Here is a 123,740-nt window from a genome sequence, read left to right as displayed (position 1 = left end):
TTTCTGGCAGCTAATTTGGTCAATATAATATAAAATCACCAAAAATTGAAGAAACATAACAGGATTTAATTCACGACGTTTCGGCTGGAGGACCAGCCTTTTTCGAGTGCAGTACAGCGTTTGAAACACGCAATTTTTATAGAGAATGCCCGATGTACAAAGTTTACAAGTTTACAGCAAAGCACGAGATCAGAACACTAGGGGGGGAGGAGGGAAGAGACCAGGAAGAACATTATTTTTAACAAAGGAAGAGAGAGAATGGTGCAGGTGTTCCGGAGAGACCGAATTTTCTTTTTTTTTTAAATAAGAAAAGAACAATAAGATTAAGACAATAAAAATATTAAAAAAAATAAAAAAGGGGAGATTCTTTCCCACCAACTCAGGGCTGCCTTGGAAAGGCCCTCGAGGTGTCGCTCCTCAGCATTTTGGTGTCAAGCGTGAAGGGCTCCACCCCTGTACAAGGAGGAAGCTACATTCCAGAGAAACTGGTAGGGGGGGGGGGGAAGGAGGGGGAGTAAAGAGGAATGCAAACAAGGCCTCTTATAAATAAAAAAGACGAAAAAAGAAAGTAGTGAAAAAAGGAAAGAAGAGCCATTGTACAAGGCTTGGTAATATGCATTCAGAGAAGGGTGGTGGCAACACGAGAGAATACAAAATAGGACATTAAAAAAACAAAAAAGTAAGTACACGAAAGTAAGAACCGAAAACTTTAAAACGCATTTCCTGTCCTTAATGCCGAAGCTTAGTCATCAAAGGAAAGAACGGTTAGAAGTGGCTATTTCAACTGAAGTGCGGAAAGCCATACAAGATCTCAACCCTGGAAAGTCTCCGTTACCAGATGGGCTAGTAGCATCGCTCTATAAAGCATTCAAGAATGACATTGCACAAGTTCTGGCTGCATTGTTTAATGAGGCCTATGACAAGGATATGCTTCCCCCGTCATTTCTAACAACCTACACAATTTTAATACCAAAAAGCAACGATGGAACTAAACTGCGACAAGTTACCGCTTACCGACCAATATAACTGAAGAATGAAGATTATATGATCTTCACAAATATTCTGGCTTAACGACTCCAAACTTTTATGAAAGAATTAGTAGGGCCACATCAGACCTCTCGTATTAAAGGTCGCACCATATATACCAACATCCACACAGCCCGGTCTCTGCTCGAGCGTTGCGACGCCATGCATGAAAGCATCGCAATGCTCCAGCTTGATCTAGAGAAAGCCTTTGGCAGGGTGCCACATGACTTCTTGTTCTCTCTGTTAGAGCACGTGAATGTCGGATCAGTCATTTGCCAGGGTATAGCCATGGTGTACAGGGGATGCACGATGCGGTTGATAGTGAATAAAGGGGTGGGTGCGCGCATCCGAGTGCAAGGCTCTGTGCGTAAAGGTTGCCCCCGTCACCATTGCTATTTTATATTTATACTGAACCCTTTTGTTTGAGCATAATTCAAAGCAGCAGTATTCATGCTTGTCATCTGCATGCGACCGAGGTCTGTGTTCTCGCGTATGCAGATGTCATTGCCGTATTTTGTGCCGACTACGAAAGCGTTCGTGTTGTGGATGAAACTGTGAAAAACGTTTGTTCTGTGAGTGGGAGTGCTGTTAACTGGGCTATATGTTTGGGGTTCAGGCACGGAGCTTGGCCCACAACCCCAACAATTTTCGCGAACATGCCTTGGACAGTAACCCCAGCAAAATATTTAGGAGTGCCGCTGGAGAATTATCGCGACAGTGTGCCGTATTGGAAATGCGAAGTTGCTGAAGCGCGTGAGAAGGCCAACAGGCTAAAAGAATTCAGTTGGTCTATTTTTGCGTGTGCCACAATATGTAACATATATTTTGTAAGCTAGCTTTGGTACGTTATGCAAGTATTTCCTTGTTCTCGAGTCAAAGTGCAGAGGTTGCACCGGGTTTTCGCGGTTTTTGTATGGGGAAGCACTTGGGAGCAGACACAGGGAACTTATCTGCTTCATCGTGTCCGCTATGGAGGAGTAGATTTGGCGCATTTGCATCTGCGCCAGTTGGTGAATCGATTTATGTTCTTTCGGGACGTGAATGACCCTTTATGCGAACTGTTTGCCAAATCAGGCTGGGTAGAGTGTTGCAAAATTTAGTTGTTATTTCGTCGACTATGCAAGGGGGCTTTTTCGGCTTCCTCAGAGAGGTGTACATGGCATGTCGCGTCTTTCAAGAGCGATTTTCGATGGAATATCTGTCAACTGTATCGCGAAATAAACTTTATAAGGACAGGTGTGATGTCTTTCTTTCGGTCCCATTCCATAGGTCGTTGTACTGTGCAGGTTCATGGCAGACAGTTCTAAAACGAGTGAAAAGCATAACAGTACCAGGTGGAGTTAAAAGTTTCTTTTTTAAGCTCCACACGAACACTATTGAATTCAAGGCATATGTAGAAGACAAGGATTTTTTTGTACATTGGGGAAGTCATTGCTTCATATGCCGAAAGCCGGAAACGATTGAACATGTCTTCTTAGATTGTTGGGAAGCCTTTTACTTTTGCCACATTCTACAATGCACAATTAAAAAAGACTTACCGGTGGACGCTTTCGGAATCAGATTTTTGCCTGTTGGCAATGAAGAAGGGGCTCCTTTGGACATGATCATGATATTGGGCCTGCACAGTATTTGGCGATCCAGGATTGCAGTCAGACATGCGGACATTGACGCGAGGCCGATAAGAGAGTATTTGTGTGAATCTGTTGGAAGTCTTATTGAAGGCCACAAGATACAAGACCCAGTGCCTGAGTGGCTTCCAAGAATGAAAGCTTTGTTAAACATGCGCGAATTTTAATTTTTTTACGTAACCCCGAGTGCGGGTGACGTAGTTTTAGCATCTGTGTTGTGTTGTTCGCGTTGTTTGACATGTAAATGACGTGCTGAAATCGGCAATAAAGAAAAAAGCGCTTGTGGTATAGTGGTTGTCACATCCGCTTAAGAGGCGGAAGGTCCCAGGTTCGATGCCTGGTGGGCACAGTTCGTTCCTTTTTTTTTCATTTGCACTTGCTTGACTGATGGTGTGGGAAGGAACAAAGTTTATTGTCTCCCCATGTTTTACTTCCGCTTCCAGCAAATGATTGAGAAGTGAAGCAGTGCATCGGGAAGAATGATAACCGGGCTTATTTTAGTAATAAACCTTCAAGCTGAGCTCATGACGTCAATGGATGGTGTAACAAGCGAAAGAGCAGCCCCTTTCGTTCCACTTAGGACTACACTCAAACAATTGTATCGCAGTCGACCAGAAACTGGCCCGAATGGCGTAGGTGGAAAGGGTTGTGTTGAGACACGTCCCGTGCTTTCCTTGTGGGGTAAGGATTCACCTTCTGGCTACCGAGCACGACGGATGTGTGTGTCGTAGACCCCGTAGGAGCGGCTTCAGCTGCCCAGCAGGGCTGCGTAAACAGGATTTTGTTGCTTCTATTTCATTAGGTACTGAGTACTAGGTTGTTTTAACGAATTTCCCTACCAGGCCTTTAGTTTTACATTTTTTTTCGGTCCCCCATAGCGGCCGAGTGGAGGATTTCCGCGATGTGCTCGCCGAGTTATCGCTTTCTGCCGAACTTGTCGCCATTTTGAGCCTAGAGGATGGGCAATGTGCGGGTGGTTACTTTCATGGACGAACGCACATTAAAGAAAATTATCAATGCTGGTGAGCTGGAAGTGAAAAAGTGCGGTGCCTCGTCATTGACCCAACCAACCAAGGCGCTGCAGTACGCATGAAAGTGTTCTGGCTTTTGTAAAGTGTTCCGGACGACGAAGTGAAGCTCGCTTTCCCTAAGTTTGACAAAGTGACCGAAGTCACCCGCTAGCGGTGGTGCGTGCAGGGCTTGAGGGACAAGGGGTCTACAACAAGACTCGTGAATCAGAAGCTCAAACCGGAAGTAAAGCTCGACGTCATTACACACTAGCTGGCCCTCCTGGTTGTCCAACACAGGGCTGCGCGCTCTGCCTTCGCTTCCGCGGCACGGGCCACTTTCGCCGGGAGTGCTGCATACTGCGATGCGGTGCGTGCCGAAGTTTCGGCCACGAGGACAGCCAGTGTGAGCGCACTTATGCAAAAGTCACCGGGCCCGTGAACAGTCAGTAAGCTTCCTCCTTGCTCATGGGTGAGGAGGATAGTGAAGAGACATCTTCCGCAAAGACCGAGACAGCTGCGGCAGGCGCGAAGACGGTGTTAGTTAGAGGCACCGCATTAGGAGGAAGCCGTCGCTGAGGCGGACGTCACAACACCCGAACAAGCGCCTCTGCTTGACGCCGTGCCAGTCAGAGGGCAAGGCGAAATCTCCAGTCAATGCTGGGGCTCCTCGCAACACTCCCGAACCTGAGGGCATGGACTCCTCTTCCGGTGCAGCTAGCCTGCCGGTGGGAACGCAACCGCGCGTCCGCGTCGACAACAAAGTGCTTCAACAAAACGGCAGTGGCAGAGGTGAGCCGCAATCCAAAACGCCAGGCCAGGTTTGAGGAGACCACTCCTGTAACTCAAATCGAATATCCGGTTGACTCACGGCATGCAGGTAAGCCTCCCCCGTAAGTCTGCGTAGTCGAGCTTGAGAAGAGGGGGCTCGCTGGTGAGTGACATGGGTATTATCCTGTACGCATTGTTTTTAAAAGCATGTATGGTGAGAGACGGCACATTTGTTTCAAGAGCCCTAGCAGTGAGGTCTTGCCTTTTTGTTGTTTGGCCTGTAAGCACGCAGCTGTGAGCCTCAGTGCTTCACCAAGCACCATTCTCAAAAGTAGCCATGGCTATTAACTTGTGAAGAATACCACATGTATTCCGCACTGGGGCTTAGCGCAACAAGGCGACAGTACCAACTAAGTCCCCTTCTTCTCCATAATGACCTGCACTTAGTGGCGATACAGGAAAAAGAAATCGAGAGCCAAGAGCTGCCGACAGAATGGTGCCCATTTTCTTGCTTATTTTGACCTTTGTGTTGCACATGCAGTTGGTGAATAACGTGGTTGGCAATTTTCATTCCAGATAACGTGGGCATATGAGTGCAATCTGTTCTTGCATGCGAAAGTGGACGACTTTTAGTTGTAGACCTCTCTTTTTGGGACTTAGGTTGGCGTGTCTTGTGAATTTACCTTCCAAATTTTGATACGGACAGGCGAGAATTCTTTGCATGGTTTGAGACGTACACCCTCCGAATTTTGATCAATATCACGGGAGCGTCAACCACTCGGTTGATGAGCGCAGTATAACAGAGCGGCACGGCAGTTGCTTTATGCACTAGGGAGAGATCGTGCTGCAGGATGAAACAACCGTCAAATCAGGAACGAGTTGCTGGTGTATGATGTCAAGGTATGACACCGAGCGAAATGTGCCGTCTATCATGTGGACTGGTCCCAGGCCGTCTTTAGTGATCAGGCCCGAAATACTGACGGATTTTCGGCCGCTAGGTCCTTACGTGCTAGAGGTATAGGCTGGCTCATACCTTTAAAACAAATAAAAACAACAATAAATTAAACAAGCCAAGAATGAAGAAGGAGCAAAAACAAATAGAGCTAGCAACTGAGAAAAGAGCAAAGAAACGCCTGGAGTTAAAACAACAAAACATGCCAAAATATGAAGACCAGCTAAATAAAACAAGAGCAACCCTTTGTTTCCTGGACGATACTTTCCTCCCTTGGTTCCACTCGGTGCAGACTGTCGATTCGTTCGTGAAAATCACATTGTGCCAATCTTCTGCTGTGCAGTCAACATGTTCTTGTGCAAAAGCAAGCCATTAAGTTTTAGCAGTTGCTGAAAACAGGAGTTCTTGCGCAGCGGTTCTGCTTTAGCCCTGCTTCACAAAGCCGCTGCCTCAGCACTTGGTCGCAGGCATCGACGCCAACAGTGTCCCTTATTTGTCCTGCTGTAATGAATGGATCCGCATAGGCGGCTGTAATCATAACGGTATCCTCGTTTTCGGTAGTATTTCGCTTTGAGTTTCTTGCTGCCTCGCCAATACGCACTTTGTCTCGAAATGCCTTCATTATCCTGTTAACAGTTAACAGACTTATCCCCATGGCGGTGGCTAGTACCCTGTGTGCCATGCCATATGCCCACATTTTAACAACGTTTCTTCTTATTTCCTGAAGCACGCACGAGAACAGGGCAACGAACCTCCAAAACCTACTGTAAACAAGAGCAGCCAGAGCTGTTCTTATATATGATTAGGAGCGATAACGAGCCCCCCTTTCTATCGAGCCGAGCATATCGCTTGAAAGTGGCTGGAATTTGGAGATCGCGGTAATGAACGCCTGTATGACTCCAAGTATACCTGTACGGTTTAGGCATACAGGCAAAACGACTCCCCCAGCGCAGTTCTAAGACAAGCGTGAGCGAAAGATCACCCGACCCATTGAGCGGAGTTCATCCTCGCGTTTTTTTTTCTCTGCGTTTTTTCGTGTTCACCAAATCCGCGGGTGGTAACCATTTCTGCAGGCATCTGCAAATTGAATATGAACAAACGAAACCCTGAGCGCAAGGTTCGTTTTTGAAACGCTGATTATGCTGGTTTGCAGTCGGCGCCACATGTCCTGTCGTGAACAAAGGCGCCGAGTATGCCAAGCAGTGTGGTGAGCGAAGGAAAGAACTGGGGGCAATGTTCAGCTCCTGGAAAAACGTTATGGCAGACGCCGGCCGCCGCGGCCTGTGCATAGTGCGCATGCGGCCACACTAACCGAGTTTGTCGTGTCGGCCGGTCATATGGCGCCGATTAACCGAACGGTCGACGCTCACGTGAAAATAAATGAAAATAGGTTTTTTTAGGAAAGGAAATGGCGCAGTACCTTCCTCACATACCTCGGTGAACTTCCGAAACGGTCCGTATGGAGTAAAGGAGGGAGTGAAAGAAGAAAAAAATTGCCAGGGTGTAACAACTATAAAAAAGTGGTCATGCTTCTCGGCGATTTTAACTGTTTATGTGCTGCTGCACGTCGAGCGAAATGCTCACGCGTTCGCGACAAGAATGCCCAAATACTAAATGCAATTGTGCAGGGGCATGTCTAAGAAGATATCGGTCGCATTTTCGCGAGCGCAACTATAGACCGCAGTTCACACGCTTCCGCCGCAATAGCCGCGCTAGATTATATAGATTGTATGTATCTCCCAAAATGATGCCCCTGTGCGCAGATTATGATGTAAAGCCTGTTCCATCCAGTGATCACTGCTTAGTAACAGCAACCTTGGGGAATAAGCACAGCAAAAATACTTTAACTCAGGCCTATGGAAATTGAATGAGAAATTGCTGGAAGACGTTTTTTTGTCCAAGGCGTCACGAAAGAATTAGAAAACTGCTAGCAGCCCAACTAGGGTGCCTGGATGGGCCAGCGCCGCTTTCAGGGCGAAGACACCGCTCCCGGTGGGGGCATGTTGGGTCTCACTCACCCGTTCAGTTGCATTGAGCGCAATGCGGCGGCGCTCCGTTTAAAAGAGAAAACTGCAGCTGCCGCGAGGAATACAGAACATTTGGTGTTCAACCTTGGCAGAGTGGTACCAGAGATAATATCAACAGTGAATCAGAGGTTACAACAGTGAATCAGAGGTTACCTCTGATTCACTGATTTAGAGTAACCTCTTATTTACAGTAACTACCTCAGGTAGTTACTCTAAAGTAAACTATCTTTCGCAGCTAACCTACCGAGAAAGTGGCCCCTAATGAACAGTCTGTGCACTCATGCGTGTTGGTTCTCTTTCGTAGCGTTTATTTTGCGCAGTGTTCCTTCATAACAGCTTTCTTACAACTTGCGTAGCATATTCCAGTGCGACCTTTTGACCCGGATACTTTACGTTTCAATTACATTTCAAAGAATCACGATTACTTATTTCGAGCTGCAGTTGCACATTGGCCAAACACTGCCTTTCAAGCAACTTTTCGTTCGCCATGAGATCAATGCGAGAAGGTTTTTAATTGAAATAATTCTGAGGACGCAAAGAAAAGTAGTGCATTATTCCTCCGTCCCAAGCAGAAATTGTTCTGGAAAGCAAGCGTTTCGCATGCCTTACCTCTCATACTTTGAGTTTTACTCTTGTTCAGGCAGTCTGGTTTGACCCGCGATGGGCAATTTTTTTGGCGCGCGCTGTCATGAGCAAAGCCAAATAGCCGGTCCATTTCAATAGTGCGGGCAGAACACCCGGGAAAACAACAGACCTTCATACCTTGGTCTCTGACTGCTACATCACGCACACTAGAAGCTCACTTGAGGGAAAGGGGCGTGCCCGTTTTCGCCTCGGTTTTGCAAGTTCTGTGCGTTCTCCGCCACCTTTCTTCTTGCGATTAGAAGCACGTCGTCGTCGTTACGCATCGCGGCCTTTCTTCTCCCGATTACAGCCGCCTCCTCGGTACATATCGCACATTCTGCACCACGCTGTCAAAGACGCATGTTTTGACGCCAGACCACAAGCGCTTGCACTGATGACGTGGGCCAAGGAAGCTGAAAGGCGAGTGCTAAAATCTGCCAGGCCACATCAAAAGTTGTCGAGCGGAATTGGCTTCACAGCCTTATCACAAAGGCGTTTCCCAACGAGGAAGCCGTGTTATTTATGCGCTCTTGCAGGTAAGCGAGTATGTCAAGCTCTCGTCGCAGCTCTTTGTTCAGTTTATTATTTGTTTTATCATAATGCTACGAAGGCACGAAGGCACGAAGGCTCTCCTCTCTCCTACTTTGCGCCAGCTCACTACGAATATCCTGGCGCCAAACCTATCTTCTGTGCGTCTGTAAGCAAAGAAGCCGTGGCTGCGTGGCGTGAACGCAAGACGGCTTTTTTCTACAATAACGGTTTATTTTGCTTCCTTCTCGTATCATTTTTAAAGAAGCCACAACTGGGGAAAAAAAACTCTTTTCTTTGCCCTCACGCCGCCGGGTCCGTAAAATTCGTCACGCGTGTTTCTGGGCAACCATATCCTATAGATTACTTTTTTTTTTCCTCTTTCGATGACAGGAGCAGCAGGATGGGCGAAACGCAAAGGCACCCGTGTGCTGTGCGATGCCAGTGAATGTTAAACGTGGTGGTGGTGGTGGTAGTGGTTTTATTAAAAATAATAGTAAAAAGGAAGGAAAAGATTTTTGCTAGCCCCGGCATCTGCCATCGATACTGAAGCACCTGAGCTGGGGCAGCGGAAATAAAGGACAGCAGGCAAAATGGAGAAATGAAATGAAAGAGGGGAGGGGACAGGAATAGAGGACAGGGGGAGAAGTAATATGTACAAACTATTTACACAATAAGTAATGTGTCCAGTGTTAAACGTCCCCAGGTGTTAAACGTCCCCAGGTGATCGAAATTATTGGGGAAGCCTCCACTTTCTTCTTTTATTCCCACCTTCCTCCCTTCGCTTACGGCAGATATGTCAGACTATTACTGCGCCATTTCCTTTTCTCAAAAACCAATTTTCAATTTTTTCCCTTGTTGCTCCGGCTCCTCTTTCTTACTTTACCCTGGCAAGGACAATGATATTGAAAATAAGTAGTTATCAGGGGGTGATTTTTTGAGGCCTCAGTATTTAAAACAATGTTAAAACAATGGCCATTGAAAGAAGCAGTGTCATTCGACGGAACTTAAAACATATAGAAACAGAACTTCAAGAGCAACTACAATTTCTTATCGCTATGGAGTGTGACAAACCCCGTGTTTTCTGTAAGATATAAAGGAAGCTGTGGGCTGGAGAAAGCTCCCCCCCCCCCCCCATCAAAAAAAAAAACGAAAAAACTTGCGCTCTCCCGCAAGGCACTTCGGGCCACGGGAACAGTTCGCGAAAGCCTGCTGGGAAAGTTTCCGGAAAAGAAACCGCTACGAGAAATTGGTTGTTTGAATCACGTTGGTTATATCTCTGTACTGAAATATAAGGACCACAGTGCAGTCACTATGGCCAGCAAATATAAAGCATTGAACCAACACATTTTATAAAGCCGTGGCCGCCTTGAGCGCCCCAATAACGACACATTTGGGAGCCAAAACGATTTTCTTTTACCAACAGTGGAATGGCAGGTGTCGATCTTTCGTAAAAAGTTTATGATTGGCATCGGGGACAGAAAGTGGTGATGCCTGTTGCTGACACAAAATCTAAATATTGCAATTGTGAACGCCTGCGAGTCTGCAAGAACTGTGCTCTCATTCTTTTAAAATGATATTCTAACGAAATTCGTGCCGTCCCCAATGAGAACCCAGCGCCTGGATGCTGGGTTCGATTCCTCGCCGCCGGCTACCCACCGGTTTGTAAATGGGTTCAAGATTTTCCCGCCTGGTGCTCGGCTTTTCTTGGGTGAAATTCTTGGGAACTGGGTCTTCGACCACACCGTTGTTTTCATGAGTCAGTGATTTGCCCCGCTGTCGGCCGACCCTAAATCCGCTTTGTGCTATGGGGAGGAAGCAGCGAACTATAAAAAGTACACCAGAGTAACTTTTTAGCCAATGAAACAATCCTAATAAACTTTTCAGGCGCCTGCTTTTTTGTATAAGCAAACCTCTCAGCCAAAAATAAAGAAAATCCCGCAGTTAGTTTTGCCTTTGTTTCTAATGGATGAGATACCAGAGCTGCAAAAAGCCGGCGCATCTCTCAAGCTTTCACCTGACTAAATCAAGAAATACAATTCCCGGCTGCAGAATCTGACCAGCTTCGCTAGCCATTGCACGAGAGCAATATGCTACCGGCGCAGATGATCATGCCTCGTGTTGAACTGAAGCACACTCTCGCGCTGTGCATTGCACAATGTCGCCTACAACTTTCATGTGCGGCGCAGACAGATCAGATCAACTTAACCTCAATCAGACCTTAACATGAGTCCAATATCGTCGCCAGACGTTTCGACGACCCATCAAGGAAAAACTATGAGCCGATCCGGCTAAACCAATGCTTTCGAACGCCTACGTTGAGTACGTTAAAACGCTGCTATTTTAGTTGCAGCTTCTCGAAGGTAAAAAAAATATAGCGTTGCGCGAAAGTGCGAGTAGCAAGCAGCATGCGGGCACACCTTGGCCATCACCATAGCTACGAGCCTACAACGGTGTCAGGTGCCTAAAATAAGACACAAAACCTGTAATGTGCACCTTTAATGTTTTAGTGATTTTAATGTTTTGTGTACCTGTAATGAGAATCGAATTTGTCTGTAGGACATACCTATGACATTTTTGTGACTATTTTGTCTATCGCATCTTTCTCTATGTCTTGCAGCAGTCGTGTCTTGATGTCTATCCACCAATCTGCACGGAGGACAGAATTTCTTTGCTGAGCAAGCCTATGTCTGTCACTGCCGACGATGATCGGGAGCAGTCGAGCGCATGCAGGTAAAATAGTGACGGTGCACAGCCGGCGATGGGAGTGACGGTGCCGTCCTCAGAGGTGGAATTCCCAAGAAATGCCCAGCGACCACAGGACGGCGTGGGCTCCCGACTGCCGCCTGTGTGTTGCCGCTGCCGCTACAGGAGGTGGACGCAGACTACAGCGACCGCTGATGCGACAAAAAAATATTTATCAGTATTCATGTACAAAAATTATTGGTCACTATTCATGCAGAAAAAAAATGCAACACAAAGTTCCGGACATTGCTAGGCAAGGTAAAGAATGAAAGAAGCTCCGCAATGCTACTGCTTTGGTCAGGTGAAATTCAATGTATTTGAGCTTGGTCCCACGCAGCTGGAAAATTTTTATTCAAGTAATTCACCTTTACATTCACGGCTACCACCACTTCCTTATTTGAGTCATGGAAAAAAAACTTTCCTAATGACCTCTGCATCCTCTGCCTTGCAAGAGGTGGTAGGCACTATCGTTGCAAATTCTACAATTTGAAATAGCCGTGTGTTTCACTGCGTATAGCCATGTATCTATCGTTCTGATCTCATGCATTTCAGTGACTCACTCGGCTTCCGCTATCTCCGGCGGCGGCCGCATGCTTTAAGTGCCAGCATTTGTGGCCGTTGCGGGTTGCCGCTGGTCAATGCGGAAGGAGGACTCGCCCAGGAAGTCCCCGTGGGACCCGTCGAGGACCACTGCTGTCGAGGACCAGCAGCTCGCGAAGGCACAGGACTAGTGCAGAGATACCTGCAGAGCCATGGGCCTACGCTCAGTTAATCCGCGGCAACATTCCGGCCTCCTCTTCGTTAAGGAAACTTGCAGATATTTGCGTTCACTGGACCCCAAGTTAACAGAGACTTTTAGCCAAGCAGAGCCGTACTGACGTAAAGTATACCTGAATAACGAACGCCTCCTCCGTACGCGCAGTGGCCCCGCCTGGCCGCGTTCCAATGCACGTGCGCAGCCGACGTCCTGTAAACCAGTATATCTTTACGAGACAGTACTCTGCAAGGCTAAGCGCCTCTAATATTAGTGCACCGATACTGCTGTATTGGGTTTGCAATCTTTCAAAAGTGATCAGTGTGCAAATCTAAGCTTAGCACGAGTTTCTTGATCCGCTGTTAATGACTCCTTTCGGCTACAGTCCAGTTTGCTATCACAGGCTGTACTGGTTATGAAGTACTAGCATGCACAAGACAAAGATATTGCAGACGTAAACGATAATGCGAAGGCTTCAATGCTGGCTCTTAGGCGGCAGAGTAAAACATTCGCTTTCGCAGCTGTATTGTGTGCCTAAAAGGCATGAGAACTATAATTACGAATTTGTTATCCTCTATGATTTTCATGCACGATTTTCGTGTCAGCAAAGTGGACAGTGCTTTGTATGGGATTAATTCGCTTTTCTACAGCCGGAGTCAGCTGAAGCTTCTACCGGTGTTACTTTGCCGCCCTTACACCTCTTTTGCATCAAATGTTTACCACGTGCCCCGGCTTCAGCGGCGTGTATACAGCGGCAGCACAATACTGTTAGAGCGCGCCATACGGCATCAAGCAGAGCCAGAGTGGATGGCTTCTTTGGTCTGAATGCGTGATTGAAGCAGGCGTGGGAAGGTAACCTCCTATAGCGCGAAAGGTCACCTGAATCGAGTATGTATCACTTGCTACGCTATTTCTCACTTTCGTGAGGAGGCTCAGATGATCAAAGTGGATTTTGGCACAAAATATTTCAAACGCAGGGTCCAAAAAAACAACGCACCGATTGCTGCAATAGGTGGGTCAGAGTGAAATGCCTTCCCTCTCTTTAATCACACATTTCTAAAAATCATCTGTGCAAAAAAAATTAAACTATGGGAAATGTTCCTTCAATAACATCATAATGTAAAGGTATAGAGGGCATACATTAATCTCAAAAACCGCTGAGCCACTAGGATCATGAACCTACCAGCGTAGGTTATCTATTCGCTAAGCATTACGGTTTTCATGCTTTTTGACGGAACCCTTGCGGTATTTCTCCAATACGCGTGAGTAGAGGCTTGCTGCAATTGATAAGAAAATTTTCGGAGAGTTATCCCCTCGCATATACGTTTTTCCAATATATGACTAGCAGTCATGTAGTTGAGCCACTCTTAAACCTTGTAAATTAGAACCCTGTCCGCTAGCAATGCAAACAGTGCACAACAGCAGTAACATTCTGGCTTCCTGCACCGCTCCTCAGCTAAGAACTATGCTATCCTTGTCAAAATGAACATTAAAGTTTTCAAATCGCGATGATCAACTACTTTGACTTTTTGCGGACGTCAAGTGTATCAAGGAGAATCGCCAAACAATACTGCTTGGAGTAGAAATTAACATATTATGCTTACCTCACAGAGACAGAGCATCTTTTGTGCAAGCTTGTTTTGTAGCATGTGCCTCAATAACTCTGGTGGAACTTAGAGCAGAGTGCAAGGTTACGAACGGCATGCCAGCGTAACGTTCATTGTACCGTTCTTTGTGTCGGCCAGTTGTAAAAAGAGGGTTTTTGATGGAAAGTTGTGCTCACCCTCTGTGCTCTTGCAGAGGTCGGTGCGGCAGACTAGGAGGTGGATCGAAGGCAGCAGGTCGTTGACACAAGCCACATTCGCGTTGTAGATCTGTGTGCGCCCGTGCCTTGCTTGAAATGTCCCCATCGGCTAAGGGCCCTCCATGTACTGCGCAAAAACACGCACAAAGAACACTGCTCACTCACAATGGCCTCGCATCACCGATAAACAGCATCAGCTTGGTGGAGTACACGCGTAAGCAATTTATACCTTGCGGTCTTCTGAACTCAGACACGAAGGTTCTGGTGGTGTCCACGTACCTCAACTCGCTTTCCACCATATGCTCAGGGCGGAGCATACAGCCGATCTCTCACAGGTTGTCTCCAATTCCAGTTCCAGCTGGCCCTGGAACGAGGACGGGTTGGCCGATTGTTCTTGCCGAGCTTCTCGCAGCAATGCGCGAGCTACGCCCGTGCGAACTTCTTTTACGTCTCCACCTTTTCTCTCAACAAATAATCTGAGAACATGCAGCTGTGGACAACGAAATCGAGGTCCGTAACGCAGAGAATGTTTCAGAAAACTCAGATATCAGTTGACTTACAGGTAATCTTAAAGAGGAACATTTTGTGGTTGTGTTGCTTAAATTAAAAAGTCTGGTCATGGTTTTTTGCGGATAAAAATTATTTCTTTTTCCTGCGCGTCCATTGCATTAGTGAAAACGGCTTGCTTTAGGCTATATTGTGATGTTCAAACGCCTGCTCCTTAATTTCACTACAGAAATTTTTTGCACTTTTCATTTAATTTTTTCCCGCCTCTCTGAAGTCCCTCTCTTCCTAAATCTCGCACAAAAAAATTTTTCAGTGGTTTTAAATGAGCTTTCAAAACAAGGAACAGGAAGGAATCCCACAGCGCTTGCCATCTTTCAGTGTGGGTATGCGCGACTAGAAAGGCGTTGCACAACTACATTATTGCGGGAGGGCTATGGCACCCTCGTAAGCCCACCTTTATAAATCACCAGATAATACCTGTATCATCGCATGGACACAGATAATGAATTCTCGATAGTTTCTTATCACCTTTCCTGACGACGTTCCTTATAGGTTTGTAGAGCATTCTTTATTTCGAATAGGTAAACCTTCGTTGGCATAAGCGACGGTAACGTCTCTTTGCTTCCACGGGATCATCTCGAGCGAGAGTGTAGAGCGGGAAGGATTATTTTTACTATTAATATCAATTAAGTTAACCTTAATGGGAGGGACCGTGTACAGCGTATAAAGCAGCGTATTTTCCAGTGCACGCATCGTTCACCGATGATGATTTCTTTCGGACTGATCACATAAAGCAGACCTTTGCAAAAATATCCAGTTGCACTCCTTGCTGGAGCATGTGGAAGCATAAAGTTAATTTCGAGAAAGGCGGAGCGAAATCTGCGACTTCTCATATATAGTTCTGTCCACAATTGTGTAGCAGCCAGACCAAGTCCCAGCGCAGAACGAACATAGCAGTCATGTGGGATGATGGAAGTTGATGATGTTATACTGACAGGCAATTACGGTGGCAGATCAGTGCAACCTACGAGCGCGAGTGGACGGCTCCCGTAAGCATACTGTCCTCACGCAACTCGGAGGCAGCGACGAAGGCTTATACGGTAATAGCTCGCGCTCGAAGCTTTTCCTGCATTGCCACAAGAATTTGTTTTCGAATGTAGTGTCTGCCTTTCATCTGTGTTTCTGTGTCGTGAATAGATCGTTGTACATCTCTACAATAACGACAAGGATGCTGATTGGATTTTGTGCCGCCGCCTTCTAGTTAGTGCGGCAGGCAACAGCACCGGCTCTTTCAAGAAGAAACTGCCATAATCACCACATCCAATATGATCCAGTCTAGGTTATCATTGGGTCAATTCCCCTCTAGCTCCTGGTGCTGGCACCTGCAACCGCGCACGTGAAGTCGCGAATCGAACGGATGAAATGCGACGACGACGAAATTTTGCCAGTTAAATAGTGCTCTATTCTAATGGGCACAAACAAACCAAGAAGCTAGTGTTATACACCAACTACAACACACAGGTAAGGTACTCTTTGAGTAGCTAACCTCGTGCGCACGGATCACAGAATAATTCTTCTGGGACACTATCTGAATTGCTGCAATGAGGAACGATTAGCATTGCAGGGGTGTTATGAATCTTGTTGTGCAGTTCCCAACTAGCTTTAACAATACAACCTTGATTGCAATGGCGGACAACAATCAATGGCGTATATTTCGTACTTTTCCAACCTTCTTTGACTGCTCGGTAAGACGGCATCTACATTTCTGCTGATTCGTTACCTAGTGTGAGCGGTTACTTTGTACGACTGATATTTTCCACCTACTCGTGGTGTCTGCTCTGACAGGAAGGTATAGTCGGCGTATTCTCCAAAATTGGGGGTAGGTCTGAAAACTGTAGATTTATCTCCTCTCAGATAAAGTTACTCAGCGGAGCTATATGTATCTGCAGCGCGAACACAAAAAGGAAGAAGAAGGCGAAGATAGTACAGAGCGCTGAACTTCCAACTTTTGTTTGAACGAAAAACTGAACCTGCACTCATATACACATACCAAGAAAACCCCACCAGAGGGAGTGGTCAAGCCACGCGAACAAACTGGGACCCACACGATTTACAGTGCATCAAAAGATAACAGGAATCACACTATACAATGAGATCAAAGATATGGAGCATGAATGACATGTGTAAACAAAATGGAAAAACAGGGTTGAGTGTGCGCTAGTGACAAAACAGAGTTGAGGGCGCGATTTTGCTAAAAAAACTAAACATGAGACGGCGAGAATACGAAAAAATAGCGAAACGAAGGACGAGCGCCAAAATTTAACACGGCTAGAACGAAAAAGCGACATGTGAAGTGTGCCTCTAAAAACCGGGTAAAATCAAATAAAACCAGACAGGAAGGTGATTTCTTTTTGAGATAATGAAATAGAAGGGGTGCTAACGCAACCTTCCTTAATCCCTGAGATGTGGGCTGCTTCAATGATTTCGCGCGTTATTTGGTTATGTTTTTTCAAGACAGTTGCCTTCTTAAAGTTAGGAATGCATTTCTTTTTGCTGTCACATACCCGGCAATGTGCGGGCAAGTTCCTCAATGGCGCCCCAGTTGTCCGCACTTGCCCGCACTTGCTTGAGGAACTTGCCCGCACATTGCCGGGTATGTGACAGCAAAAAGAAATGCATTCCTAACTTTTAGAAGGCAACTGTCTTGAAAAAACATAAAAACCAAATAACGCGCGAAATCATTGAAGCAGCCCACATCTCAGGGCTTAAGGAAGGTTTCGTTAGCACCCCTTCTATTTCATTATCTCAAAAAGAAATCACCTTCCTGTCTTGTTTTATCTGATTTTACCCAGTTTTTAGAGGCAAACTTCACATGTCGCTTTTTCGTTCTAGCCGGGATAATTTTTGGCGCTCATCCTTCGTTTCGCTATTTTTTTCGTATTCTCGCCGTCTCATGTTTAGGTTTTTTAGCAAAATCGCGCCCTGAACTCTGTTTTGTCACTGGCGCACACTCAACCCTGTTTTTCCATTTTGTTTACACATGTCATTCATGCTCCATATCTTTGATCTCATTGTATAGTGTGATTCCTGTTATCTTTTGATGCCCTGTAAATCGTGTGGGTCCCAGTTTGTTCGCGTGGTTTGACCGCTCCCTCTGGTGGGCTTTTCTTGGTGTGTGTATATAAGTGCAGGTTCAGTTTTTCGTTCAAATAAAAGTTGAAAGTTCAGCGCTCTGTACTATCTTCTCCTTCTTCCTTTTTGTGTTCGCGCTGCTGATGCATATGGATCGCAACCAACTAGCCCGGCAGATAGTGTTATTCAGCGGAACTGCCTGCTTTAAAGATACGTGGATAAATGACTACCTCACAGTTGTTGAAAGGATGGATTTATTCAAACAGGAGGCTGAGAATTTGGTTATTGAAGTGTCTTCCAGAATCACATTCCTGATACGGCTTCACTTTCAAGGGCTGCGGTGCATCCAGAATGAGCTGCATGATAGCGAATGAATTAGCCAGGAAGCCTATCTTGACGGCATTAACAAAATTTATGCACAGTTACAACTGTTAAGCGAAGAAAAATATCAGGGTGCATAATTAGGCCTCGAACACGTAGCCTGGCCGATGACCAACTCAATCACAGGGCACTAAGTGATAAAAGGTTGGCTGCTCTTTCCAGTGAGGCCTTGGATATTCAGTACGGAAGTAATATTAATGTCGACACCTTTTGTACACCAGTTGTTTCCTTTGACTATTATCTTCAGCTTATTGGGAGTGGTTGAAACCTGAATAGTGATTCAGATTTCAACTGATTCAATCAACCGTTTTTAAGACTTGAAGATGAACAGTGTGCAGTAATTGAGGTGCCTGTTACAATAGACGAGGTCAAATAGTTCATTTCTGCACTACAGGGTCGCAAATCTGCTAAGGATGGTCTAAGTAGGAAGTTTATAAGTTTTCGCTTTGCCTAATACCTACCTCGTTGACAGTTTCCAGTTATGTTTATGATGTAAGTTTTTCGTCCCATTTTCTATACCGAACACGCCATACTAATTCCGAAAATCGCATATGGAAACAGGTTAAAGACTGTCGAAGGGTATCGCCCGAAAAGAGGGGTCTTATGCAATAATGAATTATCAGACAATTCTGAACGTCCTTTCTTCCTGTGTGTAGCCAATGGCGTCACACTCAATAGGCTCGCAACAAGCATCTGGTATTCGAGCCCGTAATATCCAAACACATGTCATATAGCACTTATGCAATGCCCCATTGGAGACTTTAAGGAAAAATAAATGATGATGATGACGATGATGATGATGATGATGATGATGAGAGCGTGCCAGATAAGGCCGGACATTTTTCTCTAATTCAGAATGATCTCGTTAAAGTGTCTGATAGAGTGCGCCACGATGCGCGAGTGAGCAGACTTGTAGCGTTAAAAAATTGGTGACGTGTGACATAGAATTACGTTAGAAAGAGTTCACTGCAAGTGTGATCGTAAACCAAGAGCTTGCGAAACCCATTTTACTTATATCTGTTCCAGAGGGCTGCACCCTGTCGCCTTAGTTATACGTTTTAGTTTTGGGCCGCCGTTTCTCCGTACACTCAAAACAGCAGCTATTTGCAGCTTTTGGCTTCCTCAGTGCTTAATTAGGAAGAGTTCCGTACCGAAGCCCAATTCCATAAAAACTTGAAAAACTATGTACTGTTTATTTGCCTTCAATTGCAACGCCAATGAACCCTGTAATTATTGTGTACGACTTGTGTTGCTTGAGTGCTTGTACTATGTTGTCTCTTTGTATTTGTTAAATGCGATTGTAAATGTGCTTTTAAAATTTAGTAAGCTTAATCTCTTTGTTGTGATTATTAATTTCCACTGAACCGGTTTTCCGCTATGTATTAGCTATCTGCCGTCTGTTTATTTTGCTTCATAATACAATTATTAAGAGGTGGTCCCCCTGAGAGTTTCCGCTTTTGCGCCTCCTTCTGTACTAATTAATTTATGTACCTCTTACTTGCGCCTCTTTTTTCAATGAAACCGTTCATTAAAGACGCCGTCCCCTTTTGTGCTAACAGCAGGTGTGTTCAAGGCTTTGCATTTACCTTGACTCTTCTTTGAGAGTGTGGTGCGGATGTCGTTTTTAACCAACTGCGGTACAAAGCAATGTCATTTTGCTTGCATCAGTCGGAACTCCGATATCACCCAGTGTCCTAGTTTCCCCGGCATCATTTTTGAAATAGTGGGTCTCAGTGAGATTATGAAATCTTCTCTCTGGGGCGACAGACGCAGGCTTGGATGGATTGGGATCTGCATGTTTGCATGAGCCCAAGCTCTGCAAAACCTTCTGCGTCGCAGCGCTCATACACGTATTTGAAGTGCTGCATTGTGGAGCAGAAACGTACAGGCACAGCACAAACCGTTTTTCGACATTTTGGCACCGCTTTCAGTACGAGACTATTAGGGCAGATAATTAATTTTGCACTCCTTATGGAACTTGTCTTCAGCACCTTTTTATCCACCAAATTTTTTTAAAATTATTTATGATCCATTTTTGTGGCGCAAAGGCAACATTGGCACAAAGAGCGCCGTGATTCGCGCTAATACTGTCTACTCAAGGGGGGGGGGGGGGGTTAAGAACTTATTTCTCAAGCGTTTCAAAGCCGGTAATCTAAGCACCAGGGCAGTGGAAAGCTTCTACTCATTGTATCACCTCTGTGTAATCTGCAGTACTAGGAATCGAACTCCGCACCTCCCGCATGCGCGGTAGACGCTCCAACCACTATAGGCCATCTTTGCGGTCATGGTCCTGAGGGGCCTCTGCGGTGTTTGTATGTCGCATTTTATTTCTTCGCCATTCGCTTTTCCTTCGAGTAGCTATACAAGGCAGATGACAGATGTACTGGTTGAGTCCACTTCTAGCACCGAATACCAGCAGGCTTACTTCGGCTTCCTCCACAACAATGCTTTACAGGAAGTGCCGCGGTTCCGCATTCAATCGACCGCGAAACCATCTTTAAACCTTCACTCGTCGATCTTACCCGTTAAAATGTAGCTTTGCGCCGAAAAACGTTTGTGCTGTGGTATCTCAATAGAGCCTGTTTGAGTAACCAGACACTACTGACTTTGTGTGGTATAATTATGCTGTGTTCTTTTGAGTCATATTTTAACGGACTCAAAAAGAATGGAACCGATCACATCCTACGCTCTCAGATTTCTGCCTGTAAAGGAAGACCCTGAGATACCATTTGGCTTTTTGTGCTCATGGAAAAGTTTAGCCTGGGTAATATACGCTTGATGGATCGACAGGCAGAGCCAATCGCGTTCAACTAAGTCTCTGTTCGAAGAGAATGGTGCTTTGGTGCACGAAGTATATGCTGGTAAAAATCGACCTCTTGACTGGTTGCCCTTTATTAACCCATGCGTGTGCCTCATGGAACTTTGATCACTATCCTCATCACTTACTAACCCTTAGCGGTCCGGCAGGGCTCTTACATCAGGGATCAGGAAGCGAGATTACAGACAATGGCAACTAACGGCATTTCATGCTTAAAACGTCCTTGCAATCGTGTATCTCAGCAAAGGGTTTAGTTTTTTTTCGAACGGGACACTTTAAAAATCAGTTACATACACAGACTGAACGTTGACTTTGATGCGACAATTCACTGTTCATAGTCGCCGCGCTGGCTGAGTGGTTACGGCGCTCGGCTGCCAGCCCGAAAGACGCGGGTTCGATCCCGGCCGCGGCGGTCGAATTTCGATGGAGGCGAAATTCTAGAGGCCCGTGTACTGTGCGATGTCAGTGCACGTTAAAGAACCCCAGGTGGTCGAAATTTCCGGAGCCCTTCACTACGGCGTCTCTCATAGCCTGAGTCGCTTTGGGACGTTAAACCCCCATAAACCAAACCAAACCAATTCACTGTTCATCAGCCATAAAAACAGTTGCCGCTAACGTGGGGGAATTGGTTGCCCGGGAGCAGTACTTTCGTCCAACAGTATACCTGCAAAGCAAGCTGTGGTGCAAACTGATGTTTCTTGCGGAAAAGTTCGCTTTACAAACCTTAAGCAGAGGAAGACACAATTATCTACTAGTGCAAAGAACATTATATCACCAAGGTATTTTTGTCACCAGGTTACAGCGCCGGAAGCTGTATTCCTGCAAAGCAAGAAGAAGGTACCAGGGACGCAAGTTACTGCTGAGATAGGTGATATGCGATTGCATCCTTTGCAGCCATACGCTGCAACTGTTTTTTATAGGCACCAAATTTTATATGTAAAATGTGGAACACGACTGAAGTCGCTTTGGTCTTCCCCATATTTTTTTTCTGGTTGAGGGATCGAGAACAGGATACTTGTTGCTCACGGATATGACGTATACTGCCGAGTCAAGAGTGTTTTTTTTTGCATTTTGGTCCACTTGATAGTTGATTCAATATCGTCGGCGCTTACAACTCTTCCCCGCAAAGAATTCAGTCACGATCTTTTGCTCTCATGCTTCACATTTCATTACAAACCAAATGCACAGCCACTGCCTTCAATATGAGGGTGTTTGAGGCTTCCACGTTTTTTGCGTGAATTCGTTTAAGAATTCAAGGCAATTCATATTTGAAATTTTCAGAAATTCTTCCCGAAAACGAATAGCTCTCGGCATTACTCCTAAGTGTCAATGAACTTAGAACTATTGTTTTCACTAAACTAAAATCTCTCGCGTTAAAAACTCGAAGAAAAAGACGCATTACAGGATCTACTTGTTGTTCGTTGCTTGTATATTTTGCATTTCGTCGTTTTGCTCAGATTGTCTATATGATCCCTGCGATCACTAAGAGACAACGGGGAATAGAAAGCGTCCACGCAGTGCGCATCCTTCACGCGCTTATAGTTAGTCAACTAACCGTACCACAGACTCCATCACACTATCTGATTCGAACCATGTTGACATCATGATGCGCAAGCCGATCAAACATGCCCTCGGCATCGCCAGCACCAATGTCATTGCCAGAATTCTGTATTTTGCATACTGTATACAGCCAGATAACTTGTAGAGGCACAACTCGCGACTCAAAAGATATGCTTGAACAAAACCACCACAAGGAGCAGAACGCTCCCCCGGCTTTGTTAGCCACGACGAATGGACATGACCTCCCGCCATGGCGACTTCCACTCACATTAAACAAAGGATCACGGCATCCCCCGTAACCAGCAATATGCATCCCGAATATTCATCCGGGACGCTGCCATGTCCACGCCAGAGCTCTTCGAAAGAACTACGTCAGTGATTCCCTCACGCATTATACCGACGCCACTCTCGGTCTAATTTACAGCCACCTAAACAACCCCGCATTGCCTGCATCACAACAAATAACCTACTGGGAGCAGAGAAAACTGTCCCTGGGCTGGCCATCGCTGTCAGCCCAAACGAACGCAACATCATCACTGACTCCCAGGGGGCTTGCACAAATATTCATTAAATATTTTATTCAATGTTCACGCAGGAAGACCATTCCGCTATCCCACCATTAGTACATGATGATTACCAGTACATGAGTCCCACAGAAATTTGTGTCACCGGTATTCTAGTTTTGATGGACAATCTGAAGATATCAATTTCTGCTGGTGTTGATGATAATAATACAGAAATCCTCAAAAACACTGTGATTCATTCAAGCAGTATTGTCTTTCATATCTTTGGTCAGTGGATAAGAAAGAAGAAATTCGAAGCGATTAGAAAATTGAGAAAATTATCTCCATCATCATTTGAGGTTATAAAAGAAACGCGCGTACATATCGCTGAATATTATTGACCGCCTTCCCATGCAAGATCCTCGAACACATCCTTGTATCAGGTTAAGCGCAGCATCTCGATATTTATAAATTCTTTTAACTATCCAGCATGAGTTCAAAAAAGGCTTCTCTTGTGAGAATCAACTACTAGAATTGATTACCGAACTTCTGCACAATATGAATGGTATATTTGAAAGAGACTGCATATTTTTACAGTTCTCAAAAGCATTTGACCGCGTCGCGCATTCACGATTTATAGTAAAAATCACTTCCCTCAACCTAGACTCATTAGGAACCTCATGGATAAGGAATTTCTTTTAATTTCGAAAGCAGTTCCCAGTTCTTAACAGCCACACATCTCCAGTTAGGGATGTTTTAAGTGGTGTGCCTCAAGGAAGTGTTCTCGGTCCGTTGCTGTTCCTCATTTACATGAAAGAAATGCAATAAGGGAGTAAGTACTCATTGCCATCCACCGAAGCGCAGCCCTACGGCTTCAAAGAAAAGCTATGCATCTTTCTCAGAAACTTCGTAGGTAAAGGAAATTTCCTCCTGGTACGGGGTTCGAACCCGGGACCACCACCTCTCCGGAGCAGTCGCTCTACCAACTCTTCCAACTCGCTTTACCAAAAGTTGGTAGATGAACATGAGGAATTTCCTTGCAATCGTAGCGTCCACGTGTCTGCGGGAGCTCAAACAGAACGGGCCACGTGACGAGATCACCCACAACCTGACGAGGTACAACCAGTGCATATGTAATATCACATGCTCCAACAGCAACGCTTTCACCACTGCGTAATGTCCCCAGACGAACCCTCACCAAAGAAGAGTATGTCGCCGCATGGCGGAAACTATAAAATAACCATTATCACCACCTCAACCTCCTCAACAAGCTCTACCCCTCCTACAGACCGGACATAAGCTCTCTCTGCTCACAAATACAAACCTTGTACCACACCACCATGGCCAACCCAGACACCCAGAAGCACACTCCCTACCGTCCTCTACCCTTTCCCAGCGGAATCCCGTGCTCTCCAGCCTGGCCTAGAAAGACCAGTGGCAGGTGGAGGACCGCAGGCGAACACCGCTGATCCCAGGACTGATGGCTCCAGCCAGTAGGAGGGAAGCACCAAATCATCAGAACGAAACAAATGTTCATTCCTCTTCCTCCGCCTCATTTCAGTGAGGTCTTAAATTCCACTACATTCTTTCTAGCCCCAACTCTTTTATATGCTTTTTTCGAACTAGTTTCCTCCGTTCTCTTTAGAAATCTACGCTAAATCCAGACACCACCATCCTATTGTCGTTATGCCTCATCTTACGTATGACTTCCGCACCATGCACGTCGGGTTGTGCGACAATTTTCAGACTTACTTCCAAGGTCTTTCAAGTCAGCTTACGGTTTGCTTGTCTGCGGCAGAAGGTTTTTATTATTCATAATCTGTTTCACCTGACGAATTGTACTCATAGCTTCCTTCTGCTCTTCCCAGCACCTAAGCCATTGTCCTCTTCAGCCTGGTCACCTTTGTGCGTCTTCTCTACCTAATCTTGACTGGGAATAGGCGCGGAGGCCTATATTTACTTCACCCTGTGCCTTTTAATGTGCTCAACATGCCATTTTTGATAAAGGCTAGTTCCAGTAAGCTAGCTTAACTATATAAGTTTCCAGCGTTAGACATTGTCAGGTTCAATTTGCAATGGTGGCCTGCTCGAATCCAGACGTTTTTAGCACCCTCCATTCCGCACCTCCTCTGACCGCCGCATTGAATAAGTTGCTTCGCAACCGCTAGGGGTTAGTGCAGGGGGTTAATTGGTGCATTCATAGAGGAGCAGGTAGCCAAACCTTGTTCTGTTCAGAGGTTCCGCTGTCGGCTCTGGTTGCCGGTTCTAGGCACCTCCCAAGTCTGGTTACTCAATTCAATCAAGAATAAGATTTTTCTTTGATCCAGTGGATAATTTTGGCGGCACCTGGACTCGAACCGGGGGATCTCACATGCGAGCCGGATGTTCATCGTCTACGCAGTCACAGCACCTGATGGGTGCTACCCGGCAAATTGCACCGGCAACCATCATCTTTTTCCAATTCCACATGAGAACACCGCTATCGTGCCTCAGTTTTCCGAATACCCCACTCCTCCCCGTTCCAGGGGGAAGACATCCTGGCTAGCACGGATGTCTGGTAGCCCTGGTAACCTGGTAGCCCGAGCCAGCCTCAGATTTACGTAAAATGGAGTCCCGTACAGAGGGCTCCATTCCTGGACGAGTTACCTCAGTTTACAACTAAGGTTTATCTCTTATCGAGGCAGCAGACCGTTCCCAGAACTGGTGCTCGGGGCCGCGTGGCACTCGTCTCTTTTGGTGCCTTTTGAATGAAAGTACCATTTGGACATAGTTTTCAGCCATAGTCTTTTCTGATTGACTGTACTACGTTCAATTCTGTTGTTCCTGGGTTATGTCTTCCGCCCGTCGTGACAGAAATGATTGTATATCTGTGCTGCTAGTGTCAGTGTCAGCCAGCCACAAGAACAGAAGCTGCCGTGCGAACAGCCATTACCGACAAAGTGTTGCAGCTGACGTGGGCACGGAGGCCTTCCGAGTACTCTAGTCTTTCCAAAAAAGACACACAGCAATGTGGTCGTTCCTGACGTGCCCAAGGTGGCAGGTCAGAGGCGTTCAATACAACTATTTACAAAAGAGGTGCCTGGTGACGCCGGGATCAGGCACGGCACACCACGCGTTCGGAACCGCTAGTTCCTGAAACAAATAAAACACGTAAGCGACTTCGATACACTTAAAAGGAACTTCAGCCGCTCTGCACATTAAACATTGTCAGAGAATAACGGATCGATCTTTTGTACCGCATTGTCCCCAGGCTGGTAGTCTGGATCGCATTAGGTTTCTTGCACAAAAATGATTATGCTCCTAAATACCACATACATGTTCGGGCTTCAGCCTCTGAGATCATTTTGTGGCGCAATATGAATTCCTAATATGACCACAAATATTAAATCTCTAGGTATGCGCACTATTTTTGCGGGTGGATCGGCGTGTTTCTGGAGTTCTGAGCGCAACTCTTGGGGTGTAATTTCATCTCCGGGGCCTTAGATTTGAGACTCATAATATTAACGCGTACAAACAGCACGAAATCGAGTCTTCTGTCAGAAGCCGAACGCGACATTTACCTACTGTGACAATACCGCTGGCTAAAAAAAAACATCCTCGTTCTCTCTCTCTCTCTCGCAGGAATCATAGCACGGGAAGAACGCAGGACAAAGGTGAGACGGGACGTTCTGGTGTGAAAGCGGGGTTCGAGGCTCCTAAAAACCTTTTGAGTGAATGCAAAAAGAGCTTCCCTACTCGAACGCGCAAATCTTAGTGCAGAATTAGGTACCGAAATACCCATGCGCCTTACAGGAAGAGTTATACAAAATTCCACTTTCATGTGGTAAGCACTACATAGGGCAAACGGGCAGGTGTTTTAATGCGTGCCTCCAAGAGCACAACGTTATATTGGGAAACACTACCACGGACGGCCATCTTGCCATCCCCTGTTCCATAAGACCATCATTTTGTATCGGCACTGTGACGACTTGACTAGAAAAATCAAGGAAGCGTGTGAGATAGCACGGGCAGAAGATCAATGCGTCAGCAGGCCGTCTGTGGCATTATCAAGGAAGGAGCTTGATTTCATGGCATGAATGCATGTGGCACTTTTCTTACGTTTTTCATCTCCTTTGCAGCCAGTTGTGTATATATATGCTCCTGGTCTGCAATAAATCCGCTGTGTTGAAAGATAGCGCTTGTCCCGTCTCGTCTTCGTCCTGCGTTCTTCCCGCGCTTTTATTACTTGGTTGCAATGAATTACCAACCTGCCCAAGCCAATTCTATTCTCTCTCTCTCTCATCCCACCACAACCACATAATAAATTTCAGTAAGAAAAGAAGGCCAAAAAATAAAAAAAACATCATTTATACTTAAGAAGAAATGACCATAAATCTTCGACCTGGGAAATAGCATGAACCTGGGGCTAAATGAACTAATCAAGGAACGAACCAACATAGAAACAAGGATATCAAGCCTTTATAAATACAGACATTTCGAAATGCCCCTAAGAGATACGCTTTATAAGAACGTGAGTCAAGACGCAGAAGTCTGCGCAAGTCAGCTTTATATTTGTCGTCATCCTTGCCCGAAATATGTGACTACAAAAGAGACGCATACCAAGGGAGCAAACAGCCAACGAAACTACTCCTCTGGAACGAGAACCCGACAACGAAGCCCGCGCTCTTTCACAGACGGCCTTCAATCCGAAAGCTGACAGTCGACGGTTCTCCATCACTCATTTGGGGTAGGCGCTATAGAGCGGCCGCAGTGAGTCACCGAAGCCAACTTGGGCTACCATCGTCAGCGACTACCCATCAATGCGGAAGATGGGCTCGCCCCGGAAGTTGTAGAGGCAACCCTCAACGCAGTCGGTGTCCGCAGCCGGTGTCAACTCTGTCTTGAAGCTTGCCACCCTCATGGCAGGGAACAGCAGCTCGAGAAGGCGGCCTATAACAGGTGCACTGCGGAGGTAGCTGCAGAGGCACAAGCAGAGCTTCGATTATTCGAGAGAGGTCATTGCAGCTTATTCGCATTTTAAGAAACGTGTACGCTTTCACATTCTATTTGCCAACTCGTATTAATGTTAACGCACCAATACTGCTGCAATCTGACGAAGCAGCGTTGAAAATGTGAGTAAGCTCAGTTAATGTTTCTTTCTTCTGCTGCTGTTCATGAGTCCTTGTTTGCAGGCCGCCGCAGTGGCTCAATGGTTACAGCGCTCGGCTGCGCACCCGAAAGAGCGGGTTCGAACCGCGCCGCGGAGGTCAAAATTCAATGGAGGCGAAATTATAGAGGCCCATGTACTGTGCGATATGAGTGCACGTTAGAGATTCCTAGGTCGTCGATTTTTTGGGGCCCTTGACTACGGCGTCTCTTATAGCCGGACCCGCTTTGGGACGTCAAACACCCATAAACCAGTACTTGTTTGCTAAAAGTGGGGAAGCAGTCCCCATGCCTATACAGCAAAGCAGAAGTCATGGGTACGGCCTAATTTATTATAACAGGCCAATCTGCAGCTACAGAAACCCAGATGGTGTGTGAGAGATGCGCCTTGGAGGGTTAATGGACGACGGCAATGGTATTTATGTTCTGCCTTTACGCAGGTCAGATTAATAAAAGCAAGTCGCTGCGCTTGCAGATAATTCGTTTTTTGAATGGTGCTGTTTGCCTCTTAGAAAGCAGAATACCCACAAAGTTATGACACAATTAAAATACGTTCATAAACCTAATATCGCATATAAACTTCAGGTCTGTGACCACGCTGCAAAGTCGATGGCGGCTTCTATCTGATATTAACTCCTATTCTATAAGTGGGCGCGAGTTACAACATTTTAGGGGCACATTTCGTCGTAATTTAACCCAGTGAGCTCGCAAAGCACTCCGGATTCCTCTGTTGAGACAGCGCATTCATCATATAAGTAGCGTTACTGTACACAGCAACATTACTACGCATGATAAGCAGGGGAAGTAGTCCTCCCATCTTGTGCTCACTTGTGAATGTCTGCTTTTGACCAACCTGTCTTTCCACCATTGCTACGCGTGAGCACTGGCTTGCAATCTAGTTGAAAACTTTGTGGAGGTCCTAACCTCCAAGACAAGTGGCTAGAATATCCTGAATGTAATAGACATTTATTCCTCGCATCATTGTACAAATACACTGATGGAAAATCACGGTTTTAACAACTCAGTTATCGCCGCCAGCCGGATCAATGGTAGTAGTGTTTAACAGGCATCAATATTGAAACACTGACGCCCCTACTTTTTGTCTTCAAGGACTATAGAGACGACGAGATAAGTCTGCAAGCAAATATGCCGTACCAAACACTATTAATTTAGGCCTCTGTCTCAACCCGACAGCATTTGGCCCCGCAAAAATTTTCTAATTTCAGCGGGACACAACGCTGCATGCTTTGCTCCTGAATTTTATGTCAGCGTAAAGCACTTGCAGCATCCGTCAGCGCCCCGGCCAGTTTTAAACGGCGATTTCGTGATAGATGCAGACGCATTCATCGTGTCCTCGCCGAGGTGGCCTTGGCAGGTGAGGAACACGAGGGAAGGCAGCGGGCGGATGATGTGGGCGACATAGCGGTTGAAGACCTCCGCGAAGAATTGCGCCACGGGAAGAATTCCACTTGTGTGAAGCCACTCCAAATGCTGCACAAAAGGACACGCATACTGACCTCAGACCAAGGACCATCACACACATTGATATTCCACAATATCCTTGCGACAGCGATGAATGGTGCCTACTCGATAGAGTTAGCTCACCAACAGTGCAACCAATGTGAGACGCTCTCGCGACGGTCCAGTCCATGAATTGAAATTTCAATCCGATGAATTGAAATTGGTCGAGTAGCGCGCCTTCTCCTGCGACGCGGATGTTGATGCGACCGTTTAGTGTGTCGAAGTCTGCACGCTATATCTTAATTTTTTTTGACCGAAATGAATATAAAACCTTTGCCGAGAATATTTCTGAAGGAGGGTGTGGAATTTCACAATTTAGCCTCCAATGAACCCGATTACCAACAGTAGAGCAAGGGAAAAAAAGATATGCTGTGAATCCTCGACTAGTGAAGACTCCATCTTCCAGTAACGCCACCCAACACCGTCCCACCTACCTTTGCCCTCCAGAATGCCTCCACTCACCAGGAACATGCACCAAAATGTCGATAACATGCATAAAAAAACACCACGTGAAAAAAAAATTAAGAGATCAAAGCCTACCGGCGTATTGCATTATTCAACGAGAGATGGTTGGCGTTAGCGGCCGAGAGTTCTGGAGCGGCAGGCCCATTTTGATGTTTCACAGGCAAATGCCCATTTTGGCGTCTTACGCTCAGGTGCATAATCGGCCTTCTTCCGCTTGTGGTCTTCGGTTTGATCGCGTTCCCGGCATACTTCACAGATTCCAATGCTCGCTTGCACGAAGCAAATAGTATAGTTCCTAGTGTTGTCTTATTCGCAGTCTAAACCGCCTAAGCCCTCCGTTGGCCCTGCGGGAAGGAGAGGCGCATAACTGGGTCCCTGGGTGAATGGACACGTCAGGTGCATGGTAGTGATGTCCACACAACACGTAACGCGTTACACGGCGGCCGTTGCGCCTACTAAACTGCTTCTATTAAATGACTTGTAAAAAGCTATTGTATATTTCGTTGCGAAGCAATCTGATGGCTGGTTGCGTAAATTGCGAAATTCAGATAGTATTAGCAAGCGTAAAGGTTGGAATTTTTCTTAAATTGGTACCATTTTTACCCCCCTTCATCTTATGTTCCAGCCGCCAAGCAACTGTAGGACTGCTGCCGCACTTCTTCTCACAACTTATAACCTCTAACAGGATGTGCACTCTAAGGTTGCATCAGAGAGAGGAACTCGTGCCTCGATCTGTGCAATTAATAAAGTGTGACGCATCTCTAGCGTGAACGGGCGACACAACTATCTCCGCGTATGCCTCATTACGTGGCGTGCTGTAAACGCTCTTTGCGGACAGCGTTCCCAGCACGTTCTTCCTGGGTTCAGCTAGTGGCGTGTTTGTGTGCATCGTCTGACCTGCCGGCTCCATGCAGCATCCGATAGGAGCTTCCAAGCGTTCGCGGCTCGGTGACTTGGTTGGTTTTAGGTTGGGATGACATGTTGTGCATTCTGCTCCCGTCTTAAGCGACCGGGCTTCCCTTCAGATTACGATAGATGCACGAAGCGCGAGGTTGGGTTCCGAGAAAGGGGTAGTCATGTAGTCGTGACAGACAGCCCACCTCACCCGAAAACGACAAAGTTAGAGCGCGGTGCGTGCAGGGCATGGTCACGTGATCACGGAACTGAGGCACGCACGCTGACGACGCGGTCTTGATGCGAACAGAGCTCTACATTCAGGTGAAAGCTACTGAGAAGACAACGCGTGTCTTTGTTGATAGAAATGTAAACCGGGTCGAGCGTGAACAGGACACAGAAGTAATGAAAGCGATCTGCGAGAAAAAAGCATATAGCTGTTAACGTTAACCTTTCTTGCGTTTGTGCCCGTGAGCACTAGTATAATTTTCGTGGTGATAAAATTCAGCTACTCAGGATCCGGATCTTTCACTGAGTGATAAATGCTTAAATCGGTGTCCGAGAGTGTATAGCGGATACACCAATCTTCAGGCTCGGCACAACAGTCAGGCACTGAGCCTGAAGTCACAGGTTTTCCTCACCTGAGAACTGCAGACGGCGTCGGCAGGAAGCAACTTGCAGAGAGAACGCAGTACTGAAGGAACTGACCACTATCGCCACAGCCGGTCCACCGAGGCCCATTATTGAAGCTTGTCGGCGTCCAGGCTCTCTGCCGGGCCCTGCACCGTACGCCTCAGGCACATATCTGCAAAAGGACGCCAGGAACTCTCGCCAGTCGGGTTCCAGCCGGCTCTCTTGCAGGGACCCGTTCATGGAACGTTCGAGCCTAGTCTCGAACAGCTGTGCGCGAGCTCTGCCCGTGCGGTATTTTTTCCTCTCTGTCGTCTCTCCAAAGAAACGTGCCGACAAGAACAGAGAATGTGTGGGAAATCCTAGATGTCATCGGGTGAATAATAAAAAAGACAGAGAAATTTTGCTTCTCTCGCGCACTTCAGTGGCCACAAAAAAAGCTTTCTTGATCTGGCGCACTCAGCATGTAAAGCAAGACTTGCTACGGGCAATGTTTGCATCGCTATCTGGAATGCTTCCATCTTACTTTCATCACCTGAATTGTTTATGCATTAATTCATTTCTTTAAATTTGTTGCCTCTCACCTTAGGCCATGCACTCACTTCATAAGTACATACACTTATTTGCTGCGAGTAACATGCAGACGACTATATATCCGAGCCGGCAAGAAGACACTCACTAAATTAGGCTACGGCTTAGTTTAAACATGCCGCGAGATATTCCCCGCAATTGACTGCTAGCGAAATTCTCCAAGTCAAGTTAACCGCAAATGTTTTTCTTTTTTAACAAAGAAAGTCTCGTTCACCGGCCAGTTCTCATTATTGCTCTGATCACAAAAGAGGTCAGCACGAGGAGAGATGTGCGAGTCGTTTCTAAGTTATTTTCTCGTAAAGGAGAAGGCTTGTCCACTTCAAAAAATTAAAAGTTGTATTCTAGTTTCTAAAATGGTAAATTTTAAGTATCGTTGCTTATACTACATCGTTTAAGTAGCACAAACTGGATGATTATAGTATTGCTGTTAAGAAAATCATTGAAAAAGAAGAGCGGACACACAAAAACATTACTTAGGTGTTACGCATTATCCAGCGCTTCATGCTTTACGTAATGCGCTAAATTGCAATAGTCAAAGTCACGCGCCCAGCGTAACATTCGCGTGAAATACGGTTTGCGTCAGAAACTAAATTGGACGTGAATTGAGCATCCGCCTCGTATGCGGGTCCTGCACGGTCGGATCACCATTGCCGCTGGTACTTCCGGTTTCCATTAGGCGCAAGCTTTGCTCCCGCCTGATACTCCGTTCCTCTGGGGTGAAATGCCTGGCAAATGGATCATTAATAGGGGTGTGCGAATAACCAAATCTTTCAAATAGACAACCGAAATTTTTTTTCGATTCGCTGAACAAATAAAATAGTTCACGTTCAAAATTATAGGAAACGAATGGAGACCGCCAGGGGGCGTCGAGGAGTACGGACGCGTTTCACGTCGGCTCCGCGAAATCAGTGATTTCATGGCGGATTTTTTCCTACGTTGACCGTAAATGTCCTTGAAACCTGTTTCCTAAGGTGCAAGGAACCCGAGGATACGACATTTGTGCCTGTAAGTGCATCTTTAAAGCCTATATCGTCACTCCAAGTTCGCCAACGCTACACGCTACGATAGGCCTACTTCGACCGAGAAGGCGGCGACCGGCGAGCTCCCGCCATCGCCGACCGCGCCCGGCTCCACGATGACGATGGAAGTGGCGGTGGTGGGAACCGACATCGACCCCAAAGAAACCGAAAAAGAAGAATGGATTATGCGACTGAAGAAGCGAGCGGAAAAATTGGAGAACAACGAACGCCACCTAGGACACCCACATGGTGCCGGAGACGCGGCGGCAGCGAACGCCGCCACTGTTGCGACGACCGACGGCAGCGACACGAGAGCCTACAGAGAGGCGGGACGGAAACTCGCTGAACGTTCAATAGCCTCAGACCTCCCGAGACTTCCAGCGACCGGATGGAAAGTAGTTCTGCGTCCCAAAGAAGGACTCACAATGCTGAAGAGCACCACCGAGATGAGAATAGCGGCGGCCATCAGGGAGAACGCCGGAATCAAGGACGAGGAGGCACTGAAGGACAGACTAGCTATAAACGCCAAGCAAGGAACCATTACCTACCACTCGCCTAGCTACGAAAACGCGAGGAAGGTGGAGAAACTTGAAACTGTCAAGATCGGAGACAAGGAACGCGGTGTGACCACCTACATGAACGCACCAGAGAGTTGCGGCAGGGGAGTCATCCATGGAATTGATGTGGAATACACACACAAGTATGTACTAGAAGGACTGAACATTAACGGATTCAACCCTCTAGTCATAGATGCACGAAGAATGGGGAAGACTAAATCTTTCCTAATCACCTTTGAAGAAGAGAAAGTACCACGCAAAGTAGTCTTGAGCGGAATCACTTTCAAGTGCTTTCTATACAAGAAACGCTATGAGGTCTGTTACAAGTGCGGAGGACTTGGCCACCGCTCGGACGTCTGCGACAGTGAGGTGACCAAGTGCCGCGGCTGTGGCATGACATCGCCCCCCGAGGGGCACCAATGTACACCGCAGTGCCAACTATGTGGCAAAGAACACTACACCGGGGACAAGAGGTGCAAAAATCTCTTTCGCACCCCTTATATTGTCAAGAAACGCCAATGGGAAGCCAAACAGGAGGCTGAAGAAGCGAAGCAAGAAGACCGAAGGAACAGCCGCTCCCGTGATAGATCCGGCAGCAGAACGAGGTTTCGGTCAGAGTCGTTCCCCCGGCTACAAACCGGACAGCAACAGCCACGCAAGGAGCAAGCTGCAAAGGTGAGCTGGCCAGCTAAAGTTTCCCAGGACTCCGAGACAGTTAAAGAATTAAAAGAACTTATTAAACAGCAGGCAGATCAGATTAAGACTTTAACTGATTATATTAAGAAGCAAGAAGAGCGGATCAAAATGCTAGAAACGACAGCTAAACAACCCGAGGAAAACAAACCGCAACAGGAAAAGGCAATGGCGCCTATGCAAGTGGAGCAGGATAGAGAGGTTGAGACAGAGAAGGTTGAAAAACCCCCTTCAAAAAAGAAACGTACCAAAGAGTCGGATCTTGAGACCAAATTCGAACAACTAAACGACAAACAACAACAGGACATGCAACTACTGAACGGAACACTAATGCAATTCATGAAACAAGTCACAGAAACGATCAGAGCAGAATTTGCAAAGCGAGACGCTGCTCTCACGGCGGAATTTGAGAAAAGGGACCAATGGATATACGCGGAATTCCAAGCAACCAAAAATGCCTTGGCCAAAGAACAATAATACTATCTGGCAGTGGAACTGTAGGGGCTTTCTGCGTAAACGGGCCGTTTTACAATCGTTCCTTGCAAACGGAGACAAACCCGAAATTATAGCTTTACAAGAGTGCGGGAAAAACGCGAAGCTGCCCGGTTACAAATCGTACCCGGGCCGAGGGGACAACACGCAGGTTGCCACCCTTGTCAAACGCAACGTTACCGCGCTGCAGCACGAGACAGGGCACGTCCAATTAGATCACACTCTAATCGAAATGATACCGCGTAAGCGGAGAGAGAAAAGCCTATTCGTCTTAAACGTATACAGCTCTCCGAAACAGAGAAAGGATTGCGGCTTCGACAGGCTATTCGCAAAAACGAAACAGATAGCGGGCAAAAACCCTATCGTCATTGTCGGGGACTTTAACGCTCATCATCCCGCATGGGGATACAAATATACGCAAATCAAGGGCAGAGAACTCTGGGACAGCATTCTCCACAATGAGCTCATCTTGATCACTGACCCCATCAAACCAACAAGACAGGGCAATAGCGTGAGTAGGGACACTACACCTGACTTAACACTCACCGGAGGCCAAATCACGGCAAGGTGGTGTAACACGGGGGAGGACCTAGGAAGCGACCACAAAATTATTGAGATTGTGGTAGAAGACGGACCGCCCACACCGAGACCCAAAAAGGTCGCAGCGGTAAATTGGGATCTATTCAGGGCGAACCTTCCTACCCGAGACGCAATCAGGGACATAGAATCTTGGGGCACAGACCTTCTCGCAGCAGTTAAAGAAGCCACCGAAGAAGTGGAAGCAGACGAAACGCAAGAGGAGGTAGACAGGCGTATGATAGGCCTGTGGCGCAAGAAAAGGGAGCTAGAAGAAAACCTTGCTCAGAACAAGGGGAACAGAAACATACGTAAGCTCCTAGCCAAACAGAATAGAGATATCGAGGAGCACGCGCTGAACTTAACCAGACAAAACTGGGGTAGTATCTGCGAGCAGATGGACCGCAGAATCAGCAAAGCCAACACGTGGAAAATGCTCAGACATCTCTTAGACCCGGACAAGACAAAGTATGAGGCACGACAACAACTACAGAAACTCGTATATAAATACGAAGGCACTAGCGATCAACTAATCTCTGAAGTGAGGGACAGGTACTTGAGGTGCACACCACCCACACCCCTCCCTGAGTACAAGGGCGCAGAGAATCCTCTTCTAGATGGGCCCATCACCATCGGAGAGGTTAGGGCGGAGTTGAACAGACTCAGAACTAAAACTGCGGCAGGTCCAGACAGAATCAGCAATCGCATGCTGAGGAATTTGGATGATGCATCAATTAGAAACCTAACAGCGTACATGCAGGAATGTTGGGACAAGGGCCGAATACCACCTCCGTGGAAAGAGGCCAACCTAGTCCTTATTCCAAACCCAGGTAAGAAACTAAGTCTCGACAACCTGAGGCCCATTTCGCTTACCTCATGTGTAGGTAAGCTAATGGAGCACGTTATTCAAACGAGGCTAAACAGATTCCTAGAAGAACAAAAGCTTTACCCCGACACAATGATCGGATTCAGGACACATCTTTCTGCATGCGATGTTATGCTTCAACTTAAAGAACAAGTGCTAGACAACGAAACAGCTGACATCCCCAGGATTCTGGACCATGCGCCTCGAAAAACCGGTCGCGCCATCTCGCGACAGCCGGCGGCGCGGCGGCGCGTAACTCAATGGCGACGAAAAATAAAAATTGATATTTCGTCGCGCATAACAGTTAGAAATTAGCTCTCTCGCCTAGATGTTAAATGCATCTTAAAGTTTCATTTAGTCGAGTTTCATCGATGTAGCTTACATATTGCGTTTGCCATGAGCAATGATCTATGACAGCATGGAGCCTATGGCGAGGTCCTGAAAAATACCCCACTTGACTTCAATTTATCGCTCACTACAGCCCTATTTTAAAATATATCGACAAGCTCTAGCAGGTTGACGTAGGGTAATGTCCTACCTTTAAGGAAGTATAAGGTATTTTACATTTCAATGGCGTAAAAGTCTACCTGCACTATTTCACTATTGATCATGCATCATCAGCTTTTTCATGAAACGTGTGGCGCCCTCTCTCGGTGCGTTGGAAAGGCACACGTCCCTGCTCGCCGCCGGGCTCGAGTAGCGGAGGCGGCTCGATACCGGCCGTGCCCTGCTAGTGTCCCTGCTTTGGTAGGTTGCTTTGGGAGGTTGAGCCTGCCGTACGAATGCGCAGTTTTATCAAAAGTGCCCCCATCGGAGGAAGGCTATGGCCATGGGCTGCTACATAAAATGCTACAAGAAAGCGTGTGCCTTCTATGAGGTATATAGAGGAAATTATAAGAAGACTCTATTGCTTGACAGGTACATTTTTCATTAAGCGCGTACAGTGACCACACCGGCATAGGTGATAGTGGAATTGCGTACGCAATAACAGTGCAAAGCAATGAAGCTTCTAGGTACTTTCGTTCAAGCAGTGAAATTTGTAATTGCCGGACGCTCATACTTAGAGCTCACACACCGATACTTGTATATGGTTCTTGCACTGTGCATTCAAAATTGTAAAATCGTGTCTTAATGTCTACATTTCAACACTCATGTTATTAGCCTCAATAGCAGAAAGCTCTTCCAATCTTTTGTCGATGTGGTGCAAGTGCAGCAAGGATGCGTTGAAGTGAATGTTGCATGTGTTGCACATAAGAGGCGGCAAACCTGATGCTGCGTTTTATGCCAGTAGGTTATTTGTCCAATGTAACAATTAGTAGTGTGGTAGTTCACATTTTTGTCTAGGTTGGTAAAGTGCTTCTCACGATTCGATCGTTCGCCGTCGAGAAGGGGTTTACCATTGCTGTAATCGATGCTAGTTTCGGCAATTCTGTCAAAGATGTACGTGAAGGATGAACCACTAACGAAGTCTTCATAGAGTGGCATGCTGGGAACTATTCTGAAGAGTGTGCCATCAGTTCGGCAAGCCAGTAACTACGCCGTTACCCAGAGCAGCAATCAAGAGTCAAACTCTAGTTAAATGTTCTTGATTGTAATTTAAATCTGCTAAGAAATGAACAGAAGTTATTGTCGGATAACACGATGTTTAAAAGATTACTGGTTTTCTCCAGTACGGTGACTCGGCGCTCCACCCAACCCGTTTGTGCAATGCGCCGCTAGCGCGATTCATTAGCGACAAGACGCTACATGCTCGCGGCCCTGAATATGCAGTGAATTTACCGTGTTGCGAATATGTGCAACAATACCCATAAGCACTTTCGCACGAGTGGCGCGAACATATTTTTTTTTTTGCATAAATTCCAACCTACCCTCGTTTTTTTTTCTCCCGCTCTCCTATCTACTTTTCGCTATCCTCTCTTTGCTTTTAATTCCACCGGTTGCAGTTCCAGTGCTTGAGGGATTAGATAGCAATCGCTGGGCCGGCAACATTTTTAGCTTCCTTTTTGTATTCTCGTCAGTTGTTGCCTCTGAAGCTGTTGCCAAACTACTACTTCTTGGATGTGTGACTCCCGGGGAGTTAGCGCGGCTTTTTAAGCGCACAAACCGCGGGAGTCAGAAGAGGGAGCCGTTTCCACGGAACGATCCAGCGACTTTTAAATGTGCCATGCATCTCCATGTTCCTGGTGCTGGCTCCCTTCCCCTGTCGAGCGGACGGAGAGAATTTCAAGCCGTGGAGAGAAGGGGTTGGGGGGGCGATGAAAGAACAACTTAAACCGCGAGGAAAAGTTCGGGGAACCTGAAATAGCTTCAAGCCATGAAGAAAAGAGCCACCGAGAGCCCGGCGATCCTTCCATTGTTATAAACCGGACCCCCCTTCCAACGCGTACACGAGTGCCCGCGCGCTGATGCCGACATCTAGCACGGACGCCTCACCTAGGCTTGCTGGCGTCTCCTGCAGTGCGCATGCGCAGACCGGTTTCGGCTTACGCTAAGAGCGCGGACGCTGAGCGCGTACGCCCAGGAAGGGCCATTCGAGTTGGCGCCTCTAGGCCTTTTTTGGGGTGGGATGACTGTCTTTGAAGTGGCACAGGAGGCCTCCGATAATGATGTCCGGCTTGTGTGTAGTTTGCATCCCTTCCTTTCTGAGAACACTGGCCAAGGTTTCGCAGAAACCCTTTACGTACTAACTGCATACGCGTTTTTGCCACCAGCGTGTCCTTAGCATAAGCATATCGAGTTGTTTTCGTTGCATCCTTTTCAGTTTTAGATGATACATCGAGTGAAGAATCTTGGGTATCCATTGCCTAGAAATGTTTTCTTTTGCTGATGATGAGTTTTAATGGCGCATTGGTAACCTCGCACCAAGCGCAATGGGTTGAAGTGTTTTCTTCAACACAATGTTAGGTGGAAGACCATTTTCCGAGCACTTCAACTCAAAGAAACCAAGCGCCAGGCTTCGAGAAAATTTCTACCCATTGGAAATCAGTGGGTACACGGCGACACTGCGGAACGAATCACACACCGTCCTCGAGCCGCATGCTCAAAGCGATGTGTCATTGCTGTTGTCGCTGATTTTAAAACAAATATGCAAGAATTGGGAATCGTCTTAACCAAAACTTGCTTGAATTCCACCCTACCCTTAGGGCACAATTTTCAGCACTGTTCCTCCCAAAAAGGCTACCGGAACAAGACGCACAACACGCAGCATCAAACGGATGAAGAACGTGGAGAGGCGGTAACGGAAAGGGCCAAGGATGATTTGAGCAGGTGCATAGGTACGGAGAAATTCTTTTTCAAGAGCTACACGGGCAGCCGGTAGTAGGGTGGTAAGAGGGAGGAAGAAAAGGACAGTGGGGAGGGGTCTCCTGCTGTGCCTTTGCCTGCCTTTCTTGTTTTTTCTCCTTTTACTTTTCCTCGAATCGTGGAGCGCAGTCCATGGTTGCTTTTTGGATGCGCTATGTTTATGTTCCCTATGGTGCGAAGCACGAGCTGCACGACATAGTCGGCGCCTCTGCGAAAACGGCCCGGAAAGGTCATGGACGCACTCTTGCCTCCAAGCTGTCACAAAAAAAAAACTTACAACCGCTAATGTGTCAGTCCTGGCAAAGGGTTTCTCCACACGCAGACAAAAGCTCCCAAAAAAGACATCAGAATTTCTGCAGAAGATTCTTTACTGCCTTCCGCCAAACTAAGGAATTCCACCAGCCTTGTTAAAAGCACAGCGCATGGCACAGGTAGACAGTGCCACCAAAATCAATTTCGGACGAGTTAGCGTGGTTACGCCAGTTGCAACTAGGAGTGCTAGCACTTCGGTTTTCAGTGCTGTTTCAGTGTTCGGTTCCGTTGCGCATAGATGCAGCTGATGAAGACGACGATATCCAAAATACAGCGCAAGAGACTGGTATTTTATGACGCAGAATTTTCGGCTGCGGCGGTGTGGCAGTCGACGGCGGCAAAAAAGCGCTCCGCTGCCGCCGACGCCGGCGAATCGCCCGGAAAAACGCTCCATGCGGGCCACGCTTAACGCAGTAACCAGCAAAACGTATGCGTTCTCGCCGCCTCGGGTTCGAAACTCACTCGCGGCCGTAAACATTTTCGATTATTTTATTTCAGGTCAAGTAAATTTCAGACATACAAAGAGGCCACGTCGAAATCCAAAATTGAAGCCTCAGTGCTTCAATGAAAAATGCGACCCCGTTAGCCCGCTGTTCTACCAGCTTGTGGAGGCAACGGTTGGTACCAATGCGGCCACTCGATGGAACCGCATCACCCAGTGGCCGTGGCTCTCATCTGCTCACTCACTGAAAAAGGCAGCGCGTTGGAAATGTTTTCCTTAAGCCCCAACTCGATGGGCACATCCTAGGCGTACGGCAGAGCGCCTAAGCGCCCAGCCCCGCGCCGCGACGAGCGTCGAAAAAAGGCATCTACCTCCATGCTCTTTAGTGCTGGCGCGTTCCCCCACGAGCCGACTGAAATAATTTCAAGCGTGAAGAAAGGGGATTTGGGGGTAGCTGAAAGGACCACTTAAACCGCGAAGGAAAGTTCCAGGAAACTGAAAGGGCTTCAAGCCATGAAGAAAACAGTCCCCGAGAGCCCCCGCGGTTTTCCTAATGTAAACCGGACCCCGCTTCGGATGCGCGCGCAGGCGCCCGCGCTCAGGCACGGATATCTGACATGTACAGATATCTATGCAGCGCATGCGCAGACACGATCCAGCGTACGCCCGTGCGCGTAGGCGCTCCGCCGGTACGCGTAGGATGTGTCCATCGAGGTGGGGCTTTAGATCCTTTACTTCGTTCCTTGTCATGCAACGTGAGTGCACTGTGTTGTTATGGCCTGTGTACTGTACGAAATAAAACCAACCATTGTGAACGCGCGAGACATTTCCGCGACCACATAATTGGTTAAAGCTTCAAAAACCACGTGTTTTCGTCTTGTGTGGCAAGAAACGAATAGAATGCAACAAACTGTCCATTTCTCCAGAGATTTTCTGGCGACGAAAAGCGTCGAGCACGGTGCATTGAGTCTCCAATGCCACCATATCAAAATTTAAAAAAAACGCGAAGTAGAGCACAAAAATCACGAGACACGGTTACCACCGCAGAACGCCAGATATCTCATTCTTTATTGCCATTTATTTTCATATTGCTTTGAGTACGCATGGCGTCACTATTCTTTTACTCGTGATGTCACTATGCTCGTAAACCTCTCAGCGGGGAAGCGTGAGCGCGTGCACTGAAAATGCGGACAACTCTTTTTTATGGAGGAAAAACGCTAAGGCGCCCGTGTGCTGCGCGATGTCAGCGCACGTTAAAGATCCCCAGGTGGTCGAAATTATTCCGGAGCCCTCCACTACGGCACCTCTTTCTTCCTTTCTTCTTTCACTTCCTCCTTTACCCCTTCCCTTAGGGCGCGGTTAGGTGTCCGCCGATATGCGAGACAGATACTGCGCCATTTCCTTTCCCGAAACACCAACCAACCAACTCCTTTTCAAAGACAGCTGGTTCACATGATCTTTGCCTCGCGTCACTGCACCCTAGGCGAACCAAACACAAAGAACTATTGACAGGGTACTTTTGACGTGCAGCATTCATTTTCTCAGAAGTGAATGGACAACTTGCAGAATTGCTGGCTTAAAGGAAGGTTTCTTCCAACAACCCACGTTAGCAAACCGCGTTTTCACTTCCTGCTCTGCTGACTAACGGGGTTAGAATGAGGAGAGATGAGTCAGTCGTCCTCCACTGTATTCTGTTTCGAAAAGGTGAGGGGGGCTGCCTCCTATCCTGCGGGAACATGAAGCCCCGACGGTCGCCACCAGCTGTAAAAAAGAAGTTGTCGAAAGGTTACAATGATGTTTTCGATCGTTTCAGCGACGGTGGGGGCGCAAAAAGCGGGCTCTTCCTGAAGCGGCGAGCCGGTGATCACTCTGCGCGGCGCGTGCACTCGCAGTGGTTTGGAGCCTAAGATACGCGTCAAAAATGAGCATATTCTGTTATTCTACAATTTGCGAACAGTCCAAATAGCAAACATGTTGTTTCTGCCAACATGTAATGTGTTCAAAAAGCAGTGATTAAGTTCATTCTGCAGGTTGGTAACGAGTTTCAGCCTAATGACCCGTCTGTTAACCAGCAACATACTCGTTGCTGATTAACACCATGTCGTCAACACCACCACGACACCATATCGTCAACGCATTCCTGTTCGGAGTTTTGTTCATGCTGCCAACATAGCCTATTACAGCTGCATGAAAGCAGTGCAGTGCTTGAACACTTAGCTATAGTATGGTGTATATGGTAATATTTTAAGGTGGGCGTTAGCAGCAAACACATTTTTCATCGAGCTTCAGTCCGTTCTGGTCTAGATTAAACACGGCTTTCTGGCCACGACGTGACTGCTAAAGAGCGACATGAATGGCAAGAACTTCACAATGTACATATATTTCTCGGATATAATGCGTAAAGTGGTTGTATAATTGTGAACGCTTCTTGGCAACCGTCGTCTGCTCACTCGATCACAGCGTTTTAACCCGCCAGTCAAAAACACATTTTCAGCGCTAACTTCTACTGTACTATAAAGCTCGAATGACCCCCTGGCTGCCGCTTCAAACAACAGCTACGTTGCCTCTTCTTTTACCGCATATATGCGACCAACGTACGCTGCAGATGGACTATATATAGTCGGAAATTAGTCTGCAGTAAAGCTACGCGCACATTCAGGGCCACCGAACCGAATTCCTCCGCGAGAAAATGTAGACCACTTGTAAAACTTTTCTGTTTACCTAAACAAGCAGTCAATCAACGTCGAAATTGTAGGCTCAAGGATTTTGATGTTTCTGGCTGTTTGATGCAGTCCAACATTAAAAAGCTGATTTTGATCACTGCTGTAATATTACGCTGCGGAATGGCCATTGTTACCAACTCCTGATTTTTTTTTTCAATGGTATCCTTATAAGGCCAGCACACAATAAATACACATACCGCATTTACGCGGGTAAGGGCCGCACTCGTGTAGGCACGAAACATAGCGTTAGACTGTCTGGGTCATTAAAGTAGTTTATTTACGCTTTCGGATAAGTGCCGAAAGAAAAAGAAAGTGAACGCGCAAAATAATTACGCTTCAAAGTGTTCATCGCACTTCACCATGCTAAGTTCGCAAGTTTCAACGACGCGGTTTTTGCGCGCGCGGCACTTGCGAACTAGCGATTCCATGCGAATATCGATAAAGATTTATTTCTATCCTGTAAAGCAGCCAAACTCAAGCATAGGAGCGTATTAATGACCAAGAATCATTTACTGCTGCTTATCTAGACTCTACGTTGTGACACCTTTGGTGTGATTTTTAAAGAAGCCGGTTTGCTTCCATAAAGACTCACGCTATGGCATCGGCGCCATCACCGCCTCGTCCGCAGTACCGTACTACCGCCGCGCCACCTCTAAGAGCTAGAATGACCGAATTCTCTTGACGAGTACCTATCTCGACCCGCTCCTCACATCCTTTCAACGTCTACTCTCTCATACAGATAAAGGAACCTCTTCAAACTCATTTTTCGTACAAGAATGCGAGATTGCCGTCTGTAAACGAGGGTTTTTGGCTGGCAAACTGTAGAGGACGCTCGATATTCTGCAAGTGTGCTCCAAGGGCCGTTTTTGGGTGCACGCGCCCAAAGTCGGCGCTCTTAACATACGACAGAACCGGTCTACGTATGCCCACTGCTGGAGACGCCGTCCAAATACATCGGTGCCAGCTCACGGGCGCTCGAGCACGTGTTGGAGGAGGAGGAGGAGGAAAACTTTTATTTCTATTTACAGTGAGAGGTTGATGGGGCGAGCCGGAAGGGCCCGTCCCTTACAAACACTAGGAGGGAGCCCTAGTCCGGGATCCCTGTAGCTTCCGCAGCGGCTCGGGCTCTAGCTACCAATGCCTGTTGGGCATGGAGTTCGGAGCAGCCGCGCAGGGCAGCTTCCCAGGCCTCTCGAGTGGGGTGGAGGTGGGGTGGGTAGGCAGGATTGGAAGGGCATGCCCACACCATGTGGTAGGTGTCCGAAAACTCCTCCTCACAGTGTGGGCACGCGCCCGAGAAAGAAGAATTGAAGTGCTTAAGTACTGCCGGGCACAGTACAGTATTGGTATAGAGGCGGAGAAGCCAGCGCTCCTCCACCCTGGTGAGGCCTTTACAGGGAGGGGGATAGAGACCATGAAAATTTTAATAAAGAGAGGTGATCTCTTTAAAGGTGATGGCCGGATTGAAATTGAATTCCGGATCAGGCTGCGGATGAGGCGACGCCCGTACATGGTGTCTGCGAAAATGTTTTGTTGTTCCAGGAAAGCCGACAATCTGTCGCGGACCATAGTCTCCATCAGCTTCCCCCCACACGAAGTGAGGGAGATGGGCCGGAGGTTGTCGGTGTTAATGGCTTTACCTGGCTTGGGAATGAAAGTTACTAGTGCCGTTTTCCAATCTATGGGGAGAGGTGTGCCTCCAATCCAGATAGTGTTGAAGTAATCGAGGAGAGTTTCGTAGGCGGGATCTGGGAGGTTGGCAATAAGCTTTACCGTCACCTTGTCCCGGCCTGGCGCTGTACCTCGCTTCATTTTAGCCAGGGCCGCTTTTAGGTCATGGAGCTGGAACGGTTGATCCAAATCCGCGTTCTCGGAACCTGCATACGAGTACGCCTGACCACGGGGATCCTGGTGTATACTCAAATATTGGTCGCGGAGCGCATCGGCCAGTTTGGCCGTGTCTCCAGTGAAGTTATGTATAGCCCTTTGAAGCTGTTTTTGTGTCTCAGTACGGGTTTGTGCCGGATCAATAAGAGCGCGGAAGAGGCGCCACGTACTCCGACTCGACATTTGCCGAGCTGCAGTGTTGCATCGGTGCACCCAATTGGAGTCGGCGTGTTGGGCCGCGTATTGTGCCGCCTGTTGGGTGATATCCGCAATTCGAATTTTGAGTTTCCGATTGTGTTTTTGACGACGCCAGCGGCGGACGAGGCTGTGTCGTGCCTCCCAGAGGTGGAGGAGGTGGTTATCTACCGCCGGGCTCGCCTCTGAGAGTTGAACATTTTGCTCGACTGATTTCAAGTGGGATACTAGGTGTTGGGACCACGTTGAGTATCCTTGGTCCATTATCGATTGAGGATTGGTGTAACTGTTCCTAAATTTGGTCCAGTCGGGTAGTTTTGCATTGGCCTGTGGTCTTGTGAATGGCTTGGTATGGATTGTAGTGGTAATTATGCAGTGGTCACTACCGAGGGATTCCTCGGTGTTCCTCCAATCTGCATAGCGAATATTTTTCGTAAAGGTGAGGTCCGGACACGTATCGCGTGTAATGGAGTTACCTATACGAGTGGGTTGCGCGGGATCCGTGTGAAGAGTAAGGCCCAGTGTGGAAACAAGCTCCGCCAACTTGCGTCCGCGTTTCTCTTCACGTGTGTACCCCCATAAGGTGCTGGGAGCATTAAAGTCCCCAACGATTATGAGGGGATCCCGATTCGCGACCTTCAAAGCCCGGCTGAAGATATCTGCGAATGTAACATTTGGTAGCTTTGGGGGACAGTAAATGTTGAGTATGTGCAATGGGGGGTCCTGTTTGCGTAGCGGAAGGATCGTCACCATTACATAGGAGAAAGTAGCGCTAAGATCCAGGTCAACCTGGGAGGCCGTGTAATTTTTATGTACGCAGAGGCAGCTATGCGCATCCTGCTGGTACACCGTGTAACTGGCAAGGGTGGCGCCATTTCCTGGCTCCTGAAGGGCCACCACAGCAGGTAATTCTGGGAACGTTGTAAGGAAAAGGCGTAGATCGGCTCGCTTTGTGCGTGCCTTGAATCCGCGACAGTTCCACTGTACAATTTGAATAGGGATCGAATTGCTTCGCGGATGCTTCCTATCTCTAGGGGCGCCCGCCATGATCAAAGGTAGAGTTGTGAGTTTGGAGAGAGGAGGCTTGAGAGCCAGTGGCTCCAAAGAGAGGAGCATTCTCTATACTGAGGATGGCACAGGGGACCTCTTCTTCTTCTCCGGCGATTCGACGCCTAGACGCTTTGAGCTGCGGGCCTGCGGAGGTTTTGAGCGGGCCAGCGCGCTTGGGAGCGCGGGTGAGTTGAGCGAACTGAGCGGTTATGAGGTTCGGGATAGATGCCGCAAGGTGGCTAATTTTGTTGAGTGCCGCCGTAAGTGTGGCATTGATTTGCGTTTCCAATGAGGATATTCTGTTGTTAACTTGAGTTTCGAGCGCGCTCACTCTCGCCTCGAGTGCCGTGAGGGCATGCGCAGCCTGTCCTGAAGGGATTGCGTCGCTTTCCATTGCCTCTGCTGCGGGTGAGGCAGAGGTGTGGTTGGGGGAATTTTGGCGGGCCTCCGCTATTGCGAGGCGCTTTTGAAAATTTGCAACCTGCTCGCGGAGAGCAGATATTTCTTTTTGTTCGGCAGAGATTGGCCGTTGTTGGGATTGGGAAGGGGGAGCGAAGGGAGAAGCTGCCCTGCCGGCGCCGCTCACCTGGGAGTGTTGCTTGACAACGGTTGCCCACGTCTTGGAGCCGCCGTTTTGTGGAGGTCCGAGGGGCTTCGCTGCACCGGCTTGAGGCGGCGGTGGCGCAGCTGGAGGTTTCCCTTGGCTCCCAGTAGAGGAATTCACAGGCTGGTCCATGGCTTGGTCGGCAGCCTTGGCCTTCAGCTTGTCCGGGCGACGCTTGCCACGCTTGCGTCGGTTTCGCTTCGATTTACGCCCGCGCTCGGCCTGCGTGGGCTGGATAGCGCGATATTTAGCAGTACACGCTGGGCCCCCCGTGGCATGGGCCACGCCGCACACTGAACACTTTGGGTTGCACTGGTGAGGGGCCCGCTCCCCCTCAACGAGTAGAGCCTGCTGTCCGCACAGGCCGCACCGGTCCAGCCTCTGGCCGGGGCAGGCGTCCACGCGGTGGCCGACCACACCGCAATGTCGGCAGGCTGGAATGGTTCGCTGGTAAGGCCTAACTTGTACAAGCTCCGAGTCGTAGTGCACGAAACGTGGCTTCTCTGTTCCGGCGAAAGTCAGTCTCGCTTTGTTGGATGTCCCAAATTTTCGCACTTCCACGATGGTGCCGAAGCGCCATTGGAGCCTAGTACGGAGCGAGTCCGTAGTTTCAGAGTTACGGACGGTAATGACGCCGTAGCAGACGTCCTTGTCGTCTTGGCGCAGGTGCCCCACAAGGGGGACCTTCCCGTCGGGTCCATTAAGTTCAAATTCACCGATGATACGGTCGCCTAGCTCAGGTTTCGCAGTGTGAGCAATAATGACGTTTTGTTCTCTTACCGGTATTATGGTAAGATCTGTTGCGGGTTGCGCGCCCAGGAGAGCCGTGAACGCCCGGCCGTAGCCGGTCTCCTGGAAAGTCTTGTACAACGAGACGCGGGTCCGGGGCTTGATGACGACGACGTAGTCGTCTGGAGAGGCTTGGGAATAACAGGCGGTTTCCACTTCGTGAGCAGTCGCCGACTGCGGCCCGCCGCGCGCGGGGCGGGTGACTGCTGGTTTCCGGCGTGAACGCCGGCCGCGTCTACGGACGCCGGCTTTAAGGCTTGGTCTTGCGCTCGGCGCAGCACTGCGGCGTTCAACGCGGCGCTGCGAAATCTTGCCGAATCTGGGCCTCCGGTTGCCGCTGGGGTAACCGTTGCCGAAACTGGGCCTGCGGTTTCCGCTGGGTGAACCGTTGTCCAGTGCATGTTCTCGGGGTCGTAGCCTCGGCAGGAGATTTGCGTAGCAGCCATACTGGCGTCAGTGGCCAGAGGCCCCGATGTGCCGGGTACCGGTTCGGCCGTTAGGCCTAGCCGCGCCACCGGCCCGATCGGGCCATGTGTTGCCCGAAAAGGGGGTTTAACCGGGCCCACCTTGGAAAAAACTGGTGTCCAGATGTTCCCGACAGCTTTCAGTGCACGTTGGGGATGATCTTGCTAGGGTCAGGCGGAAACTTCCGCTGCTCCGGCTGAAAATCGCCGAAGCCGACGACCAGCACGTCTGACTCCCCGTGCGAACGCGTTCCGACCCACGTGTTGGAAGCAGGGTCCGGTTAACGGCAGTCGGAGTACAGCGGCGCTCTCGGGGGACTTTTCTTCATGGCTTGCAGCTCTTCGAGGTTCCCAGAACTTCTCTTCGCGGTTTAAGTTGTCCGTTCAGCGCCCCTCAACCTCTTTTCTTCAAGCCTCGAAATTCTTTCCGTCCGCACAAAGAAGCACCAGAGTATAACACAGTTTTTTCTACCTCTTTCATTTCATTTCCCCGTTCTGCCTGCTATGCTGCTATCCGCTGCCCCAGCTCAGGTGCTTCAGTATCGATGGCATATGCCGGGGCTAGCAAAAATATTTTCCTTCCTTTTCGTCATTATTTCAATAAAACCACCACTACTACTACATGCCTCTGACGCCGTTCTGTTCTCCTCAGTACTCAATCCACATGGTCTTGGCCCGCCTTCGCGGCGTGTATTGGCGCCTGAGAAATGGCTGTTGGACAGACTAAGAGAGGAGGAAAAAAGCCAGTGACTTTTGTTCTTTCAGAGCGAGAACCTTATAGGGTGTGCGAGTATCGCATTTTTGCCTGCGAACTGAATAGTTTCGAATTATTATGAATATAGGCAAAGAAAAAATACATGTTGCTGGTAACGACTGAAATGCGCTAACAGACGGGACAGAAAAGAAGAACACATACACATGCGATGGTGTCTGTATTCTCTTCCGTACCGTTGATGCTGTCCAGTCGTTTGCGTCAACAGTCACCAACCAGCCCGACCTAGCCCTCTTCAGTGAACAAAATATCGACAGTCAAAAAAAGTTTTTCGCACAACAGAACAAGGAAATATGTATCAGACCATAACTTTATTTTGGTCGTTATTGTGGGGGGATTCACTCGTTTGGTTTTACGAGGTTTAAAGTCCCAAAGTCCGGGAAATCAGCTTCGAAGGCGCAGCAAAGGTGTCTGCATTGGTGGAAGGGGTGGGTGGACAATTTTCAATTCTCAAAAAATAAGAATGGTTTAGCCGGGGCGAACACATGTGCATGTGCATGGAAGAAACACACGCCAGAAGTGGAAACGTTTTGCATTCCATGCGTGAAAGGCGTGAGCGAGACGCTGGCACGCATTCTCGGTAATGAAGAGTGCTAACAACGCACAGTCTATTCAGTGGCTTTACGACTACCACCATCGGACGCCTTCTCCCCCCCCCCCCAAACGGCCGTCACCCAAAAGAAAGGGCCCAAGAGGTTGTATACCAAATGTCCTGCTCGGTCTTCCCGGAATCGTACATAGGGGAAACGAAGAACTTCACTTCGCCGAAATAATGAGGCAACACAAAGCGGACGTCCGACAAATGAACCGCGACCGCAGCGCTGCGGCCGAACACTGCGAGGCATGCGACCACCGAATGGACGTTGACGGCACTAATGTACTGGAAACCGAAGCTAACCCGCACAGGAGGCTTCTACTTGAGTCGTGGCACATCCAACAGACAGGGAAGAATGTTAATCGCTCCCTGGGGACACTTCCCGCTTCTTACATCCATGCTTTGCAGCCACTGACCCGGATGTCTTCAACACGAGGGCTTAAAAAGCCGAGGTTCGAACCATCCGAGGGTTTGTCGACAGCCCGGCGCCGAGATGCGGCGATTTCCCTGTTAATCCCCGTCAGCAGGAAGCGTGCATGGCGAGGCAAGCGGGCGTAGACCGGCGAAGGCAAAGACCGAGCCAGAGGAAAGGAGCCAAGACGTTTTCCCGAAACCGCCCGCCCCCCTTCGCCCGTCTAAGGAAACCACCGCAGTGATAGCGTAGCATAGCGCATGGTCAGCGCAGACGCGGCAAGCAGACGCCGCGTCTAAGCCGCGACGGCGTCGAAGTCAGAGGATGGGGCATACCAACGGGTCCCGAGAAGTGGGCCTGCTTAACGAAACGCTGAAGCGTGTTCAGAGGCAGCAACGACAGGCTGGCGCCTCTTTCAAGATTTTGCGGGGACGCCTGTCAACAGTCATCCCGAAGACAAGTAGTCTACTACTCGCAGCGGTAGCGTTCGGTTGAATATCGGTAATTGGCGTAAAGCTGGGAGCGGCATGGGAATGTTTTGATGTATTTTCATATGTTTCTCTTTTTACTTTTTAAGGGAGAGAGTTTGAGTAATACTGTGGAAGAATGGGCGTGGCACGTAAACCTGTTGGCCCAAGCATTTCGAGGGTTCATTCCCGGAATTACATTTTCTTATAGCAATTTAGATGTGCTGTGTATTTCAGGGAGAGGGTTTGAACCTTGCCGAAATTGGAGGGCGTGCCATGAAGTTTGTAAACCAATGATGGGTTAGTTTGCTGTTGATTGGGCGATGCAAGAGGTGGGCCGGGTTTCTAGGTCTTTAAACCCAGGGTCCGGAGCCATGGGAGATCGTTCTGAGCTAGATTTAGATCCCTTGCATCTTCGGCGGTGCCAATGAAGGAAGATTTTCCCTTAGCCAGTTCCATGTAACCGCCATCGCCCCCCATACACCTTGCCCTCGTCTCCCGCATCTTTTAAGCTCCTCAGGACCTGGCTGTCTCGCTACTGTCTGTCATCAGCTGCATCTGGTTAGCCAGTTCCCTGCGTCCATTGACTTTCTTCTGCTGAAGTTTTGATGTACCACCTGGTCGAGAGAGTCATTGCCAAAACGGTAAGTAACAACCTTCCCAAGCCATTTCTTTAAGCACCTCGGTCCATGTTACGTTTTTTGTTTGTTTGCATGTCCTGATTACACAATTCAGGGTGGTCTGTAGAGCTTGTTGGTAACTTTTTTTTAATTCCTACAGCATGACAAGCGTAGAGCTTACATGCGTGTGCAATCACTGTGGATTTGGTTTGTGTGGAAGGATTGTCACGGAAATTCAGTGTGGGGTTATCGTTTCGATTAAAGAAGATAAGAGGCTTAGGCAGAATTCGACACAACCACTAGGTTGCGAACCAAACGCGCTCGAGGCCACAAGCACGCTTTGGTGTTTTGGGGAAAGGAAATGGCGCAGTATCTGTCTCTCATATCGGCGGACACCTGAACCGTGCCGTAAGGGAAGGAATAAAGGGGGAGTGAAAGAAGAAAGGAAGAAAGAGGTGCCGTAGTGGAGGGCTCCGGAATAATTTCGACCACCTGGTAATCTTTAACGTGCGGTGACATCGCACAGCACACGGGCGCCTTAGCGTTTTTCCTCCATAAAAACGCAGCCGCCGCGGTCTGGTTCGAACCCGGGAACTCCGGCTCAGTAGTCGAGCGCCCTAACCACTGAGCCACCGCGGCGGGTAATGATCTGGGAACAAGAACAAACAAAGGACGCGTCTTCGTTTGGAGCTATCCACGAGGGCCACGATTAAACATTAATTCTTTCGCATTCCATGATTTCACAAGAAGTCTTCAGTGTCCTCAAAATTTCTTCGTTTTTTTTTCTGACATATAACTGCGAATTTGTAAAGATAATACTTGTACATAGTTCCTGACCACTCTCCCTCCTATAGTTTATGGCTATAGTTATTTCATTTCTCTAATCTGCCTGATATCCCTTTATTTGCGCTGCCCCAGCTCAGGTGCTCGCAGCAGGAAAAATCTTTCCCTTCTTTTCTTTTTATTATTTGGATAAAATCACCGCTACTACTACTACATAGAATTGCCACCCATCACAGTTAGCATTCAACATTGCACATGCGACACGTGACACGCCGCCGCGGTGGCTGAGTGGTTGTGGCGCTCGGCTGCTGGCCCGAAAGATGCGGGTTCGATCCCGTCCTCGGCGGTCGAATTTCGATGCAGGTGAAATTCGAGAGCCCCGTGTACTATGCGTTGTCGATGCATGTTAAAGAACCCCAGGTGGTCGAAATTTCCCAAGCCCTTCACTACGGCGTCTCTCATAGCCTGAGTCGGTTTGGGGCGTTAAACCCTCATAAAACAACGACCATAAAAAATGTACACAACGACCGGTCGTTCATCTTTATAGCATGCAAACAGCTTAAGGCCCTTGCTTACATGGTGCTAATTGCGGTTTACGTAGTGCTCTCATATTTTATTAGGTAAAATTACAACATTTGGCCAGAAAAAAGCAGTACAGGGAGACGTCGGAGCAAATGTATTAATATTCCAAAGGATATGCAAGGCACTGCAGATAATTTAGCGAAGCTTAAAGAGATAACATGCAAAGGTCCGAATAATGCAGAAATACAGCAGGCGCCTTCTGCTGGACATAATATTTCTGAAGTACGTAATTAACAAGTAGCGCTATCTCTCTTGTTATTCATAACTTTAGCTCAACATTTTCAACATAAATGTAGACCAAGTGAGGACTTTATTTACTTATGTACGCATGCCAGTGTTACCGGATACGTTGTCATTCACAAGTAGACATGATGCAAAGCATGCAAGGCGAGCGAATTAAAGAGGAATCGCTCGTGGGCGATGTAAAACGGTATAGCATACCTACTGACAGAGGAGTGAAGCGTCAAGATTTGACACATAAAAAAAAACCTGCAGCTGGTTCGCTTTCCCATCTCGAGGAATAAAAATAAGCGCACAACAATATGTTTGGATAGAACAGATGACAACCTAAACCTTGCAAGTGCAGAATATTTGCAGCGCGCGCATTTGTTTCTTCAAGCTTTCCTTAGCATTAGCTGAGCGACTCTGTATACCAGGTGTTACCTGGAAGACGTTTCAAAAATATGCGTTTTGGCTTTAAAATATGGCTTTTACGGCACAGTATTACCAGTGTGAATTGTTTCCGGTGAATCGTTTTAACTATTCAGCTGGTTAACTAGATTTTAATAATTAACTTTTAACAATCGCAGTTAGGCGCTTAGTCGTAATTTTAGATTTGTAGCCGGTAGTTAGTAATAGCCATATAAGTTTTTAGAATTTCCAAAACATGGTTACCTTTGGCCATATGGATCGACAAAATTTGGCTGTTTCGACTAGTTACGCGCACTGGAAAGGTTTCTTTGCTTGCATGCTTTCGAAAGCGCATGTATTTTGGCGCTAACTGGTTCTTGAAAATTGGCTTTTAAGGAGAGGAAATGACATAGTAACTGTCCCGCCTATCTCGGCGGGCACCCGAATTGCACCGTAAGGGAAGAGATGAAGGAGGGAGTTAAAGAAGAAAGGAACAAATAGGTGCCGTTGTGGAGGGCTCCAGAATAATTTCGACCAACTAGGGATCTTCAAAGTGCAGTGATATTGCACAGCGCATGGGTGCCTTTTGCGTTTCGCCTCCATAGAAGCGCAGCCGCTGCGGTTGAGTGCCAACCCGGGTACTCCGGCTCAGCAGATGAGCACCTTAACCACTGAGCCATCGCATGATGTAGCCAAATTTTGTCGAGCCACTGCGATGAGGGTAATCGCGTTTTCGAAATTCTAAAAACTGATACGGATATTAGTAACCTACCTCAACTGCAACTAGGCGCCTAACTAATAGTTAAAAGTTAAAATCATAATTAGTAAACCAGCTTCCTCCCGGTTTACTGCCTGTTAACTACTGGGTAACTACCGGTTAGCTACAGTTTGCGGGCACTGGTATACTATGCCGCAAAATCCATATTTTAAATGTGAAAGCTTTTCCTGCTTTCGTCGGAGCGATTTCGCCGTCACCTCACGTTTGATCCTGAACGTCCTTGCTGCGCCGCTGCCATAGCAACCCAGCAAGTGACTTCGCCGCGCCGCCAAGCCTAGTCTTCGCCGTCTCTGCGCAGGGGCTCCACAGCCGTGCAGCGGCTGCTGCCTGACCACGTTATCTAGCCGAGTATCAGCTGGATAAAAAAATATTAGCTGTTGCTCAACTACTGCTGAACCTTGTTAGAGAGCGAGAGCTGTATGTATCGTGCAAGCAGACGCGGCTTAGCGTCTGTAGCGTTGAGTGCGTTCCGCACACTGGATGAGCAGTGCGCCCAACCTGCCACCCTGGCATGTGGCATTTGAATTAATGGCTGATCGCGAGAGGTTGGTCAGGCTGCGGCCTATTGCTGCAGTGCCGCGTGTCTGCCACAACGTTGTCAGCGCTAATGCATGCAGCCCACATCTTTCTCTCACCACCATCCCGTACCTCAAAGCGCTATTGAGGCGCCCACTTACACAGGTGGCCAGTTATATGCGCCCTTCCTTTCCACAAAATCACCAAGAAAGTTGTCAACGCCAACACCAATGAACACAATGAACGCCGACGACTTTCGCTTTGTTAGCTGAGCTAATCCGAGAAAGCTTAATTTTGATGATGACTTAGTCTTCAATGTAACACCTGGTATGTGTTACTGCTGTTATCTGTATAAGAGAGCCCAGAAAAATTCAAACCTTTTTCTTTTGCATTTGTTTATTGATGTTTGAAAAAATGTTGTTAGCTTGCATATAAATAAGCTGCGAGGAATATAAACATAAGAGGTGTCTTGATCACGTTTTCTTTAGGTTTTTAGGTTTTCATTGACTAAAATGTGTTAGAGAAATTAGTAAAATTGCACAGTAGGAGGCCCCAAAGCGCGGCAGTCAGGGAGACTTCCTATAACAAAATGTCTCCGCAATTGGTATACCGCCAGTTTTCACTCGGACTCACAAAAGGGACGACGAAAGGCGCGAGTGGACTACCTGCGCCGCACACACCGACAGGCACGAAATGCTGTATACGTCGACGCAGCCATGTACCCCAATTCCACGAACGCGGTGGCGGTAGTTTTGGACACCAACCTCAAGGAAATCGCCAGCGCCTCTCTACGCAACTGCTCTCCCACAGTAGCAGAAACGGCCGCATTCGGTCTCGCCATCCAGCACGGCTATACCACGCGAAACGGACTAAAAATTGTTACAGACTCCCAGTCGGCGTGTCGGCTCTTCCTCACTGGCAGACTTCCACACTCCATCGCTCCCATTATGACTACCCCCCATGTTAAAAATTCCACATGCAAGCACCAAATCACTTGGGCTCCTGGGCACGAGGGGCTCGAGGGAAACAAGGCCGCGGACAGTCTAGCTCGAGATACACCAACCGAGCGACTAACCTCCCCGACGTCACCCCTCTTCCCTCTATGTACGGCGAACGCCTCCTCCTTCTCCGAACGCAAAGGCAAGTCTATCCCCCACCACACTCGAAGCTAACGGCGGCAGAGGCGAGGGGCTGGCGACAACTACAGACGAACACCTTCCCAAACCTACACAAATACCATATCATGTTTCCCGATAGATACGACGGAATCTGCCCCTGGTGTGGCGGAATTCCAACAACATACCATGCAACATGGGGCTGCTCCGGTAGCAAGCCTCCCGAACTAGACAAACATCAATCCGAGGAACAGTGGGAGTCTGCCCTGCTCAGCTCCGATTTGGTGACCCAGCGTAGCCTGATATCCCAAGCAAGAGCAACTGCGGTGGACATTGGGGTCCTGAAATAAGGACTCCACCCAAAATCTGTTTTTTCCCGCCTCTTTATCCTACCTTTCTATGAATAAATGTTTTCTACTACTACTACTACTACCGCCAGTTTTGAACACTCGACTTCCAAACTTAGTGATGATGCCAGAGACAAAGCATTTTTCATAAATATATTTTTTCGCGCTAAGCGGGCAGCCTGAGTCCAGTAAGGTAGATAACGCGGTCAAGATTTTGAGCAAACCCTTCAATCCCCAGTAACTTAAGTCCTCTAAGGCACTCATTTCGTCACAAATGGATATGTTAGCATTTGCATAAATTACCATTCAAGTTCATTGGCTCTTCATTTCGTAGTGACATATCTTTCCTTTGTCTTTTCTTTGGTTCACTTGTGCTTCGTTTTGTCGTTCCTCCGCGTGTGTGAGTTTTCTTGCGCTAAATGTTTCACCATGCCATCTTTTTTTTACAGAGCAAGGGATACCTTATAAAATGGAAAGGATATTCCAAGTGGCATTGCTCCGTTGAACCAAGAAAAAATCTGAACGGCGCCTGTCTCTCGGGGAATTTAAGCACCCAAGCAAGCCATCGCCACAACGACTGGAAGCTGCTGCTGAGGAATTAATTTACGCTGTGCAAAAGAAACTTTCCAACAGCCGTCGATCCAGCGGGCTTGTCAAGGTGAACATAGACCTGGACATCTTTAGATGGGTTTTCAGTAGGAAAGGAAGGCCGCTCGAAAGGGGTTGGATTGTTTGCAATGAGTCAGACTTTTCAAAGCTGAATCTTCCCTTTGGGTGGCATACTCGAGAAACGAAACTTGGCAGTGTAGTGGCAATTGAGTTCCCAGTGCGTGTGAAGGCTGCTGTGACACGACAGAAAGCTTGCAAGCTCTTTCCAATCGGCTATCCTGTGGAAAGTCTGCAAATGTTCCTTGTGTCGAAGGTTGTTGCATGCAGAACCTAACCCACAGAAATAGTGAGCCTTCCGCCTTTCACATATATGTTGCCAGCAAACGTTTTGGAACTTTTTTTTTTCGATATAGTATTGATTCTTGCATTTTAATTTGTGTTGTTTAGAATTTCTTAAAAATGAGTTCGGGAGCTTTGCGTTTAGAGATTTCTGAATGTGCAATTTCATTTACATTGACAAATAAGACAGTTCTGGAAATCTTTAGCAACAAAACGGTTTTGGAGAAATCTTATTTTGAGACAATAACATCTTTTATTCCACTTGCCATGTCCATCCCAGAGAGTTTAAAGGTTGCAGTAGAGACAAGATTTAGAAGCCTCTGCTCCTCGGTAGATACTCAGTACAGAAATAATAATGGCCGAGCAAAAGAGGGGTTCCTTAAAAAAGAGCGCCATGTAAAAATTCCCTTCGATAAGGAAAGTTCTGTTCAAAATTCAAATAACAGTATCAAGGACATCATTATTCAAGCTTTACAAGAAGAAGTGAAGCGAATGGAGGGTGTATCAGAACGGTCTCTTTCTGAACTGCGTAAGTCCATTCAGGATTTTGAGGCAAAATGCCTTCAGCTGCAAAAAGAAAACAAAAGCCTGTCATCACAGGCAAAAAACTGCCGCTTGCTCAACAACTGCGGAAAAAGGGTCGGGGAAGGTTCGAAAAGCACCGATAGAAGAAAGCTGCATTCTGTAGGCAGCGTGATAGTTCAAGGGCTAGAAGAAATTTTGGAAAGCTATGGCTTGGACTTATGCCAGTTGGTTGTAGAAGACCTTCGAGGGCTACTGCACAAAATTACTTTTTCTGACATTGACGGAATCTCCGTGGAGCGAGGAATCAAAAAAGAATACCGCAGTAATGGTAAAACTGACTATCAGGATCTTTCTTCCCCCGAGAAGAAAAGCGTCCGTGCAATCACCGCGCTCTTAGACAACCACTTTGTAAGCATTGTTTTTTGGGAAAAAATGTCTTCAGCTGTCCCTAATTTACCCTCGCTCCGTGTCATCAATTCATACAGGCAAAAACTAGACGAAAGCACTGCTGTGTTTAAAACCCTAGGAGAAGCAGCTGGCGCTCAGGTGTCTTTTGTGCACGAACTTGAAACTGCCGTTGCGGAGTACGCAGTGAATAGAGGTATGACAGGAGAACAGCTCAGGTCGCAGCCAATTTTGGTCAAAATAGAAGGAGGTGGCTGTGTAGTCAGCACACGAACAAGCTGGACAACTCTATCTTGTCTCCTGATTGACAGCAGCCGGAGGCTGCAGAGCCATACCTTACATCGCCTGCTCGCAGTCGTCGAAGTCTCTGAAAACTATTTTCAGATTAGAGAAAGTTTGAAGGATTTGATAGACGAAGTTAACAGTGTTGTGAAAAGGGGCAGTGTCAGCTTGGAAGGACAGGAAGTTCCCGTCATAGTCTGTCTGGGCTCAGATCTAAAATTCTTGCTCATGGTTCAAGGATTGCAGTCAGCGTCTTCTAGGCACCCATGTCCTTTCTGTCGTATTAATTTAAAGGAACGAAGCAGAGCTGGGGCAAACACAGAGGAGTGTAATAAGCCGCCTTTTCTACGCACTCTAAAAAACATGAGGGAGGACGGCATTGTTGAAGAATTCGGAATGAAAGTCGTTCCCCTATTCAACATTGAACCTGCATTTGTGGTTCCAGACATTTTACACATGCGCATTAGAGTCGTTAATCGCCTGGTTGATGGATTGATTGTCGAAGCAATGGACAAAGACAACCGCGATAAAGTTACGAACTTAAACACCAAGAGCACTCACGTGGAAGCAATTGTGCAGGCAATTAATAGCTGTGGTGTAAAATTTGAACTGTGGCAGGACGAAAGAAAAGGAAAAAATTTCACCTGTATTCAAGGAGACTCCTGCGAGCGCCTGCTCGAAATGCTGCCAGAGAGGCTCACTGGAAAACTCAGCCCGGAAACAGAAAAAAAAATCATCTCACTTTGGAAAATGCTTAGTCGCATTTTTGATCATTTTGAACATAACACGACCGGCGAAAGCATCGAACAAGAAATAGCCAAATTCCATAAAACGTACTTAGAACTTGGAGAACGAGGGAATAAGGGTTACGGGGCTGAAAGAATGACGCCATATATGCATATTCTTGTCTGTCATGCCTCAAATAAGCATAAAGAATTCAAGTGTTTGGGGTGGTTTTCGAGCGAAGGCATTGAGAAAAAGAATGATATTCTGAAGCATTTGCATCATGCAAGATCCAATAAATGGAATGCGGCCGCCGATGCGCTGAAGCTGGCAAAACGCCTTGAGAATAGCGCGCACGTAACAACAAGTCGAGCGTACAAAAAACACGATCGTTCATACTGGGTTGAGGGTATGATTGAAGAGAGTCGCACAAATAGGGCTCGAAGCGCTCCTGAAATGGATCGCGAGGATACACCTCCCGCTTGCATCGAGGATATGGACGCGGTTGAACTGCGGACCGAATTGAAAGCTGCTGGCATTTCAACGAAAGTAAAATCAGTTCCCAAACTGCGTGAAATGCTTCGCAAACGAAGAGAAAAACGATGTTTTCAGCAGTCGACTTGACTTCTATTAGCAAAAATTGCCTGCAATTAACAATTGCCTGCTCGCGATGTTCCACAAGTCTGTATGCCTCAGTTTTTATCATTTCTTACTTTTTTAATGAAATATTCATCAAAAATTTTTGTAGTGCAGTATGTGCACACTTGCAGCTTGAACGGTTTACTATGTCTCTTCACTCGATGCTAAAACTCGCATTCTCGCTGGTACGACTAAACGAGATTGAAATGCTTTGTTTGTGCTTGTGGCGACTTATATGTGCAGTAAATGTTCTTCGTTCTTCGCCATATTTGTGATAATCTTCCTTGATGTGCAATATTTACACGCTGTATCTGTATTCATGTATGATATGTTTATATTTTTTTGTATCGCGCCACGCTGTGTTGTTTTGTGTTTTTTGGGTTTCATCAAGATTAGGCCAATTGTGTTTTATAATTACTGCAGTGCACGCTTGAAATGCCTTCGCAGTGCACCTCTGGCTGCCTATGTTCCCTGCGAAACGGCGCGGTTCATGTGGCTGACCTCATTATAGCGCGAATGTTGCACCTCTCCTTTCCTCACAACCAGCCTAGTGATGTGTGGCGGTTGCAAGTGGTACACGTCTATGTAGAAAGTGTAAAGTTTTGCCATACTTAATATTTACTACCGACACTTTCTCAAGCTGGTTCTGTGCATAAGTGCATTGTGTATTTCTAGCAAACTGTCGAAATGTATCGTTTAGACTTTTTCTGCGCCATGATGTGATGCGATAATAAATGTATTCTGTCATGTCAAGTAAACTGCCGCTTTGATTTTTTGTACGAGTTTTTGTAGCGATTATTACGGCAGCATTTCGAGCCTTCAACGTGGCGGCGCCGTGGTGGTGGCGGCACCGCCACCCTGTGGCTGCGCTGACACCCTGTGGATGCGCCGCCACCCTGTCACGTGGTTGGTCACGTGGTGCGGCTGATCACGTTGTTGGTCACGTGTTTGGTCACGTGACCAAGTTCCACTCGGGCAGCTGTAGCTATCGCGTCACTCCAGGTTTAACCAAAGCTAAACCACCGTTATTTTTTTTTTGCAACTTGCACAAAAGGACAGGAACAAAGAATTGAGCAAAACACTCGACAGGTTAGGAAATTCGGTAGGCTGAAGAAGTTAAACTGAATGTACGCATTGCTACATTTAATTTTCGCTATTTTCAACTTCACTCCTGAACCTAATATGGCCTCCTTTTGGAGATTCTCATTTGCGATGGCATGTTCTATCGGCGGCCGCCTCAGCATTCACAGTTGACGGCGAGGGGACCGAATTCCCGGGGGTATTCAGCGTCGGTCGTAATCGAGTCACGTCACCATGCTGGTGAGTAACGTCATGTAGATACGGGCGTCAGGGTACGTTAGTAAATTTCAGCTTTAACATAAGTGATGTGTCTCCACTTGGATCCCAATTTAGATCAGTTACGAAAAACAACAGAAGGAACGAAGAGGACCAGGTGGGACGCATTGCCGCCGTTATATGATCTCTAATCGTCTTTGAAACTTTTGTCAGGCAGTGCTTTCAAATACGTGAAAAGGTATGTTTGGCGCATCACAGCTCCAGCTGCCGCTGAGCGAGTTCTTACAACGTGAAAAAGCAATGCTTGCTTTCCGATCCCTCATAGTTATGTCACACCCAAAAATAATTGTGGAATCTCCTTCATCACGCTTTTCCATAAGCCGTATAATATTTCCATGCGTTTTGGTTTATGGTTTATCGTCCCAAAGCGACTCAGGCTATGAGGAACGCCGTAGTGAAAGACTCCGGAAATTTCGACCAGCTGAGGTTCTTTAACATGCACTGAAATCGAACAGTACACGGACCACTAGCATTTCGCCTACATCAAAATCCAAGCGCTCCATAACGATCGCAAAGTACAACATTGATGACTTGACTACACAACTCCTCATTGCGGCAGCACTATGAGCAGTACTTTTGAACAAAGAAAAGAAATCGCGCTGAAATTAAGAAATTTGGGGAACACTTATCTCCGCCTTGTTGGTATGATGCTATAGCATTAACAGGTCTTTTCTGCGGCTTGGTGTCCACTGCATAATTTGTATTCGAAATTTCAGGCTATTTCGCATGGTCTCATGACGTAACATTTAGCCCGGCGAGCAATGAGCACTCGACCGTATAACCAGCCAACAGCCACCCGCTAGTGCACCTCCCATCTCGGACATGTGACGGCGCTTGGTCATGTCACCAGGTATCGTAATCTAGTATCTTAACCCCGCTCAGCCACAGCGTTTAATGCCGGGATGCATGAGGCGTTTTTACGGCGTGAGGCCGGCGATTTTCACCCGATGGTGAGCGCCGCCACCAATGTGGACCTACCAGATAATTTTCGCACGTCGTCCGACGACGGTTGATGAGGCGGCGGCTGACGCAAGCGAATAGGTGCGCAGAAAGCCCGCTCTTTTCCGATATGACTGCTTGCGCACGTCGCCGTCGACGAGGCCGCCATGGCCGACGAGCACGTGGCGACTTGGGGGGCGGGCATGGAAACGTGACTGTCTTGAAGATAAACGATTCATCAAGCATAGCATGTCTTTTTTTTATGGGGACATGAATTACTGTCGTATGAAAATGGGCGCGTGCGTTTCCTCAAGGCCGGTGAGAAGGAAACCACGCGCGCAAAAAGCCTGTGTTGTCTCGAGCGTGTGGTTCTCGATATCTGGACATGTTCATGCGGAGTAATGTGATGAAAAAAAAAATCCGAGGGATCTGGTTGCATGTTACATTCTCGAAATTCCTGTTTACATTATCCCTACGTCATAAGACAGGCCGGTGATCAGCCATGGAACTTAAAAGCTTCACATCCTGAGCCGGCCCTCGCCCTCCTAACCAAGCCAAACTTGCGAAAAGCCAAGTGGGAGCTCCGCGTTTTTGCGCCACTGCATGCAATGGACTCTACCGTGGCGCGCGCGCGCACACCCACACACTCAGCCCAACACACACAAACACACAAACACACAAACACACACACACACACACACACACACACACACACACACACACACACACACACACACACACACACACACACACACACACACACACACACACACACACACACACACACACACACACACACACACACACACACACACACACACACACATGCAGAAAAAGGCAGTGAACTAGGGCGCCAGAAAGTCACGTGCATGCAGGTACAATTCCTATACAAGCGCATCCCGAAAATGGTTACACGTTTAAATGGTATTATTCAATAATTTGTACGCTGAGCAACCTGTCACCATACTTGTGTATAAATGCAGGAAACACATGTTGTGTGCAAGCAGCCTAGGTAAAATGATCAGCGCCGTTCGTAAGTAGAAGGCAGCATATTTTCATTTTTGCGAAAGCATAGCAGCTCATAAGGAGGAAAATCAGGCGTTGTCCTCCCCAGAGGTTTGGAAAAACCACGTGACCTAATCAGAAAAAGAAAAATTAAGTTTCGTAAATAAAATACTTTCCGAAGTGCGTCTGCACCCACGAAGGGAACCCGCCGCATTGGCTCACTGGATAGGGCGCGATGTCAGTGCACGCTAAACATCCCCAGGTGGTCTAAATTATTCCAGAACCCTCCACTACGGCACCTTTTTCTTCTTTTTTTTTTCACTCCCTCCATTTTCCCCTTTACGGCGCGGTTCAGGTGTCAGCCGATATGAAAGACAGATACTGCGCCATTTCCTTTCTCAAAAAACCAATTTTCGCCCCGCCGCGGTGGCTCAGTGGTTAGGGCGCTCGACTACTGATCCGGAGTTCCCGGGTTCGAACCCGACCGCGGCGGCTGCGTTTTTATGGAGGAAAAACGCTAAGGCGCCCGTGTGCTGTGCGATGTCAGTGCACGTTAAAGATCCCCAGGTGGTCGAAATTATTCCGGAGCCCTCCACTACGGCACCTCTCTCTTCCTTTCTCCTTTCACTCCCTCCTTTACCCTTCTCTTACGGCGCGGTTCAGGTGTCCAACGATATATGAGACAGATACTGCGCCATTTCCTTTCCCCCCCAAAACCAATTATTATTAAAAAACCAATTTTCAATTTTTACTTTCAAGGTTAGTTTTTAAAATTGGTTTTGAGGAAAGGAAATGGCGCAGTAACTGTCTCACATATATCGGTGGACGCTCGAACCACGCCGTGAGAGTACTGACCTCTGGCCCACTTGAAGGTCAAAACCGTAAGCACCGCGAAATCGTTACGAGGTAGCATAGTGAAGCTTTCGCATCAAAAGTGAAGGAAAATAATGTTGCCGGCCGTGGCAATTGCTATCTAATATCTTAACCACCCGAGCTGCAGCCGGCGGAGGAGAAAGGGAAATGATATGGAGGAGAAATATAAACAGGAGCGATAGCAAGGAAGCACAGGATCGAGTATTCGGGTGTGGCTCAATCCCCGGTCCGCTTTCGAAGGGGGATGCCATTCACATACCTGGCTTAATATCTCATATGGGCCCTTGAGGCTTGGGTGTTACGCATATTTTTGAAAGTATGGCGGAGTGCTTGGCGTAACGCACTCTGGCACAGGTCAGCCCGGTATTGCACTGCCTCCGGGATTGGCCCGTGGCCTACGGGCTATTGCGCGTGCTTTTCTTCTGTCTCTTTACTCCCATCTTTCACCTCCTACTATCAGCACGCAGGCGGCTGGGCGTGGCTCCGCATTGAGCCAGTAAGCAAGCCCGTGCTTTTCCTTTCGTCCTTCTGTCGACAACTCAACTCAACTCGAAAAAAGGAAGCACAGGGGCTCGAGCTGGGTTTGGGTATCGTCGCCTTCATCAACTTCCATTCGGGTGGCGTGAACTGATCAGCTTGGCTGGCCATTGCATTAGAGCAGCACGCCATCGCCACAGCCGAACGCCACGCTGCAAGCTTTCTCCTTCACAGCTCGTCAATAGACTTAATTGTTGTCCGTAATTTTTTTCCCCGTTGCGAAAAAACTTGACAATTATGGTGAGTCAGGTTATAACTGCAACCTCCTTCGAAAAAATAAAAACACTGACGTGTAAACAAATGCGCAACACAAGGTTCTTACTGATGCTTATACGGCCGCTAGTTCTGTTCTGTCACCAGTCATCAGATTTTCTGTACAGCAAAACACCATTTACCATGAAGACACAGACCGTCCCACGGGGAGAAGTTGGGTGCAGCGCTAAAAAAATTCTATTCCACGCATTATGCTCTGGACTCACTGAGTGATAGCTGGGCCTTGGCACAATTCTGGAACGTTTAGCCATATCTTGTGTGATGTGCATATATACCGCCAGTAGTTTTTGACAAATGGCCCCTCAAAGTCGGACAAAGACGGGGCGTGTACACCGCTTCAACCCCAATCCGATTCTTTCTTTTCTTGCACCGCAGTAAAGGAACAGACTAGGGGAGCCGCACAGTCAGCCCGTTTCGAACACGCTGGGTGGAAAAAAAAAACAGAAACGCGAAGGGTGCCCCCCTCCCGAGGAGCTTGGCTTGAGGGGAGGACACACAAAGCGGACAATGGGCGAAGCTTACTAGCGTCTCTCTCTCAAACCGGGAGGAAGAATGTAAGAGAAGGAGGAGGAGCTCAACTTCATGCGGCCCGTGGTGACGGCGTTGTGAACTAGGAGCGGATGAACCAGAATCCTGGCCATGTACCAGAGTAATAGTCGGCCTTGACGTGGCCAAAGCTTTTGACAACGTTGACCACGCAGCCATACTAGAACGCTTAGAAACTCTAAATGTAGGGGGAAAGGTATACAACTACGTGAAGGACTTTCTTTCAAACAGAACAGTTACTATCAGCCTAGGAGGGAAGGAAGAGAAAGGCATAAGGCTGGGCAACAAAGGTACTCCCCAAGGCTCGGTCCTATCACCGACACTCTTCAATATTGCAATGATTGGCTTACCACAGAAATTGACGCGTATAGAAGGGCTCAACCACACAATATACGCAGACGACCTCACCCTCTGGGTTACCAGAGGCAGTGACGCGCACATCGAAGGTACCCTCCAAAGAGCGATCGAGGAAATTGAGTCGTACCTAAAACAAGTAGGACTCAAATGTTCTGCCGAGAAATCTGAAGCGCTCTTCCTCGGCCCACAAAAGAGACAAACAAAGCCCCATGAACATGGGATAACGCTAACGGTAAACGGGGACAAAATACCATCAGTGGAGATGATTAGAGTACTGGGTCTTAGGATACAGACAAACGGTAAGAACACCGAAACGATACGAAAACTCGAATCGAGTGTAAGCCAGACGTGTAGGCTACTCAAAAGAATAGCAAATAAACACGCGGGAATGAAGGAGACGAACCTCTTAAGACTAGTTCAGTCATTTGTAATCAGCAGAATCACATACGTGGCACCATACCTACGGCTAGCCAAAGCAGAAAAAAAACAAGATTGAAATCCTAATTAGGAAGGGCGTCAAAACCGCTCTGGGCCTCCCCCCGTACACATCCACCCAGAAAATTCTGAACATGGGGATTTCAAACACCCTAGACGAGCTCATTGAGGCTACCAGAGTAGCGCAACAACAACGACTTCTACGCAGCCATTCGGGGCTAAAAATACTAGAAAAGCTAGGCTTCGAACCTCGAGCGCGGCTCAAACACACGGAGAATATCCCAACAGACATAAGGAACAAAATCAGAATCCCACCACTCCCAAGGAATATGCATCCGGTACACCATGAGGGTAGGCGAAAGGACAGAGCGAAAGCTCTGCAGAAAAAATTAGCCAATAGACAGGACGTGGTTTACACGGACGCGGCGGAATATGAAGGCAGAACGGGCTTCGTAGCCCTGGCGACCAGGGAGGGCGGAGACCGAGTCTCGTGCTGCAGCACCCAACAGAGTGATGCAACAGCGGCTGAGGAGGTAGCCATTGCGCTGGCTTTAACTCAACGGAATGTTAGGGTGATTATAACAGATTCCAAATCGGCTATCCGCAACTACAACGCAGGCAGGGTATCTGTCGAAGCAGTCAAAATTCTCACAGCCGGCCCGACACCGGCAGAACTTATTAACCTTGTTTGGACTCCGGCCCACGAGGGCCTCCGGGGAAACGAGACAGCGCACGCATTGGCCCGAGGACTCATACACCGGGACCCCAATGCGGTCTCGTCGAGTAGAGAGTCCCTTCAGACGAGCGAGGAGCTGAACACGTACCAAGATATTCTTAACCATTACAGATTAGGAAGACAGACATTACCTGGAGCATGCAAGGGCCTCAGCAAAAAGGAAGAGGTCATATGGAGAAAGTTACAGGCGGGAGTTTTTCCGAACCCACTCGCACTAAGCAGATGGCATCCGGCGATCCAAGACCCCAGGTGTAAACAGTGTAATGAAATAGCAGACATGATCCACATGGTGTGGACATGCCCTAGCCACAACGAACCAGACAGGAATATAGAGTCCTGGGAGGCTTTAATGGCCAGCCAGAAAGAAGAAGAACAAAAAGAAGTCATCCGTCTGGCCCTGGACACCGCTGAATCCCAAGGGATCCCAGCCTGCTGAAAGGGGAGGAAGATGACGGCGGTCAAGAGTCGTCTTTTTCGCCCTCTGATTCCTTGACGGGTGCAAATAAAGTTATTTCATCAGGAAACGAATCGAATCCGTTTTCGGATAGTGTTTGAATAATTGGCACGGAGTTTGAATAGGGCCTGCCATGGATAATTTTTCAAAGAATATTTCAAAACCTGGGGGCCATTCAGACAATCGGTCAGTGCGGGGAGCAGGGTTCAGCGCAGCGATGCGGTCCATTGATCTGGTGGCGTTCTTGATGCCCATACATACGGCCTTCAAGATAGGCGACGCTTGACTGTCGGAGAGATTGTGCAAACGTTGCCCTAATGCACCGTACTGAAGACCATACCCTCGTCCCTCTCATTAAGATTGGCGCTGTTTGTTTACTCTTGGCATCGCTAGCAAAAGTAACTTTCCTATTTCTTTGGCACAACTGTCACAAATTTAATGCACCGACTTCGTGGCACACGCGTCTTGGTGATCAGCATTGCTTTTGTAACGATATCTACACTATGTCACCTCTTCTACCCTTCAGCGTCGCAGCACTTGAGCTCCGTGGCAGCGCCGTTCGCCAAATGATTGGTCACGTGGGTTGATCACGTGGTTCAGTCGCTGGTAACGGGATGCGCAGCAGTTTCTGCGGCCGGCGGCGCCCAACAGCTGCAACAAACAGCTGCGCCCATGCGCCATGTCAAGTGGGACGTAGATTGAAAAGGAACGCCCAGAGAAACGAAGCGGCGAAAGACTTTCTTTTCATTTCGACTGAGCTTGTTCCACTAGGCCAGATGTAGCTATCACGTCACTCCTGGTTTCATCAGAGCTAAACCATAGCAATTTTTTTTGATAGATTATAAGTGAACGGGGAGTTCGTGAAATCGCGGTGCACATGCGCAGGACAACACGAGAGTCGTTATTTATCTGCGCATGGGCACTAGCGCTCCACTATTCCCTATCTCTCTACTCGATACAATCTTCCTATTCGAAAACACCCTAATGACGTAAGCGACGCCGCTAACGCTTGGCTGCTTTGCGTGAATATTCGGACTGTAAGTATATTCACACAAGTAGTGAACGATCGTACGGATATTAGATTCATATTCATTCCGGCATCAAATCTAGCCTATTTGTATTCGATTCTGTTCAGGAAGAGCACCGGGGCTAAGAAAAAAAACGCGGCGCGCGTACGCGCCGCGTTCGCATTGTTCATCGTGATTGTACTCTCCGCTAACTCCTAGTAATCCCAACTGCTGCAGACAAAATACCAAATAGCCGTGACGCTGTTGTCCACTCGCCCTTGGTACAAAGAAGAAAGCCGAGTGGCGTAAGCACACGTACTTGCTTCGGCCCTGCTCCATTTCACCGCTGCTTGAATTCCTCGTCGGGCAAAGTATTCCAGCCTCTGAATGTTTCGCCCGCAGTGCACCGGATCTGCTATGTTTATGACATATTTAGTGAAGATGAAGGAAATCAAAGGCAGCCCTTGACACAAAGATGACATCCCAATAGGCATTAAAGCTTCCTTCGACGTCTTGTGGACGTTCAAAAGAGTTTGAACCAACAAACACAAAACCTCCTTAAAATCTCAAAAAAAAAATACGCAACAGGATATACGGGCTCTCCACAGGAGGTGCTCATTTTTCCCGAACGCATCCAAAAAAATTCCCCACAACAAGCAGCGTCCAAAAACTTGTGCGTCCCAGGGAAAGCTCAAAAATGTTAATTCTCGATTTCTCGGCTCTAGTTCAATAAAATTTTTCCCCTTTTCAAGCAAGGTTAAGGCATCTGAGCGCAAATATGTGCCAAGTTTTAGGTAGACTACTTGCGTTACTGGTGCTGCAATACATCTGTCCAATTGTGTGAATGCATCAAGGTTCGGTCGTCTTGCACTTACCTGTTTACATGAAATGGGCTATCATTTTACATACAAAGAATGTATGAATTCAAAATGAAGCCCGATACTGCCCATATAACAGCAAATAGCAGCGTCATAAAGGTGTTATTTCAGTTCACTTGCTGTGCTCTTTTCATTTGAACCAGTACAAATAGCGGACGTATATATAAGCACCATTTAATAGTCAATGTACGTAGCTATACGACATCAGTATATAATGATGGCCACCTTTTTGTCTGCTCCTGAGAATTATAAAAATGAAGTAAGAAATGCATAATACAGGCTGAAAGTTGATACACATTCACCAAATATTCTAACGGCTACAAAAGCATATATGCACACGCAAAAGCAAACGCATCTATAAGAGACACTTGGGTGCCAAAAGAAAAGACGAGATGAGCGTACGCTGCAGATAGCCTGTTTCAGGTCACAGATTTTTTAAAAGTTCAAGCCTCCGGCTCGCTTAAAGACTCGTGCGAGCCTCGAAGCAAGCTTCAGTGACGTGTCACCAAAGGATAAAAAAATATTACTAATTTTAGTTCTACTACGCAAAACCTTAAAAAAATGCCTAATCCAACGTACCTTAATGAAGTTGCCTGAAGAAGCCCATGGATGAAATAGATGGCTGCAACAGCTCTGACCATGAATTCAACGCTGCCTTCTGTCCGCTTTTTCACAGCACAGCGAACGCTCAAACATGCGCGTTACTCCCCCGTAACGATCGTGTGATCCTGTGAGTTTCATTGTCTTTTGAAAAGTGTGAAGTTAATACTTTTTAGAGCCAGACAAGTTGATAGGGTTTTATCAGCGAAAATAAATAGTTCCTCCCCACTTAAGCGCGCCTGACACACCACAAAACCCCCTTGACCCCACCCCGCGATTGCATACCCTACAGAGCGCACGCCGACCACGTAGCCTTGATCTGCGGGAACAAACGAACGACACGCTGGCTGACACGTACAGGCGTTTGTTCTAAGGAAACGCTAAGGAAACGAGATCATCGGACTCACCAGCAACGTTACGAGTGAATGTTCGCCCACACTAGGGCAAGAGATACTCCGAAGCCGGACGGCATGAGATGAGGGTGCAAGTCTCCCTGTCACTTCCTCGCCCCGCTGGCGAAGAGCGGAGCCACGGCGACACGTACGCTCGCGCCAACGATCACAGCCAAAGAGCCTGCTGTACCATTACCCCTTGAACAGCTTTCAGGCCTGTGCGTCACGTGACGCGACGTCAACGACGTCACTGCACGCCGGCTGAGGGTCGCGAGCGATTGCCGCGCGCTCGCTTCGCGGGAACTGATACCACAGGCAGGCTCGTCGACCGCCAGGTCCGAGCTATTTATCAGGGCAAAGAAAAATAATTAAGATTACGGACAGAATTAGACATATTTGTTTATCACAGCAGAATATGTCTCTATACATAATTACAGATATTTACGACTACACATCGTTCGCGGCCAAAATACATGACAGACAGAAAACGATATTGCGCTGAAATGTAGACCAATGTTGCCTTTTATACTGCGTGCTATAAAATCGTAAACAACTGGCAGCCGAAACAAGTTGTTGCACCGATAAGAGATGCGCACAATTACAGTACCAATCTGTATATTAAAGTAGGCCCTATGGCACGGTACGAGTTTCAGATGAATGAGAGGAAGCAGAACATCGCACATTGAAATGCCAAGAGTTAGAAAACGAAAACCATACTCGCACCTTAACTGTAGGTGAGAAGAAAATATTATTTCATCCATTTTACATAGTAGTTGGCCGCCCTTCAATGGCATAAAACACAACATATTAATTTGTAGAGTCGAAGACATGCAACGAAACCAAAGTACATTAAACACACTTGTGACTAAACTGTGGACGAGGTTCTAATAAATAAGTGACACAAAGAACAACTTATTTCACTGCTGCAGGTACAGGAATGCACACGGAATCCACTGCACAAACTGCATTGCACAATAATACAGACACTAATACAATAATACAAAATAGACACTGCAACAATAGTACAATAATAGACACTGCCCAAAAAGAGCACATACAGACAAAAGGTGTGACGAATAAGTCATTCACCTACAACAGCAGGCACTGTCTTAGGTTCAGCTCAGTAAAAAACAACATTGCACTTAATTGCCACAATACTTGAAAATTTCAGATTAAAAACAAAGAACTGTGATTTAAACTCTGGGCTTGAAAGCATGCATGGTGCAAAGAAAAGAAGGCTCATTGCACTACAATAGGCAGAAGTTCGACAAAGAAATCACATGAGAAAACTGCAATAAAATACCTGCAGTGCAATTTAATGTAATTAAACGTGCGGTTTACAAGTTATTGAAAATTACTTTTCAAGACAGATTTGGGCTTTTCTGTTTTTGCCTTCTTTTCTTTTTTAATATGAAGTTCATCATTCCTTTGTTTGCATAAGCTGTTAAGCATTATGTTTGCTGCACAGTTTGCAACAAGTGTGACAAAGAGCTCGTAGGCATGCCTATTTTCGCGTGCATCTATGTCCTCAAGCCTCGGTAGAGAGTTCAGCGTCAGTTTCCGAACGACATTTCTTTGGTTGGGCCCATGGAGAAATGTGTGCAGGCACTTTGTGTCACAAGCTTTGTAACTACAAGCTCCGTGTACATGACTATTGTTATCACAAGGGCAGAGGGAAACTTGAGTCCACCTCGGTCCAGTTGTGCGATTAAGGAATGGGTGTCTTCCATTTCCGTCTCACTTCCAGTAACAACCAAGTGTCCGTGGCAACTTTCACACTCTAAAACTTTCATTGTAGCATGCGGCCACTTGCAGCCGTGCCTTTAGTTCTTCGAGTGACAAAAATTCGTCTCTCTCCTGCTCCGCTTCATATGACGCCAGTGATCATCTGACCGCACGGGCGCGTTGGGAAGCTTCTCGTCGGCTCCTCTCAGTATTAGGTGCTTCTCTCTTGCTGTTGTTTGGTGCTGAAAGGTACGAAGGGATATTGGGAAATACGGAAGGCACCGATCCACGGCGCAACCGCGGTACTGGCAATCGAACTGTAAGAACATTTCCTGTTCTTGGCTGCGTGTACGATGTCGTCGTCTCGATGCATGAAGCGTCGAAATGATCGGCCCAAACCTGCACAAACGTACAAACGTTTCGTAAAATCTCAAAATTCACTTATTAAAATATTCTAATGCTAGCCCCTTTGTCTATCAGCGTGTTTGAAGCAAAGAAATGTGGACACAATCAATCTATTTGGGCTTCTGAAGTATCACAATAAACATGCTGATTAAGCAAAAGTAACCAGGAGCACATAACAATAACATAAACATTTCTTACCTTAGTGTACGAAGTGGGCGCGAAGTCGTTCCTTGGAATGGCCCGTAACAACTTCTTGAAAGTGTCGTCCTCTCTTGGGAAAGAAAACATCTGTATCTTCCTGCCCGTATCGTAATTGCCGGTGCACCCCGGCACACAACGCTTGTTCGGCATTTTAGTATCCACTGCACATCGTATACGGAAACAAAATTTCCGCAATACAACGACGAGAGACGAAAAACGCGACCACGCTGCTGCAACCAACCGGCCCGTGCGACGCAGGAAGCGTGAAAGAAAGAACAGCAGGGACTAAAATCATGGCGCTGGCGATGCGGCTTCTGCAAGTGTCAACCTGCCGGATGTGGCGTCAAAATTTTGGGCGCAGGCCTGAAAGCTCTTCAGGAGCTAATGGCTGTACCCGCGGACACGCGCCGCTAGCAGTCTCTCCAGTTACGACGCCAGCGCCCTCTCCGGTTATTTAACTTACCCAGGGATAGTCACGTGGCTCGCCCCGCATCGACGCAAAGCTGTAGCTGCAGGGTGCATCGCGGGAAAGCCAAGAAAGGGGACAGCAGGGCAGTCCCCACAATGAACAAAAAAAAAATTGGCTCTGGTTTAGCACTAGTTAACCCTTGTTGAATTGCGAAAGCTTCGTTTCATCGGCACGTCGTCTACGCAGCGTCTCAATCCGACACTTTCGAGAACTCAAACCGGTCTTTTCCACAGTAGAGTCACTCCTGGACATGGCATGACTTCTAGCCGCACTTTCAATACGACGCTTCTCGAGTCGTGCGGCGCACTCTTGTGCCGTCTGTTAAGCGCGTTGTCTCATCCTCGCTTCGTTCTGTCGTTGCTGCGTCTCTTTCGCGCTCGCTATTCCGACTACAATACACTGAGGCGAAGCGCATACCACCCGCGAGGAGACACCTCCTCTGCCTCTACCCCAGCGGAGCCCATCTGGTGGAGCGAGCAACGAGGGTAGCGGCATCGTCGGCGGCGCCATCTGTTGGAGCACGGCTGCGGTGTTGCTAGGCAACAGCGGTTCAAGATCGTCCGTAGGAAACGGCATACGGTTGAAGTGCGCGACTAGCCGAAATGGCGCGCTGGCTGGCGTAGTAAAGCTTTCGCTTTAAAAGGTTGAAGAATATCTGTTACAAGGACGCATAATGCCGATAATAAAACAAATACTAACCACAGGGAGAATTTTGTGCAGACCAATAAAGAAATTAAGGAGAAGCAGCCTGGCCCCATTTTACGGTTGCTTCACAACCTATGAGGACAAACTTTAGAGAAATAGTTTGGTGAGATATGTGTTGATGCAGTGAGCACACCAAAATGCAAGTTGATACTTAAGAATGGGCAGATCTCCAGATATAGAAGGCGTGATCCTCGCCATTACCTTGAGAATTCACAACCATTGGCATTTTATATATAAAATTTCATGTCATAAAGAACAGATGGCAGTGTATACTCTATGCCACGAGAAGTACATGGCTCTATGCCAGGCGCACCGCACAGTGAAGCTACCATCAATCCTGCACTGTTATTTGTTCTGTAAACTGAAAGAAGGGTGCAGAAGTAGTGGGCCAAAACGCGCGACAATTGTTATGCAATAATTCAAGAACAGGTTTGAAAACCATACGCGCGACGCTTAAAGCGGAAACTTCCACTCATCAGTGTCCTCGTCAAACACAAGGTAGATTCAGTCATCATCAAAAAAAGTGTATTCCTCGGGCGTGACTTCAGAGTTGAAACGGGAGTTTTAGAGAACCAATGAATGCAACCATATAATTTAGCCTAACAAGAAACATGAGGTGACTTATTTCCGTGAATTGTTATCTACATATCAATTTCATAGTAAGAAAGGGAACTTCATAATTTGCTCTATGCTCACTCTTCATTGCAGTCTATATCTCGGAACTAGCGTCCAGTAGCTTGGCGCTGTCAAGGCAGTGGCATGTGTTTTTCGGCGATTCTCGTCTGTTGTAACTTTTTCTTGCCGCCCGAAATCTTAACAAAGCCATCTCATTAGCCACTAGCATTGCTTTGCGACCCTGCGAATACCCACCGTGTAAAGTTTCAGGGAAGTTGGCGGTTGTTTGCTGCTTCGAGCAAGCCTATAGCATTTTGGAGGAACTGACTTCCAGCTTAGTTTCAATGCACACTCGAAAGCTGTAAATGAAGACTCCTGTTACTGACAGTGCATTGCTAGCACTTGCCGCGTTAGCCCTGTGCGGACTTGTGGAGGGCGGGCGACGCTAGAATGCGGCAGCAGTGCTTTTACACAAGAGTATGGTCTGCGACATCGATCGCACTGAGTTAACTCAGCACATGCTTAGGCGCAAGTGTCAGTATTTGCGTTGAACAACGCTACACACTTTCCAATACATTTGACCGTGACTGCACCGACAAAATTTTAAGCCACTTTTCGACCAGTTTCAAGTAACAGCCTGTTATGCAGAAAAGTTGAGTTGCTTCCTAATCCGCACGAAAACGTCTGCAATCCGACACAGCAAACAAAATCCAATCTACTGCTTTGAATCAGTTTATTCCAGGACATCAATGCAACAATACAGCCAAGCTACTGTTTCAGGTTCGCCATCTCCGAGCTCATTTTTACAATGATGCAGATTAATGCCACATTTAAGCAGATCGGGGTCTCGTTGTTGCTGGCGTCCGCGGCCGTGGTGGGAAAAAAGCATGCACGCAAACACATATTGGCACACAAGCGCGCCCACAGACGTACATACATTCATGCACACATAGGAGCGTGCGCCTGCGAGCACACGCAAACTCGAGCACTCAGCACACGCGAGCGCGCGCACAAAACCGCGCAGATAACTAGCACCTCGCTCGGAGCCCGACGGTTGCACGTGCATATCCAGTGCCATGTAGAAACTATGTCGGCAAAAAAGCACTTAACGCCAAATATCCAGTGAAATGTTGTCTCCATGGCGGTATTGCCGCTGGTTTTCATTGCGAGCATCAGGGGGTGGCTCCGTCTATGATACGGGAACCGCCAATGAAGCAGCCAATTCGGATGCTTTCCTCATAAATTTCGACACAGCCGATTTTGCAGCGGGCGAAGATTTTTCTCACGATCAAGATAGAGTCGTATCTATGAAGTTTACTCAGGCTGACCCGATGGGGTCCCGCATACCAAGGCGAAGGTCATGCACGCTCCTGCCTGACCAAGGCGCCGAGTCAATTATAGCAAGTGCAGTGGATGTGTCCCAAGCGACCGCAAAAATGTTTTTATTTAACTTCACTTGTTGACATTACCTGCAAAACAACGGCTTCAAGCCAAAAAGCAGCAGCCAATTATTAATCACCTGTGTGAGCTGCGAGAGATTGGTGATCATTGGCGCGCATTGTATCATGATCTATTTATGTTAGACGCACGTCAGCGAACTCCTAAGAAGATAATCAAGATCACGTCCTGCACAAAAGATTTCTGCCGTTAATGAAAGAGTATAGTTCCGTATGCATTTTTTTATGCTCATCGGGTGGTTTCGCCTGTGCAAGTAACGCGTGGTGGATCTACACAGGGTGCTTTTCGCCGGGGGTATACGGTGCGAAGGATAGACCTCCTTACTGCATTTCCTTTCTTTATACCCGCTTATGTCTTGTGGAACCTAAATCTGTGAGAGCAATGGTAGCTTTATCTTGATTGAGAATATATGACGGGTTCGCAGAATGCGACCTCTAGTGATGTGAGGCATCAGGAGGCGAAGGTTCTTTGTTTGCACCGGCGGTGGCTCGAATCCCACTCGGGGCAATGCCATGGGAACTTTTTGTTCTTCAAGGATGCCATTCAGATGCCGAATATCAGAACGATTCGGACTCATGTCCAGTCTGGTTCCGCTGCAGTTTCAAGACGATGTTCACCTGCGTTTACACAGAATGGTAGATGCCTAATTGCATGCTTAATCTGTTCGGGCCTGCAATCTCTCTGAGATAAATTGTTAGTACACAGGTGCTACGAAAGTGTTCTTCTTTTCTCGAACAGACATATTAGGCTTCAGATATATACCAAGACTCAAGGTTCACTTTGATGGAAAGTTATGAGCTAATCCACGGTTCATCTGCCATAACGTTGAGGCTAACGGAAAATTGAGAGAATGTATTGTCTTGACGCAAAACATGCGGTCCAGTAGACTGTAAAGCAAGCTCTGGTGCAAAGATAATTTTCTAGAGGAAAGGTTTGCTTTCCAAATCATAAAACGACTCTAAAGTGGAATACTAAGTTGAACTACATTGATAAGCTAGCGTCGCATGTTAACAAATGTGCAATAGCTACCAAAAGCAGAGCATCCTCCTGAAACTGCGGCTGGCCAAGACTGGCTCCCTGCCGGCCACTATTGGTTGATCGCTTTCTCCTACATTGTTGTTTCTATGGCAATGGGAAAGTACCATCGTGAAACCGGCCGCCCCTTAATGACAATGAGCTTTTAGAAGTTTTTGTTCCAACGCGTGCGGAGGGGGGAAGGTAAGCGGATGAGCAAGCACGTCCCTAGAGGCTACCTCTCAGGCAATCTAAGCCGCATCATCCGCTGCACAGAACTACGACATCGCCTGAGTGAATTACGGCACTATAAACACGCGTCTTTTTTTTTAAAGAGCCCATTAGCCTGTACAAGAGGGCTCTAAGCAACTGATCAATGGAAAATATTACGTTCGCTTCCCTGACTCAGAAACAGCTGCATTTTACCACTAATTCGTATTTAAAGCCAGGAACAATTATTTAATGAAAATGTGTTCTTCATCGCTTTAAGACACTGATAAGGTCCTGTGAAGAAATTGCAATATCTATAAATGAATTTTTAAAATTATATAGTCCTTGGTAAGCACAGCCCAAAGAACGAGATAAGCGTGACAACAAAAAAAAACGAAATCAACACTAAACCCTGGTTAAATTCACTAATCTACCAAAAAATAAGCACAAACCAACATACGTCAGCAGCGGTGCTAGCAGCCGCGAAATTTATTCCTGTTTTCAACTCCAGGAGAAGGAAATATTCTCGCCTGCGGTGAACCGACAAGCACGGCGTACGCTTTTTGCACCTCGCTGCACGATTACAAATAAACTCAGGTTGTTTAAGAATCGACGCACACACCAGAAGACGCACTCGGATGGTGCATATACATAAGAGCTTTCAGAACTACGGGATTTCCCGAATGCGCTTTCGCGCCCCACTCATAAATAATAGGTGAGACAACGGGTGGTACAAACAGGCGGACGCCGATAGGCTGGAGTTTTTTTCCCGACACGTTATTTTAGTTCACGATCATAAATTCCCTGGCAATGGAAGTTCTTGTATCTGCACTAGGGAATTAGGTTGCAAAGGGGAAGATTATTGGGCCAGTTGGTTCAAGATCATAGCAATGGAACAGCGCGAAAAAAATAGCTGTGGTTTAGCTCTGGTTAAGCGTGAAGTGACGCGATACCTACAGCTGGAAGAGTAGAATTCGGTCACGTGACCAATTACGTGACGAACCACGTGATCAGCCACAGCACCGCGCCGTCAGCAGCTGCTCCGCAGCACGTCATCAAACACGTGACAGCGTGGCGGCGCCGCCACAGGGTGGCGGCACCACCACGCTGAAGGCTCAAAATGCTGCCGTAATGTAGCTATCGCTACAAGACGCGACAGACAGGCAAGAAGTAAGAGACGCTGTGTCTGTCACTTTTTGTATCCTTGTCCCGTTTTGTAGCGCCGTTTCATTGATATGAGGAATTAGGCTTTACAACAGGGCATGTTCTCACTTCTGTTCTGGAGTTCGATAGCCAGTGACTCATACGAACGATGAACCGGCTGGGCTAGATGCGAAAACTCGCTGTGCAATGTTTCTCGCTGAAAACAGCAACGAAAGCGCATCTTAAGACGCAGAGTAGACTAATTAATCGATCGGGGAAAACACTGTGGTTACAAGTCCCGCTAAACGAGGCACAAAACGATGCAGAAAACTGCGTCCCTTATTTCCAATGACGCAGAAGTAGGTCTATACCAAGTCGCCCCACTCGCTTGCTGTGCGTTTTAAGTCACCGAAGCCACCAACCTGTTAATGGTCAGCCACGGTAGATTAGTGGCTATGGTGTTCGGCTGCTGGACCGAAAAACGCTGCGGTCTCATTTCAATGCAGGCGAAAAGTTAGAGGCCAGAGCACAGCGCGATGTCAGTGCACACTGAAAAACCCCAGCGGTCAAAGTTATCCGGCGCCCTCCACTACGGCGTCTCTCATAGCCTGAGCCGCTTTGGAACTTCAAAAATTAGAATTTTACACATGAGCACATGACAATGATTAAATACTCATAAAAGTGACCACGCCTGTGGATTACTCCTGAATGCTGAAAATCATCAAAGAAGAGAACTTTGGCGCATCCTGCAAAATGCGATCGAGCCGGAGATCAGGCTTGACTTTCTCGCTGTGGTCGGCCGGAGAAACAGAGCGCTACAACATTTTAAAAATAACTTTGATATAAAGAAATTTACTGGCGATTTGAATGCGGGAAGATTTCGGGAATCTAATTTGCGATTTTTGCAAGAACGCGACTATTTTTCGTTGAGAAAAACTTAGCGAGCACTACAGAGAATGCACTGGATAAATCCGAAAGCATTAGTGATTTTCGCGGCGTTGGTGGCTCCTTGTCCATATGGCGTCATGTGGAATGTTATATAACTATTTAAAAACCTGCATATCATCTTGCGTCTCAGACACCGACATTCAGGGCTCCGCTTTTTGCGTTACTCTAAGTAATTGTATGTGCGACGTCATCACACGTAATAGATGACGTTAAAACTAACGACGTCACAAAATAGCTTCATTAATTACCATTCATATTTACCACCACTACCTACCTTCGTTAATACTTGCAGTTATTAGAGTAATTTATAAACATTGTAATTCATGCTGCCAATTATGACGTCTAAATATGGATACTAATTAATGACTAGTGTTAACATCTAATTACTAATAAAAGGCTCGGCATTGTTTAAGCACTGAGTTTATGGTCTTCACCGCACCACTCTTGCTTCCACGTTTTGAGAACACAATTTGCGGACACTACCTGTGTCGACATAGCTTAGTGATGCTTTCGCATTAATAAATGTTGGCAGCGTTCGCGAGGAATACTCAATCCGTGTTTCTACTTTCATTATTTCCCTTTAGTGTCCCCTTAAGCAGAGGCAGACGTATTTATCTAAATGTGGAAACACACGTTAACGTCAAGTGAGTTGTTTAAACACTGAGTTTATGGTCTTCACCGCACCACTCTTGCTTCCACGTTTTGAGAACACAATTTGCGGACACTACCAGTGTCGACATAGCTTAGTGATGCTTTCGCATTAATAAATGTTGGCAGCGTTCGCGAGGAATACTCAATCCGTGTTTCTAATTTCAATATTTCCCTTTAGTATCCCCTTAAGCAGAGGCAGACGTATTTATCTAAATGTAGAAACACACGTAAACGTCAAGTTAGTATGGTCACAAGGTGAGTGCGTCAGAAATTACATTCCTGCAGCAAGAAGGTGAACGTACCGGGGACGCAGGTGGCTGTGGAGATAGTTGATACGCGGTTAATATCTTTGCCGCGGCTAATAAACAGTCAAAATTTAGGAAGCTGACAAAATTTTTTCGAAGTGACTATGGACGACATAAGTCATCCTGTATTGCTTCATTTTCATCAGTTTGGTTGCGTAATGGATTGCTCTACCAAGCAACGTCCTACGACAAGCACATTGCCGAGGAAGGAAGCTTCTTCGCAAAGATAGCACCAGCTGAACTTAGCGCTTATAGCACTTCCTTTGCTTGTAAATGGACTAGAAATTTCTATAGGTTTTAAGGGAGCAGTGATGTTTGGTATAAGGCGGTATTCATTCATAAAATTTTGTTAGAGCGCAGAATCAAACACAAGGGTAGTTGAAGGACACAAAGAGCTCACGATGCAATACTTATGTTTCTACAGTGTGCACATGAAGAGGCTGTAACTAACAAATCCTAGGTGCTGTTCTGGCATCCAGGTATCTGTGTCTAAGCCGGCGTGTCCAGGTGCAAAGACCAATCGGTGCGCTTTGGTGGTGTGTGTGTGTGTTGACGAATGTGTTCAAAGAATTTGAAGTCCACCGGGAATTCTGTGAGCAAAGTTGCCCAAATTTAAATGCAAAATGCAAATTTTCAGCCCTGACGTTCAACAGTCTAGATGTACATGCTTGAAACTGCGTTGCATAAATTCATATAATGAGTGTATATTGGCCTTACGCTGTTATGACATCTATTAAAACACCAGCAGATACAATAACCGAATATGGAAGTAACGATCACGCGGGTAGCAATGGTAATTGTTGATATGCGACTAACTGCTGGAAAGAGAAAAATACGCATCTAAACTGTGAGTAGCTCTCGAAAAACCACCATTTTGTTGCAATTAATTTCACCGGCATTGTTTATTAGCACCGGCGCGCCAACGACTAATGCACGAGCGCCATGAAGAGCAACGAAGCGTCATGGAATGAATTTGAATGGGAGCGAAACAAATTTCTAAAGAACTCGCGAGTTTTATGCAGTATACCTTAGCAATTAGCGCCTAATCGCCCAGAAATATGTAGGCAATACTAATGTAGGTGACAACGTGTATCACGTTCTGGTTTGTATCCACATGGTTGCGTGCAGTCCGATAAGCTATATAGATTATTAAATTTGATAATCTAGCATCAATTTACTGCGCACAGTGTGTCGTTTTAGGTAAGCTTTTTCTTGATGTTCTGCGAATGTTTTTTAATGAACGGGATATCCTTCGACAGCCGACTTTATACATACAGTGAGAAAGTAAATATCACGTCAGTTTTCAATAACGTTAGATGATTTTCTAAGCTTCAATTAAAGTCCTGAAGGACAAGGAACTTTCGGGACAACAGCAAGAAATTAGGTAAAGAGGGTGAGAAAGAAGCGAACGGGAGCAACTTAGCGACTTGTTCTCTCAATCACTCGAGCTGACCCAGACAGACAGTGCTGTGAACTTATAGGGGCGCATGGAAAAGAGGTTGGTAGCGCTTTGCGTCAAAGCTAACGCCCATCACTTCGACTCTTGGGTTCTGATAACAACCAGGTCCGACATCATGGTTACAGGAACCATAACCAAGGCGGCCGCGACTGGGTGCGGCCGCGACCGAGCCTATCAGGTCCGGCGCAACCGCTAGAGTCCACTGTGAAAGAAAATGCTGTGGCCCTTGCGGCATCTTGTTAGCAGCATCAACATAGAGACCTGTTCTTCGCATTAACCATCTACGTGAACTTGCAAAACTTCTTGAGGCAGTTGCGATTCTTACAAGTAGCCGAAAGTGTGCCCAGCTGGGCACACGTTCTCTAGAGCTCTAGAGCTCCTTGCTCAGCTAGAGGGGCACTCACCTTGCTTACCGAGTGATATAAGTGAAATAGCTGGTTCTCTCATGGTTTTCAGCAATTTATATTGGCCTTTTTTTTACTCTCGCGCTGTGTTCAGGCTTCTAGCGATCCCGTCTTACCGCTCTCGTGTCTTGCTGTCTGCCATCTGTCGTCACGAACAAGATAATTTTATTGCTGAGTGCGTGCATGCCTGTCAGTGCCGACACCGATCAGGTGCTGTCAGAGCGTACAGATAAAACAATCATTATATAGAGCGGGACGAGGGGACACGGTAGTCGCTCGAGCATTTCACTGTATGCGCACCGTCCACACCATGCAGAAGGCTTCGCATGAGAGGCACAGACGAAGTTTTCATGTCGCTTCTAATTCAGAAATTATTTACAAGGAGGAAGGCTGTGGGGCGCATTGTTCCTTGAGCCTAAAGGGCAGAAATAAAAATAAAACAATCTCTGTCACTGAGATGCATTTGCAGTCAAATTGAAGATGCATCGTTGAGAACATATTGCAACGCATCTTTGTCCAGCACGATTTTGCGTCTGATTCCATTTCTCACATTGAAATGAGCAACCTCAAAACCGAAGCCTCCTTACCCTCACGAAACACACTTAGTATTTTTACAGATGGTTATAAAATCGCAGAACCAGTAGCGCTCGAATTCTCCTATTAAAACAATGATAATAAAATTCAAATTTGAAAACTGCGTCTGCGATATGCAAATTTTGGAAGTAAATATCAACGTATTGCTCATTATGCAACTCATGTGGGAGACATAATTTCGCTCATGAGGTGCGGTAAAGCTACTCCAATGGACCAATACTCGATCGCTTCAGATTACATGCTACAGAACTATATATATAAAATTTCGTCGCGTTAGTTTACTCGTGAATGAGCTGCACGAGAACTCCCAGAGCAGCGTGCAGGGTGTCACGTTGTTGCGTGCAATTCTGCCGAGGTTTGTCGAATCTCAGGAGACGAGTGCGCTTGCATGATCTTGTGGCTCCGGTTAAGGGTCATGATGGATTGTCTGATAACTAGTGCTCTGTCCAATTCACACAGAGCTCTAGCAATGCAAACCTTTGGACTAGCTAGTGCAGATCTAAAATTTTGTTAGAAAACAGCGCAAACTTCACGAAGCACGAGAGAAAAAGTTTACAGCGCGGTCATGAAGCTTGACGGGATGAAGCGGTGGTAGCAGTTGGATTAAGCCTCGATGAGTGTTTTATGCTTTCGCTTTTTTACTAGAGGCGTCACAGGCACGATATTTTTCTATGGTGTAGATCTGCGAATATGGGTGGCACTTATGGAAGGTGGAGGCGGGGAAGGCCTGAGGGTGGCGGTTGAGGGAGGGGGGAGGGGGGCTGTCTTAACTTGGGAGGTGAAGTGGAGAGGTGGCTGGTTCCTCTGGTGGGCAAAAGGATTTCAAGCTGCGTCTTTGAAATTAATTTCGCCGTCTTTTTTTTTCATTTTCTGTCGAGTGGTCTTCTAATGGGTGCTGGCACTGTGCAGAGTGGAGGTAGGTGACTTCGTTGTGAGTGGCACTTCAGGAGGGCGAATTCTTTACGTATCGACGCTTCGAACAGACAGCACTGGCATTTTTCACGAAGTGCCTCTGTTACTTCTATCGCACTAAATGAAAAGGCACGCGCACTTTGTTTTCTTCCTATTTCTTCTTTCGTGCAGTCTGGGCCGCTTCCATTACCCAGAAGCACTGCTCACCACCCACAACCCCACTGCACACCCTCGGTGAGCGCCTGCACACCTTCGATCCACGCCACCGCCAGCACCTTCAAGTTCCAGAGGCGCCATCCGCCATGAACTCACAAAACTCTTTCCTCCGCATTTTCCACGAAACCTCCACACTCTAGAAGCCCATGCAGCAGCAGAACGAAAAACCGTCCGCGAAATCAGATTTATAGACGCTGTGGGAAAGCCATTTTTCTTCCAGATGCACCGCCTCCTTTTCCCCACTTCCATTTTCTACAAGTGCCACCCACCTGCACCCACCTTCACCCTAAGTTTATCGCGTGAGTGAAGCCTCGGCTTAGATTAAAAGAATCTTAGTAAACATCGAAGGTATATCCAAATGCTACTGCAGCTTTCTCACATCAGATTTCAATATCGTGTAGTCATTTTTTAAACATTTGTTTAGCTAGACGCACCCTTGAAAATTCTGTTCTTCCATGATACGTTAGAATAGACCTCGCGGCAGTATTCTTAGCATTTTAAGATTATTGGGAACCTAATAAAAAATATGTTGTGTGAGCTGCTTCTAGATGGCGTTGATAAAAATGCCATCTGACCTCTTTCCGAACACAAATTCCTTTCCTAATCTTAATTCAGTCGGATAGCTGCCTAAATAATTCACCACAGCACTGCAATTTACCTGCAAATACATATATTTCAAAAAAACAGGCGCGTTTGCTTTAATTTGTGACTGAAATGTGAAGAGGAGTACCTTAACATCCGTCGAAGGTCATGTGGTGATTAATTTTACAAAGCGCCATTGTGCGCAGGCCGTGACATGTTTCAGGGCAGGTATTGGAAGATGTTTAAATCCATTATGCGGCATCACCTTTGCGGTCTATTAGGTCGCCTGCTTAACAAGTGGCAGTTGGCCCGTGCATGGTACCGCCATCAGCAACAGCCAGAACGTGGGCTCATCCGACAGCCCACTGTACCACGCCCCTTCGCGTCTGAATTTGCACAGCGCAGTTGTCCCAGTGAGGGACGGAAACGCGACGAGAGGCCCACCGATGATGATATCTTCCTGCAAGGTGCCGCGGCGGCCACACGAGGCGGACGCGGACGAACTGCGGCTGCTGCTAAGAGAAAAAAAGTATTGATCACTATTCATTTCGACAATAAAAAAGCAACAAAACGCTGCCAGACTCGGCTACCCATGTAAGGAAGAGGACTAGCACAGCAAGGCCATCCATTAGGTCGCGTTAAATTCACTGTATTTGAGCTTGGTACCTGCGCTGCTGGAAACGATAGCATTCATTCAAGTAAGTCAACTTAACGTCATGGTAACCACCATCACCACCCTATTTGCGTCATCGGAAGACCAAGGGCTTTTTCAACTGATGTCACCCATCCCTCGCTTTACAGCGGATGGCAGGCTGCAGCGTCGCAAATTGTGCAGCGTCGACACTATACGCCAACTGACAACCTCGTTCTTCTATTAGTACTCATTCTGCCACTCTCACAGACCACTGGTTATGAATACTGCGGTTATGGAAGGCGGCAAATTACATCTCTTGCATGTGTCAATTTCCACTTTGGAACTCATAGGTGCGGTCTTCGATAACCTGCGATCGCAGTGGCGGCCATGCTCAACATCTAAACGCAAAGATATATCTTTGAGGGGACACTAAATCTCCGCCTTAAAGGTATGACGAGATTGCGTAATTGTTCAATTCCCATATATAAAGAAGGTCATTCTTAGCTTTACATTCAGAGATTCCTGGGAGTCATCGGACTCCTTCTGGAGCAGTGGTGGTGCGTTTAATCGATGCACCACTGCCCAAGCTGCGATGGCCGGTGCTCAAAGCAGTATACCTTGTCCTGCCCAGAATTCCCGTCCCGGGGTGGTGGTCATGCTCGGTTCAGAGATTGTGATCATGATGCGATTTTCTCTCACGACACCGACTCCCACTACGTCGTGGCAAGATTTTCTGGAGAACGCCGCCTTTAACGATACCGCGCAAGAAATCGTTGGACAGTAGCGTGGCTTTTTGGGCTTGTTGGTACATAGTTCCAATACACTGTAGCGCAGCAAAAGACGAGGACACAAGAGACGCTCGTGGTGTTCGTCTCTCGTCTCTTGTGTCCTCGTCTTTTGCTGCGCTACAGTGTATTGAAATCGTTGGAGCTAACAATGTTTGAAATTCTAGGCAACTCTTCCGCCTTCAAGTTTTCGCATCTGAAAATTGTATGTGAGAAACTACGAGAGGTACGTCGGAGCGACCTGTGAAGGTTGACTGTACCACAAGACCGACATTATGTACGTGATATTGTTCAATGATTAGATGGTTAATGAACTAGAATAACTAATGAACTTTTTTAAGCGACTCAAGCTATGACAAACGCTGTGGTAAAGGGTAAGGAAATTTAGACTACCTAGGGTTCTCTCCCGTGCATTCACATCGCACGGTACACGGGCCTGAAGAATTTTGCCTCCATCGAAACTAAACAACTTCGGCCGGGATCGAACCAGCGTCTTTCGCAACAGCAGACGAACGCCATAACCACAGCACCACCTCGGCGGCTCTAATCGGCAATGTGATTCGAAATATCAGACGTCGAAAATGCGCCTTTCAAAGCTTATTACGTTGGCTTTCTCGCATTTTGGTATTTCTAAAATCAAATCCGCTCGTGACATTGTCGCCAAAACGATGTTAACATCTTGTACATCACCAAGTACAGAACTTTCGTCTATAGTTGACGCATAGTAAATGCAAACGACGCAATATTAATATTCAATGAGCGAAAGCCAACTCAAGAAGCTTTCAGATGCATATATTTGACGTTAGATATTTCGAACCACATTCACGATTAAAAAATTTAAAACAGGGCTCACTTTTCAAGTTGACGGCAATCAACTGCGCAGTATAACCGTGCCCCATAGTTCATCAGGTACCGGAAGGTATTTGTATAAATATGGAAGCCTAGAAGGTACATAATTTCTGCCTTCCTGTACAAGCAACGTGCACAGAGGAATCTATGTATCTCTCGCAGTATTTTAAAAAATATGCGCACGTTAACCTAATCACCGTGTACGCTGAGTTTTTCAGAGATCCCGTAAACCTGTGCGACGGCTGACTCACCAAGCCTGGCAATGTGCTCCGGGCTGCAAACAGGTGTCATCGTCCTGCTAGCCGTACTCCGGCTTTAAAGGCAGCAAGCGTTTGGCAGATTACCGGATCCGTGAAGGCCAAATACGACTAACATTTCTGCTATGCTTCTCAGACTCTCTAATAGCCAATAAGAACCAATGGGAGCAGTGCCACGGCACATTTTTTTCCCTAAACCATAGTAGTTGCCATGGGTCCCCTCCCTTATCTCCTAACTTTCTTCAACAGGCTAACGGTAAATGCAACGATCATCTACACAGGGGTACCCGCTTTCTTGAAGCATTGTAGTCGAAGAAAAACGCTCTAGTTACATCAGCGGGAAAGACATGCAAGCGAGCCTGTGGAAGAAGGTTAAGCCATTCCGAGTTTAAGCCCACAGCGCCAAGAATTTCATGCAAGTTATAGAAATAATTTAAGGCGTTTCAACAGGTGAGGTGCTCCCCAAATTCATTTCCAGAGCGAAATCTTGAAAAACCCGTACTTGTCACTGTGTATTAGTTATTGCAATCACTCACTCGGCTTCCGCACCCTCCGGCGGCCGCTTCGTGCAATTGGGTGATCGTTGGTTGCCGTGAAAGATGACAGCGATTCTTTGCGCAAGGCCTTGCCCAGGACGTCTTCTTGAAATATGTCACCGCAGTCGGCGTCTGCAGCTCGCATCAGTTCCTCTTTGAAGCGCACGAACAGCGACTCGAGGACCAACTGCTCGCGAAGGTACCGGACCAAGGCGGCGGTAGCCACAGAGTCACCTGCGGAGGTTAATATATTGCCGATGCTATTTTCTAGGCTCCTTCGTGTCTGAAAAAGCGTGCACATTATTCTCACTTTCGTGAGGCGGTCCAGGTGCGTAGGGTAGATTTTCGCACAGAATAATTCAATTGCAGGGTGCACAGAAACAATATGCCTCATACTGCAGTAGGTAGGCCAAAATGCAATGCATTCCCGCTCTTTAGTCTCATATTCCTAACGACCCTGTTTGCACAGAAAATCCGCGATGAAAAATGCTGCAGCAGTAACATAATATTGTTCATGCATAGGGGGAATAGACTAATAAGAAAACAACTGTGCCACTAGCATCGTCAATGCGCCAACGTGAGTTGTGAGTTATGATGAAATGCGTGGTGCTCTAATACAAGTGATATTATATCTGCTGTAATCTGTCGGAAAGCCTTGGAAAGTATTCATTCCGCATAAAATTCTTTCGATTATTTATATAAGAATTACGCAGTTGAGGCAGTCTTAAAGTCAGTACATTTGAACCCTGACTGCTAGCAATGCAAACAACACTCGACAGCAGTGATATTTTGTTCCTGCACCGCCACTTAAGAAACACACATGCAACCAGTGCCACCAGGGAAAGTAACAGCTTCACACGGCTATGATCACATTGAGTCTGAAGCTAATAGTTTCCCATTTACTGTACGTCACAGTTGTCAAGGGAAATCCACAAACAACTTTGCCTTTAGCACAAGTTAGCATATATGGCTTACTTCACAGAGCAAGAGAATTGGTCTTATTCAAAGACTCTGGTGGAGTTAAACACAGTGCTAGGCCCCTTATAGCAATGTCAGCGATAATTCATTGTAGCGTTTGTGTTACGAGCGTCGTAAACAAGGACCTGTTGATGGAAAGGCGTGCTTACTGCTCGTGCCCTCCCCGAAAAGGGCGCGCCAGACGAGGAAGGCGATCGAAGGCCGCAGGTCGGCTATGCAAGCCGCGTTGCGGTTGAAAATCCCAGGGCACGCGTGCCTGGAGAAAAGCATCGCCACCGGCTAAGCTCTGTCGATTTCCTGCGCAAAAGGAGGCGTAAATAGCATTGCTCTCTCACCATGGGTTCCCGTTGCGAGAAACATCGTCGTCTACGTGTGGTCCGTACTTAAGGCGTTTATACCTTGCGCAGGCTTCTGTCTGCAGACTCGAAGCGTCTGGCGTGGTCCAGGCACTACACCCGTCTGTGCTCGTTAAGTTCAGTATGACTAATCGCCGAATTCGCAAAGGGGCTTTCAAATCGACTTCCAACCGGATCTCGAGTAAGGACAGGTTGAGAGAACGTTCTAGGCGAGCTTCTAGGACCAATGCGCCAGCTGCGCACGTGCGTTCTTCTTTTTCACTCTACATTTTTTCTCAAGAAATCATCTGAAAGCACGCATGAGTTCCCAACGAAATCAAAATCTGTATAGCAGAGAATGTCTCAGAAGACTTAGATATCAATTCACATATATGTAATGTGACAGTGGAAGATTTTGTGGCTGCGGAAAAAAATCATTTCTTGCTCCGTCATATGCAGCGCCTAAGCGGAAACAGCTTCCTATAGACTAAATTCTGATGTGGAAACAATGGGTTCCTAATTTCAGTAAAGAAATGTGTAGCCTTTCAATTTCTTGCCCACCTGTTTGAGCTCCATCTGTTCATAAGACTCTTTGCTTACATCAAATAGTTCTTGGGCAGTTTTAAACCCGATTGGAAAAGAAGGAAAAAGAAGAGAAATCCCACAGCGCTTCCATCCTTCTGTGTAGGTATGTGTGACTAGAACAGTCGTGGAAACCTTCAACAATGCCCTCGGGTACTGTCACCCTAGTAAGCCACGCTGCATCATCCTATCGACACATAAATTGCATTCGCGGGAGTGCTGTTCCACCTTTCCAGACGTCCCCTCTGGCTTTGGCCCACCTGGCCAGCATCCTCTTTGTGAAGTCACACCGGTCATAGCTTTACAAGAGAATGTGCAGCTCAATACCATTTATGAGCTGGTGCAGCAGCGCCGTGAAGCGTGCAGCCTTAAGACCAGTATATCGCACTCCATGCATGCACTGAGGACTTATGCAAAGTCACACTAAATTCTTCAGCCGCCAACGCTAGTTCTTCCCCCGTAGAAGTTTGTACAGCTCAGCGACAACAAGCCAACTAATAATTGCCGGCCAACATCTGCTAATTCGGCATCATTGCTTGACTGCCTGATGGATCCATTGTTGTCTACGTAGACGCAAGCATACAAGACTGCAAAGCAACAACAGGTATCTACTGTCCGTGCAGACATGCCCTGAATCAAACCTCTTGGTTTCAGCTTACGGAACCCCTTTCGTCCTTTTGTGCTGAGATCGTTGCAGTTCAGGAAGCCCTCTGCTCCGTGGCCGACATAACTGTGCTCCCTGCGGCCCGCATTGTCATCCGCACTGACGCCCTTCAAGTTTTCCGGTTGCTACGACGTGTTAGCCGCTGTCCAACGATATGTCAGGACATCCACCGGCTTGCGGCACGCATCCCGCATCCAGTACGTATTGAGTGCATCCCACGCTATCTGCTGACCCATAAAAACCAGGCGTATTTAACGACCCGCCATGCGAATACAAACTCATCACCACCTCGGCTCGTTCATTTGGTCTATTTTACCCTCCTTTCACCAAGAAAGGAACTCCTCCGGCGCCGCACACGTGCTCTCATCCCTCCGTTTGCAATAATCCTCCCCCGCGGTCTTACCCGTGCAGAGGAGGTTGCGCTTAGGAGGATCCGGGTCGGTGTTGCCCTCACACCTGCCGTCACTCGGAAGTGGCCGCTGTACCGTGATGTGTTTCCTCGACCAGGTGTCCGATATGTAAACACGAGGACATTGAAGCCGACATACATCACGTACTGTGGGACTGCCGAGCTCACAAGCCTACAAGACCTGCTACTTGATGGTAGCAGGTCTTTCACCAAGCAACCCTGCTTCATACATTGCCTGAACGCAGGGACCGTACCATCGTTCTCTACTGGACTTCATCAATTCCGCTAACCTTTTTACATTCATTTAATCTCTACTACCTCATTCATCACACCTTCACCCATTACTGATGCCCTGGGGCAATATATTTCGCTTAAAAAATATGCGAAGTGAATGCCAGTTACAGACAGAAATTCTGCAATGCAGGCATCCCAGAAAAACGTGTGCTTTCAGTAAAGAACTTTTCCTCTAACGCTATGGCGTTTTATTTTGATTATGTCTTCATGTTCAACAGCAGGGCATAAGTAAGGATGTAAACGCATGTCCATATTGGCATTCGTAGTCGTAATTCTAAGCAGCATATCTCCTGCTCAAAAAAGTTCACCGATTGACAACGTCGTGCCAAGCCTAAGCGCTTGCTCTGCTGTCACTCTTTCGAACAAGGGCATCTATATGCAGAGATCACAAAGTGAGCGAGAAGGATGTTGTTCCCATTAACATCAGTATGGTTACTACGAGTGACTCTGTACAGGTACAAACCTGTGCACTTTTCAGGCATACGCGTCGCTGAAAGTTTTAATGACGATGTTTTTCGGAATAATGCCACAGGCATTGTGGTTTCAAAACAAAAATAGTGCATCAAATTAATTATAGAAAGGCGCAGCAAATTCTCTGACACGTCGCAGATGACGGTGTCCGCACTTGTGTATCTGCCGGAGACCACGTCGAAGCGCAGAACGAACCTACAAGACAGGGAAGGTGACGGACGTTGACAATTTCATACGCGCAGGCAACTTTCGGGGCCAGCTCACAACAAGCTGCGAACTCCAGTCGACGGTTCCCAAAAGCCCACTCTCCTCACGTAAGCAGGAGCCAACGACAAAGGCTTTTAAAATGATAGCTCCTTGTCGAAGCTTTACTGCAGTGCCACAAGAAGTTGTTTGCGAATGTAGTGTGCTGTCTGCACCTTTCCGTCTATGTTGTTGTTGTTGTGGTTGTTAATGTTTTTAATCGCACACAATGTCTCCTTCTGTCTCCTGCAAAAATTATTGTATATAAAAAGAATTACGACGGGGATGCTGATGAGAATTTGCGACCGCCTCCTTCGGGTTAGTGCGGTAGTCACGAGCACCTGGTCTTTTACGAACAGAGTACCTTAAACAGGACATTCAAAATGATGCATTCTGGGTTATCAGTGGGCCAGTTTACTCTCTAGCTGCTGGCACCTGCTGTCGCGCATGTGAAGCCGCTATTCAAAGAGATGAAACATGACGACGACGATATTTTATCAGTTAAATCGTGCTATATTCCCAAGAGCCCAAACAAACACACCAAGAATATAATGGTACAACATGAACTGGTGGGCGAGTTGGTCAGACATTGGTGGGCGAGTTGGTCAGAGTTGGTCAGGCAAGAACCAAGATGAATATAGTGCTAAGCCAATTGCAACACACAGCGTGAGGGTGCGCTGCATCTTGGAATGGCTAACCTCGTGCGCATGGATTTAGTAATACCACTGCTGGGAAACATTGTCTACAACAATAAGGACCTATCAGTATAACGCAGGCGTTATGAATCTAGTTTTGTTGTTCTCAGGGACATTGTCCGTAATAACAGCCTTGCTTACATTTGCCGAAAAAAACCGATAGCATACATTTCGCGCACTTACAATCTTCTTCGATTGCTCGCCTAGAGAGGATCTACTTTTCTGATGAGTCGTCATCTAGTGGCGCTGATAATTGCACAACTGACATTTTCCAGCGATCACTGAACGGTGCTGACTCTGATAGGAACCTACAGGGGCGGCCAGAATAATACGGAGCACGCGACAGACGACGCATCAAGGAGAAATTGCATCTAAGAGCCACCTATCAACGCAAGAAAGAAACACTTTGCTTTCCGCGCGCTCCGAGAGTGCCCGCCACCGAGCCCCACTCTTTCCTTCAACCCTGGCGTTATCTTTGCCTGAAAGATACTGAGCTCTTCCGAGCAATTCTGCCAGGTGATCCCTTCCTCCAAGCAAGCTGAGCTTATCGTCGATGTCGCGCGTCGAGCGCCTAGCTGTGTTGCGCTACGAAGCGCACAGCCTTTTCTTCGCTGCAGGCACGCGGACTATACGTTAAGCAGTGACGCCGATAGACCTGCGGCAAAAAAGTGGGTCCGTGGCCCGGCGCACCTCTGCGCGTGCCGACCACGGCCACCTGGATCGGCGCGCGCGGGGGGGTAGCCCCGCCGCGCGCGCGTGATCGAGGCGGCCGTGTGCCGACACGCATAGTTCCCGACGCTCATGCTGGGTAGCGCGCATAAGCAGTTCTCCGCAGACTTCCTACCGTTCCTGTGCTCCGTATTATTCTGGCCGCGCCTGTACGTTCGTTGTATTCTCCAACGCCGGTGATTAGTCTGGGAGCGAAATGAATACCTCATCTCAAATGAAATTTCTCAGCCAGCTGCAGCTGCTTGCCTCAAAGATGCGCGGCGAAGTAACTATCCCAGTGTGTTTCAACGGTTGGATTTAAATAAATAGGAAGCTGAGAATTTGCTTATTAAGTATCATCGCGAATCACATCTCAGAGGCGCATTCACATTCGTGAGCAGGGGCACATGCTGAATGAGCTCTATAAGCCGGAGATAATTATCCGTGAAGCGTACCTTGACGATATTAACAATACTGACACACAGAACTGTTGCGCTGAGAAATATAAAAAGGTGTCAGAGTTAGGTCTCCAACACGGAGGTTCGTTGGTGAACAAGTCTGTCACCGGGCACTTAGAGATGATAGGCAGGCTGCTCTTTTCAACGAGATATTCGAATTTCAGTACGGAAGTAATAGTTTCATTTGCACCGCTCCTATACTCGCTGTTTCTTTCACTATTATATGTAGCCTTTCCAGTCACTTCCACGAAGGATTTTCTCTAACTGAAGAATGAGCAGCGTACAGTACTGATTAAAAAGACTAGATGAGTAGACTAGGGCAGAGAGGTAAAAACACACAGTCTTTTGTAGTGATAGCTAGCTACATTACGGTAGCATTTCGAGCCTTCAACGTGGCTGCGCCAGCACGCTGTCACGTGGTGCGGAGGCGCTACCGGCGGCGTGGCGCCGTGGCTGATGACGTGATTGGTCACGTGACCAGTCACGTGGTGCGGGACAGCTGCTGCTGCCAATGCCGTGGCGCGCCGGCGAAACCGAGCTGCCACACCTGTGCGCATGCGCCGTGTCAAGTGGGACGAAGATGAATAAGGAACGCAAGTTACACTCGGCCAGGTGTAGATATCACGTCAATCCCGGTTTACGCAGAGCTAAACCAGTGCCAATTTTTTGTAGCGATAGCTACCCTACGGTACCATTTGTAGCCTTCAACGGGGCGTCGCCGTCGCGATGCCGGCGCCGCCACGCCGTCACGTGGTTGCTCACGAGGTGCGGAGCAGCTGGCGGCGGCGCTGCGCCGTGGTTAATCACGTGGTTCGTCACGTGGTTCATCACATGACCTGCCACGTGCAGCGGAGCAGCTGCTGCTCCCGGCGGAGCGGCGCGCCGTAGAAAGCATGCTGCTAAGCTTTGCGCATGCGCCGTGTCAAGTGCAACGAACACGAAGGAACATCCAGCGAAACGGAGCGGCGAAAGACTGACTTTGCAATTCAACTGAGCAAGTTCCACTCGGCCAGCTGTAGTTATCGCCTCACTCCAAGTTTATCCGGAGCTAAACCACCCCAAATTCTTAATAAGTCATGAACCATCATCTAGCCCAGGTTTCTGCCTCTAAATCGGGTAGTAATTTAGGTGCGCGTATTGCTATAGACGACGTGAAGTAGTCAATTTCCACTCTCCGAGATCGGAAATCACCTTGACCGGGTGGCATAAGTAGCGAGTTCTACAAAACATTTTAGCCTTGGCTAACATCTACCTCTTCGGAAATTTTAAGTTCGCTTATGATGCACGCTTTTCCTCTCCTAGATTCTAAACCGAACAAGGCAGATCAATTCTGAAATTCACAGATGTAAACCACTTCATGGTTCTCGAAGGGTATCGCCCGATGTAGGGATATATGTAACATGGATTAAAGGTGATCTCTGATGGTCCTTTCTTCCTTTCCATAGCCAATGGCGTTAGACCTAATAGGCTGGGAAGGGAACAGCAATTTACAGTTGGTAGCGAGGTGCTGGAAGTGGTAATGGAATGCGTCTACTCAGTGAAGGTAGGTACCTATGATCCGGACCCCTAGATGGAAATAACTAGAAGAATGTTCTCTCGAATCATGAACGGCAACTTACCAATATTTCTCAAGAGATAATTACACAACACTTGTGTCTTACTGGTACTTATCCATGGGGCATAAACGTGGAGGCTAACGCAAAGCGTTCAGCTTAGGTTAAGGACAACGCAGCCATTGAAGGAAAGAAAAATGATAGGTGTAACGTTAAGAGACCGGAAGAGGTCAGAGTGGGTGAGGAAACAAACGTGGGTAATGACATCCTACTCGAAATCAAAAGGATGAAATAGGCTTTGGCAGGGCATGTAATGCGAAGGCAAGATATCGGCTGGTCCTTAAAGGTAACGTAGTGGATTCCAAGACAAAAGGATTTGCAGACGTGTTTTCGATGCTAACGGGTCCTTCTCACATTTGTGAGTGATGCATGCAGTGTTCCCGCTTCGTTCGAGCATCGCCATCTTTCAAGAGCGGGTGCTCGGCGCCTGCTTGTGGTACCCTACTGCTGGTTTCGAGTCATCGGCAATACTCGGCGGCCTCGTTATATTTTTACTATTGCCTACGCCTACCTGCGCAAGGAATCGTCATCATCCACTGCGCAGAAAACGCCATCAGCAACGACTACAGTGCCCCTGGACACCCTACAAGTACCCTTGAAGACAAGCGCTCATCGGGATTTGCAGCCGTGTTTTCGATGCTAACGGGTTCTGCTCACATTTGTAGGTGAGTGTGCCTTCCTTGCGTGCATTACTTTTCTGTTACTGGCTGCAAACCCCACCTGTGCATTGTTGACTGGGGCATGGGTATCGATCTGTGCACGTATCGTGTCCGCATAGGCTCTTTTGTCGCACGCGACAGATGAACGAGTTCACAGCCTCCGGTATGGTTGAGGTCATCAAGTCTGCGCCATTTGTGGAAACCGGGTGGGCGCCTACTTACTGTCTGTTCTGTGTCACGCACCTACTGGTTTGTGCTGGCTACGTGGAAAGAAATCCAGGCCCGGACAAATAGAAGCACATTCTACTCCTCGTCAAAGAATTAGCCTCGTCATGTGAAAAGTTCCAGAAGGAAACATCTAGCAAACTGAAATTCATACGAACGCAACCGCAATCAAACGACGGCTCTCAACACTTGAAGATCGAATTGCTGTCGTCGATAACCGGCGCGAAGAAGTGAACAACGTGAACTCAACGATAAATGAATCTCAGGCTCAGTTAAAATATATGAAGTCAGGGCAAACAGAGCAGGCAAATCTGGTCCTTGACGACCTGAATAACCGGATGCGCAGGAACAACCTGGTTTTTAAGGGCATTGCTGAAAACTCACAAGAAAATTGAAAAGACACAGAAAAGGTAATAAGTGAATTTATATCGGAAAATCTGAGCATCCAGGCAGGAGAAATTCAACGAGCCCAGAGAGTAGGACGGTATAAACAAGATCACGTCCACCCTATAGTTGTAAAGTTCTTGAACTTCAGAGACAAGTGTAACGTCTTAAGGAAAGCTCACAAACTCAAAGACGTAGTTACGCCCCGGGTCTGGAATGAAGAACATTTTTCACCAGGAATTCAATTCATACGAAAAAAGCTTCGGGATTTTGTGCGTGCGCAACGGGAATCTGATGCTGAAAAATATAAGCTTCTTTTTGACAAGCTTCTTTTCAGAAATAAGCTGTATGTATATGACAGCTCGCAAGATCGGGTAGTTTTACTTGAGAAGCATGAGACGGCCAGCCCCGAATGACGTAGAAACGATAAAGTTGAAGGGGCAGTGTCCATCCTCGTGTCCAACTTCCGAATCCTGTTAAACGAACATGACAAGCTGTGCGCTCTCACTGAATGTTGTGCTGCCGATATTATCCTTGGCACTGAAACTTGGTTATCGCCTGATGTTACTAACAACGAACTTTCACTATCAAGCTGTTTCACGTTGTTTAGAAAAGACAGGCCGGCTTCTCGTGGTGGCGGTGTGTTAATTGCAATCAAAAACTGCTTACAAGCTCGCATTGTGGACACCGGCTCCGACTTGGAAATTTTGTGGGTGGTGGTGCACTTATCGACCGCTGTGACTTGTGCCATCGGTGTATGTTACCGCCCGCCAGATGCACGGAATCAGTTTGTTGACGACCTCGGCGAATCACTCAGTTTTCTTGCAAACAAGTATCCGAACGCAGAAATAATCCTGGCTGGTGATTTCAACTATCCCGGAACAGACTGGCTGGCGTGCTCACCCAATAGAGGTAAAAGGCAACGCGAATGTATGAAATTTCTTGATTTACTTCCCTTGTTTAATCAGACCCAAACCGTATCTTGTCCAACGCGTGGAACTGCCGTCTTTGATCTGGTGCTGACAACTGAACCAAAATTATACATGTAAATGTATTAGAGTGCATTAGCGACCATAATGTTTTACACTGCGAGTACGCCCTACCAATTAAAAAGCCTGAAATGCGAAATAAGGTCGTATACGATTATACTCGAGCAAATGTCGACCAAATCTTGAGCGAGCTTTCGTCATTCTCCGAAAAATTCTTAGACATTTCTTTGTAGTGAAGGCACGGAAAATTGGAGAACAGTTCATGACAAGCTAATTGAACTGCAAGATAAATATATTTCAAAAATTACCATTACCCCATCAACGCACAATACATGGTTCACTTCACACGTAAAGCGATGCATCAACAGGAAGCGTTTATACTCTGGAGCAAAACAGACTGCCTCGAATGGCGATTGGGAGCATTACAGGAATCATGCAGCAGCTTGCAAGAAAGAAATTGAAGCAGCGAAAGACAAATTTTTAATCATAATATATCGGCTTCATTAAAAAATAATGCCAAGAAATTTTGGAAAGTAATACATCTCATGTCCCCAGCTAGAAATTTATCAATTACAAAGGATGACGAACACCTTTCGCTATCACAAGCAGCTACCGAATTTAATTTCTTTTTTAGTTCCGTATTCACTGAAGCGATGCCAATCCCGCCTGATCTTAACTTCACTTCTATTATTGCCACCATGAATAATCTTATTATCTCTCGTGAAGGGATGGAGAAAGCTATTGACAGACTACAAATTAACTCGTCGCCTGGTCCAGACGGTATATTCCCTAAAGTGCTAAAACTAACAAAACCTATTGTATCTCACACTTTTACTGCCTTGAACCAGCAATCTCTTGACACCGGGTGCGTACCTGACTCGAGGAAACATGCTCGTGTTACTAACATATTTAAATCATGTGACCAATATATGCTAACAAATTACAGACCTATCTCGTTAACCAGTATACCCCGCAAACTGTTGGACCATATCATATCATCTGCCTTAATGAAATACTTAACGGAGCACAACTTGTTTTCCCTAATCAGCATGGTTTCCTGCATCCTCGTTCGTGTGAAACGCAGTGGTTTGAATTAATAACCGACCTTCATCATGCCGTGCACGATTAAATTAAGAATTGACGCTATATTTATTGATTCCGCGAAAGCGTTTGATTAGGTACCCCATTATCGTTTATTACAGAAGCTTAATTCTCTCAACATTAACAAGCATATTATCACGTGATTACTAACTTTCTTACCAATCATTACCGATATGTCTCTGTAAATGGGTGTTGTTCTTCCCCAACAGTTATAAAATCTGGCGTGCCGCAAGGCGCGGTGCTTGGACCAATTTTATTCCTGATCTAGATTAATGATATAAGTGAATTTATTACCTCTACTACTAGATTATTTGCTGATGACTGTGTTATATATAGACAGATTACCAACCCTGACGACAACAACTCTTTGCAGAAAGACCTGGACAGAATCACCACTTGGTGTGAACAGTGGCAAATGCAAATTAACGTCTCTAAAAAAATATATATAACACTCACCACCAATAATCAGCTTCAAAATCATTGTTTTTACGTGAATAATATTCGCATTCAGAATGTCTCGACAGTCAAGTACCTAGGTGTTCATTTTAATCTGATTTAACATAGAATAACCATATCGATGCAATTGTCAGTAGATCATCTAAAGCACTTGGTTTCATCAGACGTCACTTGCACCAAGCTGATCCTGCCACCAAACTTGTAACTGACACTACCCTCGTCCGCTCAAAAATAGAATACGCATCCTTAATTTGAAACCCGCATCAATTGTACTTAATTCAGAAACTGGAGTCAATACAAAATAAAGCAGAGATTTATAACTAAGAACTATTCACGTCAGTCCAGCATAACGGAAATAAAAGCATCGCAAAAGCTACCATCACTCGAAAAGATAAGAATACTGGCGCTATTATCACACTTTCACTATTATCACACTTTCACAGATTGTATCACAGTCACTCTTCATTCGCTTCATAGCATATTAGACCCGCCCTCCGTATCTTCCCGCGCTTAGATCATGCTCTGAAAATCGAACCCATGTTTGCGCGTACCCACCTCTTTAGTCACTCACCATTGTTTTTCCCGTTCACCACTGGAACAAGTTACCTGGTGATATTATCTTCACCTTAAATCATGACGCCTTTGTGCAGAAACTGAAGTGTTTTTTCCAATAAATTCTGATTAAGAAGGCTCGATTCCCGCATATGCTCAACTTCGAATTATCTGTACTTTTGGCTCACATTTTGCTCTTTGTTCTGGATTTGTGTTGGTTTTAGAGCTATGTATGGAGTATTGCTTACATGTAACTGTACATCCCCCTATGTAATACTTTAAAAGGACCTTTAGGGTATGTGAATAAAAAAAAGTGTAGCAGAGGGCGGCTGAATGTTAAGTGGGCGGATGAGATCAAGAAGTTTGCGGGGATACGTTGGGCGGAGCTGGAAACTGCAGGCTTAATTGGAGAGACATGGGAGACGCCTGTTCCCTGCAGTGGGCATAATCAGGCTGGTAATGATGATGATCAAGCCTCTGGTACTCGAGGCCTTAATATCCAAGCCCTAATCATATCCCACGTTGAGTGTTGAAGAGAGTGTCAGATGAGGCAGGACAAGTTGTTCTACTTCAGATTGACCTGGTTAAAGCCTGTTTTAGAGTGCGCCATAATTTTTTATTGCAGTCTTGATGCTTGAAGAATTGGTGGCATCTTGTTTAGGGGCATAGAACTATAGTAGGCTGCAACACTGATCGTAGACCTATAGCCTACGAAACCTATTTCATTTAAATCATTTAGTCGAGAGAGCTGCATAGTATCGCCTTTGTTACTTGTTTTATTGTGGAGCTCCCATTTCTCTGTATCATTAAAACCATAGCTATTAGGGGCTTCTGACGATCGAGCTCAATGCAAAATTAGGATGATGACGGTGATCTTTCCTGTATTGGCAGAAAGTGTGCTGGGGGCTTTGCATTGAACTGGACGGTTCTATGTAAGAGTGGGGGCGCGGCTCACGCTTCTTTTAATTACCTACTGTACAATGTCAAGCCATTTTAGGGCGTCAGCTGGCGCTCCGATGCCTCACAGTACCTATAGTTTCCCTGCCGTCAATTTCTCAATAGTCGGTCTCAATGAGATAATCACATGCACAAGTTTTGCAATATCTTCGTCGTCGCGGCGTTGATATACGTATTGTAAGCGTTGTATTCTGCGAGCAAACGTACAGGCAGAGCAAATAATTTTTCGACACTTCTTTCAGCGCTTTCAGTGGAGCTTATGCTCAGAGACAACCTGTTTTCACTACGGGTGGATGTGGTCTTGTGCACTTGTTTATCAAACAACTTGTTAGGCAGTTTTTTTTTCATAACCGCGAACCATCCTGCCTGGTAGCTGTGCTAGCAAGCAACTAGGTGCCCATCAGTATATTCTGTTCCCACCCGCTGGATACGTTCCCTGGGAAAGATGATGATGATTATGCATATTTACGGCTCAAAGCCAACTTCGGCCAAAGAGCGCCATGGCACAAGGTATTTTTCTGTATCATGGTCGGTTGAAAGACCCATTTCGCAAACATTTTCCACTCTGATGATCCGAGCACCAGGCGAGCGGAAAGTCTGTACTTTTATCACCGGTAGGTATCCTGTGGCACCGAAAATCCAACGTCGTAACTCTCGCATGCGCGGTGGATGCTCAAACCATTAGACCATCGTTGCGGTCATGGTCATGAGGGGCCTTTCGAGAGTTTATATGACAGATTAGATATTTCACGTCCGCTATTCATTGGAGTAACTATACGAGGCAGCTTTAGTTCGGCTTACCCGAACACAGTTATTTATAGGAAGTGCAGTGGATGTGCATTCAGTCGTCAAGAAAAAGTTTTCATAACTTCACACGTCGACCTTACCGGTCAAAACGTGCCTTCGAGCCAAATGTGCTAAGATAAGTGAAAACCGCCTTTGGGAGCAAGCAGTCTCTTGATAATTGCTTTGTGGCGCATAATTGTGCTTGGTTCTTTTGTGACATGCTTAAACGCACTTACAAAAAGTGGCACAGATCCCGTACCTCTCAATTAGATTTCTGCCCATAATCGAACACTGAGATTACCTGCGGGTTTTTGGCCAATCTGTTTAGCTTGTGGGCATGAAGAAGCAGTGCGTTCATCGAATTCTCTGTTCAGAGATGCTGTATGCTTTGAAGCGGGGTGTATATGATGAAAAAGGTCGGCCTCATAGCTCACTGCCCTTTCTAGATCCACGCGTATGTATCGCGGAATTTTGATGTGCGGTAGGAATGACAGCATGATGATAGTGTAAGAAATTGGAACAGGTTCGCTGAATGCCACCCAGTTCATTAGAATGTTAGGAGAACCACTCTTATTCTTCAATGCAAGGATTTTGCTCCTCACGAAAAACCTCAAATTTCTGTGATGCCCGAGTGTTCGGAGGCATCTAGAAGGGAAGGTTCTTTGTTTGCAACGGCGCGGTTTGTAATCAAGCTCGAGTCTGTGACATGAGAAAATTTTTCTTATGAAGAACACTATTCAGACACAGACTTTCAGAAAGCTTCGGCTTCATGTTGAGCCTCACTTTGGACGCAGTTTCTAGAAGCTTTTCGCCTGAGATTACAGAGACTGGGAGCTAACGGCAATACGTGCTTAAAACGTTTTGGCGTACTGTAGGCGGTGCTATGTACGGAATACGAAAGGCTTTTCTTATTCGAACACACGCGTTAGGATCCAGTTATGTATCTAGAGCGAACATTCACTTTGATCTAAGGTTTTGAGCTATTACTCTTCGCATCTCACGCAACGATGGAGTTAACGCTAAAGTTGGACAATAGAGTTTATGCACGCAAAACTTCCGGCTAACTACATACCTTCAAAGGGACCTCTGGAGCAAACTAATTTAGCATGCGGAAAAGCTCGCTTACAACAACTTAAGCAGATGTAGGCATGCTCATCTACACGTGCAAAGGCGCACTACAGCGTCAACTTAATATGGTCGCAACATTAGGGCCGCAGAAGTTGTATTCTTGCATCTTGAATATGAAGGTACAGGAGACGGCAATTGCTGCAGAGATAGTTGATACGAGATTAAATCCTGTGCAGTGACAATAAGCCGGATAACACTGGAAAGCTGGCGACGTATTAATATTTTTTTTGATGACACAGAGCCTTCTTTACTGATTTTATTTCACTTGTACAGTTTCCTCCAGAGATTGGTTTACCAAATATGTGTATTGAAAAGGACGTTGCCGAGGAAGAAACTTTTTGGCCTATAGCAAACGTTTTATTAGTGCATGAACTGAACTTCGTGCGCCTACGACCTACTTTGACTTTAGTTTGCCTGGGAAGTGAAGGCAGGTTTTACGGAGGTAGTAATGTGGGCATAGGCGTTTTTCGTCCATATATCGTCATGTGAAAAGTGTTCAAAGAAATACTACAGACGGTAGAAGGATAACAGGACACGAAGTTTGTTGAAATCATTTGACGGTCTCGCTTACATGATCAAAAAAAGCTGGGCGAGAACTAGAGATCTAGCAAGCTCTGTAATCACGCAGGGACCTTAGTCAGGTGCGTTGGTCACGCAAACAGGAGGAAATTCTTCAAAAACAACAAACTTATGCTTGCGTCAGCAAGTGCTGGAATTTAAATCACGATACTGGAATATCAGTCAAGGCTCCAAGCCTTCAATTGCTCAGATAGCATGGAATCTTTGCAGACTCGACTGATAATGAAGTATTAAAGCTTCCATATTGCGCAGAACACAAGGCCTGTACCACTACACGACTCATGACATCTTCAGAGCACTCATGTGGTGTCACTAATGCTGTCTTTTAAGTGGCTTGCAGGGAAAAAAGACATGGCGCGGATGCCAGCAACCACGAAGAAAGGTAAGACAAAGGCAGCCATATTTTTTTCCTTGTTACCAGAATAAGGATGCACCACTGAAATGGCATACGCATGTATGTTACGTGAGAGCGTTTCACGTCAAAAAGCGGCAGGTAGGCTGTGAGACAAGCCGCAGTGAAGGGATTCAGATTAAATTAGACCAACTGGGCTTCATTATATCCACTAACATTGCACAGCAGACGGATGCCTTTTTCTTAATGCCTTCATCAAAATTCGGCCGCCGCTGCCAGAGTTCGATTAAGCCTCCTTGGTCTAAGCTGCCGAAGGCCTGTACCACTACACGACTCAGGACATCTTTAGAGCACTCATATGGTGTCACCCATGCGGACTTTTAAGTGGCTTGCAAGAAAAAAAGGCATGGCGCGGATGCCACCAACCACGAAGAAAGGTAAGACAAAGGCAGCCATATCTTTTTCCTTGTTACCAGACTAAGGATGCATCATTGAAATGGCATACGCATATATGTTCCGTGGAAGCGTTTCACGTCCCAAAGCGGCAGGTGGGCTTTGAGACAAGCCGCAGTGAAGGGCTTTAGATTAAATTAGACCGGCTGGGCTTCTTTATATCCACAAACATTTGCACAGAAGACGGGTGCCTTTTGCTTCATGCCTGCATCAAAATTCGGCCGCCGCTGCCAGAGTTCGATTAAGCGTCCTTGCTCTCAGCTGCCGAAGGTGAGGGCCTGCGTTGTATGACGGGTTTGTTTTTGTCTTCGTTTTTTCCCACTACTAAAGTATGAAGCTAGATTTGGCAGTTTTCGTCTTCCGAACAAACACTCAACGGAATGTTCCGAAATTGAAGTGTGTGCACATAATGGGGAAGGGGTGCGCTTGCAACTCTTCAATACAACCAGAAATTTTCATTGCAGTAAGAAACGAAGGCCAAAAAATAAAAAAAACATATCATTTATACTTAAGAAGAAATGACCATAAATCTTCGACCTGGGAAATGGCATGAATCTCGGGCTAAATGAACTAAGCACGGAACGCACCAACATAGAAACAAGGATATCAAGCCTTTATAAATACAGACATTTCAAAATGCCCCTAAGAGATACGCTTTATAAGAACGTGAATCAAAACGCAGAAGTCTGCGCAAGTCAGCTTTATATTTGTCGTCATCCTTGCCCGAAATATGTGACTACAAAATAGACGCATACCAAGGGAGCAAACATCCAACGAAACTACTCCTCTGGAACGAAAACCCGACAACGAAGCCCGCGCTCTTTCACAGACGGCCTTCAATCGGCAAGCTGACAGTCGACGGTTCTCCATCACTCATTTTGGGTCAGCGCTATAGAGCGCCCGCAGCGAGTCACCGAAGCCAACTTGGGCTACCATCGTCAGCGACTACCCATCAATGCGGAAGATGGGCTCGCCCAGGAAGTCGTAGAGGCAACCCTCAACGCAGTCGGTGTCCGCAGCCGGTGTCAACTCTGTCTTGAAGCTTGCCACCCCCATGGCAGGGAACAGCAGCTCGAGAAGGCGGCGTATAACAGGTGCACTGCGGAGGTAGCTGCAGAGGCACAAGCAGAGCTTCAATTATTCGAGAGAAGTCATTGCAGCTTATTCGCATTTTAAGAGGCGTGTAGGCTTTCACATTCTATTTGCCAACTCGTATTAATGTTAACGCACCAATACTGCTGCAATCTGACGAAGCAGCGTTGAAAATGTGAGTAAGCTCAGTTAATGTTTCTTTCTTCTGCTGCTGTTCATGAGTCCTTGTTTGCAGGCCGCCGCAGTGGCTCAGTGGTTATGGCGCTCGGCTGCGGACCCGAAAGAGCGGGTTAGAACCGCGCCGCGGACGTCAAAATTCAATGAAGGCGAAATTATAGAGGCCCGTGTACTGTGCGATATCAGTGCAGGTTAGAGATTCCCAGGTAGTCGATTTTTTGGGGCCCTTGACTACGGCGTCCCTTATAGCCGGACCCGCTTTAGGACGTCAAACACCCATAAAACATTACTTGTTTGCTGAAAGTGGGGAAGCAGTCCCCATGCCTATACAGCAAAGCAGAAGTCATGGGTACGGCCTAATTTATTATAACAGGCCAATCTGCAGCTATAGAAACACAGATGGTGTGTGAGAGATGCGCCTTGGAGGGTTAATGGACGAGGGCCATGGTATTTATGTTCTGCCTTTACGCAGGTCAGATTAATAAAAGCAAGTCGCTGTGCTTGCAGATCATTTGTTTTTTGAGTGGTGCTGTTTGCCTCTTAGAAAGCAGAATAACCACAAAGTTATGATACCACTAAAATTTGTCCATAAACCTAAGTTCGCATATAAAATTCAGGTCTGTGACCGCGCAGCAAAGTCTACGGCGGCTACTATCTGATATTAAGTCATATTCTATAAGTGGGCGCGAGTTACGACATTTTACGGGCGAATTTCATCGTAATTTAACCTAGTGAGCTCTCCGGCTTCCTCTCCAGATTCCTCTGTTGAAACAGCGCATTCATCATATAAGTGGCGTTACTCTACACAGCAACATTACTACGCATGATAAGCAGGGGAAGTAGTCCTCCCATCTTGTGCTCACTTGTGAATGTCTCCTTTTGACCAACCTGTCTTTCCACCATTGCTACGCGTGAGCACTGGCTTGCAATCTAGGTGAAAACTTTGTAGAGGTCTTAACCTCCAAGACAAGTGGCTTGAATATCCTGAATGAAATAGACATTTATTCATCGTATCATTGTTCAAATACACTGATGGAAAATCATGGTTTTAACAACTCAGCTATCGCCGCCAGCCGGATCAATGGTAGTAGTGTTTAACAGGCATCAACATTGAAACACTGACGCCCTTACTTTTTGCCTTCAAGGACTTTAGAGACGACGAAATAAGTCTGCAAGCAAGTATGGCGTAGCAAACACTATTATTTTAGGTCTCTGTCTCAAACCGATAGCATTTGGCCCCGCGAAAACTTTCTAATTTCAGCGGGGCACAACGCTGCATGCTCTGCTCCTGAATTTCATGTCAGCGTAAAGCACTTGCAGCATACGTCTGCGCCCCGGCCACTTTTAAACGGCGATTTCGTGATAGATGCAGACGCACTCATCGTGTCCTCGTCGAGGCGGCCGTGGCAGGTGACGAACACGAGCGAAGGCCGAGGGCGGGCAATGTGGGCGACGTAGCGGTTGAAGACCTCCGCGAAGAATTGCGCCACGGGAAGAATTGCACTTTGGTGAAGCCACTCCAAATGCTGCACAAAAGAACACGCACACTGACCTCTGACCAAGGACCCTCACACAGATTGATATTTCACAATATCCTTGCGACAGCGATGGATAATGCCTACTTGATAGAGTTAGCTCGCAAACAGTGCAACCAATGTGAGACGCTCTCGGGACGGTCCAGTCTATGAATTGGAATTCCAATCCGATGAATTGAAATTGGTCGAGTAGGGCGCCTTTTCCTGCGACGCAGATGTTGGTGCGACCGTTTAGTTTGTCGAAGTCTGCACGCTATATCTTTATTTCTTTGGACCGAAATGAATATAAAGCCTTTGCCGAGAATATTTCTGAAGAAGGGTGTGGAATTTCACAATTTAACCTCCATTGAACCCGATTACCAACAGTAGAGCAAGGGAAAAAAGATATGCTTTGAATCATCGACTAGTGAAGAATCCATCTTCCAGTAACGCCACCCAACACCGTCCCACCTACCTTTGCCCTCCAGAATGCCTCCACTCACCAGGAACATGCACCAAAATGTCGATAACATGCATAAAAAAACACCACGTGAAAAAAAAATTAAGAGATCAAAGCCTACCGGCGTATTGCATTATTCAACGAGAGATGGTTGGCGTTAGCGGCCGAGAGTTCTGGAGCGGCAGGCCCATTTTGATGTTTCACAGGCAAATGCCCATTTTGGCGTCTTACGCTCAGGTGCATAATCGGCCTTCTTCCGCTTGTGGTCTTCGGTTTGATCGCGTTCCCGGCATACTTCACAGATTCCAATGCTCGCTTGCACGAAGCAAATAGTATAGTTCCTAGTGTTGTCTTATTCGCAGTCTAAACCGCCTAAGCCCTCCGTTGGCCCTGCGGGAAGGAGAGGCGCATAACTGGGTCCCTGGGTGAATGGACACGTCAGGTGCATGGTAGTGATGTCCACACAACACGTAACGCGTTACACGGCGGCCGTTGCGCCTACTAAACTGCTTCTATTAAATGACTTGTAAAAAGCTATTGTATATTTCGTTGCGAAGCAATCTGATGGCTGGTTGCGTAAATTGCGAAATTCAGATAGTATTAGCAAGCGTAAAGGTTGGAATTTTTCTTAAATCTGTACCATTTTTACCCCCTTCATCTTATGTTCCAGCCGCCAAGCAACTGTAAGACTGCTGCCGCACTTCTTCTCACAACTTATAACCTCTAACAGGATGTGCACTCTAAGGCTGCATCAGAGAGAGGAACTCGTGCCTCGAGCTGCGCAATTAATAAAGTGTGACGCATCTCTAGCGTGAACGGGCGACACAACTATCTCCGCGTACGCCTCATTACGCGGCGTGCTGTAAACGCTCTTTGCGGACACCGTTCCCAGCACGTTTTTCCTGTGTTCAGCTAGTGGCGTGTGTGTTTGCATCGTCTGACCTCCCGGCTCCATGCAGCATCCGGTAGGAGCTTCCAAGCGTTCGCGGCTCGGTGACTCGGTTGGTTTTAGGTTGGGATGACAGGTTGTGCATTCTGCTCCCGTCTTAAGCGACCGGGCTTCCCATCAGATTACGTTAGATGCACGAAGCACGAGGTTGGGGTCCGAGAAAGGGGTGGTCATGTAGTCGTGACAGAGAGCCCACCTCACCCGAAAACGACAAAGTTAGAGCGCGGTGCGTGCAGGGCATGGTCACGTGAGCACGGAACTGAGGCACGCACGCTGACGACGCGGTCTTGATGCGAACAGAGCTCTACATTCAGGTGAAAGCTACTGAGAAGACTACGCGTGTCTTTGTTGATAGAAATGTAAACCTGGTCGAGCGTGAACAGGACACAGAAGTAATAAAAGCGATCTGCGAGAAAAAAGCATATAGCTGCTAACGTTACCCTTTCTTGTGTTTGTGCCCGTGAGCACTAGTATAATTTTCGTGGTAATAAAATTCAGCTCCTCAGGATCCGGATCTTTCACTGAGCGATAAATGCTTAAATCGGTGTCCGAGAGTGTATAGCGGATACACCAATCTACAGGCTCGGCACAACAGTCAGGCACTGAGCCTGAAGTCACAGGTTTTCCTCACCTGGGAACTGCAGAGGGCGTCGGCAGGAAGCAACTTGCAGAGTGAACGCAGTACCGAAGGAACTGACCACTATCGCCACAGCCGGTCCTCCGAGGCCCATTATTGAAGCTTGTCGGCGTCCAGGCTCTCTGCCGGGCCCTGCACCGTACGTCTCAGGCACAGATCTGCAAAAGGACTCCAGGAACTCTCGCCAGTCGGGTTACAGCCGGCTCTCTTGCAGGGACCCGTTCATGGAACGTTCTAGCCAAGTCTCGAACAGCTGTGCGCGAGCTCTGCCCGTGCGGTATTTTTTCCTCTCGGTCGTTTCTCCAAAGAAACGTGCCGACAAGAACAGAGAATGTGTGGGAAATCCTAGATGTCATCGGGTGAATAATAAAAAAGGCAAAGAAATTTTGCTTCTCTCGCGCACTTCAGTGGCCACAAAAAAAGCTTTCTTGTTCTGGCGCACTCACCATGTAAAGCAAGACTTGCTATGGGCAATGTTTGCATCAATGTCTGGAATGCTTCCATCTTACTTTCATGACCTGAATTGTTTATGCATTAATTCATTTCTTTAAATTTGTTGCCTCTCACCTTAGGTCATGCACTCACTTCATAAGTACATACACTTATTTGCTGCGAGTAACATGCAGACGACTATATATCCGAGCCGTCAAAAAGACACTCACTAAATTAGGCTACGGCTTAGTTTAAACATGTCGCGAGATATGTTATTCCCCGTAATTGACTGCTAGCGAAATTCTTCAAGTCACGTTAACCGCAAAGATTTTTCTTTTTTAACAAAGAAAGTCTCGTTCACCGGCCAGATCTCATTGCTGCTCTGCTCACAAAAGAGGTCAGCACGAGGAGAGATGCGCGAGTCGTTGCTAAGTTATTTTTCTCGTAAAGGAGAAGGGTTGTCCATTTCAGAAAATTAAAAGTTGTATTCTAGTTTCTAAAATTGTAAATTTTAAGTATCGTTGCTTATACTACATCGCTTAAGCAACACAAACTGGATGATTATCGTATTACTGTTAGGGAAATTCTTGAAAAAGAAGAGCGGACCCACAAAAACATTACTTAGTTGTTACGCATTATCCATCGCCTTCATGGCTTACGTAACGTGCTAAATTGCAATAGTCAAAGTCACGCGCCCAGCGTAACATTCGCGTGAAATACGGTTTGCGTCAGAAACTAAATTGGACGTGAATTGAACATCCGCCTCGTATGCGGGTCCTGCACGGTAGGATCACCATTGCCGCTGGTACTTCCGGTTTCCATTAGGCGCAAGCTTTGCTCCCGCCTGATACTCCGTTTCTCTGGGGTGAAATGCCTGGCAAATGGATCATTAATAGGGGTGTGCGAATAACCAAATTTTTCAAATAGAGAATCGAAAATTTTTTCGATTCGCTGAACAAATAGAATAGTTCACGTTCAAAATTATAGGAAACGAATCGAATCTGTTTTCGGATAGTGTTTGAATAAATGGCAGGGAGTTTGAATAGGGCCGGCCATGGATAATTTTTCAAAGAATATTTCAAAACCTGGGGGCCATTCAGACAATCGGTCAGTGCGGGAAGCAGGGTTCAGCGCAGCGATGCGGTCCATTGATCTGGTGGCGTTCTTGATGCCCATACATACGGCCTTCAAGAAAGGCGACGCATGACTGTCGGAGAGGTTGTGCAAACGTTGCCCTAATGCCCCGTACTGAAGACCATACCCTCGTCCCTCTCATTAAGATTGGCGCTGTTTGTTTACTCTTGGCATCGCTAGCAAAAGTAACTTTCCTATTTCTTTGGCACAACGGTCACAAATGTAATGCACCGACTTCGTGGCACACGCGTCTTGGTCATCAGCATTGCTTTTGTAGCGATATCTACACTATGTCACCTCTTCTACCCTTCAGCGTCGCAGCACTTGAGCTCCGTGGCGGCGCCGTTGGCCAAGTGATTGGTCACGTGGGTTGATCACGTGGTTCGGTCGCTGGTCACGTGATGCGCAGCAGTTTCTGCGGCCGGCGGCGCCCAACAGCTGCAACAAACAGCTGCGCCCATGCGCCATGTCAAGTGGGACGTAGATTGAAAAGGAACGCCCAAAGAAACGAAGCGGCGAAAGACTTACTTTTCATTTCGACTGAGCTAGTTCCACTAGGCCACGTCACTCCTGGTTTCATCAGAGCTAAACCATAGCCATTTTTGATAGATAGCTTATAAGTGAACGGGGAGTTCGTGAAATCGCGGTACACATGCGCAGGACAACACGAGAGTCGTTATTTATCGGCGCATGGGCACTAGCGCTCCACTATTCCCCTATCTCTCTACTCGATACAATCTCCCTATTCGATAACACCCTACTGACGTAAGCGATGCCGCTAACGCTTCGCTGCTTCGCGTGAATATTCGGACTGTAAGTATATTCACACAAGTAGCGAACGATCGTACGGATATTCGATTCATATTCATTTCGGCATCAAATCTAGCCTATTTGTATTCGATTCTGTTCAGGAAGAGCACCGGGGCTAAGAAAAAAAAAACGCGGCGCGCGTAAGCGCCGCGTTCGCATTGTTCATCGTGATTGTACTCTCCGCTAACTCCTAGTAATCCCAACTGCTGCATACAAAATACCAAAAAGCTGTGGCGCTGTTGTCCACTCGCCCTTGGTACAAAGAAGAAAGCCGAGTGGCGTAAACACACGTATTTGCTTCGGCCCTGCTCCATTTCACCGCTGCTTGAATTCCTCGTCGGGCAAAGTATTCCAGCCTCTGAATGTTTCGCCCGCAGTGCACCGGATCTGCTATGTTTATTACATTTTTAGTGAAGATGAAGGAAATCAAAGGCAGCCCTTGACACAAAGATGACATCCCAATAGGCATTAAAGCTTCCTTCGACGTCTTGTGGACGTTCAAAAGAGTTTGAACCAACAAACACAAAACCTCCTTAAAATCTCAAAAAAAAATACGCATCAGGATATACGGGCTCTCCACAGGAGGTGCTCATTTTTCCCGAACGCATCCAAAAAAATTCCCCACAACAAGCAGCGTCCAAAAACTTGTGCGTCCCAGGGAAAGCTCAAAAATGTTAATTCTCGATTTCTCGGCTCTAGTCCAATAAACTTTTTCCCCTTTTCAGGCAAGCTTAAGGCATCTGAGCGCAAATATGTGCCAAGTTTCAGGTACACTACTTGCGTTACTGGTGCTGCAATACATCTGTCCAATTGTGTGAATGCATCATGGTTCGGTCGTCTTGCACTTACCTGTTTACATGAAATGGGCTATCATTTTACATACAAAGAATGTATGAATTCAAAATGAAGCCCGATACTGCCCATATAACAGCAAATAGCAGCGTCATAAAGGTGTTATTTCAGTTTACTTGCTGTGCTCTTTTCATTTGAACCAGTACAAATAGCGGACGTATATATAAGCACCATTTAATACTCAATGTACGTAGCTGTACGACATCAGCATATAGTGATGGCCACCTTTTTGTCTGCCTCTGAGAATTATAAAAATGAAGTAAGAAATGCATAATACAGCTTGAAAGTTGATAGACATTCACCAAATATTTTAACGGCTACAAGAGCATATATGCACACGCAAAAGCAAACGCATCTATAAGAGACACTTGGATGCCAAAAGAAAAGACGAGATGAGCGTACGCTGCAGATAGCCTCTTTCAGGTCACGGATTTTTTAAAAGTTCAAGCCTCCGGCTCGCTTAAAGACTCGTGCGAGCCTCCAAGCAAGCTTCAGTGACGTGTCACCAAAGGATAAAAAAATATTACTAATTGTAGTTCTACTACGCAAAACCTTAAAAAAATGCCTAAGCCAACATACCTTAATGAAGTTGCCTGAAGAAGCCCATGGATGAAATAGATGGCTGCAACAGCTCTGACCATGAATTCAACGCAGCCTTCTGTCCGCTTTTTCACAGCACAGCGAACGCTCAAACATGCGCGTTACTCCCCCGTAACGATCGTGTGATCCTGTGAGTGTCATTGTCTTTTGAAAAGTGTGAAGATAATACTTTTTTAAGCCAGACATGTTGATAGGGTTTTATTAGCGAAAATAAATTGTTCCTCCCCACTTCAGCGCACCTGACACACCACAAAACCCCCTTGACCCCACCCCGCGATTGTATACCCTACCGAGCGCACGCCGACCACGTAGCCTTGATCTGCGGGAACAAACGAACGACACGCTGGCTGACACGTACAGGCGTTTGTTCTAAGCGAACGCTAAGGAAACGAGATCATCTTACTCACCAGCAAGGTTACTAATGAATGTTCGCCCACACTAGGGCAAGAGATACTCCGAAGCTGGACGGCACGAGATGAGGGTGCAAGTCTCCCTGTCACTTCCTCGCCCCGCTGGCGAAGAGCGGAGCCACGGCGACACGTACGCTCGCGCCAACGATCACAGCCAAAGAGCCTGCTGTACCATTACCCCCTGAACAGCTTTCAGGCCTGTGCGTCACGTGACGCGACGTCAACGACGTCACTGCACGCCGGCTGAGGGTCGCGAGCGATTGCCGCGCGCTCGCTTCGCGGGAACTGATACCACAGGCAGGCTCGTCGACCGCCAGGTCCGCGCTATTTATCAGGGCAAAGAAAAAAATTAAGATTACGGACAGAATTAGGTATATTTGATTATCACAGCAGAATATGTCTCTATACATATTTACAGATATTTACGATTACACATCGTTCGCGGCCAAAATACATGACAGACAGAAAACGATATTGCGCTGAAATGTAGACCGATGTTGCCTTTTATACTGCGTGCTATAAAATCGTAAACAACTGACAGCCGAAACAAGTTGTTGCATCGATAAGAGATGCGCACAGTTACAATACCAATCTGTATATTAAAGTAGGCCCTGTGGCACGGTACGAGTTGCAGATGAATGAGAGGAAGCAGAACATAGCACATTGCAATGCCAAAAAGTAGAAAACGAAAACCATACTCGCATCTTAACTGTAGGTTAGAAGAAAATATTATTTCATCCATTTTACATAGTAGTTGGCCGCCCTTCAACGGCATAAAACACAACATATTACTTTGTAAAGTCGAAGACATGCAACGAAACCACAGTACATTAAACACACTTGTGACTAAACTGTGGACGAGGTTATAATAAATAAGTGACACAAAGAACCACTTATATCACTGCTGCAAGTACAGGAATGCACAAGGAAGGAAACTGCATTGCACAATAATATAGACACTAATACAATAATACAAAATAGACACTGCAACAATAGTACAATAATAGACACTGCACAAGAAGAGCACATACAGACAAAAGGTGTGACGAATAAGTCATTCACCTACAACAGCAGGCACTGTCTGAGGTTCAGCTCAGTATAAAACAACATTGCACTTAATTGCCAGAATATTTGAAAATTTCAGATTAAAAACAAAGAACTGTGATTTAAACTCTGGGCTTGAAAGCATGCATGATGCAAAGAAAAGAAGGCTCATTGCACTACAACAGGGAGAAGTTCGCCAAAGAAATCACATGAGGAAACTGCAATAAAATACCTGCAGTGCAATTTAAAGTAATTAAACGTGCGGTTTACAAGTTATTGAAAATTACTTTTCAAGACAGATTTGGGCTTTTCTGTTTTTGCCTTCTGTTCTTTTATAATATGAAGTTCATCATTCCTTTGTTTGCATCAGCTGTTAAGCATTATGTTTGCTGCACAGTTTGCAACAAGTGTGACAAAGAGCTCGTAGGCATGCCTATTTTCGCATGCATCTATGTCTTCAAGCCTCGGTAGAGAGTTCAGCGTCAGTTGCCGAACGACATTCCTTTGGTTGGGCCCATGGAGAAATTGTGTGCAGGCACTTTGTGTCACAAGCTTTGTAACTACAATCTCTGTGTACATGACAATTGTTATCACAAGGGCAGAGGGAAACTTGAGTCCACCTCGGTCCAGTTGTGCGATTAAGGAATGGGTGTCTTCCATTTCCGTCTCACTTCCAGTAAGAACCAAGTGTCCTCGGCAACTTTCACACTCTAAAACTTTCATTGTAGCATGCGGCCACTTGCAGCCGTGCCTTTAGTTCTTCCAGTGACAAAAATTCGTCTCTCTCCTGCTCCGCTTCATATGACGCCAGTGATCCTTTGACCGCACGGGCGAGTTGGGAAGCTTCTCGTCGGCTCCTCTCAGCATCAGGTGCTTCTATCTTGCTGTTGTTTGGTGCTGAAAGGTACGAAGGGAAGTTGGGAAATACGGAAGGCACCGATCCACGGTGCAACCGCGGTACTGGCAATCGAATTGTAAGAACATTTTCTGTTCTTGGCTCCGTGTACAATGTCGTCGTCTCGATGCATGAAGCGTCGAAATGATCGGCCCAAACCTGCACAAACGTACAAACGTTTCGTAAAATCTCAAAATTCACTTATTAAAATATTCTAATGCTAGCCCCTTTGTCTATCAGCGTGTTTGAAGCAAAGAAATGTGGACACTATCAATCTATCTGGGCTTCTGAAGTATCACAATAAACATGCTGATTAAGCAAAAGCAACCAGGAGCACATAACAATAACATAAACATTTCTTACCTTAGTGTACGAAGTGGAACGAAGTCGTCTTGAATGCGAAGTCAGTTCTTAAAGTGTCGTCCTCTCTTTGAATAAAACTATCTGTATGTAGTCTTCCTGGGAACCCGGTACACGTAAGCTTGTTCGGCGTTTTACCGTGAGCACAACGCTTGTCGGCATTAGTATCACTGCACATTTCGCACACGAAACAAATTCGCAAACAACGACGAGACGAAAACGCGACCACGCTGCTGCAACCAACCGGCCCGTGCGACGCAGGAAGCGTGAAAGAAAGAACAGCAGGGACTAAAATCATGGCGCTGCGATGCGTGGCTTCTGCAAGTGTCAACCTGCCGGATGTGGCGTCAAAATTTGCGCAGGCCTGAAAGCTCTTCAGGAGCTAATGGCTGTAGCCCGGCGGACAGCGCGGCCGCTAGCAGTCTCTCCAGTTACGACGCCAGCGCCTCTGGTCTATTTAACTTACCCAGGGATACGTTGGCGTCGCCCCGCATCGACGGAAGTGAGGGCATCGGACGCAAGAAGCTGTAGCTGCAGGGTGCATCGCGGGAAAGCCAAGAAAGGGGACAGTGCAGGGTGGCCACAATGGATCAAAAAAAATTGCTCTGGTTTAGCACTAGTTAGTTACCCTTGTTGAATTGCGAAGCTTCGTGTCAAATCGGGCACGTAGTTTCAGGCAGCGGGCACTTACGGGATACGGCACGCCTCAATCCGACACTCTCGAGAACTCAAGCCGGTCTCTTCCACAGTTGAGTCACTCCTGGACATGGCATGACTTCTAGCCGCACTTTCAATACGACGCTTCTCGAGTCGTGCGGCGCGCTCTTGTGCCGTCTGTTAAGCGCGTTGTCTCATCCTCGCTTCGTTCTGTCGTTGCTGCGTCTCTTTCGCGCTCGCTATAGCGACTACAATACACTGAGGCGAAGCGCAAACCACCCGCGAGGAGACACCTCCTCTGCCTCTACCCCAGCGGAGCCCATCTGGTGGAGCGAGCAACGAGGGCAGCGGCATCGTCGGCGGCGCCATCTGTTGGAGCACGGCTGCGGTGTTGCTAGGCAACGGCGGTTCAAGATCGTCCGTAGTAAACGGCATACGGCTGAAGTGCGCGACGAGCCGAAATGGCGCGCTGGCTGGCGTAGTAAAGCTTTCGCTTTAAAAGGGTGAAGAATATCTGTTACAAGGACGCATAATGCCGATAATAAAACAAATACTAACCACTGGGAGAATTTTGTGCAGACCAATAAAGAAATTAAGGTGAAGCAGCCTGGCCCCATTTTACGGTTGCTTCACAACCTATGAGGACAAACTTTAGAGAGTTTGGTGAGATATGTGTTGATGCAGTGAGCACACCAAAATGCAAGTTGATACTTAAGAATGGGCAGATCTCCAGGTATAGAAGGCGTGATCCTCGCCATTACCTTGAGAATTCACAACCATTGGCATTTTTTATATAAAATTTCATGTCATAAAGAACAGATGGCAGGGTATACTCTAGGTCACGAGAAGTACATGGATCTATGCCAGGCGCACCGCACAGTGAAGCTACCATCAATCCTGCACTGTTATTCGTGCTGTAAACTGAAAAAACGGTGCATAAGTAGGAGGCAAAAACGCGCGACAATTGTTATGCAATAATTCAAGAACTCAATAATGCAAGAATTCAAGAGGATGCAGCGATGGCGTAGAGGTAGAACATCCGCCTCGCATGCAAGAGGACCGGGGTTCAAATCCTGGTGCCGCGCAATTCTCCACCGGGTTTAAAAAAAAAATCCGCTTGTCGATGGAATTGCATAACCAGGCCTGGAGTGCGGCCTTATCTCGGTGACCAGAACTGACAACGCACTCTCTCACCAGAGCAGGATTTGGCCACCCTGGTGTAGTACTTGGCCACAACCTTCTATGATCAAACCAATTAACCCTCGGCCCTCAGTCCCCAGCGGCTGCAGAGCAACTGACCACGGCGGCGGTCAGACCTGTGACGCAGCGGAAGGTGCTAAGAATCTCTGGCTCCGGACAGGCCGCCATTGGAATCTGAACCTGGCAACGTTTAACGCTAGAACTTTAGCTAGTGAGGCTAGCCCAGCAGTGCTGTTCGAGGAACTAGCGGGAATTAAATGGGATGTGATAGGGCTTAGCGAAGTTAGGAGGACAGGTGAGGCGTATACAGTACTAAAGGACGGACACATACTGTGCTATCGCGGGTTAGAGGATAGACGAGAACTAGGTGTGGGTTTCCTCATTAATAAGGATATAGCTGGTAACGTAGAGGAGCTCTACAGTATTAACGAGAGGGTAGCAGCTATAGTAATTAGGCTGAATAGGAGGTACAAGCTGAAAGTGGTGCAGGCCTACGCACCCACATCCAGGCATGATGACCAGACCGTTGAAAGCTTCTATGAGGACGTAGAATCAGCAATGAATTGAGCAAAATCTCAGTACACTGTACTGATGGGCGACTTCAATGCGAAGGTGGGCAAGAAGCAGGCTGACGACTATGGGATAGGCTCTAGAAATAGCAGGGCAGAGTTATTAGTCGAATTCGCGGATAGAAATAATTTACGGATCATGAGTACCTTCTTCCGCAAACAAGAAAACAGGAAGTGGACCTGGAAGAGCCCCAATTGTGAGACTAAAAATGAAATCGACTTCATACTATGCGCTAAACCTGGCATCATTCAGGATGTGGCCGTCCTCGGAACGGTGCGTTGCAGCGACCATAGAATGGTAAGGTCTAGAATTAGCTTAGATTTGAAGAGGGAACGGAAGAAGCTAGCGAAGAAGAAGACCATTAACGAGTTAGCCGTAAGAGGGAAAGCACAGGAGTTTAGGATAGCGCTGCAAAACAGATACTCGGCTCTAACTGAGGAAGATGATCTTGATGTTCATTCAATGCACGATAACCTGACATCAATAATTACGGAGTGCGCAGTAGAAGTAGGCGGTAGGACAGTTCGAAAAGATACCGGGAAGCTATCTCAGGTGACGAAAGATCTGATTATGAAGCGCCAAAACATGAAGGCATCTAACACTATCGATAGAATAGAACTAACGGAGCTATCAAAGTTAATATATAAGCGCAAGGTAGCCGACATAAGGAAGTTTAATATGGAGAGAATCGAGCATGCTATAAAGAACGGAGGTAGCCTAAAAACAGTGAAGAGGAAACTAGGCATAGGTAAAAACCAGATGTATGCATTAAGAGACAAGCAGGGCAATGTCATTAGCAATATGGATAAGATAGTTAACGTAGCCGAAGAGTTCTACACAGACCTGTACAGTAGCCAATGTAATCAGAGCGCTAATGAGAGACAGCAGTGCACAGCAATGCGTCATCCCGCCAGTAACGAAAGATGAAGTAAAGAAAGCCTTAGAAGCAATGAAAAGGGGAAAAGCAGCTGGGGAGGATCAGGTAACAGCAGATCTGTTGAAGGATGGAGGGGACATCGTGCTAGAAAAACTAGCCACCCTGTATACGCAATGCCTTATGACCTCGACTGTACCAGAAGCTTGGAAGAATGCAAACATTATCTTAATTCATAAGAAGGGAGACGCCAAGGACTTGAAAAATTACAGGCCGACCAGCTTACTATCCGATGCCTACAAAGTATTTACTAAGGTAATCGCTAATAGAGTCAGGGCAACGTTAGACTTTATTCAACCAAATGATCAGGCAGGCTTTCGTAAAGGATATTCCACAATAGATCATATTCACACTATCAATCAGGTGATAGAGAAATGCGCAGAATATAACCAACCTCTATATATAGTTTCATTGATTACGAGAAAGCATTCGACTCAGTGGAAACCTCAGCAGTGATACAGACATTGCGTAATCAGGGGGTAGAAGAGCCTTATGTCAAAATACTGGAAGATATATATAGCAACTGCACAGCTACTATAGTCCTCCATAAAGTCAGCAATAAAATTCCAATAAGGAAGGGCGTCAGGCAAGGAGACACGATCTCGCCAATGCTGTTCACCGCATGTTTGAAGGAGGTATTTCGAGGCCTGAATTGGGAACAGTTGGGAATAAGAATAAATGGAGAATACCTAAGTAATCTGAGATTTGCTGATGACATTGCCTTGCTGAGTCACTCAGGAGGTGAACTGCAAATCATGATCAACGAGTTAGACAGGCAGAGCAGATCGATGGGTCTAAAAATTGACATGCAGAAAACCAAGGTAATGTTCAACAGCCTAGCAAGGGAACAACAGTTCACAATTGGCAGCGAGAGCCTAGAAATTGTGCCAGAATACGTCTACTTAGGGCAGGTAGTGACAGCTGATCCGGATCATGAGAGGGAGATAACTAGAAGGATAAGAATGGGGTGGAGCGCATATGGCAAATTCTCGCAGATCATGAGTGGCAGTTTACCAATTTCCCTCAAGAGGAAAGTGTACAACAGCATAATCTTACCGGTACTCACCTACGGGGCAGAAACATGGAGGCTAACGAAAAGAGTTCAGCTTAAGTTAAGGACAACGCAGCGAGCCATGGAAAGAAAAATGATAGGTGTAACGTTAAGAGATCGGAAGCGGGCAGAGTGGGTGAGGGAACAAATACGTGTTAATGACATCCTAGTCGAAATCAAGAGAAAAAAATGGGCTTGGGCAGGGCATGTAATGCGAAGGCAAGATAACCGCTGGTCCTTAATGGTAACGGAGTGGATTCCAAGAGAAAGTAAGCGTAGCAGGGGGCAGCAGAAGGTTAGGTGGGCGGATGAGATTAAGAAGTTTGCAGGCAAAGGGTAGATGCAGCTGGCAAAGGATAGGGTTAATTGGAGAGACATGGGAGAGGCCTTTGCCCTGCAGTGGGTGTAGTAAGGCTGATGATGATGATGATGATGATGAATTCAAGAACAGGTTTCAAAACCATACGCGCGACGCTTTAAGCGGAAACTTCCGCGCATCAGTGTACTCGTAAAACACAAGGTAGATTCAGTCATCATCAAAAAAAGTGTATTCCTCGAGCGTGACTCCAGAGTTGAAACGGGAGTTTTAGAGAACCAATGAATGCAACCATATAATTTAGCCTAACAAGAAACATGAGGTGACTTATTTCCGTGAATTGTTATCTACATATCAATTTCATAGTAATAAAAGGAACTTCATAATTTGTTCTATGCTCACTCTTCATTGCAGTCTATTTCTCAGAACTAACGTCCAGTAGCTTGGCGCTGTCAAGGCAGTGGCATGTGTTTTTCGGCGATTCTCGTCTTTTGTAACTTTTTCTTGCCGCCCGAAATCTTAAAAGAGCTCTCTCATTAGCCACTAGAATTGCTTTGCGACCCTGCGAATACCCACCGTGTAAAGTTTCGGGAAAGTTGGCGGTTGTTTGCTGCTTCGAGCAAGTCTATTGCATTTTTGAGGGACTGACTTCCAGCTTAATTTCAATGCACACTCGCAAGCTGGAAGTGAAGACTCCTGTTACTGACAGTGCATTGCTAGCACATGCCGCGTTAGCGCTGTGCGGACTTGTGGAGGGCGGGCGACGCTAGAATGCGGCAGCAGTGCTTTTACACAAGAGTATGGTCTGCGACATCGATCGCACTGAGTTAACTCAGCACATGCTTAGGCGCAAGTGTCAGTATTTGCGTTGAACAACGCTACACACTTTCCAATACATTTGACCGTGACTGCACCGACAAAATTTTAAGCCACTTTTCGACCAGTTTCAAGTAACAGCCTGTTATGCAGAAAAGTTGAGTTGCTTCCTAATCCGCACGAAAACGTCTGCAATCCGACACAGCAAACAAAATCCAATCTACTGCTTTGAATCAGTTTATTCCAGGACATCAATGCAACAATACAGCCAAGCTACTGTTTCAGGTTCGCCATCTCCGAGCTCATTTTTACAATGATGCAGATTAATGCCACATTTAAGCAGATCGGGGTCTCGTTGTTGCTGGCGTCCGCGGCCGTGGTGGGAAAAAAGCATGCACGCAAACACATATTGGCACACAAGCGCGCCCACAGACGTACATACATTCATGCACACATAGGAGCGTGCGCCTGCGAGCACACGCAAACTCGAGCACTCAGCACACGCGAGCGCGCGCACAAATCCGCGCAGCTAACTAGCACCTCGCTCGGAGCCCGACTGTTGCACGTGCATATCCAGTGCCATCTAGAAACTATGTCGGCAAAAAAGCACTTAACACCAACGATCCAGTGAAAAGTTGTCTCCATGGCGGCAATGCCGCTGGTTTACATTGCGAGCATCAGGGGGTGGCTCCGTCTATGATACGAGAACAGCCAATGAAGCAGCCAATTCGGATGCTTTCCTCCTAAATTTCGACACACCCCACTTTGCAGCGGCCGAACATTTTTCTCACGATCAAGCGAGAGTAGTTTCTATGAAGTTTACTCAGGCTGACCCGATGGGGTCCCGCATACCAAGGCGAAGGACATGCACGCTCCTGCCTGACCAATTCGCCGAGTCAATTATAGCAAGTGCAGTGGATGTGTACCAAGCGACCGCAAAAATGTTTTTATTTAACTTCACTTGTTGACATTACCTGTAAAACAACGGCTTCAAGCCAAAAAGTAGCAGCCAATTATTAATCACCTGTGTGAGCTGCGAGAGATTAGTGATCAATGGCGCGCATTGTATCATGAAGGTCTATTTATAATGTTAGACGCACGTCAGCGAACTCCTAAGAAGGTAATCAAGATCACGTCCTGCACAAAAGATTTCTGCCGTTAATGAAAGAGTATAGTTCCGTATGCATTTTTTTATGCTCATGGGGTGGTTTCGCCTGTGCAAGTAACGCGTGATGGATCCACACAAATCCAGCGCATTCATTGCAGCCTCTGTACAAAAGGTCGGGTGCTTTTCGCCGGGGGTATACGGTGCGAAGGATAGACCTCCTTACTGCATTTCCTTTCTTTATACCCGCTTAAGTCTTGTGGAACCTAAATCTGTGAGAGCAATGGTAGTTTTATCTTGTTTGAGAATATATGACAGGTTCGCAGAATGCGACCTCTAGTGATGTGAGGCATCAGGAGGCGAAGGTTCTTTGTTTGCACCGGCGGTGGCTCGAATCCCGCTCGGGGCAATGCCATGGGAACTTTTTGTTCTTCAAGGATGCCATTCAGATGCCGAATATCAGAACGATTCGGACTCATGTCCAGTCTGGTTCCGCTGCAGTTTCAAGACGATGTTCACCTGCGTTTACACAGAATGGTAGATGCCTAATTGCATGCTTAATCTATTCGGGCCGGCAATCTCTCTGAGATAAATTGTTAGTACACAGGTGCTACGAAAGTGTTCTTTTTTCGAACAGACATATTAGGCTTCAGATATATACCAAGACTCAAGGTTCACTTTGATGGAAAGTTATGAGCTAATCCACTGTTCATCTGCCATATCGTTGAGGCTAACGGAAAATTGAGAGAATGGATTGTCTTGACGCAAAACATGCGGTCCAGTAGACTGTAAAGCAAGCTCTGGTGCAAAGATAATTTTCTAGAGGAAAGGTTTGCTTTCCAAATCTTAAAACGACTCTAAAGTAGAATACTAAGTTGAACTATATTAATAAGCTAGCGTCCCATGATAACAAATGTGCAATAGCTACCAAAAGCAGAGCATCCTCCTGCAACTGCGGCTGGCCAAGACTGGCTCCCTGCCGGCCACTATTGGTTGATCGCTTTCTCCTACATTGTTGTTTCTATGGCAATGGGAAAGTACCATCGTGAAACCGGCCGCCCCTTAATGACAATGAGCTTTTAGAAGTTTTTGTTCCAACGCGTGCGGAGGGGGGAAGGTAAGCGGATGAGCAAGCACGTCCCTAGAGGCTACCTCTCAGGCAATCTAAGCCGCATCATCCGCTGCACAGAAGTACGAATCCGCCTAAGTGAATTACGGCACTGTAAACAAGCGTCTTTTTTTTAACGAGCCCATTAGCCTGTACAAGAGGACTCTAAGCAACTGATCAATGGAAAATATTACGTTCGCTTCCCTGACTCAGAAACAGCTGCATTTTACCACTAATTCGTATTTAAATCCAGGAACAGTTATTTAATGAAAAATGTGTTCTTCATCGCTTTAAGACACTGATAAGGTCCTGTGAAGAAATTGCATTATCTATAAATGAATTTTTAAAATTATATAGTCCCTGGTAAGCACAGCGCAAAGAACGAGATATGCGTGACAACAAAAAAAAAACGAAATCAACACTAAACCCTGGTTAAATTCACTAATCTACCAAAAAATAAGCACAAACCAACATACGTCAGCAGCGGTGCTAGCAGCCACGAAATTTATTCCTGTTTTCAACTCCAGGAGAAGGAAATATTATTCTAGCCTGCGGTGAACCGACAAACACGGCGTACGCTTTTTGCACCTCGCTGCACGATTACAAATAAACTCAGGTTGTTTAAGAATCGACGCACACACCAGAAGACGCACTCGGACGGTGCATATACATAACAGATTTCAGAACTACAGGATTTCCCGAATGCGCTTTCGCGCCCCACTCATAAATAATAGGTGAGGCAACGGGTGGTACAAACAGGCGGACGCCGATAGGCTGGAGTTTTTTTCCCGACACGTTATTTTAGTTCACGATCATTAATTGCCTGGCGATGGAAGTTCTTGTATCTGCACTAGGGAATTAGGTTGCAAAGGGGAATATTATTGGGTCAGTTGGTTCACGATCATAGCAATGGAACGGCGCGAAAAAAATAGCTGTGGTTTAGCTCTGGTTAAACGTGAAGTGACGCGATACCTACAGCTGGAAGAGTGGAACTCGGTCAGGTGACCAATTACGTGACGAACCACGTGATCAGCCACAGCGCCGCGCCGTCAGCAGCTGCTCCTCAGCACGTCATCAAACACGCGACAGCGTGGCGGCGCCGCCACAGCGTGGCGGCACCACCACGCTGAAGGCTCAAAATGCTGCCGTAATGTAGCTATCGCTACAAAACGCGACAGACAGGCAAGAAGTAAGAGACGCTGTGTCTGTCACTTTTTGTATCCTTGTCCCGTTTTGTAGCGCCGTTTCATTGATATGAGGAATTAGGCTTTACAACAGGGCATGTTCTCACTTCTGTTCTGGAGTTCGATAGCCAGTGACTCATACGAACGATGAACCGGCTGGGCTAGATGCGAAAACTCGCTGTGCAATGTTTCTCGCTGAAAACAGCAACGAAAGCGCATCTTAAGACGCAGAGTAGACTAATTAATCGATCGGGGAAAACACTGTGGTTACAAGTCCCGCTAAACTAGGCACAAAACGATGCAAAAAACTGCGTTCCTTATTTCCCCTGACGCAGAAGTAGGTCTAGGCCGAATCGCCCCACTCGCTTGCTGTCCGTTTTAAGTCGCCGAAGCCACCAACCTGTTAATGGTCAGCCACAGTAGATTAGTGGATATGACGTTCCGCTGCTGGACGGAAAAACGGTGTGGTCTTTTTTCGATGGAGGCTAAATATTAGAGGCCAGTGCACTGTGCGATGTCACTGCACACTAAAAAACCCCAGCGGTCAAAATTATCCGGCGCCCTCCACTAGGGGTTCTCTGATAGCCTGAGCCGCTTTGGGACTTTAAAACTAGTATTGTTGACATGAGCTCATGACAATGATTCAATGCTCATAAAATCGACAACGCCTGTGGATTACTCCTGAATGCGGAAAAACATCAAAGAAGACAGCATTGGCGCATGCTACGAAATGCGATCGAGCCGGAGTTCAGGCTTGGCTTTCTCGCGGTGGTT

The 123,740-nt window shown here is 46.9% G+C and overlaps 2 protein-coding genes across 11 annotated transcripts; both read right to left on the bottom strand.

Moving 5' to 3' along the window:
* Nucleotides 1–9,735: 9,735 nt before the first annotated feature.
* LOC144115535 (uncharacterized) lies at nucleotides 9,736–111,938 on the bottom strand. 9 transcript variants are annotated; one of them, XR_013311443.1, is made up of 7 exons: nucleotides 69,527–69,670; nucleotides 31,434–31,597; nucleotides 14,096–14,230; nucleotides 13,846–13,993; nucleotides 12,199–12,275; nucleotides 11,869–12,050; nucleotides 9,736–11,460 (listed from the first exon to the last, which is right to left on the bottom strand). XR_013311443.1 is itself a non-coding variant. In XM_077649964.1 (7 exons), the coding sequence occupies exons 4-6, from the start codon at nucleotides 14,181–14,183 to the stop codon at nucleotides 11,879–11,881; spliced, it is 408 nt and encodes a 135-aa protein (XP_077506090.1). In that variant the 5' UTR covers nucleotides 14,184–14,230; nucleotides 31,434–31,597; nucleotides 67,961–68,056; nucleotides 69,527–69,670; the 3' UTR covers nucleotides 9,736–11,460; nucleotides 11,869–11,878. The 9 variants fall into 9 exon arrangements, 5 of the variants coding, with proteins under 5 accessions (XP_077506090.1, XP_077506091.1, XP_077506087.1 ...); XR_013311445.1 differs by lacking the exons at nucleotides 12,199–12,275; nucleotides 69,527–69,670 and adding exons at nucleotides 67,961–68,053; nucleotides 69,099–69,372; XR_013311444.1 differs by lacking the exons at nucleotides 12,199–12,275; nucleotides 69,527–69,670 and adding exons at nucleotides 67,961–68,053; nucleotides 69,099–69,369 and having other exon boundaries at nucleotides 14,146–14,230.
* LOC144099517 (uncharacterized) lies at nucleotides 75,260–88,146 on the bottom strand. 2 transcript variants are annotated; one of them, XM_077632889.1, is made up of 4 exons: nucleotides 87,965–88,146; nucleotides 87,716–87,863; nucleotides 86,589–86,822; nucleotides 75,260–75,706 (listed from the first exon to the last, which is right to left on the bottom strand). In XM_077632889.1, the coding sequence occupies exons 2-4, from the start codon at nucleotides 87,834–87,836 to the stop codon at nucleotides 75,663–75,665; spliced, it is 399 nt and encodes a 132-aa protein (XP_077489015.1). In that variant the 5' UTR covers nucleotides 87,837–87,863; nucleotides 87,965–88,146; the 3' UTR covers nucleotides 75,260–75,662. The 2 variants fall into 2 exon arrangements, with proteins under 2 accessions (XP_077489015.1, XP_077489007.1); XM_077632881.1 differs by lacking the exon at nucleotides 75,260–75,706 and adding an exon at nucleotides 83,703–84,039.
* Nucleotides 111,939–123,740: the final 11,802 nt, after the last annotated feature.

The sequence above is a fragment of the Amblyomma americanum genome, chromosome 1, assembly GCF_052857255.1.
Source record: "Amblyomma americanum isolate KBUSLIRL-KWMA chromosome 1, ASM5285725v1, whole genome shotgun sequence".
NCBI classification, from domain to species: domain Eukaryota; kingdom Metazoa; phylum Arthropoda; class Arachnida; order Ixodida; family Ixodidae; genus Amblyomma; species Amblyomma americanum.
The sequence above is the reverse complement of the archived record's forward strand: the minus strand, read 5'-3'. Positions and strand labels throughout refer to the sequence as shown.

Excerpts from the sequence above, each read along its gene's own strand:
- LOC144099517 (XM_077632881.1), bottom strand. The coding sequence starts at position 87,836 with ATGCTTTTCTCCAGGCACGCGTGCCCTGGGATTTTCAACCGCAACGCG. Across the intron at positions 86,823-87,715 it reads TTTCGGGGAGGGCACGAGCA|GTGACTCTGTGGCTACCGCC; the intron begins GTAAGCACGCCT and ends TAACCTCCGCAG. Across the intron at positions 84,040-86,588 it reads CCGGAGGGTGCGGAAGCCGA|CAGCCGCAGTTCGTCCGCGT; the intron begins GTGAGTGATTGC and ends TTCTCTTAGCAG.
- LOC144115535 (XM_077649961.1), bottom strand. The coding sequence starts at position 107,582 with ATGGGCCTCGGAGGACCGGCTGTGGCGATAGTGGTCAGTTCCTTCGGT. Across the intron at positions 105,455-107,482 it reads ACGCCCTCTGCAGTTCCCAG|CATTTGGAGTGGCTTCACCA; the intron begins GTGAGGAAAACC and ends TCTTTTGTGCAG. Across the intron at positions 103,771-105,306 it reads CCTCGACGAGGACACGATGA|CTACCTCCGCAGTGCACCTG; the intron begins GTGCGTCTGCAT and ends GTGCCTCTGCAG.